Here is a 121,896-nt window from a genome sequence, read left to right on the forward strand (position 1 = left end):
CCTCAGAGGAGCTCACAATCTAATCCTGCCATAGTCATACCCTAATGTCCTTCCATATTATTATTATGTATTTATATAGCACTGACATCTCCTGCAGCACATTATAGAGTACATAGTCATGTCACTGACTGTCCTCAGAGCAGCTCACAATCGAATCCTACCATAGTCATAGTCTAATGCCCTACCATATTATTATTATGTATTTAACAGCACTGACATCTTCTGCAGCACATTACAGAGTACATAGTCATGTCGCTGACAGTCCTCAGAGGGGCTCACAGTCTGATCCATACCATAGTCATAGTCTAATGTCCTACCATATTATTATTATGTATTTATATAGCACTGACATCTTCTGCAGCACATTACAGAGTACATAGTCATGTCACTGACAGTCCTCAGAGGAGCTCACAATCTAATCCTACCATAGTCATAGTCTAATGTCCTCCCATGGTATTATTATGTATTTATATAGCAATGACATCTCCTGCAGCACATTATAGAGTACATAGTCATGTCACTGACTGTCCTCGGAGGAGCTCACAATCTAATCCCTACCATACTCATAGTATAATGTCCTACCCTGCCTGGAGTTTGTATGCTATTCTCATGTGAATTTCTTTCCACATTACTAAACCACCCTTGTAGGTGAACAGACTTCTCTCTTATCTAGTAGACATTAGACTGTGCGTATGATGCGGACATTACGCTGTGATTAAAAAGCAGAGAGGGGCAACGAGATGCTAAAAATTCTGCCCTGCATGCAAACTGTATGCAGCTTGCAACGGGTTCAGTCAAAACCAGCAGGATAATAATGATATGTAAATTGTGGCAACCAATCAGGTATCACCCCATCACTCCGAGAGCAGTCAGAACAAGTAACATCTTACTCACAGTCACACCCATGTCGTGATACAGTAGCTAGACCCTAATTTTACCATTCCAACCATAATAAAGCACCCATGATCACTCCATACAGCAGATTGTCATATCCTATAACATTAACCAATCAGAAGTCATCTCTTAAGCCTGGCACGCACTTTCAATTATGATTGGCCAATCACTGACCTGTAGTATGATGGTCAACAGACATTGAATACTATGAGCAGATTGTGTAGGTAAGCTATTGTACTACATGGAGGTGGTAATACTGGTCAGTGATTGGCCAATAAAAATTGAAGGTGTGTACCAGGCTTTACTGTCTGAATTCTGCTTGTACTTTGCCATATTGCCCTCTGCTGCCATATGGAATAACCCCGACTTTGCTGTTGCAATAAAGCCTCAGTCTGGACACAGATTTTCACACATCCAATCTTGGCCCAATTTTACCACCCCCACGTAGCATGAGGGCCTAGATATTTTGAATAGACAAGACACATAACATTTATATTGCGCTTTTCTCCTGGCGGACTCAAAGCACCAGAGCTATAGGCAGTAGCAGTCTTAGGGAGTCTTGCCCAAGGTCTCCTTACTGAATAGGTGCTGGCTTACTGAACAGGACGTGCCAAGAAGGTCTCCTGTGTCAGAGGCAGAGCCCTTACCCAGTACACTATCCGGCCACTATCCAGAACACTATGAGCAGATTGGGTAGGTCTACATACTACATGAAGGTGCTAAAATTGGCCCCGAACTGTCACCTGAGGGATCAAATCCCGACCCCTGCAAACGACAGTAATTGTGTGCGAGCAAAGGCCTCTAGTGATCCACCTCTTTTGATTATTTTAGACTTGTTTTACACAACATTATTCTACCATGCCTACCATTCTACCCTCTATATTAATGAGTGTATAGGATTAGTACGAACACTTCAAATCCAGCGCTGGAGACTTGAGCGCAGCAGCGCAGGAGACTTGGGCGCAGCCGGCGCCACCATAGGCCGTAATAGGAAGTACGGCTATAGCAGGTACAGGGAGTAACTTCAGCGCCGTCAGAAGACAGAGCTGAAGTTGCTTTTAAAACAATAATTCGGCTTCCAGCAATAGCTATAGCTAAGACACTAATTGAAAGCAATAGCTGGAAGCCGCATTATTTCATTCCCCACCATCCATGACGGCCTGGAGGGGGAATAGTAATTAACATGGCCCGGACTTGTGCAGCAGCAGGATCAGCCATATACCGGCTGTGTCCTGCACCGACCCAAGTCTACCGGCGCCGATACCTCTCGTACGCGATTAGTACGCCTCCATTTTGGCCAACATCATCTCAAGTACCCATTCACACATGTATTTTGTAAGGCATAATTCATCATTATGTAGCATTGCAGGCTGGATTCACTGTGGTCAGCTGCATAAAGCACACGTTATAATAAGTGTGAACTGCAATGGAGACCGGACTAATCCCTGGCACACACCATGCAACTTCCTGTCAGATAGATGGGTCGAATTGATTATTTCTGACAGGTCGATTGGAAATCAGATCAGGAAGTTGCATGGTGTGTACCAGGCAATAGACACTAATTGAAAGCCTGCATGCAATGAGTTAGAATAATGCAATTTCCGGCTCACTTCCAGGAGTCGCAGGGTAACGATCTGCAGCTCGTGCGCTCGTTCTGCGGTGCCCGGAGCACTTCCGTTCTGTCGCACCGCAGGCAGTGTGTCAAGGCTCATTGACTGAGGTGCTGCGACAGGGTGTAGTACTGCGATGCGGAAAGTGTAATAGGAGTCACAAGCGTAGAGATGTGAACAGGCCCATAGAATTGTATGGGCAGTGATGAATTGACATGCAGAATTATTCTGCAACACAACTGATCATTGTAAACTGTCGCAATAAAAGTAGGCAGTTAAAACCGACAGGTTTTGGGCCAGTCCATCTCCTCATAGGGTATTCTCAGGGTTGTCTTTGGTTTCAACAGCATTTCCTGAGCAGCAGTTGCAAAGTCTAACTGACAAAATAGTGTGCAAGCGAGTAGGGAGGCTGGCTGGTATCTCACTATATTGACAGTTATACCGCTGTTCAGGAAATGGTGTTGAAAACAAAGAAAACCCTGAGAATCCCCCATGAGGAGATGGACTGTCGGTTCTGTCAGATTTTTCACTTTTGTCATCTCAAAACTAGTGATATAATTGATTGACTATGACAAGTTCCACCAAAGCCCAATTAAAGTGAACCTTTGGGTATATTCGTACCCTGTGTTAAGAGAGCTGGGGTACTACATGATTGTACAGATTAAATATCAGTCAACATTCCAGGGGGTTTTTCAATTGGTGTGACAGAATTTCTGATACGGGATATCCACTCCAATATCTATAAAGACGTTGCATTCTTCTCCATCAACACAGGTACACATTGGCCCAATTTCTATCCAACCAGGCACAATCTCCCCAATTTCTATCAACCCAGGCACAATTGGCACAATTTCTATCAGCCCAGGAACAATTGGCACAATTTCTATCCACCCAGGCACAAATTGGCCCAATTTCTATCACCCAGGCACAAATTGGCCCAATCTCCATCCAGATCTCACAGCCTCATACAATGATTGTGTTAAGCTGAAATCACCATGCACTCAACATACGATTTGAACAACAAGCATTCAAACCGTCAATCATAGAAGCCGTTTTCCTTACCTGGGTACCTGTAGGCGTCGTGATGGGCGCTGGCGGTGGGGTAGGTGGGCGGCAGGGCGTGCGGCGGTCTTACGCCATACGACGGTCCATATTGTTGGAATAAATCGGAATGGTACATGGTGGTATCGGACAGATATCAGATCATGAGAGGTCGGAGGTGTCCACCAGAACTCAACAAACTAAGCTCCTTCCAGCTGGTGCCAAGAAAACTCACAGACTGACCCTCAAAGGCCCAGCCTCCACCTTTTGATGTAAGACCCTCCTGCTAGGTGAGAGAGGAGGCTGGGGGAGAGCTCTCTTCACACATTAGGACTGAATTAAACTTTATTAAGGACCCTTTATGGCCGCTGTGGGTCTCAGTTTGCCCAGTTGTCAGGAAATGCAGAATTGGGAGCTGGAGAAGACAGGAGGGGGGCGGTGGGAAGCAGCCAATAACAAGCTCTGATGTACATAATGGATTGACCCTTTATAGGTGTTATGTCTACTTGTGAAGTCATTTCTGACTATTTGTTTTTGTACCAGTAAAAGTCATTTTTGGATTAGACAAATAAATATATTTTTGTCAAAAAGCTTCTGTTATTACCTTTTAATGTTAATGATCGTTATTGTTTTCTTCTTATTACTTTTTTTTAAATATTTTCCATGGCGATGTACAGAGGCTTGGTTCACAGTGGCCATTGTGTTAGAGGAGCTCGCAATCTAATCCCTACCTTAGTCCTATGTCTGTGTAGTGTAGTGTATGTATCATCTAAGGCCAATTTTAGGAGGAAACCAATTAACTTATATGTATGTTTTTGGGATGTGGGAGGAAACCGGAGTGCCTGGAGGAAACCCAACCAGACACAGGGAGAACATACAAACTCTGTGCAGACACTGCCCTGGCTGGGATTCAAAACGGGGACTTGGAGCTGCAAGGCGAGAGTGCCAACCACTACTTCACAGGGCTGCCCACATAATAGCATTAAAGGATACCTGAAGTGAAATGTGACATAATGATATAGACATGTGTATGTACAGTGCCTAGCACACAAAAAACTATGCTGTGTTCCTTTTTTTCTTTCTCTGCATGAAAGAGTTAAATATCAGGTATGTAAGTGGCTGACTCTGTCCTGAAAGAGTTAAACATCAAGTATGTAAGTGGCTGACTCTGTCATGACTCAGACAGGAAGTGACTACAGTGTGACCCTCACTGATAAGAAATTCTAACTATAAAAACAGTTTCCTAGCAGAAAATGGCTTCTGAGAGCAAGAAAGAGGTAAAAAGGGGAATTTCTTATCAGTGAGGGTCACACTGTATGCACTTCCTGTCTGAGTCATGACAGAGTCAGCCACTTACATACTTGATGTTTAACTCTTTCAGGCAGAGGAAGAAAAAAGGAACACAGCATAGTTATTTGTGTGCTAGGCACTGTACAAACACGTCTATCTCATCATGTCACACGTCAGTTCGGGTATCCTTTAAACAATGGTACACAGCTAAGGCTTAGCTGAGGAACTTGGGGCCCCAAGTGCAGGATTTCCATGTGGCCCCAAGAACTCTATTGATCAGCCCCATAAACACGTGTGAGCCCCTCGCCGTCCTCCCGTGGTCTGCTATTCAGCCGCAATCAGCTCCGGTAACTGGCTCAGTCGGGTACAGTCGGGGTCTTCTGCACATGCGCAGACCTCCTGCACATGCGCAGTAGACCTGGACTGGCATGACTGAGCCAGTTACCGGGGCTGATTGCGGCTTAACGGCAGGCCGTGGGATGACGGCGAGGGGCTCGCACGTATTTATGGGGCTGGAGAAAGCCCCGGGTAAGTTTCAACTCTTTACCATTGAACGTCTCTGATTTTCTTTAAGGATGACTAAAATTCAACGCACATATAGAGGTGTTCATTACCAGCATAGCACCATTTAAAAGCTAATAAGATAAAAGAAAGAGGGCCCCTAATGGGCCCCTCTGGTCTAGGGGTCCCGGTGCAGTCGCAACCTCTGCTTACTCTATTGCTATGCTACTGGTACACAGCATAGTGATATAATAATAATAAAAAACAAAGGTGTGCAGATTGCAAGGCAGGGGTAAATATAAAAGACAAGTTACTGAGTCCATGGGGTGGTGGAGAAGAGCACACAGGGAGAAGAGCAAAATAGTATATTTTTGGTGTTGGAGGCAGCGTGGAAGTTTAGGCGCCCCATAGGTGCCCATAGTTTGTAGCCACAGTTTGTATCTAGTGCCCAAATCTTCGATAATAGTCGATATTAACATGGGCGCCCAAACTCAGCAGCACCTGATATGTATAGCGGCGAAAGTGGAGCAGTTATTGGCGGAGGAGACAATTAGGATTAGGCATGGGTAGGGGGGTCGGTGGGACTGGGAGGGTAAGTTAGGGTTAGCTCAGGCACAGATATCACGCACCTGCGCAGTAGCACAGAGCCAATCCAGCATGGCTTTTCCCGCTGAGCACAAGCAGCTCCAAGCTACTACATAGGCACGGGGAATCATGTGTAGGCACAGTGCAGCCGCACTCGTTCACGTATGGGAGCGCGGTCACTAGCTTCCAGGGCGTCCAGCAGTGTCCATAACATTAACACCTTCCTGACGTGTATATACAAAGAGGGTGACAGGGAAAATATGGGCGGCGGCAATAGTTCCTAGTATAATATTGTTAAAATTACTGATATTCTACTATTGTGCACAATATTTTAATGATATTTTACTATAAAGCCCTCCTTCTACTTATGCCTAACCCTAACTGATCAACCCCCTTCCCCGCCGAGCCTAACTCTAACCACAACCTCCCCTACCACCACCCCTGCCGGGACCCAACCCTGACTGACCTCCCATTTGATGTCTAGCCCTAACCAACCCCCCTAACCTTAAAAGACTACCCACTGATGCCTAACCTTCCCCCCCCCCCCTCGACCCCCGCCGGAAACCCACCGACATGCGTGCCGCATTCACCGCACAAACATAAAACATATAAAGCTCGAGCAAAGCCTACGCGCAGTGTCATTTGTATGGGCGCCTTTTGCGGTTAAAGGCACCCATAAAAATGACGGCTATTGGGGGGAATTTGGGCTCCGGAGCCGCCCGATAAAATAGCCGGCGCCAATTCTGACCACTGTAGCTGTAATTTGTATGGAAGACTATGGCGGCACCCCAAACTTCCTGCTTCCCTTCCCGACACTGAACCTTAAACATAACATTAACCCTTTCCTGATACCTAACCTCCTCAACTATGGCCTCAATTCACTGAGATCATGCTGGCGATAATAAGGCAAAAGAAAACTTACCTCCACACACTGGCCTCAATTCACTAAGCTTATCCCCTGTCTTTAACCACTTCATCCACAAGTCAGTAGACATACGTCCTCTGTGAGTTCATCTAAGCCACGAGTCAGTAGATATACGTCTTGTAGCAGAAGCAGTGCTGTGCAGGATTGGGCTTGCTCCTGTGCACATTTCACATCACTATCTGATGCAGCACTAATTGGTGAACGGGAATATATGTTTCCTGAGCTAATGAGATTGATTTTTACTATTAAAATACGTTTATTTTTTAATTTCATAGTGAAAAATACACTCTGTAGCATTATTTCAGAATCAAATATCTTCACCATAAATTGTGACAGGAACATAATCTAAATTTTGTGATAAGCAGTAAGAATAGCCAAACAAAATTTGTGTTTTTTATTTACAGTAGCACTTTTTACTTTTAAACTGGAATTAGTAAAACTGAGAAATAATGTGTTTTTTTTTCTATTATTTTCTTTGTTTTCCCATTAAAATTCATAGAAAACAAAAATTGTTCGAATGAAAAAAACAATATATATTTCATTTCTGTGTCGTAAGTAGGGATATTTTATTTCTGATTAAATAAGGACATGGCTAAACTGTCAAAACTGCTCTGGTCCATAAGTGGCAAACAAGGTCTGGATGCGAAGTGGTTAATAATGTTTCTAGAGTGATCACCATGGTGATGAGGCATGTAGTATTCAGGAAACATTTTACCTCAGACAAACCTAAAGTTAACTCTTTTGTCTTTAAGTTAAGGTGAGATTTAGAAATTTCATCTTAAAGAGAACCCGAGGTGAGTTTGAAGAATATTATCTGCATACAGAGGCTGGATCTGCCTATACAGCCCAGCCTCTGTTGCTATCCCAAACCCCCCTAAGGTCCCCCTGCACTCTGCAATCCCTCATAAATCACAGCCATGCTGCTGACAAACAGCTTGTCAGAGCTGGCTGTGTTTATCTCTATAGTGTCAGTCTGCTGCTCTCCCCGCCTCCTGCAGAACTCCAGTCCCCGCCTGCATCCCTTCCCTCCCTGCTGATTGGAGGGAAGGGACGGGGGCAGGGGCCGGAGCTATGCAGGAGGTGGGGGAGCAGCTGAGACTGACACTACAGATGTAAACACAGCCTCACAGCACGGCTGTGATTTATTAGGGATTGCAGAGTGCAGGGGGACCTTAGTGGGGTTTGGGATAGCAACAGAGGCTTGGCTGTATAGCCAGATCCAGCCTCTGTATGCAGATAACATTCTTTAAACACACCTCGGGTTCTCTTTAAAGGTAGCCATACATTAGAACGAATATGGGCAGATTCGACCAAGCGACAAATTTATCTCTAATCGAATCTGATTAGAGATAAATTTGTCTCTAATCGAATCTGCCTATACGCTGCAAGCCGATTCCCATCCGTTTTTAGCATGAAATCGTCAGGGAATCGGCTGAGCCGACGTGTCCGCACCGCCGCTGCCCCCAAAATGTATAAATGTATGTAGTGTGTGTGCATCTATACATTACCTGTCCTGTAGCAGCTTCCGCATGGTGTCCGTCCATCTCGCCCGGTAACAGCCGCATACACGCTAGCGGCGCATAGCATCTGACGTCAGCCGCTATGCACCTTCGTGACGTCAGAGCGCTGCTGGCGTGTTTGCGGAACCCGGCGAGATGGACGAAAACCGCGTGGAGGCTGACACCAGACAGGTAATGTATAAATGCTCTACACACTGCATACATTTATACATTGCAGCAGTGGGGGTTTCATGGTCTCGTCGCTCGTTCGCAAATTGGCCGCCGTACCGCCGCGCACCTGACCAACCAACCTCGGCCCAAAATTTTCCAACATGCGCGATCGACTGAGCGGCCAATTTCTGTCCCGAAATTGGTCGCATTGTCGGTCGGGCATGCACTTGGCAGCACCAATTTTCATTCAATTCGATTATAATAATCGAATTGGATGGTCGATTGGTTGGTTGGTTGTCTAGTGTATGGCCTCCTTAACTTAAAGACAGAAGAGTTAAGTTTAGGTTTGCCTGAGGTAAAATGTTTCCTGAATACTACATGCCTTATCACCATGGTGATAACTCTAGAAACGTTATTAAAGACAAGAGATACGTTTAGTGAATTGAGGCCTATGCATTCTGTAAAGGGCTGCAGAAGATGTCTCTTGTGGTCTTGAGGACATATTTGGACCTATGACACTGTACTGATCTTGTTTTGTTGTGAGTTTCCTGTATGTCCTACCTTGTATGTTAGCCCATTTATCTATTGTGCAGCGCTGTGTAATATGTTAGCGCTTTATAAATACAATAAATAATAATAATATTGTCTTTGCTATATAAATACATAATAATAATATGGTAGGGCGTTAGACTATGACTATGGTAGGATTAGAGTGTGAGCTCCTCTGAGAACAGTCAGTGACATGACAATGTACTCTGTAAAGTGCTGCAGAAGATGTCAGTGCTATATAAATACATAATAATAATATGGTAGGGCGTTAGACTATGACTGTGGTAGGATTAGATTGTGAGATCCTCTGAGGACGGTCAGTGACATGACCAAGTACTCTGTAATGTGCTGCAGAAGATGTCAGCGCTACTGTATATAATGACATAATAATGATTTTTTTCCCATCCTAATCATCTTTAACATTTATGCCCATTCTATAGGCATTTTCATCCCCCAGGGGCAAATGTTGGCCACCCCCGGCCATGGGAAGGACATGAACTGTTTTAGACTGTAAGCTCCCCTGTCCAAAAGGGCTGATTATGTAAAACAGATTGTGTTTAGGTAAGGCTGGCTCCAGTGTCAAAGTTATAAATTCTCTGTTAGGAATGTACTATTCTGCATTTCTATGCACACAGTGCGCCCCAACTCTGCACCAGCGACCCCCCCTAACAAAAACATGTCCTCACAGATGGCAGAAGTGACTAGGTGACATGTGGGTGCCGACAGCAAACTCCTCTTTGTACTCCAGTCACAGGTAGGTGTGAAGATTGTCCTGGCTTAACCCCTTGCGGCCTGCATTCCCACACTCACATATACAGACATACAGTATATACACAGTCCTGGCAGTGACCCTCAGCCCCTCTGCCTCTGTAAACCAGCCAGTACTAATGTCCAAAATTAGTCAGAATTTAGGAGGGTGTCAGGCTATGAACAGCCACCTGCCTGTTTTCCAGGAACAGACTGCGCTTTTACTAACACGCTAAAGGAAGTATTTTACCTCCCTGTAAACTTGTTTTTGTTTTATTTTTGACTGACAAATATCAGGGCCGCATCTGTTCCGCCCCGGGTGCCGGATGTGCCTCTCTGATTGTCACTCCGCTAAACTGGCCATATCAATTCGCTGGCCTCTGTACCGATAATCAGAAGCGCCTTCTGATGTGATGTACTGCAGTGGTACAACGGGTAATGTAATCTATTCATATGGCAATGGTATGTTCATATCTGGGCGTTAGGCACAATTTGGTGGATTCTATTATAAAGGCTCATACACACGTCCAACTTAATGCTCAACCAACTGCACAACATGACCAACTGCTCAGCAAGTTGTTTACTAGGGATGCTCACCGCATTCCCCGGTATTCCATGGCGCCAAAACCACCGCCATGGGACCACCACCAGGTCTTAAAGCTTACGCGACACCTCCTGAGGCACCAAAACGACCGCCATGGGACCACCACTAGGTCCCATGGCTTAAGCGACACCTCCTGCGGCGCCAAAACCACCGCCATGGGATCACCGCCAGGTCTCAAAGCTTACGCGACATCTCCTGCGGCGCAAAAAAACACCGCCATGGAACCACCGCCAGGTCCCAAAGCTTACGCGACACCTGCGGCGCCAAAACCACCGCCATAGGACCACCGCCAGGTCCCAAAGCTTACGCGACACCTCCTGCGGCGCCAAAACCACCGCCATGGGACCACCGACAGGTCCCAAAGCTTACGCGACACCTCCTGCGGCGCCAAAACCACTGCCATGGGACCACCGCCAGGTCCCAAAGCTTATGTGACACCTCCTGCGGAGCAAAAACCACCGCCATGGAACCACCACCAGGTCCCAAAGCTTACACGTCACCTCCTGCGGCGCCAAAACCACCGCCATGGGACCACCGACAGGTCCCAAAGCTTACACGACACCTCCTGTGGCGCCAAAACCACCGCCATTTACTCACACACAAACCAACTCAACAACCAATTCAATTAAATACTATGCGTGAAAGCTTAACTATAAACTGCACAACATATCCGCATTCAAAAACAGCATTATTCAAGAGACTTGTACACACGTCCCAATCTGCAAGATAGTTGTGCAGATTTATCCACCGGTTACATCTGGCAAACAACCTGTTATCAGTTGGTCACCTGGTTGTTTGCATGGGTGTAACAATAGACCCTGCAAGGGATGCAGCTGCAGGGGGGCCCAGAAGCCGCAGGGGACCCTGTCCTGAGCAAATGACAACTAAGGGCAAGGAGAGAAAAAGCTTTCTGCTCTCTGCACAATTCTTCTAATGAGTGCATCTGTTCAGCCACCGATGAGGAATCATACAAAGTTTTGCAGACAAAGATTTGTAGACAATCCCTATTCAGTGTTCAGCAAGGTCTTGTGTACAGCTCTTTTCAACCCCCAGCCTTTCTACCCCTCCCCAAGTGCTGTGTCCTGAAGTGATGCTTGAGTAGTCTGGACACGGAGAGAAAAAGCTTTCTAATCTCTGCAGGTTTGAGGTTTGGTGGGAGGGGGCCCCATCCAAAGTTTTGCAGGGGGGCCCAGTGATTTCTAGTTACGCCCCTGGTTGTTTGCCAGCCGTACACACACTCAACTTATCTTCCAACACACCAAGTTTAGAAGGTAGTTGGAAAGAGTGTTGGTTTGTGTGTATGAGCCTTAATGATGCCCAGGGCCATAACTATAGCCTACCAGGCCCTCCAGCAAAGATCTACCAGCCGGGCCCCCAGCCCCTATCTTCCATCCCCCCACATCTCCTCAGGGGCCCCTTTTACACGGTAGCTTGAGCACTGTTTAATGAATCAACCTGCTTGTGTCGTATCTCATTAAAGCAAACCTGAAGTGTATTTAAAATAAGAAAAACAGATACTTGCCTAAGGAGAGGGAAAGTTCTGGGTCCAGGGTAGAGCCATCCTGTTCTTCTCACGTTCCCCTCATTCCAGCGCTGTCATCCCCGTTCAAATCTTCTGCCGAGGGAGGCTGAGTGCTCCCAAAACAGGAGGCTCCGCCCTGCGAATGTGCAAGTGCATGAGAGAGTGCTCTATGAAGCCGCCCGTCTCCTGGGTCTTCTTCCAGCCCCTAGAAGTCTATCAGTGGCGACTCCGCAGTTCTGCTCTTCTCCAGGCAGCCGCTACACCCTCTGTAAGATCATGCCCCACGGCTGAGCCGGCACCTTTCAGCACATGCGTGGGCGTGCCGCGCACCTCTCGTGCTTCAGGAGCGCTCTGCACTTGTGCAGTGCAAGTCTTTGTAAAAGGGCAGAGCACTCCCAGCCACGGGGGTGCGATCACATGGGTGCCCGCACATGTGCAGAAGATCCCGACCGAGCTACAGGTCGCAATCTTACAGAGGGGGTAGCGGCGGCCTGGAGAAGAGTGGAACTGCAGCGTGGGCACTGATAGACTTCAAGGGGCTGGAAGTAGCCCCAGGAGAGTAAAACATTTCTTTATATTTTCGCCTCATGTATCCTTTAAAGCGGACCCAAACCAAACATTTTTTTAATTCAAAATATTTAGTTGCCCCACTCTGACACATACAAAGATAAATAAACACTCCTTCAAGCCTATGAGCATTTCAGTGCATGCTTTTCACCCTTCTCTTTTCATAACTAGGGTTATACAGGTGGCAGCCATTAGCAATTCATCCTTTGCTGGACACCACCTACTCCACCAGTCTGCCGGATTCTGTCCCAGCAATATGAAAGGAAGGGAGGGGTTCCATCAATAAATGTAAAATATTTTATATTTGTCATCATGCAGCTGAGAAAAGGCTGCTATTTATTATTATAATTTAGAAAATAGATTTTATTTCTGAAATCTTGTATTTTTAATTTGGGTCCACTTTAACACATACATATCCAGAAGCAAAGTACTTCTACATCATTTACCATCTAAAGAGGAACTGTAACCAAGGATTGAACTCAGGGGCGTAGCGTGAGAAAACGCGGAAGAGCTAATCCGAACATTTGTATAGCTGCCGCAAATACTCAGAGTGAGGCGGCTGATTCCGCGTCTAGCATGGCATCTGGAGTGTTTAGGCACGCATCCACTAGCGGGACGGAACACGGAGAAACCGCCGCATGCCCAGCGGTCAGGGCGGCGGAGTCCGCGTCCAACGCGGCAGTCGGTACGCATAGGCCTACTACTGACACAGTGGCTGAGCGCGGGGAAACCGCCGCATGCTCGGTCGGCGGTGCGGCTGCCCCTGCGCTCGAACAGGCTGACACATTACAACACGTATCTGGTGTGGCTGGGACTGATAGTCCACACTGGCTCAGGAGGACGCGCACGCGCGCAGAGAGGCAGGGCTTTTATGACAGTCAGAAGGGAGTCAGCTGACCAAGCCGGTCAGCTGACACTTTCAGCAACTTCCATTGGTCCAGCACTTAGGGGAGGCGCTAGTGAGCGCTGGTGTATATATACTGGGTGCTGGTCATTTCTCTGGTGTCTGGCGTTGCGATCACTATGTGGTAGCACTCAGACCTTGTCAGTATCTGTGTTATTAGACAGTTTCCAAGGTGTTGATGGCCAAGGAACTCACACCTTAGCTTAGGCATTGTTGATTATTTGTTATGACCTTCTGCTTTCCTGACCATTCTTCTGATCTCTGATTTTGTACCTTTATCATTCTGATACTCTGTTGCCAAACCTCGGCTAGTCTCTGGATTCTGCACCTGCCTCCTGTCTCTGTACCTTATCTGTCCGTGTGTTTACGACCTGGCTTGTCCGACCTCGAGAACTATCTCTCCTGTTAGGAGATAGCTCACAGATCTGTCAGTGACACTTCTCCATTGGTGTCACTCACGTTCTGTCCTTCCCACTGTCAGTCTGACTCCTCCCCGTGGAGAGTCCAGACTACGGAAGGAACCAGTTGCCGAGCAGAATTCCTACCTGCTCTTGCACCTGTCCTCCAGGTGCGATCCTCAAAGTATTACTGTTGTACCAAAACACTCTTATCACTCAGGTGTCCAGAGGTTAAAGATATATCTGATTATGGGTGATACTGCAGATCATCACTAATCTGGTATATATCTGCATTCTCGGTGATACTGCAGATCACCGGTAATTAGATCCTCTCTGTGTTACACCGATCGTTACACGTAGCAATAGGGGGTGCCAAGGCAGCCACCGCATCGGGGCCCTTGGGCTAGAGGGGCTCCGAGGGGCCCATCTTCAACCACAGTATTAGCTCTTTATTGGTCCTATGCTGATAATATTCACTTCTATAGATGATTAGAATAGCAGTGATCATTAACACACTGTTTCCCATCCCCTTCTTGCACCTCTGACACTGTGGTTGTCCTTGGTGTGGCGTATCAATTGTTATGTAGAGAGCTTGGGGGGCGCCAATGCAAAACTTTACTAGCTGATGTATTTTACAATTTTGGCAATACTGGTCCTTTAACAGTGCAAGAAAGGCAGCAATTTAATATTCCCCTTCAAAATCAATAGGTTAATTTTGATTGGCTTTTGAAGGCTCCACCCATTTTCCTGATTATTAATCCCAGTCACCCAGTGACCACCTGTGCAAAGTTTGAGAACCCTGCCCACTGATGGCAGGGCGTTGCCCGGGTATGTATTTGGCTGGTGTTGGCTCTGCATACTTTTTCCAACCCTAACACACAAATATTCAATGACCAAGTTTGTGAGCTTTGCTGTCTTTGGTATTAATAATTTGCATTGAAATGAAAAAATCTGATTGGCTGTTTGAAAATCAATAGGTGAATTTTGATTGTGTTTTGTAGGCTCCACCCACTTTTCTGGATATTAATCCCAGTCCCCCAGTGACCAACTGTGCAACGTTTGAGAACCCTGCCATTAACAGTGTAAGAATGGCTGCAGTTTACATTTTCCCAGTGAAATTTGTATTTATCTCCGCCCACTTTTTGGTTATGGGGATAAAAAGTATCCTATATGTTATTCCAGGTAATGTACTATGTGTGTGCCAAATTTCATTCAACCAATACACAGAGAGGTAGAGCAAAAAAGCACAATCCATAGTCATGGATATATATAGAACTACATATAAACAAAAGGGTCCATGACTAAAAATATATACAACAAATGCCAATGGTATATAAAGAATAAGAATTAGAAATACTGTATTTATTGAAAAACGTACCACATTTCATTCAAATCCGTTCAGCCATTGTTGCGTGATCGAGTAACAAACATCCAAACTTTCACATTTATAATGTTAGTGAGATGCTGATGATGATGATGATTATTATTATTAATAATAAACTTAATTTATGAAGGGCTAGCATATTATGCAGCACTGTAACAATATACATTGGTGCACGGATTGCAAGATAGGGATAAATACAGAAGAAGTCAGTTAATCCATATGGGGGTGGAGAAGAGCACACAGGGAAGAGGGTCTGCAGAATAGACTTATGGCCCATACTCACGAGAGACTTTTGTCGCCTCAACACGCGCCGCGCGCGTGTTGTGGTGACAGGTCGCCCGTGAGTATGGGCCGCGCGCACCCCGAACTGTCGCCCGGAACGGGCGTGCAACCCGAACTGTCGCCCGTCGCTGATGTCGCCAGGCGATTGAAATGTTCAATCGCCTGGCGACAGTCGCCGCCGCAACTCCGCCGCAGCTGTCGCTAGTCCGCGTGAGTACGCGGAATAGCGACAGCAACCTCCATTGTGATACGCATAGCTTCCGGCGGGGGGAGGAGGAACGTCGGCGACAGCTTCCGTCGCGGCCGCTGGTCCCTCTTCCGCGTGTGTACGCGGAGGGACGTGGCAACGAGCTGTCGCCGGCCTGTCGCCCACACGCTCACGTGTGCTGGCGACAGGCTACTTTTGCTGCCCGTGAGTATGGGCCATTACAGATGTGTGGTTAATCCTTGGATGAGTTGAAGGTAAGGGTGAGCCTGATGGCGGAAGGAGGGAGTTCCATAGACTAGGGGCTGCTGTGGAGAAGTCCTGGAGCCTTGCAAGTTAGCCAGTAATGTGAGAGATGACATCCGTAGAGTGGAGCAGAGAGAGCAGGTGGGGAGTATTCCCGGGATGAAGTGAAGGTACTGTATAGTGGATAGATTTGTTTGCCAGGAAGAGCAGTGTAATTTTACTTCTGAGGGGAGCAGCGAGCCAGTGCAGGGACTTGTGAGGAGGGGCAGCTGAAGAGCAGTGGTGGGAGGAGTGAATGAGCCTGGCAGCTGCGTTCATAACACATTGTAGGGGGGCGGAGTCTGGTCTTGGTAAGTTCAGTATGTACAGTATAAGCTGTTACTCTGTGCCTGTACTGATAGTAAACCAGCCGCAGTGTGCGCTGATACCTCCTGCCTCCAGTATTTACAATATAAGCTGTTATTCTGTGAATGTACGGATAGTAAACTAGCTGCAGTGTGTGCTGATCTTTGCTACCTCCAGTATGTACAGTATAAGCTGTTACTCTGCGCCTGTACTGATAGTAAACCAGCTGCAGTGTGTGCTGATCTCTGCTGCCTCCATTATGTACAATATAAGCTGTTACTATGTGCATGTACTGATAGTAAACTGCATGTACTGATAGTAAACTAGCTGCAGTGTATGCTGATCTCTGCTACCCCCTGTATGTACAGTATAAGCTGTTACTCTGTGCATGTACTGATAGTAAACTAGCTGCAGTGTGTGCTGATCTCTGCTACCTCCAGTATGTACAGTATAAGCTGTTACTCTGCGCCTGTACTGATTATAAACTAGCTACAGTGTGTGCTGATCCCTGCTACCTCCAGTATGTACAGTATAAGCTGTTACTTTGTGTCTGTACTGATTGTAGTCTAGCTGCAGTGTGTACTGATCTCTGCTGCCCCCGATTTGTACAGGGTACATTGTTATTCTGTACCTGTATTCAGGGCCGGGCCGAGGCATAGGCTGGAGAGGCTCCAGCCTCAGGGCGCAGTGTAGGAGGGGGCGCACAATTCATTCAGTTGTCTTTCCTAATTGTGTATGAAGCAGAAAGAAATAAGAAAAGTTGATACATAGCATTGACTGCAAGCCAGATAACTAGATATTAAGGTGTTGGGGAGGTTGTGGGCCCTGTGGCCCTCTTAGTCTAATAGCAATCAGTGTGTGACGGCTGCGGTGGGAGGGATGGAGGGGCGCACTTTGGTGTCTCAGCCTTGGGTGCTGGAGGACCTTGTCCCTGCTCTGCCTGTATTGATAGTAAACTAGCTGCAGTGTGTGCTGATCTCTGCTGCTTCCAGTATGTACAGTATAAGCTGTTACTCTATGCCTGTACTGATAGTAAACTAGCTGCAGTGTGTACTGATCTCTGCTGCCCCCGGTATGTACAGTATAAGCTGTTACTCTGTGCCTATACTGATAGTAAACTAGCTGCAGTGTGTGCTAATCTCTGCTGTCTCCAGTATGTACAGTATACGCTGTTACTCTGTGCCTGTACTGATAGTAAACTAGCTGCAGTGTGTACTGATCTCTGCTGCCCCCGGTATGTATAGTATAAGTTGTTATTATGTACCTGTATTGATAGTAAACTAGCTGCAGTGCGTTCAGGGCCGGTTTAAGCAACAATGGGGCCCCAGGGCAAAATAAACCTGGGGGGCCCCCCCAACATATACCCCGGAACAAAAATCGGCATTAGGGGACCTTTTTTGCAGCTGGTATAGTCAGGGTGTGAAGTCCCAATCGGTCAGAGCTCCACATTCTGGCTATCCCAGCCTGCATGGGGGACAAGGGGTTAAAAAGTTTCAGGAGGGGGGACCCCACATAATGTTTTTTTTTTTTTAAATTCCCACACTCTAAACATAAAAAAAAATTAGGAAAATAGGAAAAAATGCCAGGGATCTTCATACAGCCATATTGCGGCTGTATAGCGATCCCTGGCCAAAGCGCTGCGGCTGCGTATAGACCCCCCTGGAAACCCCGTCAGGAAATTTATTGCGCTTTCGTTTGATGCATGTAAAATTACACTACCGTTAGGTTTGCTACTAAAAGTTACATTTACCGCATTTAAAACTATACTTTTTTCCTTCTAAACTTTAAAATCGATTTTCTCAAAAGCTATAAGGTCTTTTTGAAAAATTGTTTTTTCCTCTTATTCCTAATGATCTCCTTAACATATCCTGCAAATTTAGGGTTTCTAGCATTTAAGGTGGATTTGCTATTAACCATTAAAGTCGGCAGGTTTTTAAATGTGTTTTTTTTCCTTTGAAACTTTAAAATCGATTTTCTCAAAAACTATAAGGCCGATTTGCAAAAAAATTTTCCCTCTTGTAGCCACTGGGGGCCCCTACAAGCTCTGGGGCCCTGGGGCAGCTGCCTCCTTTGCCTTAATGGTAGCGCCGGCCCTGAGTGCGTTCTGATCTCTGCTACCTTCAGTATGTACAGTATAAGCTGTTACTCTGTGCATGTACTGATAGTAAACCAGCTGCAGTGTGTGCTGTTTCCTGCTGCCTCCTGTATTTACAATATAAGCTGTTACTCTGTGCATGTACTGATAGTAAACTAGCTGCAGTGTATGCTGATCTCTGCTACCCCCTGTATGCACAGTATAAGCTGTTACTCTGTGCATGTACTGATAATAAACTAGCTGCAATGTGTGCTGATCTCTGCTGCCTCCAGTATGTACAGTTTAAGCTCTTACTCCATGCTTGTACTGGTAGTAAACTAGCTGCAGTGTGTGCTGATACGTGCTGCCTCCAGTACTTACAATATAAGCTGTTACTCTGTGCATGTACTGATAGTAAACTAGCTGCAGTGTGTGCTGATCTCTGCTACCTCCAGTATATACAGTATAAGCTGTTACTCCACGCCTGTACTGATAGTAAACTAGCTGCAGTGTGTGCTGATCTCTGCTTCCTCCAGTATGTACAGTATAAGCTGTTACTTTGTGCCTGTACTGATTGTAGTCTAGCTGCAGTGTGTGCTGATCTCTGCTGCTTCCAGTATGTACAGTATAAGCTGTTACTCTGTGCCTGTACTGATAGTAAACTAGCTGCAGTGTGTACTGATCGCCGCTGCCCCCGGTATGTACAGTATACGTTGTTATTCTGTACCTGTATAGATAGTAAACTAGCTGCAGTGTGTGCTGATCTCTGCTGCTTCCAGTATGTACAGTATAATCTGTTACTCTGTGCCTGTACTGATAGTAAACTAGCTGCAGTGTGTAATAACAAAACCATATAATAGCGCTCACTAATCATATAAAACACTAGCACAACCTATATATCATACGTAGCATGAGTGTGCTAGTAGTAACAATAGCAAAAAGTTCTAGGACTGGACAAACACCAATGTCTTCAGGTGGAGCGCTCCCTGCTTTTTGTGAAAAGCCAGGCTTAGATTGTGATGTATGTGGGTACAGCGCTGAGATAGGACAGTCTCTCATACAGTCAGTAAGATGCAACTTGCACTTAATACGCAGTAAGGGGAATGTGCCATCCCCCCAATATAGATAGACTCACCAGATCCACTGGCCAGAATGGGCCCGTCAGCACGTTAGGGGCCCGTCAGCACGTTAGGGGCCCGTCAGCACGTTAGGGGTAAGTGCAAAAAAAAGCTCCTACTTTTATTAAAAAATGAATGTAAAAAGGATCCACTAGGAATCCATGTACATAGTACAATAAGCGTAAAAAATATGTTACAAAAAGTTCCACTAAGAGAACTACGAGCGGATATGCAGTATGGGGAGGCGCGCAGCTCTGAAAGGCATGTCAGCCTGTCTGTAATAGCCACCCTGGCCCTTCCCCTGCAATGGAGCCGCTCGTGTTAGCTTGTAGCGACAAGCTTTCAGAGCTGCGCGCCTCCCCATACTGCATATCCGCTCGTAGTTCTCTTAGTGGACCTTTTTGTAACATATTTTATACGCTTATTGTACTATAATACAATACAATAACATTTCTATAGCGCTTTTCTCCCATAGGACTCAAAGCGCTTAGGCTCTCTCAGATTCAGTAATTAGTAGGATGAAGTATTCACACAACAAAAGTTATATTTCTGCAAATGCCAGACTGAACAGGTGGGTTTTCAGTCTGGATTTAAACACGTCCAGGGATGGGGCTGTCCTGATCTGTTGAGGTAAGGAGTTCCAAAACAGAGGGGCAGCATGACAGAAGGCTCTGGGACCAAAAGTTTCTAAGTGGACTCTGGGTATGACTAGATTATTAGAACCTGTGTACATGGATTCCTAGTGGATCCTTTTTACATTCATTTTTAAATAAAAGTAGGAGCTTTTTTTTGCACTTTTACGCTATGTGAAGCGTCTTCTTTTTGAGGTGAACATCCACTGGACTACAAGTGCCCACCTGAGGTTGCCAAGGCGGCTGACGGGCCCCTAACGTGCTGACGGGCCCCTAACGTGCTGATGGGCCCATTCTGACCAGTGAGTCTATCTATATTGGGGGGATGGCACATTCCCCTTACTGCGTATTAAGTGCAAGTTGCATCTTACTGACTGTATGAGAGACTGTCCTATCTCAGCGCTGTACCCATATACATCACAATCTAGCTTCAGTGTGTACTGATCTCTGCTGTCCCCGGTATGTACAGTTTAAGCTGTTATTGTGTACCTGTATTGATAGTAAACTAGCTGCAGTGTGTGCTGATCTCTGCTGCTTCCAGTATGCACAGGATAAGCTGTTACTCTACGCCTATACTGATAGTAAGCTAGCTGCAGTGTGTGCTGATCTCTGCTACCTCCAGTATGTACAGTATAAGCTTTTGCTCTGTGCCTGTACTTATAGTAATCTAGCTGCAGTGTGTGCTGATCTCTGCTACCCCCTGTATGTACAGTATAAGCTGTTACTCTGTGCCTATACTGATAGTAATCTAGCTGCAGTGTGTGCTGATCTCTGCTACCTACAGTATGTACAGTATAAGCTGTTACTCTGTGCCTGTACTGACAATAAACTAGCTACAGTGTATGCTGATCCATGCTATCTTTAGTATGTACAGTATAAGGTGTTACTCTGTGCCTATTCTGGTTGTAAACTAGCTGCAGTGTGTGCTGATCCCTGATACCACCAGTTTGTACAGTGTAAGATGTTACTTTGTGCCTGTACTGATATTAAACAAGTTGCAGTTAATGCTGATATGTGCTGCCTCCCGTATGTACAGTATAAGCTGCTACTCTGTGCCTGTACTGACAGTAAACTAGCTGCAGTGTGTGCTGATCCCTGCTACCCCCAGTTTGTACAGTGTAAGCTGTTACTTTGTGCCTATATTAATAGTAAACTTGCTGCAGTTAATGCTGATCTCTTCTACCTCCAGTATGTACAGTATAAGATGTTACTCTGTGCCTATACTGACAGTAAACTAGCTGCAGTGTGTGCTGATCCCTGCTACCTACTTTCAGTATTTACAGAATAAGCTGTCACTGTACTGAAGTGCTGATAACATGTAAAAACAATATATATGGAGTACAGTCTAATCATGACTCTTCTTTATAAAGTACATAGTTGCAGTGACAAGCCTGTATTTCAGAACAGGTGCAAAATCACAAATATGCTGCATTATTGATTAGATTCATTTTAACCATTTGACCACTACAGGTGGTGTTCCCCTTATGGACCAGAGCAATTTTCACATTTCAGCGCTCCTCCCATTAATTCGCCAAAAAATGTATCACTACTTATCTCACTGAAATGATCTATATCTTGTTTTGTTTTGTTTTCAACACCAATTAGGCTTTCTTTTGGTGGCACTTTTTGCTACAAATTATTTTATTCTAAATGCATTTTAAGGGGATTAATAAGAAAAAAATTAATTATTTCTCAATTTTTCAGCCATTATAGTTTTAAAATAAAACATGCTACTGTGGAGAAAACCCACACATTTTATTTGCCAATTTGTCCCGGTTATTACAACATTTAAATCATGTCCCTAGTACAATGTATGACCACAATATTATATTTGGAAATAAGGGTGTATTTTTTCAGTTTTGCATCTGTTTAAACTATATCACTAATTACAAGTCCTTATTTGCAAATAATTACAGTAATATACCCTCAAAACATACATATTAAAAAGAAGTTCACTACCTAAGGTAATTTTTTATGTATTTATTTTTAAATGTCACTTTTTTTTTTATACAAGCGTTTTATTTTGGTAACTATGGGAGGGGGAGGTAAGGTGTTAAAGGACATCCAAAATTTTTTAAAAATCCTGCAGTTTTATTTTATATTTAAATCAAGTTTTAAAGTTTTTACTGTTTTATTGTCTCTGCTCAATGACACATTCATTGAAGTATGCCAGAGCTAAAATTTATGAACTGTTGCTTTATTTTTAACTTTTTCCTGCTCACAGAAGCCATTTACTGCCAAGAAAGTGTTTTATGGCTTTAATTCCTTATCAGTAAGGGTAACGCTATAGCCTAACGCAGTCCCGACACAGACAGAAACTGTCACTTGCATGCCTGATGCTTAAATCTTTCTGGCAGAGAAAGAAAAAAAGCAACACAGCATAGTCATTTTCGTGCTTAGCACTGTACATACACATGTCTAGATCATCATGTCCCATGTCACCTCGGGTATCCTTTAATTAATGGGGGATTTTATTTATTTTTATTTAATTTGATGTATGTAGGTGGAATTGTACTAAATGTCCACTAGATGTCCCCCTACTTTATTCCTGTGTGCTGTTCACAGTAGTGAAGTGTTGTGTTGTGTGTGTGTAACGATTGTGTAATTATTTCCGTGGTCAGCGCACAGGACGCGCGCTGACACTACGGAAATCCTCCCCAAGCGTGTAAATTGAGAAAACCCAGCTTTGGTGCAATGCACCTGTAGAGGGAGGTTCCCACCGGCAGATGGAGCTGTGGAGTGCAGACGAACACACAGACGCCAGATGGGAATAGTACGAGTTGAAGCAATGCAGGGCAAGATCGCCCTTAACCACTTGAGGACCTAGGGCTTTCTACCCCTTAAAGGAGTACTATCGATTGAAACGACTTTTTTTTTTAATACTCTATATTAGTGTACACATTACCACTAGTGCTAGGGGCACTTTATTTATTCACCCAGGTCTCTCTCTCACTATCCCTGCTTAAAAATTAATTTCTCACACAGCTCATAGTAGTTTGGGTCACCCTGAGCTGCTTGGTTACTCTGTCACACAGCTCACAAATATATTTCACTGTGTCACTCACAGCATGCAGCAGACATGAGGAGAAATAGGCTGATCTGAGGTGGTAACAGGTAACTAAATGAGCTGTAATATTGCTGGAATATAACTAGCTATTGTGTTTACACTCAGACTGGCTGCCTGCTTGAGGTGATACACTCCAGGCTGCATCCACTTTACAAGCTGCTGAGAGGGGCAGATCACTGTTTACAATTAGCATTATTAGTATCGTTATCAGTCAAGAGAAGCAAAGATAATAAACACACATTGCTAGAATCTTTAACCCCTTACCACCATATCAACAAGATTCTTTCAGCAAGGTGATAATTAAACTATAAACTGAGGAGTTGATAGCAACTCCCCTGTGCAGACATGGTCTAGCCCTCTGGGAGCCCTCAGTATTAGATACATTTTGTATCCAACACTGACGCCAAAACTGACGGAGGAGTTTACAGCTGAGAGGAACAGCTGTGTGAGGAATCAACTTGCTCCTAGTACTTGCCCTAATGTGTGCTACAACATACAGCATTTAAAAATAAATGCATACATCGATAGTATTCCTTTAAGGACCGGCCACTTTTTTTCCATTCAGACCACTGCAGCTTTCACGGTTTATTGCTCGCTCATACAACCTACCACCTAAATGAATTTTGGCTCCTTTTCTTGTCACTAATAAAGCTTTCTTTTGGTGTTATTTGATTGCTCCTGAGATTTTTACTTTTTATTATATTCATCAAAAAAGACATGAATTTTGGCAAAAAAATGATTTTTTTAACTTTCTGTGCTGACAGTTTTCAAATAAAGTAAAATTTCTGTATACATGCAGCGCGAAAAATGTGGACAAACATGTTTTTGATTAAAAAAAACCCCATTCAGTGTATATTTATTGGTTTGGGTAGAAGTTATAGCGTTTACAAACTATGGTGCAAAAAGTGAATTTTCCCATTTTCAAGCATCTCTGACTTTTCTGACCCCCTGTCATGTTTCATGAGGGGCTAGAATTCCAGGATAGTATAAATACCCCCCAAATGACCCCATTTTGGAAAGAAGACATCCCAAAGTATTCACTGAGAGGCATAGTGAGTTCATAGAAGATATTATTTTTTGTCACAAGTAAGCGGAAAATGACACTTTGTGAGGAAAAAAAAAAAAAAAAAAAAGTTTCCATTTCTTCTAACTTGCGACAAAAAAAAATGAAATCTGCCACGGACTCACCATGCCCCTCTCTGAATACCTTGAAGGGTCTACTTTCCAAAATGGGGTCATTTGTGGGGTGTGTTTACTGTCCTGACATTTTGGGGGGTGCTAAATTGTAAGCACCCCTGTAAAGCCTAAAGGTGCTCATTGGACTTTGGACCCCTTAGCGCAGTTAGGCTGCAAAAAAGTGCCACACATGTGGTATTGCCGTACTCAGGAGAAGTAGTATAATGTGTTTTGGGGTGTATTTTTACACATACCCATGCTGGGTGGGAGAAATATCTCTGTAAATGACAATTTGTTAATTTTTTTTACACACAATTGTCCATTTACAGAGATCTTTCTCCCACTCAGCATGGGTATGTGTAAAAATACACCACAAAACACATTATACTACTTCTCCTGAGTACGGCGATACCATATGTGTGGCACTTTTTTGCACCCTAACTGCGCTAAAGGGCCCAAAGTCCAATGAGTACCTTTAGGATTTCACAGGTCATTTTGAGAAATTTCGTTTCAAGACTACTCCTCACGGTTTAGGGCCCCTAAAATGCCAGGGCAGTATAGGAACCCCACAAATGACCCCATTTTAGAAAGAAGACACCCCAAGGTATTCCGTTAGGAGTATGGTGAGTTCATAGAAGATTTTATTTTTTGTCAAAAGTTAGCGGAAAATGACACTTTGTGAAAAAACACAATTAAAATCAATTTCCGCTAACTTGTGACAAAAAATAAAATCTTCTATGAACTCGCCATACTACTAACGGAATACCTTGGGGTGTCTTCTTTCTAAAATGGGGTCATTTGTGGGGTTCCTATACTGCCCTGGCATTTAAGGGGCCCTAAACCGTGAGGAGTAGTCTTGAAACGAAATTTCTCAAAATGACCTGGGAAATCCTAAAGGTACTCATTGGACTTTGGGCCCTTTAGCGCAGTTAGGGTGCAAAAAAGTGCCACACATGTGGTATCGCCGTACTCGGGAGAAGTAGTACAATGTGTTTTGGGGTGTATTTTTACACATACCCATGCTGGGTGGGAGAAATAACTCTGTAAATGGACAATTGTGTGTAAAAAAATCAAAAGATTGTCATTTACAGAGGTATTTCTCCCACCCAGCATGGGTATGTGTAAAAATACACCCCAAAACACATTATACTACTTCTCCCGAGTACGGCAATACCACATGTGTGGCACTTTTTTGCACCTTAACTGCGCTAAAGGGCCCAAAGTCCAATGAGTACCTTTAGGATTTCACAGGTCATTTTTGTTTCAAGACTACTCCTCACGGTTTAGGGCCCCTAAAATGCCAGGGCAGTATAGGAACCCCACTAATGACCCCATTTTACAAAGAAGACACCCCAAGGTATTCCGTTAGGAGTATGGTGAGTTCATAGAAGATTTTATTTTTTGCCACAAGTTAGCGGAAATTGATTTGAATTGTTTTTCTTCACAAAGTGTCATATTCCGCTAACTTGTGACAAAAAATAAAATCTTCTATGAACTCACCATACTCCTAACGGAATACCTTTGGGTGTCTCCTTTCTAGAATGGTGTCATTTGTGGGGTTCCTATACTGCCCTGGCATTTTAGGGGCCCTAAACCGCGAGGAGTAGTCTTGAAACTAAATGTCGCAAAATGACCTGTGAAATCCTAAAGGTACTCATTGGACTTTGGGCCCCTTAGCGCACTTAGGGTGTAAAAAAGTGCCACACATGTGGTACCGCCGTACTCAGGAGAAGTAGTATAATGTGTTTTGTGGTGTATTTTTACACATACCCATGCTGGGTGGTAGAAATATCTCTGTACATGACAATTGTTTGATTTTTTTTACACACAATTGTCCATTTACAGAGAGATTTCTCCCACCCAGCATGGGTATGTGTAAAAATACACCCCAAAACACATTATACTACTTCTCCTGAGTACGGCGATACCACATGTGTGACACTTTTTTTGCAGCCTAGGTGCGCTAAGGGGCCCAACGTCCTATTCACAGGTCATTTTGAGGCATTTGTTTTCTAGACTACTCCTCACGGTTTAGGGCCCCTAAAATGCCAGGGCAGTATAGGAACCCCACAAGTGACCCCATTTTAGAAAGAAGACACCCCAAGGTATTCCATTAGGTGTATGGCGAGGTCATCGAAGATTTTATTTTTAGTCACAAGTTAGTGAAAAATGACACTTTGTGAAAAAAAACCCAATAAAAATCAATTTCCGCTAACTTTTGACAAAAAATAAAATCTTCTATGAACTCGTCATACACCTAACAGAATACCTTGGGGTGTCTTTTTTCTAAAATGGGGTCACTTGTGGGGTTCCTATACCGCCCTGGCATTTTACGGGCCCAAAACCGTGAGTAGTCTGGAAACCAAATGTCTCAAAATGACTGTTCAGGGGTATAAGCATCTGCAAATTTTGATGACAGGTGGTCTATGAGGGGCCGAATTTTGTGGAACCGGTCATAAGCAGGGTGGCCTTTTAGATGACAAGTTGTATTGGGCCTGATCTGATGGATAGGAGTGCTAGGGGGGTGACAGGAGGTGATTGATGGGTGTCTCAGGGGGTGATTAGAGGGGAAAATAGATGCACTCAATGCACTGGGGAGGTGATCAGAAGGGGGTCTGAGGGGGATCTGAGGGTTTGGCCGAGTGATCAGGAGCCCACACGGGGCAAATTAGGGCCTGATCTGATGGGTAGGTGTGCTAGGGGGTGACAGGTAGTGACAGGAGGTGATTGATGGGTGTCTCAAGGTGTGATTAGTGGGGGGAATAGATGCAAGTAATGCAATGGCGAGGTGATCAGGGCTGGGGTCTGAGGGTGTGGGCGGGTGATTGGGTGCCCTAGGGGCAGATGGGGGTCTAATCTGATGGGTAGCAGTGACAGGGGGTGATTGATGGGTAATTAGTGGGTGTTTAGAGGAGAGAACAGATGCAATGCACTTGGGAGGTGATCTGACTGCGGGTCTGCAGGCGATCGGATGGTGTGGGTGGGTGATCAGATTGCCCGCAAGGGGCAGGTTAGGGGCTGATTGATGGGTGGCAGTGACAGGGGGTGACAGGGGGTGATTGATGGGTGATAGGTGATTGGCAGGTGATTGACAGGTGATCAGTGGGTTATTACAGGGAAGAACAGATGTAATTAATGCACTGGCGAATTGATAAGGGGGGGGGTCAGAGGGCAATCTGAGCGTGTTGGCGGGTGATTGGGTGCCCGCAAGGGGCAGATTAGGGTCTGATCTGATAGGTAAAAGTGACAGGTGGTGATAGGGGGTGATTGATGGGTAATTAGTGGGTGTTTAGAGGAGAGAATAGATGTAAACAATGGATTTGGGAGGTGATCTGATGTCGGATCTGCGGGCGATCTATTGGTGTGGGTGGGTGATCAAATTGCCCGCAAGGGGCAGGTTAGGGGCTGATTGATGGGTGGCAGTGACAGGGGGTGATTGATGGGTGATAGGTGATTGGCAGGTGATTGACAGGTGATCAGTGGGTTATTACAGGGAAGAACAGATGTAATTAATGCACTGGCAAATTGATAAGGGGGGGTCAGAGGGCAATCTGAGCGTGTTGGCGGGTGATTGGGTGCCCGCAAGGGGCAGATTAGGGTCTGATCTGATAGGTAACAGTGACAGGTGGTGATAGGGGGTGATTGATGGGTAATTAGTGGGTGTTTAGAGGAGAGAATAGATGTAAACAATGGATTTGGGAGGTGATCTGATGTCGGATCTGCGGGCGATCTATTGGTGTGGGTGGGTGATCAGATTGCCCGCAAGGGGCAGGTTAGGGGCTGATTGATGGGTGGCAGTGACAGGGGGTGACGGGGTGATTGATGGGTGATAAGTGATTGGCAGGTGATTGACAGGTGATCAGTGGGTTATTACAGGGAAGAACAGATGTAATTAATGCACTGGCGAATTGATAAGGGGGGGGTCAGAGGGCAATCTGAGCGTGTTGGCGGGTGATTGGGTGCCCGCAAGGGGCAGATTAGGGTCTGATCTGATAGGTAAAAGTGACAGGTGGTGATAGGGGGTGATTGATGGGTAATTAGTGGGTGTTTAGAGGAGAGAATAGATGTAAACAATGGATTTGGGAGGTGATCTGATGTCGGATCTGCGGGCGATCTATTGGTGTGGGTGGGTGATCAGATTGCCCGCAAGGGGCAGGTTAGGGGCTGATTGTTGGGTGGCAGTGACAGGGGGTGATTGATGGGTGATTGATGGGTGATTGATGGGTGATTGACAGGTGATTGACAGGTTATCAGGGGGGATAGATGCATACAGTACACAGGGGGGGGGGTCTGGGGGGGGGGTCCTGGGGAGAATCTGAGGGGTGGGGGTTGATCAGGAGGGGGCAGGGGGCAGAGGGGGAGATAAAAAAAAAATAGCATTGATAGATAGTGACAGGGAGTGATTGATGGGTTATTAGGGGGGTGATTGGGTGCAAACAGGGGTCTGGGGGTGGGCAGGGGGGGGTCTGAGGGGTGCTGTGGGCGATCAGTGGGCGGGGGGGGGCAGATCAGTGTGTTTGGGTGCAGACTAGGGTGGCTGCAGCCTGCCCTGGTGGTCCCTCCGACACTGGGACCACCAGGGCAGGAGGCAGCCTGTATAATACACTTTGTATACATTACAAAGTGTATTATACACTTTGTAGCGGCGATCGCGGGGTTAACATCCCGCCGGCGCTTCCGTATGGCCGGCGGGATGTTACGGCGGGTGGGCGGAGCCAGTTGCCGGGGGAAGCGCGCGTCATCAATGACGCGATCGCTCCCCCGGCATAGGAAAAGGACGCAACGCCCTAAGGCGTATTGCGGTCCTTAAGGCATCCACTTTGCCGCCGCCCATGGGCGGTGGGCGGTCGGCAAGTGGTTAAAGAGAGTCTGAAGAGAGAATAAATCTCGCTTCAGACCTCATAGTTAGCAGGGGCATGTGTGCCCCTGCTAAACCGCCGCTATCCCGCGGCTTAACGGGGGTCCCTTCACCCCCAAATCCCTCTCGGTGCAGCGGGGGAGGGCTTCCGCATTGGGGCAGGGCTAACCACCGCAGCCCTTCCCCACGCGCGTCTGTCAGCACGTATCTCCGCCTCTCCCCCGCCCCTCTCAGTCTTCCTTCACTGATAGACGCGCTGTAAGGCAGGGCTGCAGCCATTAGCCCTGCCTTCAGCAGCAGCAAAATCTACGACGGGGTTTGGGGGTGAAGAGACCCCCGTTTAGCCGCGTGATAGCGGCGTTTTAGCAGGGGCACACGTGCCCCTGCTAACTATGAGCTCTGAAGCGAGAATTATTCTCGCTTCAGTGTCTCTTTAAAGAGAGAGAGAACACAGAGACAGAATGTATGTGTGTCCACCAATCTAGTCGCCACCCAGCGACTTTGAACACACAGCAATGGAAATGAAGTGGGAACGCAATCGCCAGAGTGGCGATTGCCAATAGTGACACAAGACCGAGCAGGACAGAGCACGAGAGTAGCAAGAAGGCACAACCAGTAACAGCAATAAGAACAACAAGGAAAATAACAAACGCTAACTAAACGCGAACACCGCACTCATTTGCAACAGCTAACGCGTTTAAGCACGATCAGCGCGCGTTAGGCGCCCAGTGATAAGCGTGCCACCCTAACTAACCAAAGAAACACAAACACGAAATAGAGAACATGAACGCTTGCTAACCGGTTACCTCACCGAGCCTACAGCAAGCGTTCGTACAAGACAAGACAGACCAATGGGGCTACCAGTAGCAACCACTGCTCTGGCTAGCACCCCTAAGACAGAACACAGAAGGAACCACCGCTGCTACCGCTAGAGCGGATTCGATCCAGACAGATGGAGCAGCCAGTAGCAACCGCAGCTCTGGCCTACACTCCCAGACAGACAGAACGATTTCCAGTCGACCGCCGCTGGCGACAAGACAATCGAGACAGAGAGACAGAACAAGGCAATACAGAATACAACCTGACTGCACTAGAAGGGATGCCTAGTGCAGTCCCCAGGAATTACTCTAAGATAATCTTTAGCAAACAAGCAAGGATGATTCTCCAGGAGAGTTTAGCAGGAACAAACCTTCATGACCAGCAAAGGATTCTGGGAGAACAAGGTATTTATACTGCAAGCCTTCAAAGGAGGCAGGTAGGCAATTTGCATGACAAGTGTATGCAAATTCCTCAGCAGAGCAACTCTGAAACTTGCAAAGAAAAGACAGGTCTCTTTTCCAGAGACCTGCAGCCCTCAGACTCAAAGAATGGACAAACAGCTGTCTGCCCGTGCAGACAGCTGAGCAGATCATTACAGTGTGTTTTCACTTTCACTTTGTCAATGACCACCGGCATTTCATAGATCACTGATCACAGGCACTTTGGTCAGTGAATGGGAGCATGTGTTACCATTCACCGATCAGTGTACTAATGGGCAGCGTTGAGAACATACCCAAGAGCGGGTGCTGGGGGCGATCGCGGCGACTTAGTATATTTACACCCCTGGAGCTAAGATGAAGTCTCAAGGGGGTAGATATACTGGTGCGAACAGGTTCAATTATTTAAAAGGCACTTGAAGTCGTTAAAAAACAAAAAAATAGATACTTACCTCAGTAGAGAAAAGTGTGTGTGTGTGTGTGTGCGTGCGTGCGTGCGTGCGTGCGGCGATCACTCGAAAACGGCTTGACCGATTTGAACGAAACTTGGTATGCAGATCCCTTACTACCTGGGATGATAGGTTCTGGGGGTCTCGTGCCCCCCCCCCCTTGCACACGTGGGCGGAGCTACAAACAGCAAATCAGATTTCACCCATTCAAGTTAATGGAAAAAATTTAAAAGGCTGCCATTCTCACAGTAATCAAGCCAGAGTCCCCACATTTGGCACAATTGGTCACTTGGTGACTGAGGTTACAAATCCAGGAAAAGTGGGCGGAGCATAAAACAGCCAATGAAATTTCAGCCATTCATTTTAAATGGGAAAATGTAAACTGCAGCCATTCTTACACTGTTAATCGCAGGGCTCTCAAACTTTGCACAGTTGGTCACTGGGTGAATGAAATTCAGATTCAAGAGAGAGGGTGGAGCCTACAACAGCCAATCAAAATCCACCTATTGATTTTCAAGGGGAATATTTAAACTGCTGCCATTCTTACACTATTAATGGCAGAGGCTTCAAACTTGCTACAGTCGGTCGTTAAGTGTCTGGGGTTCAAATTCAGTAAAGGGGTGGAGCCACAAACAGCCAGATTTCTTTGCTGGATATATTGCTTCCAGTCACACAATTTTGATGTCAGGAACCCAAAAGCTCACAAACTTGGTCATTGAGTGACTGTGTGTCAAGGTTACAAAAACTGGGTGGAGTCAAAAACAGATTTTTCTGGGAAATTGTAAACTGCAGCCTTTCTTCACTGTTAATGGCAGGGTTCTCAAACTTTGCACAGCTGGTTACTGGGTGACAGGGATTACTATTCAGAAAAGTGGGTGGAGCCTAAAAATGCCAATAAAAAATCACATGTCGCTTTTCAAGGAGAATATTAAAATTGCTGCCATTCTTGCACTGTTAATGGCACAAGCCTCAAACCTGGTACAGTTGGTAATTGGGTCACTGGGGTACAAATTCAGAAAAGGAGACAGCCACAAACAGTGAATCAGATTTGTTTCATTTCATGGGAAAATAGAAATTATTGATGCCAAGGACCCGAAAGCTCACAAACTTGGTCATTGAGTGACTGTGTGTCCAAGTTACAAACAGTGGGCGGAGCCAAAAACAAATTTCACTGGGAAAATGTAAACTGCAGCCATTCTTACACTGTTTATGGCTGTTTATTCCCAAACTTTGCCCAGATTAATATTCAGGGAAGTGGGTGGAGCCTATAATAGCCAATCAAAATTCACCTGTTGATTTTCAAGTGGAATATTTAAATTGCTGCCATTTTTACACTGTTAATAGCAGAGGCCTCAAACCTGCTACAGTTGGTCATTGGGTGACTGGGGTTCAAATGCTGGAGAGAGGGTGAAGCCACAAACAGCCAATCTAATTTGTTTAATTTCTAATGGAATATACAAATTATTGATGCCAAAGCTCACAAACTTGGCGATTGAGTGTTTGTGCGTTAGGGTTAGAAAGTGGGCGGAGCCAACACCAGTGAAATAAATACCCGGGCAACGCCGGGTCATCAGTGGGTGGAGACAAATACAAATTTCACTGTGTAACGATTGTGGAATTCTCTCCGTGATCAGCGCACAAGACGTGCGCTGACACTGCGGAAATCCTCCACAAGCGTATAATTTGAGGAAACCCAGCAAAAGGTGCAATGCACCTGTAGAGGGAAATTCCTGTCGACAGGTGGAGCTGTGGAGTGCAGAGGAATGGCTCCTCTGCTCTGCCACAGACGCCAGACAGGAATTGTACGAAGGGAAGAAACGCAGGGCAAGATAGCCCTGAAAGAGAGAGATCAAAGCGACACAGGGTATGTGTGTCCACCAAACTAGTCGCCACCCTGCGACGATGAACACACAACCATAAAGATAAAGTGAGAAGGAAATCGCCAGAGATGGCGATTGCTAACAGCGACACAAGACCGAATAAGCACAGATGAGGAATGTATGTATGTCCACCAATCTAGCCGCCAACCTGCGATGGTGGACACACAACAGAAGAAACCAAGTGAGAACGCAATCGCAAGAGAAGCGATTGCGGAAGAGAATGAGCACAGGGACAGAATGTATGTATGTGCCCCAATCTAGTCGCCAACCCGCGACGGTGCACATACAACAGCAGATATGAAGTAGGAACGCAATCGCGAGAGAGGCAATTGCCAGAGGTGACACAAGGCTACAGCAAGGCAGAGCACGAGAGTAGCAAAGGCACAGCAAATATACAATGAGGAGATAAGGAAAATAACAAACGCTAACTAAATGCGAACACCGCACTCATTCGCAACAGTGCACGCGTTTATGCGCGGTCTCCCCGTGTTAAGCACAACAGAGACAAGCACGCCTAACTAACCACCGACAGACAAACATGAAACAGAGGACGCGAGCGCTTGCTTAACGGTTACCTCACCGAGCCTCCAGCAAGCGTTCGTAGCAGACAAGACAGATACACGAAAACAGGAATAAGTGAGAGATAGGATCCACAGCACTAGCGCAAGAGGCTAGTGCGATCCAGGAACACCGAACAGAAGGTTCCACAGCACTAGCGCAAGGCGAGTGTGATCCAAGTATAGAAAGAGAGATGGAAATCAGACGGATCCACAGCACTAGCGCAAGGCGAGTGCGATCCAGGCAAGACAGATCAGATGAGATAGCTAGTAGCAACCGCTGCTCCAGCTATACTCCAAGAACAAAGATCAGAACGACTTCCTGTCGACCACCGCTGGGACAGGACAATCGCAACAGACAAACAAAACAGATAAGCAATCCTAACTGCACTAGGGAACCTGCCTAGTGCAGTCCCAGGAATTACTCTAAGCTGATCTTTAAACAAAGAGCAAGGCTGACACTTCAGGAGTGTTACACAGGACTAACCCTTATGACCAGCCCAGGTCTGTGATATCACATGGTATATATAGAGCAAGCCTACAAAGGATGTGGCTAGGCAATCTGCATGACAAACGTATGCAAATTCCTCAGCAGCAGCAAGCTGCAAAACTGACAAAAGGTCTCTCTTCCAGAGACCTGCAGAATGCAGACCTGAACAGTGGTCAAAAAACTGCCTGCCTGCGCAGGCAGCCGAGCGGATCCTCACACACTGGGAAAATGTAAACTGCAACCGTTCTTACACTGTTAATGGCAGGGTTCTTAAACTTGGGTGACTGGGATTAATATTCAGAAAAGTGGGTGGAGCCTACAAAAGTGAATCAAGCTTCACCTATTGCTTTTCAAGGGGAATAATTAATTGCTGCCATTCTTGCACTGTTAATGGCACAGGCCTCAAACCTAGTACAGTTGGTTATTGGGTGACTAGGGTTCAAATTCAGAAAAGGGGGTGGAGCTACAAACAGCCAATCAGATTTTTTTCATTTCAATGCAAATTATTGATACCAAAGACCACAAAGCTCACAAACTTGGTCATTGAGTAATTGTGTGTTAGGTCGGTTACACATTAAAAGCGTGCAGGAGAACGACTCCTGCACGCGTTGCGGCGTGTCGTCGGGAATCTGCGGTGCGACGCTGAGTAGCGGCGGTAGTAGTTAATTAACCCGAAGGGGAAACGCCGATTCCCGACGATAAAATGCGCCCGGGTGCGTCGTACCGCAATGCATCGAAACGCAGCGTTGGATGTGAAAGGTAAAATGAAAGTCTATGGACTTTCCTTTTACCTTGGTTAACGAAAAATATAGACTTTGTGTTAAAAAGCCGAAAAGGGCTCTGGTGTGAAAGAGCCCTTAGGGTTAGAAAAAGTATGCGGAGCCAACACCAGCCAAATACATACCCGGGCAACGCCGGGCAATCAGCTAGTCTCTCTAATATTATAAATGTGAAAGTTCGGATGTTTGTTACTCGATCACACAACAATGGCTGAACGGATGTGAATGAAATTTGGAACACACATAGTACATTACCTGGAATAACATACAGGATACTTTATGTGCCCATAACCAAAAAGGGGGCGGAGACAAATACAAATTTCACTGGGAAAATATAAACTGCAGCCATTCTTACACTGTTAATGGTAGGGTTTTCAAACTTTGCACAGTTGGTCGCTGGGTGACTGGGATTAATATTTAGAAAAGTGGGTGGCGCCTACAAATGCCAATCAAAATTCACCTATTGGTTTTCATGGGGAATTTTTCATTACTGTCATTCTTTAACTGTTAATGGCACAAGCCTCAAACCTGGTACAGTTGATCACTGCAGAAGCCCCAGGTAACTGAAAGAGTTTGTTTTAGGCCTCTTTCACAGTGCGACGTTAAAACAACATTTAACGCAGAATAACGCACTGCAATGAAAAATCAATGCCCTGCTCACAGTGCACACGTTGCATTGGTGACTAACGCTGCACGATAAGTGAAAGTGCTGCTTGCTGTGCGTTATACACGTTATCAGCTGCGTTAGACTGTTTGCACATGCTCAGTAATGACTTGGAAGCATACTTTTCATTGCCTTTATGCCTACTGTACGTGACCGTAACGGGGCATTAACCTCCTTGGCGGTAACCCCGTGTGTGACACGGGGTAAGCCGCCGGAGGGTGCCGCTCAGGCCCTGCTGGGCCGATTTACTTCATTTTTTTTTTGCTGGACGCAGCTAGCACTTTGCTAGCTGCGCCAGCACCCCGATCGCCGCCGCCGCGCGCCCGATCGCCGCTATCCGGTGCGGCGCGTGCCCCCCCCCCCCAGACCCCGAGCGCTGCCTGGCCAATCAGTGCGGGATTTCCTGATCGCCTATCACCGGAGGCTATCGAAGAGGGCGGGGGGATGCCGCTGAGCAGCGGCTATCATGTAGCGAGCCCTCGGCTCGCTACATGATTTAAAAAAAAAATAATTAAAAAAAAACTGCTGCGCTGCCCCCTGGCGGTATTTTTCATACCGCCAAGGGGGTTAAGTTGCGTTGCGACTTTTTGGGCATTGCGTTGTAATTTTCGTTGCGACTTTAACGTTGCATCAAATCGCACCATCCTACTGTAAAAGAGGCCTCAAAATCCTCTTCAGTTCCACTTTAAAGTGGACCTGAACTCTTGCACAGGACAGAAGGAAAACATAGAGAAATGCAGCTTGTATGTATTTATAGAGTTTATCCAATCTAATTCAACTTCATCCGTGACTAATCACAAGTTGTAACTTGATCCCTCAGCTGGCTGCCTCGGCAGAGCAGCTAATTTGTAAATACAAGATGTTAACATTATGTCTCTCTCTCTCTCAGTCAACCACCTTTTCCACAACCCTACCTTATATGTCCCTCCCCCACCCTTTATATTGTAAGCCTTTGGCAGGGCCTCCCCCCTCCCTGGCCTAGTGCACACCAGAGCGGTTCTGCTGCGGTTTGCGATCCGCTTGCGGCTGTGGATCCGCTAGGGTAATGTATCTCAATGGGCTGGTGCACACCAGAGCGGGAGGCGTTTTGCAGAAACGCATACTCCCGGGCTGCTGCAGATTTTGGATTGCGGAGGCGTTTCTGCCTCAATGTTAAGTATAGAAAAAAACGCAAACCGCTCTGAAAAAACGGCACTTCAGAGCGGTTTGCCAGGCGGTTTTTGTTACAGTAGCTGTTCAGTAACAGCTTTACTGTAACAATACATGAAATCTACTACACCAAAAACGCTTCACAAAACCGCAAAATGCTAGCTGAAACGCTACAGGAAAATAAGAAAAAGCGTTTCAAAATCTGCTAGCATTTTGCGGATCTGCTAGCGGTTTTTGGTGTGCACCAGGCCTAAGTGTGTCCTTCTTAATTTTGCTACCCCGGCAATGACACCCTTCTCATGGACTAACTCGTACTTGGTTTGCCGGGTCTCTGTAAACCGCATTTTATACCCTGATTGTATGTATAACCTTGTGCTATGTTGTATAACCTTGTGCTACCTCTCTGTCTGTCACCCCTTGTTTATAATGTATGTATCCCTATTTATTGTCCAGCGCTGCGTAATATGTTGGCGCTTTATAAATACAATAAATAATAATAATAATAATTAGGGATGCTCACCGCATTTTGCGGAATTCTGTTTTCCGCGGTTCCGGTCGGAAATTGGTGATTCCGTTCCGTCGCATCGCAATTGCTATGCGTAGTTCCGTCGGAAAGCGGATTTTTTTAAGCCAATCACAAGGAAGGCCCTAGAAGAAACTTAAAGTGAAAACAACAAGATTTCTGCATGAAAATCGGAATTTCAGCACCAATTAGAGGCTTAACAAAAACCAACCAACAGGATTTGTGCATGAAAATCGGAATTATTTCAGCACCAATTGAAATTGTAATGACCGCAGCAGAACCACCTCTAGGTCCCATAGCCTACGCGACATCTCCTGCTGCAAAAAAAGAAAAAAAATGACCGGTGGAACAGCCACTAGGTCCCATGGCTTACGATTTATCAAAAACGAGGTTTAAATTGAGATTACTGAAATTTTACTGTCGGAACGCGGAATTCCATGGAATTACGCAAAATTCCGACGGAATGTAACGGTTACGGAATTTAACGCTGACAGAATTCCGCGGAATTGGAAACTGCACTTTCCGATCATCCCTAATAATAATGTCTGCTTCCATGAAAGCAGGAAGTAGACACTTTGCAGATGTATTGCAGGATTTGTATCAGCTGTCACAAAGAAATGGTTTTCTTTAAAAGCTATTATGATGTTGCTTATCTTTTAGGCCTGGTGCACACTAAAACCCGCTAGCAGATCCGCAAAATGCTAGCAGATTTTGAAACGCTTTTTCTTCTTTTTCTGTAGCGTTTCACCTAGCATTTTGCGGTTTTGTGTAGTAGATTTCATGTATTGTTACAGTAAAGCTGTTACTGAACAGCTCTGTTAAAAAAACGCAGGCAAAACCGTTCTGAACAGGCGTTTTTCAGAGCGGTTTGCGTTTTTCCTATACTTAACATTGAGGCAGAAACGCATCCGCAATCCAAAAAATGCCTCACCCCGGGAGTATGCGTTTCTGCAAAACGCCTCCCGCTCTGGTGTGCACCACCCCATTGAGATACATTGACCAAGCGGATCCGCAGCCGCAAGCGGCTGCAGAAACGCTGAAAAAGCCGCTCGGTGTGCACCAGCCCTTAGGCCTGGTGCTCACCAAAAACCGCTAGCAGATCCGCAAAATGCTAGCAGATTTTGAAACGCTTTTTCTTATTTTTCTGTAGCATTTCACCTAGCGTTTTGCGGTTTTGTGTAGCGGTTTTGGTATAGTAGATTTCATGTATTGTTACAGTAAAGCTGTTACTGAACAGCTACTGTAACAAAAACCGCCTGGCAAACCGCTCTGAAGTTCCGTTTTTCAGAGCGGTTTGCGTTTTTCCTATACTTAACATTGAGGCAGAAATGCCTCCGCAATCCAAAATCTGCAGCAGCCCGGGAGTATGCGTTTCTGCAAAACGCCTCCCGCTCTGGTGTGCACCAGCCCATTGAAATACATTACCCAAGCGTTTCCGCAGCCGTAAGCGGATCGCAAAACGCAGCCGAACCGCTCTGTTGTGCACTAGGCCTTAGAGCAGAGAGGAAGTTCTGAGTTCTGGTCCGCTTTAAGTATTGTATATCTGCTGAAACAAAATAAAGTGATTTGCATTTTTGTACTTTATTTCCCCCAGTAAAATCTTTCAAATGGCTAGATAAGCAGTTTTCACTTGAGATAACTTCTGATCCTGTCCTTGTCTCTAGGCTATGCAGCCGCCATTGCCCAGGGTAGCCTACCATACAAAGGTCTACACCACCTGATAGCTTGGTTAGAAAAGTTCCCCTGTCCACTGTTCCCCTGTTAGAAAATGTTCCTCTGTCTTTTTGGTCCAATGAGAATTGCTCAGCCAAAAGTCCTGGTTTAATTACTTGGCCACGTAATCTGAAGCAGCTCAGCAGAAGGAGTTAAAGGATAACTGAAGCAAGAGACATATGGAGGTTGCCATATTTATTTATTTTTAAGGCATACCAGTTGCCTGGCTGTCCTGCTGATCCTCTGCCTCAAATACTTTTAGCCATAAGCCCTGAACAAGCATGCAGCAGATCAGGTGTTTCTGACATTATTGTCAGATCTGACAAGATTAGCTGTATGCTTGTTTCTGGTGTTATTCAGACACTACTGCAGCCAAATAGATAAAAAGGGCTGCCAGGGGCGTAACTAGAAATCACTGGGCCCCCCTGCGAAACTTTGGATGGGGCCCCCTCCCCCACACTTTCTGCACAGATAAACTGAACAGAAAACCGACAGACAAATGTACTCCCAGCCTCAGCTTATTACATTCACTCTGTCCGTCTCTGATGGAGCAGAGCTAGCTCTGCAGACTCCTCCAGCATCACTACAGTACACAGCACTGCGGTAGGGGTAGAGATCCTGGGGGTAGAGCAGCGCTGTACACAAGAGCCTGCTGCACACTGAATAGGGATTGTCTACAAAACTTTGTATGATTCATTATCAGTGGCTGAGCAGATGCAGTCATTGAAACAATTGTGCAGAGAAATAGAAAGCTTTTTCTCTCTTTGCCCTTATTTGTCAGTCTTTCAGGACAGGCAAAAGAAACTTCTCCCTCCTACGGGGCCCCCTGCTGCTTCTGGCCCCCCCTGCAGCTGCATGCCTTGCAGGGTCTATTGTTACGCCCATGCTGCCAGGCAACTGGCAATGACAAGCAGACTTATAAAAATGTCCTGCTAGAGCCTCTTAACGGCTCCAGGACGTTTTTATAAGTTAAACAGTGCTGCTGCCGTTGTATGCGTGCGTGCTCCTGTGCGCACACCTCGTTCCCACGAGCGTGCACGTGAAATTAGTGGAAAAAAAATCCATAGAAAAAAATCACCTTTATTTCCAATTACTATATTGTCACCATACTTTGTACTAGGGGCATAATTAAAATCTTGTGATGACCAGGAAATATAGGCAGATAAAATGTGTGGGTTTTATGCACAGTAGCAGTGTTTATATTAAAACTATAGGGGATAAAATTGGAGAAATAGTGTATTTTTTCATCTTTTTCCTTGTTTTTCCCTTTAAAATGCATAGAAAATAAAGTAATTACTAAAAACAAATATCAACCCCAAAAAGCCCAATTGGTGGTGAAAAAAAACAAGCTATAGATCATTTCATTGTGATTAGTAGTGATTAAGCTATTGGCAAATGAAAGGGATGAGCACTGAAAGGTGAAAATCACTCTTGTCCGTTAGGGTAATAACCGCTTTGGGGTGAAGTGGTTAAAAGAAAATAACTATGGCAGCCTCCGTATACTTGTCACTACGGTTGTCCTTTAACAGTCAGCCTCATGGGCTGTTGTCAGCTCCTCAGCATTGTCCATGCTGCTTAGAATGTAAGGGGGTGGAGCCTGGACAGAGCTCTCTGAGGATATTGCAGTGTGCAGTTGTGAAGGTCTGTGCTGCAGGAACTGACTGGTGTTTGGGCTCCTGGCCAGAAAACAGGTGATGCATTTGACATGACCTAATTAACCACTTGAGGACCCACCCTTTACCCCCCCTTAACGACCAGCGCTGTTGTAGCTGATCTGTGCTGGGTGGGCTCTGCAGCCCCCAGCACAGATCAGCGTGCAGGCAGAGCGACCAGATCGCCCCCCTTTTTTCCCCACTAGGGGGATGATGTGCTGGGGGGGTCTGATCGCTCCTGCCTGCGGGTGTTGCGGGGGGGGGGGGCACCTCAAAGCCCCCCTCCGCGGTGAAATCCTCCCCCTCCCTCTCCTACCTGGCCCCCCCTGGAGATCCGGGCTGCACAGGACGCTATCCGTCCTGTGCAGCCAGTGACGGGACGTCCCCTGTCACATGGCGGCGATCCCCGGCCGCTGATTGGCCGGGGTTCGCCGATCTGCCTTACGGCGCTGCTGCGCAGCAGCGCCGTACAAATGTAAACAAAGCGGATTATTTCCGCTTGTGTTTACATTTAGCCTGCGAGCCGCCATTGGCGGCCCGCAGGCTATTCACGGAGCCCCCCGCCGTGAATTGACAGGAAGCAGCCGCTCGCATGAGCGGCTGCTTCCTGATTAATCAGCCTGCAGCTGGCGACGCAATACTGCGTCGCTGGTCCTGCAGCTGCCACTTTGCCGACGCGCGTTACGAGTGCGCGGTCGGCAAGTGGTTAAATAACTTCTACAGCTCAAAGACGTGTGTGTCTAGCGTGGCCATTAAAGTATACCTGTCTCAAAAACTATGACATAGCTCCCAACTGTCCCTCTTTCAGAGGGACAGTCCCTCTTCGGGAGCCCTGTCCCTCTGTCCCTCTTTTCTCCTCAATTGTCCCTCTTTCAGGACTCTGTCCCTCTTTCTATGGAAATATATATATTTCTCTCTACTAAATATATATAGTTTTTTTTACAAAAAAGTATGTTTGATTGACTCTGAACTTTATTCCCATCCTTTAAATTTATATATTACTAATTTTAAAATGTTAATATTAAGGAAATGAAACCAGGATAGAAAGGACCAGTGTGGTTTGAATTATAAAACAACAAATTTTTCTTATGAAATCTTTATGGTTTGCGTGACTAGGGGTGTGACGGGGGCGTGATCAGGGGTGTGGCTTAAGTGTCCATCTTTCTCATCTCAAAAAGTTGGGAGGTATGCTATGAGTTGGGGGGGAGGGGGGCAATTGAGTGCCAGGCGAGGTGTGTAAGGCAGCTGAGTAGAGGGAACAATGGCCTTGGCCAGCGCTCGGAGGCTGCTGTACACGCTCTCGATTATCAGCAGAAGCAGCCACGTTTAATCTAGCATGTGTACATTGCTTTAGTTATAATTGTGCCCGCCCGTTTTGGCTTCACTGAGCTTCTCTCAATTGCAAGTTATCACTATCGATAATAATCATATTTTTATCAGGATTAGTGGGCACTCTTCTTCAATAAGCTTAGTATTACAATAATCCTTAAGGTGGCCACGAATCAACCAAATTGAACGATGTTCCCTTTTTTTTTTTATAAAAATCATCGGTTATAGAGAAAAATCACATTTAATTTTTTTTTTCATATATCCAAATATTAAGTATGCTCCTCCCCCTATCAATATCCAAAACACCAAAAGTCCACAACTTGGTGTTTTTCCTAGTTAGATATAAAATCATTCTTCCAGCCCATAAAGGTCAAGGAATAACCTGCAAATTTCACATGTAGAGTTCCAAATAATGGCCTGACACGTGTTTTGCAGGGAGTTACCGCTTCCTCGGAATCACAGGAGATACAGGATCTTCTCAAAAAATTAGCATATTATGATAAAGTTCATTATTTTCTGTAATGTACTGATAAACATTAGACTTTCATATATTTTAGATTCAAATACACACAACTGAAGTAGTTCAAGCCTTTTATTGTTTTAAAAATTGATGATTTTGGCATACAGCTCATGAAAACCCAAAATTCCTATCTCAAAAAATTAGCATATTTCATCCGACCAATAAAAGAAAAGTGTTTTTAAAACAAAAAAAAGCCAACCTTCAAATAATTATGTTCAGTTATGCACTCAATACTTGGTCGGGAATCCTTTTGCAGAAATGACTGCTTCAATGCGGCGTGGCATGGAGGCAATCAGCCTGTGGCACTGCTCAGGTGTTATGGAGGCCCAGGATGCTTCGATAGCGGCCTTAAGCTCATCCAGAGTGTTGGGTCTTGCGTCTCTCAACTTTCTCTTCACAATATCCCACAGATTCTCTATGGGGTTCAGGTCAGGAGAGTTGGCAGGCCAATTGAGCACATTGAGTATTTTGGGGCAATTGAGCACAGTAATACCATGGTCAGTAAACCATTTACCAGTGGTTTTGGCACTGTGAGCAGGTGCCAGGTCGTGCTAAAAAATGAAATCTTCATCTCCATAAAGCTTTTCAGCAGATGGAAGCACGACCTGGCACCTGCTCAAAGTGTCAAAACCACTGTTAAATGGTTTACTGACCATGGTATTACTGTGCTCAATTGGCCTGCCAACTCTCCTGACCTGAACCCCATAGAGAATCTGTGGGATATTGTGAAGAGAAAGTTGAGAGACGCAAGACCCAACACACTGGATGAGCTTAAGGCCGCTATCGAAGCATCCTGGGCCTCCATAACACCTGAGCAGTGCCACAGGCTGATTGCCTCCATGCCACGCCACATTGAAGCCGTCATTTCTGCAAAAGGATTCCCGACCAAGTATTGAGTGCATAACTGAACATAATTATTTGAAGGTTGACTTTTTTTGTTTAAAAAACACTTTTCTTTTATTGGTCGGATGAGATATGCTAATTTTTTGAGATAGGAAATTTGGGTTTTCATGAGCTGTATGCCAAAATCATCAATATTAAAACAATAAAAGGCTTGAACTACTTCAGTTGTGTGTAATGAATCTAAAATATATGAAAGTCTAATGTTTATCAGTACATTACAGAAAATAATGAACTTTATCACAATATGCTAATTTTTTTAGAAGATCCTGTACATACATATACTCAATTCAATACCTTAAAGTGCACCTGTTATACTCACCTGGGGCTTCCTCCAGCCTCCGTCCCTCGCCATCTCCCCGGCTGTGCCTCGGCCTGGAGCGCGCTGTGTAGTACGGAAGATGGCTGAAGGAAGCCCCTGGTGAGTATAAAACCTGAGACGTAGTTTAAACGGCTTAAGATATCATGAGCGCACTTCCACTATCGAGGAGGAACGCACCTGGCGTGGAGCATATCTTGAGCCGCTTTAAAGGACACCCGAGGCGAAAATAAACTAATGAAATAAACGATTGTATCTGTCTTCATTCTCCTAAAAAATACTTTTTAAGGTACTCCACAATTTTATTTTATGTTTAAATCTACTTTTTAAGTTTTAACTGTTTTATTGTTTTTGCTCAATGACACATTTATTGAAATGTGCCAGAGCTAAAATCTATGAACTATTCATCCTTTTTATCTGTTTCCTGCTCTTTCCTGCTCTCAGAAGCCATCTTCTGCTACGAAAGTGTTTTATAGTTGCAATTTCTTATCAGTGAGGGTCACACTGTAGTCAGGACTGAGTCAGCCACTTACATACCTGATATTTAACTCTTTCAGGCAAAGAAAGAAAAAAAGGAACACAGCATAGTTATTTGTGTGCTAGGCACTGTACATACACATGTCTATCTCATCATGTCACATGTCACTTCGGGTATCCTTTAACCACTTTACCCCCACGCGTACGGATTTCTCCGCCCCTTTTTTCACTCCTAAAAAACCAGGGACGGAGAAATCCGTACCTTCCGCGCTACCGCCGCTGTCCGCGCTCCCGCCGCTCGTGCACGCGCACCCGCCGCTCGTGCACGCCGCCGCCCGCTCGCCCGGAGATCAATGAACGGGAAAATCCATTCCCGTTCGTTGATCTAAGCCCCCGCAATGATCTGCTGCTTCTTTCAGAAACAGCGAGATCATTGTGATTTGGCCAGCCTCCTACTGCTTCCTGTAAGCGTCCTTCCGGACGCTTACAAGTCGCATGTAAACAAACACTCTGTGGCCATCTTGTGGCCAAATAGTAAACTACACCCTAAAAGCATTTTACATATACAAACATTACATTTACACAATAAATTAACTCATTACCTCCCACACTCCCCAATTTTTTTTTTTTTTTTGTAATTAAAAAAAAAAAAAAATACAATAAAAAAAAAAAAACATAAATAGTTACCTTAGGGACTGAACTTTTTAAATATTTATGTCAAGAGGGTATAACACCGTTACTTTATAAACTGCGGGCTTGTAATTAGGGATGGATGCAAAACTGAAAAAAATGCACCTTTATTTCCAAATAAAATATTGTCGCCAAACATTGTGATAGGGACATAATTTAAATGGTTTTATAACCGGGACAAATGGGTTAATACATTTCATGGGTTTTAATTATAGTAGCATGCTTTATTTAAAAACTATAATGGCCGAAAACTGAAAAATAATAATTTTTTCCCACATTTTTTCCTATTTCCCCATTAAAACACATTTAGAATAAAATAATTCTTGGCATAATGTCCCACCTAAAGAAAGCCTAATTGGTGGCGAAAAAAACAAGATATAGTTCATTTCATTGGGATAAGTAATAATAAAGTTATAGACAAATGAATGGAAGGCGCGCTGAAAGGTGAAAATTGCTCTGGTGGTCAAGGGGTAAAACCCCTCAGTGGTGAAGTGGTTAAGATCTGGAATTGACTTCTGTTTATATTTTTCATGTGTCTCCGAGGAAGTAGTGGTTCACTACGAAAAACGTGTGAGGCTGGGTTCACACATGACATAACGTGAAGAAGTTTTATGAAGGTGCGTGTGCCATTTTGTAATGTGTTTTTGATGCGGTTACGTTTTTTAATGCAGATAAGTTTTGCATGCGTTTTAATGCGTTTGCGGTTCGCATATGCGTTTTGTATGCGTTTTTATATTTACATTTATGCAAATCACTAGAAAGACAACAGGAAGGGGAAACACATCAGAGATCTTTATTTAAAAAAAAATCAAAAAAACGCATTAAAACGCTATCCATATGCATCACCATAGACTTTCATTATGTGCGTTTTGAGACCCATCCTGCATAATAGGCAACAAAACCAGCGTTCGCAAAACGCATACTGTAAAACGCATAGAAAACGCATCTTTTTCTGCGTCCCATTGACTAACATTGCTGCCATGTGTGCACTCGTCCTCAGGCTACTCTGCATGTAAAATTTGCATGTTATTCTTCCATCAATATGGACTTTAATCATTTGGAAGAAGAATGCATATCCGTGTTGGATCCAGGTTAAACCCCAAGGTTTCGACTTCGGGGGGGGGGGGGGGGGGGAGTTGGTTTCAGTCGAGAGACAATGGTCAATTTTTTAAAATTCTTTCAATTGAAATCTGATCGAATGTGTTGGAAAAATCAGATAGAAAAATCCAAAAAACAAACGTATTATTCGTGTTTTTGAAATTTTTGGGGAAAATCTATCATAGGTGGTATAGTATATTGGTTTGATGTTTTCAAATTTTTTATTCAAGCAGTATAGAACCTTCCCATTCCTCCGTCCAGCCCATGGTTGCAGTGCTGACCTCTCCAGTCCCCGGGTAGTTTTGAGGATGGTGCAACGCTACTGAGCATGCACCTGTATCTGTCAAAGACGAGGGTAATTTGGAAGAGCTATTTGGTCATACAGCTTTAGTGGCGGACAGCAGGAGAGGTTTTCGGGGTTTTTTTTACTTTGACTTTTGTTAATTATCAATGCTGTAATGCCCCATTCACACCTGAAAGCACAAAACACCAGCGATTACCGCCGGCATATTGCGGGAGTGATCTTCCCGCGATTACACGTGGAAAAATCACTGTACACTGCGGCGATTTTCCTGCGATCACGTTTAACGCTTCTATAGCACTGAAACGCGATTGCCGGGAAATTGCCTGAAAATGGTGCAGGCTACACGTTTGCATTTGGCGATTTGCGTTAATCGACGGCGATTAGCGCAAATCGCCCAAATGAGAACGGGCCCATAGGGTTCTCATTGCACTAGCGCTTTCCAAAGGGCTAGCGCTTGAACATTTTGCCGAAATCGCCGGCAAAATGCTCTAGTATGAATGGGGCCTAAGGACTGATTTTAATAGTTTTGTTACTGCTGATCTCTTGGGATTCTCATGCACAACAGTCTCTACAGTTTACCAAGAAGTATGTGCACAATTGTAAACATCCAGCTAGTGGCAATTCTGAAAACAGAAACACTTGCTGATGGAAGAGAAGAATAGCCAGACTGGCTACAGTGACTCAGATGTCAAATCTTCAGAAATTGTGCGCGATGTGTCGCAATGAAGCAGAATCTCAAAGGAACAAGTCCAGCATCTTGTGGAATCCATGTCCTGGTGAGCTGAAAATGCTGTGAAGGCAAGGGGAGGCCCAGTATTAAGCAAAGTACACACATGCGAGAATTGTCACCCATCGGGGATCGGGACACAATTCCTTAGGTGACAAATCGGGGACTGATACTGTGCAGACACATCTGTAGGCTTCAGGCTAGCGATGCGTTCTGTTATTATGGAGAAGGGGCGGAGGAACGACGATCAGTGCACAGCGGAGCCGGGTAAGGGGAGTGAAAATACAACTGGGCATGCTTGGGCACTGGGGTTGTTGAGGGACGTCAGGCTTGTGCTGTACACACACTAGATAGGTGAACGATTAGCTGTTATTGGCCATTTCTGCCAAATCTTATCTAATGTGTATATGTACCGTAAGCGTGCTGTTCCTAAAAAAAGTGCTCAGTCAGCGTATGTCCCCCCTGTGCACCTGTGTATAGGGCTGTGTGACATTAGACTTAGAAACTTCTGGGAAACTGGGACAAATGTGAATAATTTACCAGCTATGGAAACTGCTGCATGTTGTATAAATGTGGGTTATTATAATACAATATACTCAAGCTACATACGCACTGGCAATAATAGTTGACCAAGATGTCCAATAATGACCATTTCAGCTGACGATCGAGAATGTGTACAGTGGCTGCCCAATTGATCCTGCTTGGGTGTCGTTAAAGATCAGTTTTGCCAGATCCAGCCTCCAAGCAACAGCACCAATCGTAGTGTTATTTCCACTCTCCCCGCAGGAATCCGCTCCGTTGTGCACTGATTGCCGTCCCTACGCCCGTCGAGCTGACCGATGATATCCGCCTAGTTTTTTTCTTTGCTTTGGCAATACCTGTATATATTTTGGTCATGCCAATAAAGCTAATTTGAATTGTGTGTGTATGTGTGTGTCTGTAGTGTTTGTGTGTCTTGTACATGTAGTGCGTGTGTGGGTAGGTATATGTGCATGCAGTGTGTGTGTTGTGTGTGTGTCCATAGTGTGCCTGTAGTGTGTGTGTCTGTGGTGTGTGTGTAGCGTGTGTGTGTCTGTAGCGTGTGTGTGTGTGTGTGTGTGTGTGTCTGTAGCGTGTGTGTGTGTGTCTGTGGTGTGTGTGTGTGTTGTGTGTCCATAGTGTGTCTGTAGTGTGCGTGTGTGTGTCTGTAGTGTGTGTGTAGTGTGTGTGTCTGCAGCGTGTGTCTGTGGTGTGTGTGTGTGTTGTGTGTGTGTCCATAGTGTGTCTGTGTGTCTGTAGTGTGTGTCTGTGTCTGTAGTGTGTGTGTCTGTGGTGTGTGGTGTGTGTGTGTGTGTGTGTGTCTGTAGCGTGTGTGTGTGTGTGTGTTGTGTGTGTGTCCATAGTGTGTGTGTGTGTGTGTCTGTGGTGTGTGTGTAGTGTGTGTGTAGTGTGTGTGTGTCTGCAGCATGTGTCTGTGGTGTGTGTGTTGTGTGTGTCCATAGTGTGTCTGTGTGTCTGTAGTGTGTGTGTGTCTGCAGCGTGTGTGTGTCTGTGGTGTGTGTAGTGTGTTGTGTGTGTCCATAGTGTGTCTGTGTGTCTAGTGTGTGTGTCTGTGGTGTGTGTGTGTGTCTGTAGCGTGTGTGTGTGTGTGTGTGTGTGTGTGTGTGTGTGTGTGTGTGTGTGTGTGTGTGTGTCTGTAGCGTGTGTGTGAGTGTGTGTGTGTGTGTGTGGTGTGTGTCTGTGGTGTGTAGTGTGTGATTTGTGTGTGTGTGTAGTGTGTGTGTGTGTGGTGTGTGTGTGTATGTGTCCATAGTGTGTGTAGTGTGTGTGTGTCAGTGGTGTGTGTGTGTGTGTCTGTGGTGTGTGTGTAGTGTGTGGTGTGTGTGTAGTGTGTGGTGTGTGTCCATAGTGTGTGTGTGTGTGTGTGTGTGTCCATAGTGTGTGTGTGTGTGTGTCCGTGGTGTGTGTGTGTCTGTGGTGTGTGTGTCTGTGTGTGGTGTATGTGTGTGTGTCTGTAGTGTGTGTCTGTGATGTGTGTAGTATGTGTGTCTGTAGTGTGCATGTACTGTGTGTATATGTGTGTGGGCAGGTAACACCATGATGATACCTCGGGGTCTGACAGGTGGAGGGAGACCCTCAGCACTCTATCAGGGACTTCACACACACACATAATGAGAGTTCTTCCACCCATTGGTGCTAATTGGTGCACATTATCATGTGTGTGAGGATGTGTGCTGTGGGCGGGGCTAGACCACACTATCTGGGTCATGTTAGGTTTCTGCACGGGCAAACGGTCCAGTCAGTTTTACAAGAATAATCCATCCAGTGCATAAAAGGGGATGACTGTCTTGGGCAAACATTCCTGATTATTCCACAGAGAAGGGAAGGAGGCGTCACACTGTGACATCACTCCATAGGGGAACATAGCAGCCAATTACTGGATTCCCAAACTGGCTGGACCTGTTTCCCCCGACCTGTGCTATCTGACACACATCCATATTTGTAGCTCTCTTTCCATCTCCTCCCTCTGAAACTCATCGGCCTGCCATACATTCAACGATCGACCATCCCATTCAATCACTTTATCGATTTGGGCTCAAATCAGTGCCGCAACAAGCAAGCCCGATCAGCAATTCTACCGATTTGCAAAATTAGTGATAGGCTTCCGAGTAGCTACGAGTTTGTTGCTACTGGGATTTGAAATGCTAATTAAGCTTAATAAATGCGGGTGTGACCGTGGGGAGGGGGGGGGGGGTTAACTTACCCAGAAGTCCATGGGATCCTATGCATATTATTCCCCTCACATGCGACATATGTGACGCATTCCATGACTCACTACCGCACTTTCTCCTTCAAACCTGTATTCATTAAGATTTGGAATCCGAGTAGCTACAAACTTGTAGCTACTCGGAAGCAGATCTCTGGTCGAGATATAGGCAATGGATCCCCAACCACTGTCCCCCTCCAAATGTAAATTGTATTTGTAAATCTCACCTGCTCCAGCTGCAAAGTCTCGTCCACCTAGCACTGCCAGGCGCTTATGTGTGACATTTCCTCGGACGATTCTAGGATGGCCACTGTGGTCCTACAGCCTGCAGTGGTTGCCCCAGAGGATTGTGGGATGGCCACTGTGGCCCTACACCTTGCAGTGGTTGCCCCAGAGGATTGTGGGATGGCCACTGTGGTCTTACACCCTGAAGTGGTTGCCCCAGAGGATTGTGGGATGGCCACTGTGGTCTTACACCCTGCAGTGGTTTCCCCAGAGGATTGTGGGATGGCCACTGTGGCCCTACACCTTGCAGTGGTTGCCCCCGAGGATTGTGGGATGGCCACTGTGGTCCTACAGCCTGCAGTGGTTGCCCCAGAGGATTGTGGGATGGCCATTGTGGTCCTACAGCCTGCAGTGGTTGCCCCAAAGGATTGTGGGATGGCCACTGTGGTCTTACACCCTGCAGTGGTTTCCCCAGAGGATTGTGGGAGAGCCATTGTGCTCCTACAGCCTGCAGTGGTTGCCACAGAGGATTCTGGGAGGGCCATGGGGCTCCTATAGCCTGCAGGGGTTGCCTCAGAGGATTCTGGGATGGCCACTGTGGTCCTACAGCCTGCAGTGGTTGCCTCAGAGGATTGTGGGAGAGCCATTGTGCTCCTACAGCCTGCAGTGGTTGCCTCAGAGGATTCTGGGATGGCCACTGTGGTCCTACAGCCTGCAGTGGTTGCCTCAGAGGATTGTGGGAGAGCCATTGTGCTCCTACAGCCTGCAGTGGTTGCCTCAGAGGATTCTGGGAGGGCCACTGTGCTCCTACAGCCTGCAGTGGTTGCCTCAGAGGATTCTGGGATGGCCACTGTGGTCCTACACCCTGCAGTGGTTGTCCCAGAGGATTGTGGGAGAGCCATTGTGCTCCTACAGCCTGCAGTGGTTGCCCTAGAGGATTCTGGGAAGGCCACTGTGGTCCTACACCCTGCAGTGGTTGCCCCAGAGGATTGTGGGAGGGCCAATGTGCTCCTACAGCCTGCAATGGTTGCCCCAGAGGACTGTGGGAAGCCTGTGTCTGGTGTGTTGCTCCAGTCACCATGCACCAGCATACAGAGCTGGCAGGTTTGCTGTGTGTCTCCCTTTCATCCCAGCCAGAAGGGGGGTCACTGGTGTGGGAGCTGCTGCCCCTGTGATGGGGACACTTGACATTTGCACTGTCTTGCTGTGCAGGTGCAGAAATTGACACGTAGGGTGTTGGTCAGATTAAAGGGCCCTGGGCATCCAGCAACATCCCAGGAGAGCCTGGCCTCTGATCACAGGCCTGGGTGACAGGAGGGATAGAGAAAGCTAAACACTGAGAGGAAGCTGAGGGGAGAGGACATGGCGAGAGCTGGACAAATGGGAAATGATTGCTGTTTACACAGGCTGCATGTGCTGCACACAGCTATTTACTGTCCTCGCTGGGCGTGGCCCCGCATACAACACCTATGTGTGACTTCATGTTCTATGTATCTTTACAGTATTAATGTATGGAGGACTAATGGCCCATGTATGGCAGCGATGTCCAGCGCCCCTCTTTCGAAGCCTACTGACTGTTCATTAACCTCACCGATAGCGTTCTATGCTTATCACAATCATTCATACTTAATGTTGGACGATTATCAGGGGTACGTTTAAAAGCACTGCATGTTAAATTAAAATGTCCACGATGGTAGAATAACAGTAAATTTACCCCTTACTCCTTTTACTGTTAGTCGAATACCGCAACTTTATCACTCACCCTAACCTAAGGGCCAGTTCGCACGGGCAGAAACGCGTATTTTTTTGCCCGTTGAATGCCGAGTTTGAAAACAGATCAATGGCTTCAACGTTTGAATGATTGAATGTGGTTTGTTCAGACGACGGTTACAGCATTTGTGAGAGTGCCGCAGTCGATCACTCGTCTCGGATGCTGCGTGTAGCAACTTGGAGTCTGCTGCGTTTGCGGTTCTGTGTCCACCTAGGGGCTCAAAACGCAACTTGACGACAAAACGCCGGGAACCGATGCCAAACGATTTTGGTAGCATTTTGAACTGGCCCTAACTGTCCCATTACCCCTCCCCTACCTATGCCTAAAATTAGCCCCCTCCCCTACCTGCACTTAAAGGACTCCTGAAGTGAGAGGTATATGGAGGCTGCCATATTTATTTCCTGTTAAACAATACCAGTTGCCCAGCAGCCCTGCTAATCTATTTGGCTGCAGTCATGTCTGAATCACATCAGAAACAAGCATGCAGCTAATCTTGTCAGATCTGACAATAATGTCAGAAACACCTGATCTGCTGCATGCTTGTTCAGGGGCTGTGGCTAAAAGTATTAGAGGCATAGGATCAGCAAGATAGACAGGCAACTAGTATTGTTTATAAGGAAATAAATATGGCAGCCTTCATATTCCTGTCACTTCAGTTGTCCTTTAGCACTAAACCCTTCCCCTGCCTCACACTAATCACCGGCCGACACCTAACTATAAGCTCCCCCACAGTTATCACTGCTATTCTCTCTCTCTCTCTCTCTCTCTCTCTCTCTCCGCAGCTACATATCTCCAGCGACAGACCCTAAATGGAGTTCAGGCTCCATAGAAGCTGTACTCCATAACACATCAACGCTGCTCCTGACGCAAAATAATGCTACTACCACCCCTAATTTTGAAAGTTTAACTATTCTATAGCGGAACTCCCGTTTCCAAATTACCTTCGCTATAAGTAAGAAGGGTATACATGCCACAATCCTCAATAACAGGTTATGATACAGTGCCTTGACGAAGGGGACCTTGCGAGGCCACGAAAATGGATGCAGGGTTGCTGCCCTTCTTGCTGATATCTATTTCAATAGGCTTCCCAGATCTTCTTCGAGCTTACCATTCCTGAACAGGGCCCTCATCTTCATGCGGCCGCCCTCTCGACCATGTACAAGCGCATCCAGACTGAGCATGCACGAGTAATGTCTGTGCATGTCCAGTAAATCGAAACCACTCAGCACGAGCAGTTTCGTTCTACTGGGCATTCACAGACATTACTTGCACATGCTCAGTATGGATGCGCTCGTACATGGTCGAGAATTTTTCATCTGTGCATGAGCGCTTTGTTCTGTTAACAATGAGAAGACCTTAAGGTACCCATTAATGGTACAATCACCCAAATGATTGAGTGTATGATCAATCAGATTGGGTAAAATTAATATTGTCTATCAACGACGAACAATCGGTCTATCGATCATTCCGTTTTGGAAGCATTCTTTTAGTCTGATTGGATTGCTTATAATTTCCCCTCCATTGGTGGACGCGTTCCCAATCGATCACAACGATTGGATCGGACAGTCAGTTGCTTGTCTCCACGAAAAACCATATGTGACAGTATTGCTGCCATTTGCACAGAACTGTTCTCTTCCACATCGTTCCTGGATGTTGATTGGTCAGGAATCATTTATATGCAATAACTTTTATCTAAATTGTGTTGTCAGGTTTAGTAGACATATCAATTATTAGGCTGTTGTTTTACTGCAGTTTTATACGCGGGTCTAGTAGAGACAGTCTATAGACTTGAGCGCTCACAACCTGGAAACCGAGTCTGGGAGACACAGACAGACATACAAACCCATGGAGGAGAGACTATATGAACACTGTGAGCAGAAGACCCTCAAGAACGAGAATCACTTCCTGCTGCACTGCCCCAAATATACTGCAACCCGGGAAACCTTCTTTAGGATACCCAATGTGACATGATAAGATAGACGTGTATGTACAGTGCCTAGCAATATCCAGGGGCGTAACAATAGGCCCTGCAGCCCCTGCGCCCGCGGGGGAGGGCCCGGCCCCCCCTTGGGGCCCGCTCGTGGCCGTTTTGTCGGGGCTGGAGGGGTTGCAGCATGAGGGGAAAGCCTTGCCCACAGTCGGCGGGGAGAGGGGAAGTTCCCCCCCTCTCCCTCACCTCGGGGCTCTCCCCTCTGCGCTCCCCTCCAGCTAGTTACCGTGTGTGGGCAGCGGGCAGCAGCGGCGGCAGATACATACCTTCTTCCTTGCGTTCCATCGCAGCCTTCTCGCTCTAGCAGCTGACGTCACTTCCGGAAGTGACGTCAGCCGCTAGAGCGAGAAGGCTGCGATGGAACGCAAGGAAGAAGAAGATATGTATCTTGCCGCCTCCGCTGCTGCCCGCTGCCCACACACTGGAGCTAGTACACTAGCTGGAGGGGAGCGCAGAGGGGAGAGCCCTGAGGTGAGGGAGAGGGGGGGAACTTCCCCTCTCCCCGCCGACTGTGGGCAAGGCTTTCCCCTCATGCTGCAACCCCTCCAGCCCCCACAAAACGGCCCCGAGCGGGGCCCGCTCTGAAATTCTGCAGGGGGGCCCGGTGGGGCTTAGTTACGCCCCTGGCAATATCTATGCTGGGTTCCTTTTTTTTCTTTTTTTTTTCCTCTGTCTGAAAGCGTTAAATATCAGGTATGTAAGTGGCTAACTCAGACAGGAAGTGACTACAGTGTGAGCCTCACTGATAAGAAATTCCAACTAAAAAACACTTTCCTAGCAGAAAATGGCTTCTGAGAGCAAGATAAAAAGGGGAATTTCTTGTCAGTGAGGGTCACACTGTAGTCACTTCCTGTCGATATTTAACTCTTTCAGGCAGAGAAAGAAAAAAGGAACACAGCATAGTTATTAGTATGCTAGGCACTGTACATACCCATGTCTATCTCATCATGTCACATGTCACTTCGGGTATCCTCTAAGAAATTGATGGAACTCTATACCTGCATTTAAAGGGGGCTTAGATGCTTTCCTTGCATTGAAAGACATCGATGGCTACAATTACTAGGTAATGCCTAATGATGTTGATCCACGGATTTTATCTGATTGCCATCTGGAGTCGGGAAGGAATTTTTCCCTTTAGGGGCTAATTGGACCATGCCTTGTAAGGGTTTTTTTCGCCTTCCTCTGGATCAACAGGGATATGTGAGGGAGCAGGCTGGAGTTGTACTTTGTTCTCTGGTTGAACTCGATGGACGTATGTCTTTTTTCAACCAAAATAACTATGTAACTATTTCCAGACTTTCAGGCTGGTTTCACACTGCACATTGGCGGTAGCAGTGCGTTGCAGGGACTGCACCGCCAAAAACAGGCCTTCTGGGATTATTGCTTTAGTTGCTCACTTCCTGTGGCCGAATGGATGACGTGTGCGGAAGCGTATTACGTAAAATATGCCTCTGGCAATGTGCGACACTTAAACTTGTGGCGGTCATTTTAAAAAACATGCCGCACCATAGACTTACATGAAAACAAAAGTGTCTCAGGTACCATACTTACCCAAGGCTTCCTTAAAGAGAATCTGTACTCTGAAATTCTTACAATAAAAAGCATACCATTCTATTCATTATGTGCTCCTGGTCCCCTCTGTGCTGTTTCTGCCATTCTCTGCTGCAAACCTGGCTTGTAATTGCCAGTTTTAGGCAGTGTTTACAAACAAACTAACCAGCTTCTAATAGGCTCAGCTAAGCAGAGTGTGTTAGTCACACAGAGCCTGCAGGGGGTGTGTACAGCTTCTAGCTAATCACAAGCAGCCCTGCACATTCCAGTCTGACTGCCTCAGCCTGACTGTGCCGACTATAGAGAGAAGATTAGATCATATAACAGAGATAACACAGCTACTGTGCAATTAGGAAAAGCTGCAGTAAGCCAGACCACATTAGAAAAGGCATAGGAACTTATAGCATAGAAGAAATAAAGATAAACAATTTGTTACAGAGTCTCTTTAAGCCCCCTTGAGGCCACTTGCCCCTCGCCGTCTTCCCGGGTGGCTCCTGTCCCCAGCAATTCGCCCTGAAAGCTTGGCTGAGTCACACTTCGTCACGCATGCACGGCTAGCAGAACACTTGCAAGCGCAGAACATTTCCAGCCACCTGAGCATGATGGGGGAGCGCGCCTGGCCGTGCTGCGCATGTGCGATGAAGCGCAACTCAGCTTCAAGCAAGTATGGAACCTGAGAGGCTTCTTGTCTCAGGTTCTCTTTAAAGATCTAATCCACCATGACGGGCGTAATCGTCGCGCGTCGTTTGCATGATCGCTTTTTTTTATTTGATGTGAGTCGGGCATAGGAAGGGCTCTGTCTGTTGCTGAGGACCCTGCAAGTTTAGTGCTGTTTACATTGTGGCAGGTGATGAACCTTCCCAACAAATGTCATCTAACAACTTGGACATTACAGAGAGTCACTGCTGAGAGGTGACAAGGGAGCAAGGTGTTAATTGTGTAATGAAGGAGATTAAGTGAGTCTAAACACAGAATTACACTGTGTACAGAGCCCCTCCTGCCCAGCCCAGCTCACACTATTATATATTCATTATACACCATTATATGCTGATCATCCTCATACTACACACAAGACCACAGACTGGACGGCGGCTGCCTGTCTGCTCCTCAGAAACAGTGACCCACTGCCGTACATCTCTGTCTTATTTTAAAACTTGTCTCCCATGAGAGAAATGTATTAGCCAAGGGATGTCAGAGTTGGTTCACACTGGAGCGATTCTTCTGCGCTTTGCTGATTGCCGGCGATCAGCAAAGTGCTGCTACTAATGTATCCCTATGGAGATACACTCACACTGCAGCAGTTGTGATTTCGATTAATCACAAACGCTCCGCATGCAGCATTTTGGGGGCGATTGTGATGTGATTCTCGTTCTATTGAATCGCAAGACTTTTTGTAAAATCGTTCGGCTCGCAATCGCGGGCTAGCGGCGCTCCGATCGCCGAGTGTGAACTGGCACTCACTGGTTTTGAGTCAAGGATGTCTTTTTCACCAAACTTCGGGCTGGTTCACACGGGCGTTTTTGTGGCGTTTAAGACGCTGCGTTTTTTGGGATCTACCGCCGTCCCATTCAAGTGAATGGGAGCGTTTAGAGCTGGCTTTTGCAGGCTTTCATGAAAGCCTGGCGGTAGATCCCGGCGTTGCTCCTAGTCTCGAAAGCAACATGTTGCTTTCAGAGGCGGTAAACGACAGGAAACAATAGCAGAGACCAGAATTGCTAGCCTTGAACGCTTCCCAAAAGCCTTCAAAAGCTAGCGTCTAAACGCTGGCGTTAAAACGCCTCGTTTGAACGTGGCGCCGAGTGAAAGCTCGGCAGAAGCACGTGTGAACCAGCCCTTCCTCTTTCAAAAGTGTGGTCATGTGACCTGAAGTAGTTAACAGCAGGCTGTGTGGGTGATGTTGCTGATTGGCCCAGAATAATCTTGTATATGCTGTACACAGGCACAAATAAAGCACCCCGAGGCCGGCACTGCAAACCGCCCCTGGGTCCACACCGCACCCTCAAAAACAGGCCTTTGGGGATTACTGATATAGTACGCGGTAATCCGCTTCTGGCTAACAGCCAAACAGGAAGTAATGCTTGCTTGTGGTCACTTCCTATTTCGGAAATACGGAAGTGCGCGGAAGCGTATGGTAAACATATGCTTGCGCGCTGCACTGCCACCATTTTTAAAAATCCCTGCTTCGCTATAGACTTACATGACTTCGGTTCCACTGCACGCCGTCGCAGAGGTCGCGCGGCAACTTCGGTATGTGCTAGCGGTACATTGGCGGCTTCCGGTGCACTGCACGCTGTATGGAAGCACCCATAGGCTTTCATTGGCATAGCGGAGAGGTGCAGTAAAATGACTCACTGCACCAGTGTGAAGGGTTAGTCAAGTGATGGAAATATAGAGGTTGACATATTCATTTACTGTTGAACAATGCACATTGCCTGGCTGTCCTGCTGATCCTCTGCCTCCGATACGTTTAGCCATTGACCCTGAACCAGGCCTCAGTCACACTCGTGTGCTCTCCGGTGGCATTTTGCGCTTTGCCGATCAGCATGTATTCCTATGGGATTACTCACACTGCGGCGATTGCGGCGTGATTGCGATTTCCGCCGATCGCAGATGCACAGCATGAAGCATTTTCCGGGCCATTGCGGTGCGATTCACATTCACTGAAATGAGAATCGTAAAAAGCAATTACAGAAAAATCGCGGAAAGTCGCAATTCAAAGTCACAATTGCTAGGCGTCTGCGGTTGCGTTTTGTGATTTCTTTAGTGTGCACAGGGCCTGACCATGCAGATCAGCAGCTTGTTTCAGGTGCATGATTTAGACACTACTGCAGCCAACCAGATCAGCAGGACTGCCAGGCAACTGGTATTGCACAAAACGATACAAACGTGCTCACTTCGCCTTTGTTCACGTCTAAACTCGAAATCTCAAACGCCAGCGTTTTGCGATTTTGTGAGTGATTTTTTCCCACCTCTCGGCGCTTACCTGCGCGCTACGATTTTGTGTACAGCGCATTTCAAAGGGCCTTTGCAGAGCGATTCTATTTCTCCTGGCGTCAGGAAGTGAAGTCTTTGACCCGGAAAAGAATAAATACAATGTATTTACTCTTAAAACCGTGAACGCTATCGCTGCATAAAGAGATCGCTGCTTCCACCTAACGCACCTCATTGCGATGGCCACTAAAGACAATGGAACAGGACCCTTGCGAGCCACCGGAAGCAATGCCAATCACTGGTAATGTGAACACTTAGAATTTTTGGAGCGTTTGCGTTGCGCATGCACAGATGCAGGTTTGCAGATGACATACTTCCTGTCTAGCAGTATACGCGTGACTGAAGTGTGCGACTTTATGACGGCAAGCTGCCTCCCATTGCCTGTCAGCGCAGTCTGCCGCATATACTAAAGTGTGTGTCATGGTGCGATGTGGCAGCCATATTGCATATAATTATCGCACTGCACCAAGTGTAAAAGGACCGTAACTGTCAGGCTAGGATAACAGTGGGAGTTGTGGTGCTGCGTTATAAAGTCTTATAATGCAGCTTACCGCACTGCAATAAGAAGTCTATGCGACGGTCACAGTGCGACGTTAGCGTTGCATTGTAACGTGTAGCGTTATGGTAACACTGCTGCAGTGCGTTACCTCTAAACACACACATTACCAGGTACAGGGAAGCATACTTTTCATGGCCTGTATGCTTCACTGTACCTGCTCAATGAGACGGTAACACAGCTTAATGTGCGTTGCGACTTTTTTGTTGCGTTGTAATCTTGTGTTGCGATTTTAACGTCGCATCACAACTCAACGTCCCACTGTGAACCTGGCCTCAGGGATAATGAACTTCACTACAGAAAAAAAATTGTTGTGCTGTAATGCTAGGTACACATGATACAATTTTCTGACAGATTAACTGCCATATTGATTACTTATGAAAGGTCCGGTCTGATTTCTAATCCATTTTCCCATAGAAGCGGACGGAAAATGGATCGGAACATCGATCGCAAGTCAGATTGAACCTGTCGGAAATAGTCGATCTGACAGTAAATCTGTCCGAAAATTGTAGCGGGTGTACCTAGCATTATTCTTCACCAGTGAATAAATGACCAATCACATCCTGCTAGGGTAACTAGCTGTGATGGAGGGATTAGAGTGTTAGCTCTTTTGGCTAGTGTGTGCTTTCTGTTACACTGTTCCTGTTATATGACCTCCCTCCTTGTCTAGTCTCAAGCATAGATATTAGCGATGTATATGTCAGCTGGCAGCATCCTGCATAGTGTGGGAACAGAGTGGGACAGTGATGGGATTTTTTGTTTTCTTTTCTCTAAAGTGTTGAGTCCCCTCCCAAGCTGTGTCTCTCCACCCCCTGTATATAGTCAGACCCCCCCTACACCAAGCCAGACCTCACCATGCTGAACACTGTGACACTGGGCTGCTGCCCGACCCTCAGTCCGGATATGGGTGAGTCCAGCTGGATTTTATTTATATTATCTAATCTTTAATCCCTCCTATTTATTTATTATATTATATTACAAAAATTATATAATGGGTTTCAAAAATTAATAGTAGTTCATATAGAATTGTGGAGTCTGGGCCAGCAGGAAATTTCACAGTCTATTGACAAAAAAATCTGAAAAAACATCAAAAGTGAGGCGCTTCTTGAAATATTTAAGCAGCCTGGTCTACCTGTAGGGGAGACCTCAAATTTTCTAGGAAATTATTTTCCCATTAAAATTGAACATTTTTTGCCTGACACTAAATTTTCACACAAAAAATTAGAGATTTTCGCAATATAAACATTTCTGCAAGAATTTACTTTTTTTTCAAAAGGTGTTTTCTCTTTGCATTGCCTTTAGTGTATTTTGTACAAAAAAAAAGAGGTTATCACGTGCCCATATTTCCTGTGCAAAAATGATTTTTATTATGCTGACAGATTTCAGTGCAATTGGCGAAAATGTTTTTTCTCGTGCCCATGTATTTTTGCGCGTATCTTCATATGTGTAAAAATATGTTTTCTCACACTTAGTTGTTTTAAAAATTATTCTCTGTGCAAAAATGTGAGTTTCATGAAAATTATGGCAAAAAGAAAATGGCCATATTGGCTGATCACTAGCTACCTGGGATTTGTCCAGCGCTGCATATTAACAAGACAAAAAAACATTTATATCGGGCTTTTCTCCTGGCGGACTAAAAGAACCAGAGCTGCAGCTACTAGGGCACACTCTATAGGCAGTAGCAGTGTTAGGGAGTCTAGCCCAAGGTCTCCTTACTTATTATATGATGTGCTATTATATTACTACAATAAATCCAGGTGCCATAGACATAACAAGATGGTGATAAATAATAGACAGTATATATGCTCCGGAAGCTTACCAGTGGTTGGAGAATATAATGTAAGCATCTTCACACTTCCATCAGCTGAGCACTTCTGGGTATGCACTTGTGAGTTGTAATAACGCTTGGGACACCGTTAAAGAGAAATGTGTGGTGATTTAATTTCTTTATTGTTATTTTGTTTGTTGCGCTTTAGTAATTTTTTTTAGAATTTTCTAAAATATGAAAAATGAACGTTATTTTTATTTATTTATTTTGTGCACACCAACAAGTGCTAGTGTAATCGCAAATGCTCAGCGCTTTTTGAAGTGATTTTTCTAGGCGATTTTAGGCAATGGCATGTGTCCAGCGATTTTTCTAATCATGCCTAGTGAATTGTGGAGCGTTTTGCGAGTGATTAGCGTTTTTTAAAATCGCTCCCATTCACTTTCATTAAAATTGCGGAAAAATCGCAGCGATTTTTCGCAATCGCGAAATCGCTGCTATTTTCAACAATTATTACCATGATTTTAGTGAAAGTGAATCGGAGCGATTTAGAAAAACGATAATCAATTGGAAAACGCTCAGAAAAGCGCTTCTAGTGTGAATGGGCCCAAAGGCTGCAGGACCCACGTTTGCCTTTGGGGAAAAAAGCTCATCGCTGTGGTGTGCTCCATCCCATTCAAATACATTAGCCAAGTGCTTCTCAAAGCGATGGCGTTTTTAAAAGCGCTCTGAAGCGCTCTAGGTGTGCACCAGCGCTCGGGGCAGAGGAGCAGCAGGACAGCCAGGCAATGTGCATTGTTTCAAAAGTAAATAAATATGGCAGCCTCCATATCACTCTCGCCGCAGTTGTCTTATAAGTTCAGAGACTTGGCTTCTGTAATGTAAGAAACCTCCGCAGTAAAGTGAGTTGTGTTTCTGTCTAAACTTTGCCATTGCCGGTCATACCAGCAAGTAAAGCACTTACACCGAAAAGAAAAAATATAATTGCATTATTGCACCGAAATGAAAAAAAAATGTAAATAGTTTTTTTTTTACTACAACCTTAAAAAATCCCAATGATGACACCTGATCCCCCCCCCCCCCCAAAAAAAAATGATGCTTAACCTTAACCTCCTTGCCGGTTCAATTCCCCGGCAAGGAGGCAGCGCAGGAGGGTTTTTTTTTTTTAAATCATGTAGCGAGCCTAGGGCTCGCTACATGATAGCCGATAAGCGGCGGCATCCCCCCACCCACTCCGATCGCCTTCGGCGATCAGAGTAAGCAGGAAATCCCGTTCAGAACGGGATTTCCTGCATGGCGTGGCGACCGGGCGGGATGACGTCACCGACGTCATGGACATCGGGACGTCATAGGGAATCCCGATCTGTCCCTCAACGCTGCCTGGCACTGATTGGCCAGGCAGCGCAGGGGTCTGGGGCGGGGGGGAGCGACTCGGCGCGGCGGATCGACGGCGAGCGGCGGCGATCGGGAGTTACAAGCAGCTAGCAAAGTGCTAGCTGCTTGTAACAAAAAAAAAAATTATGCAAATCGGCCCAGCGGGGCCTGAGCAATCCTCCTGCGCAGGTTACCCCGAACTGAGTTCGGGATAACCGGCAAGGAGGTTAAAAAAAAAAATGCCCGAGTCCCAAATTTCCCCTATGGCTGAAAACATTATGGGACTTATGGCGCTTCCCATGGCAGTGCCCAAATTTCCTGCTTCCCATGCAAACAGAACCTAGATTTTCTTTTTTTCTTCTTAATGTGATATATGCTGTATTTGTCTTATGTAGCGGGGGAGAGATCCAGAGGTAAAACAAACAAAGAAAAGGGATTTTTTTCCCTTGCTTTTAACAAGAATATTTTTATACTCAAACGGCCAGATTTATCAAAGCATTACCGACAGTTTTTTCTTCTAAAACTGTTCTAATCAGCAGAGGAACTGTTCTGCATAATAGTAAGAAACTTCTCAAATCCTACTTAATAGCGGCAGTTTCTAGAGCTGCACTACAGCTAAGAAAAGTGCAAATCCATCCCCAAACTGCCACAAATGAAGGGCCCTTTTCCACTAGCAAGCACGATCACAAGCGCAAATCACCTGCGATCACGCAAGCTCCTTTTCCCACTGTCCGTGTTCCACTGTACCGCCATCAGTGATCGCGTTTCGGCAACATGTTATCGCGGTGCTCTAGCAATTAGAAAAACGGCTGCGATCCGCTTATTGAATCGGATCGCAGCCAGTGGAAAAGGGCCCTAAGAAGTGCTTCATAGCAGTTCTCCAGATAGTGCAGCAGTGCAGGCTAAATGTGATTTGTGAAGGGCTCCTCCCCCCTCAGTCAGACCCTGCTGACAGCAGATGTACTGGTTACCTCAGCAACAGCAATTCCCCTCACACACTGCACTGCCTGAGAGACCTTCCTAACTCCTCCTATTCCTAACAGTTTAAGAAGGAATTTGCACTATTTAGTGATTTCTTAGGATGTCTGAGACAGTTCTGCACGGATTTCTAAAAACCTACTAATATTTTGTCTCAGACAATTTTACTAATTCAACATGCAAAAATATTCATATATAATATTTCATATTGGCCCAATTAAAAGAATAAAAATCTATTTTAAGGCAAGCATATAAGACCAGGGGCGAAGCTAAGGTTGTTGTGGCCCCAAGAAGCCCTTAAGTCGAGCCCATTCCCCCTCCCCGAAGGGAGTGAAGCATGCCCCGGCAAAAAGTGGGCAAAATGGGCATGGCCATGACATGATGTGGGTGAAGCTAGATAATGAAGGTGGTCAATGATATGCCAATTATTCTAGTTGCAAGCAAATGTCATGCAAATTACATGCAGGTTCGAACCAGGTCAATCAAACCAACTCAAGGTCATTTCTGATTGGCCCAAATCCAAAATGCATATACTTTGCATGCAATTAGCATGCAAGCTAGAATTATTAGCATGTCATGGCCCTGGAGATAGCGGATGAAAAATATTTGTACTGTGTCTTATTTCTACAATTCAGGTACTCATCTGCCCCCCTCAACTGGCTATTATCTGCCACCTCAGTACTGCCCTTCCCCGAGGACACCGCCCACCTCCCCTCAGGTTACCGCCCGACTGGAGAACAAGGAATTGTGGGAGAAATTTTACTCTGTGGGCACCGAAATGATACTCACCAAAAATGGCAGGTGAGGCAATCTTGGGTCATGGGGATTGGATAGATCATTTGTTAATGTATGTTAGAGTTTTATAAATAAAGTTTAAAGAGAAACCGTAACCAAGAATTGAACTTCATCCCAATCAGTAGCTGATACCCCCTTTCCCAGAGTCCCATCAGGGGGCTCTGTGTAGCTGATATTGTGGTGAAACCCCTCCCACAGTGTGATGTCAGGACCCTGGTTCTAACATCACAATGTGGGAGCCTTGTTGCATTGTGAGAAATAACAGATGTTTCCAACTGCTAAAAAAGCCAGCAGCATCTCCTTCCAGTGACATCACCTGCCAGCATTAAAGATGTCACCATGTGATAAATGTCAGAATGTAAATCAGGGAGAGGAAAGATTTTACAATGGGCAAACACTGACTAAATCATTTATACATAATTGTAAAAATGAAGCACTTTTTATTACATTATTTTCACTGAAGTTCCTCTTTAATACTAATTATTTCTGGCAAATCTGGTAGTTGAGTTATTTCATACTTCTGTGTGTGGCAGACGGATGTTCCCGGAGTTTTCTGTATCGCTGTCGGGTGTGGACCCGCACTGCCTCTACTCCCTGTGTGTCCAGGCGGTGCCCGAGGGCGAGAACCGCTACAAGTGGAGGGATGGCACGTGGAGTATGAGCGGCCGAGCCGAACCGGGACCTCCCACTCGCCTCTACCTTCACCCCGAGTCTCCCGCACCAGGACATCGTTGGATGGAAAGACCGGTGTGCTTCAGTAAGATCCGACTGACCAATAACACCCTCAGCCAAGGGGGACAGGTACGGAGATGGGGGTACCTTCTTTTTTGAAAGGTCTGCTTCAAAATAAATCTGAAGCGAACCCAAAGAAAAAAACATTCTCACCAATCCGAGACCTCTCTCCGTGCCGTGGTAATCACCCCCCCCCCCCCCACTCAGGAGTCCTTGTGAATGCTGTGGAAGTGCTGTATATACTTGCAGATAAGCTGACCCGTGTATAAGCCGAGGTACCCACTCTTACCCCAGAAACCAGGAAAAAGTGATTGACTCGCATATAAGCCCCCTCCCCAGTATAGCTCCCTCCACAGTAACCAGATGTTCCCCCAGTACAATTCAGCACCCTTCCCCATAGCCAGATGCACCCCAGGATCATACAGCTGTGTCTCAAGGCCCCATTAGATGGCGTCATAGATATGAGACACAGCGATTGCCACACAGGAAGAATCCCCGATCATTGCACTGCTGACACGTTGCTTCCATGCTCCGCTCCACAAGCCACGGGACACAGGTAGTCGTGAGCAGCGCACTCTGCACACCATGTTGCTGGGGATGGGGGGCACAGACACAGCAGGGAACCAGTAACAAAACCTGCTCCACCATCTATTCTGCTCCACTGACTCGCATCTAAGCCAAGGAGGTAACTTTTCAGCACTTTTGTGTGCTGAAAATTAGGCTTATACGCGAGTATATGCAGTACTTGTGTCTCCAAATACTTCTGATACTTCTTATGACAAGTGAGTCCGTACTATGAACATGTAAGTCTGGGCTTGTGCATGTGCAGCACAAATGCTCCCATCTCTGTAAGTGCTCTAGGACACGAGTGCTCTTGTGCCTTCACAGGAGACCCAAAGCCACGGAATTTCAGTGGAGGACAGCGGTGGACCGAGGGCACAGAGAGGGGACCCAGAAGGGTCTATGGGATACAAAGTCATCCCTCTACATGTTTTTACAGTCACTTCAGGTTATTGATAGTAATGAATGTCATCATCATCGGATTTGTACATTTTACCGCCCAAGGCCCAGGTTATTGATAGTAATGAATGTCATCATCATCGGATTTGTACATTTTACCGCCCAAGGCCCACTATCACCAACCCCTCCCCCTACACCCACCACACCCTCCTGTGCTCCCCTGTCCTGTGTGCTCCCCTAGTCCGGTGCTGTGCACCACTGTTTATCCCTGTGGAAGTAGAGCGGCCCCAGGCCGGGTCTGTGATCACAGTGGTTAAACTGTGTGGCAGTTTAACTGCCTGAGTGTGCCAGCCCGCTTCCCGCCCCTTACTTCCAGATGCCCTAGGCCATGGCCTTTGCGGCCTCGCCTCAAATCTGGCCATGAATGGTGTAGCACTTGTATACTGATTATATGTGTTTACGCCGCCTCTGGGGGTCACTATTATGTCTCTTGTGTCTCCACAGATCGTTCTGCAGTCCATGCACCGTTACTTCCTCCGCTTGTATGTGATTCCCACTTCCAGCGCCGGCCCTATGACACGTCATGTGACCACCGTTTCCTTCCCGGAGACGTCCTTCATTGCGGTGACCAGCTACCAGAATCCCAGGGTAAGACTCACCCAACGCTCCTCACCAGTTACGCCAACAAGTGGAAAAACCAATCCATATTTCATTAATTACATTTTTTATTTTCCCAAATAGAAAAATTGTAATTAACATTAAACTCAAAAAGTTAGTAAATAATAAAAAAAGGGCAGCATGGTGAAGTAGTGGTAGCAACAGTGCCAACCATCATGCTGCCCTCTACGCCACCTCACTGCTCAGTAAAACCCCTCCCCTTTCCATGGAACTCCTCCCACTCCCAGTTAGCCCCTCCTTCTTTAACTGAGATCTTTTTGCTTTCTCCAATAGCTCTCTCTCCTGAAGATAGAGGAAAACCCATTTGCCAAAGGAATAAAATACTTCAAAAACCAACAAGAAAAGTAAGTGTGTATTACAGTAATATGTATATATCTGTTATATCTCCTCTGTAACTGTAGAATAATGGAGAGAAGTAGAAGGCATGTGCAGTGCACTCACTATCCTCCTTCAGACAGTCCTATATTACTAGGACGTTTCCTGAAAACCACAGCAGTATATGCAGCAGAAGGGGCGTGGCCATAGCCATGACAGGTATAGAAACTGCTGTGGGGCCCTTGAACAGATGCCTAGGTTCAGTCCCCAGGCAGGGCAATATGCATGGAGTTTGTATATTCTTCCCATGTTTGCATGGGTTTTCTCCAGGCCCCCCCCCGCCCCCCCCGGTTTCCTCTCACATCCCAAAAACATACCAGTAAGTTGATTTGTTCCCCTTAAAACTGACCCAAGACCAGGGGGTGGACAAACTGTTTGACTCGTGGGCCACAATGGATCCTGATATTTGAGGGGCTAGACCAAGAGCTGATATACTGTATGACCTGCCCCCAGTATAAGGTAGCCCTCCCCAGTACAGATGGCCAGATATGCCTCCAGTATTAGGCAGCCCCCCTCCCCAGCAGGGGCATAGCTAAGGAGCTGTGGGCCCCGATGCAAGTTTTACATTGGAGACCCACAAGCACTCTATACATAACAATTGATACGGCGCACCAAAACCTGCCAATGGCAACTACAGTGTCAGAGGTGCAAGAAGGGGATGGGGAACAGCTTGTTAATGATTACCACTATTCAAAGTATCTATAGAAGTGATTATTACCAGCACAGGACCAATAGAAAGCTAATACTGTAGTTGAGGGAGGGCCCTTCGGGTCCCCTCTGGCCCAAGGGCCCCGATGCGGTGGCTACCTCTGCACCCACTATTGCTACGCCCCTGCTCCCCAGTATAGGTGCATCCTCAGGGCTCTGCCTCCAGGCGCTTATGCTCCCTGAGTCTCAAGCCTCTGCCTCTTGCACTGGCGCTTCTGTAGCCGGGAGTGTTCTGTGCAGGTGTAGTAGCACTGCGCCTGCGCAGAATGCACCCGTCCGTGGGAGCATGACCGTGAGCGGCACGCATTCACAGGAGCCGACATTCTGTGTACATGCGCAGAGGGTGCAGACTCTTACCGCACCTCCTGTGTGCCAGCATCACCCTTCGTTTCCCTCTAAAGACCTTCATTTGGGTCCCGTAGGTCAGCATGACCCTTTGATCTGAGATGGCTGCATATGCGCAATATTTCAGGTCGGTGTCTTGTGACCGCGCTTCCTGCTTCTATGTGCACGAGCGGGGAACGTGGTCACAAGGCACCAACCTGACATACGCGCAGCCACGTATGACCTGGTCAAAGGGCACGACCACTTCGGCCTACGGGACCCAAACAGAGGCTTTTAGAGAGAAACAGAGGGTGACGCCGGCACACGGGAGGTGTCGTAAACCTCCCCATACACTAATATAGCGTCTGTTTTTTTTCCCATTTGATTCAGGTATCCTTTAAGCCAGACTTTCTCAGCCAGGGTTCCTTGGAACCTCAGGGCATACCTCCCAACTTTTTGAGATGAGAAAGAGGGACACTTAAAATCTGACAGAATAGATAGGTTTTGGACTGGTCTATCTCCTCATGGGGGATTTACAGGGTTTTCTTTCTTTTCAAAATTATTTCCTGAATGGCAGTTTAACTGCCAAAAAAAGAACTTACCACCCAGCCTCCCTTCTCACTTGCATACTATTTTGGCAGTTAGAGTTAGCAATTGGCATTCAAGAAATGTTGTTGAAAGGAAAGAAAACCCTGAGAATCCCTCATGAGGAGATGGACTAGTCAAAAACCAGTCGGTTCTATCAGATTTTAACTGCTTACTTTTTTCACTGGAGTGGTGCTTTAATAAATAACTTCATTCTTCTGTTTTTTTGTTTTTCAGTCACACACCAAAGAAAAGGAATTTCAGGCCAGAACAGAATGAAGATTGCTATTCGGGTAAGGTATTACATGCTGCAGTTACATTAAAGGAAACCTAAACTGAGAAGGATATGGATTTTTCCATTTAAAATAATACCAGTTGCCTGACTCTCCTGCTGATCCCGTGTCTCTAATACTTTTAGCCACAGCCCCTCAACAAGCATACAGATCAGGTGCTCTGACTGAAGTCAGACTGGATTAGCTGCATGCTAGTTTCAGGTGTGTGATTCAGCCACTACTGCAGCCAAAGAGATGAGCAGGACTGCCAGGCAACTGGAATTGTTTAAAAGGAAACATCCATATCCCTCTCAGTTTCGGTTCCCTTTAAATGACGCTGGAGTCAAGAAAATGAAATGTGAAATTCACCAATTCATGATCCTGTGTTACTTACTATTTACCACAAGATGGTGATGCAGAGACTGTAAGGCAGCAGGATTCATGTGTTGGGAATTACTTTGCAAACGCACAGATTTCACGTTTGATGTAAAATCCCCTTTGGAGAAGTCTGTCACAGGACCCAGAGATCGGCATACAGAGCTATCAGCTACATTGGGCAGCATGGTGGCATAGGGATTAGCACTCTCCCCTCGTAGCGCTGGTCCCTGGTTTGAATCCCAGCCAGGTCACTATCTACAAGGAGTTTGTATGTTCTCCCCGTGTCTGCGTGGGTTTCCTCCCACATGCCAAAAAACATACAGATAAGTTAATTGGCCCTAGACTACGAAACATACACTACAGGATACATACATAGACAGTTAGTGACATCATGACTATATACTCTGTACAACGCTGTGGAAGATGTCGGTGCTATATAAATACATGTCTGACATGGGCATTTCCAGTTCAGGACCAACGCCACACATTGTAACACATAACACAGTGCCACACATAATAACGCAGAAAAACATGGCTGCCATTAGGAGAGCCGCTGCCAGATCTAGGCCAGCAGGACATCATCCCCTGTAGATCAAAGCCTTAGACTAAAAGGCCCGTACACACATGCGACTATAGTCGTTTGAAACGATCGTTCCCCGATCATTTCAAACGACGATTGTTTAAAAAAAAGGAGCCAACTATCATTAAGTCTAACGACGGACGACCTAGATCGTTAAAAATGATCGATCTAGCTTGGTGGATTTTTTCCAACGACGATCGTTTGCAAAAGTAGTACATCGTTGGAAACGGTCGTTGGTACTAGGCTTGACATGCGCATTTCGCTATTTCTCCATGGAACTTTTCATTTTTATGCGCAAGCGCAATAGTTGCTTTACGTGATGTAATGTTCGTTCCAACGATCAGATCGTTACACACCTTTATAAACTAACTTTACTTAGGTTGTTCTTTCGTCAATTAAAAGTTAGTTTGTCGTTGACAACGAACGATCGTTGTCGCATGTGTGTACGTAGCTTTAGTCCAACATTGGATCCCCACCGTCCCCATGCTGTGCCATGTTATTTAAATATTACATGGACACATTTGGGCTCGCCGCTAGAGGGCGCTATTGCTGGATCTAGTCCAGCATGGCATCAGGCTCTGTGAATTAAGTGTTGGACAAAGTCTGACACTTTGAAGCTCTTCGGTAGGGGTGGCCAGTGAGATGCAAATAATTTTGAGGTAAAATTTGATTGGTCCATTTTCAAGCTGCATAAATTTACATATAAAATTTGCATAATCCTGCATTAGCTCGAAATTATTTGCATCTCATTAACCATCCCTACCCTAAAATTTTACTTTAAATGCACAGTAAAGTCATCTATGTGTTGTTTCAGAGAGTAAGAGGCCTCGAGGGAGTGCTGACGGTCCAGGAAGCCCAGCTAGTGGTAACACAGAGGAGGCGTGGCCTGTTTCAGAACAGAGCACAGGGAACACCCCCGAGCAGCAGGAATCTTCAGAACAGAGCCCAAGGAACACCCCTGAGCAGCAGGAATCCTCAGTACAGAGCGCAGGGAACACCCCCGAGAAGCAGCAATCCTCAGAACAGAGCATGAGGAACACCCCTGAGAAGCAGGATTCTTCAGAAGAGAGTGCAGAGGAGAGATCACAGACTGTGTCACCATGGACCCCAGGTGCCAGTGCAGACGAACACGCTGCAGCGGATAGGAGTCTGCCACATGGAAGAGAAGAAGACCCACAGAGGACAGACAGGACGGTCCAATGGCAGAGCCCAACACAGAGGACAAGATGGCTGCCACCCACCGCACTCTCCCCGCTGCCCGTGACGCCGTACACGCCCCCTGCATGTCTGATGGGAACCAGGTAATGTTGAGAGTTATGAGATGATCCCCACACCATTCAGTACATACTTATTGTGGTGTGATAGTAAGCACATTTACATTACATATTCATTCATTAAAAAGGGGTTTAGATGTTTTCCTCGCACTGAAGGACATCAATGGCCATGACTACTAGGAAGCAGAGGCGGAGCTAGGGTTTTCAGCGCCTGGGGACAAAGACAATTTTTGCGTTCCCCCTGGACATAATGGGCACGGCCACACATCAGAATGTGGTAGTTGTCATGGGTGGAGTCAAATGTACAAATGCGGTTTAGCCAGATGTGCCCCCTTCCCCCCCATAGAAAAGGATATGTGCCCCCCTTCTCCTCATTTAGATAGCTAGATGTGCCCCTCTTTAGATAGCCAGATGTGTCCCCTTCCCCATTTAGATAGCCATGAGTGCCCCCCCCCCCCCCCCCCCCATAGATAGCCATGTAAGTCTCCCTTTAGATCGCCTGCTTTTTCTGCTTCTGTTAATGCTTCTGCACTCTTCTGCAGAGGCAGGGGGCACTTTGGGCAGCCAGTAAGCCGCCTCTCATGCATGTGGGGGTGCAGGGGCCGTGCTGCGCCCGGGGCATGTCCCCCCCCCCAATAGCTACGCCTCTTCTAGTAAGAGGATGGCGATGTCTTGTTCCAACCTAGTAAAAAATCTTACTGTTCTGACTTTCCTGCCGATTGAGATGCGATGAGGCTGAACTTGATGGATGCACATCTTTTCTCAGCTTAGATTGCTTTGCTGAACTATAAGCCTGAAGTCCTCCTTAGTAGTTGGACCCCTCGGAGTGATACTCGTACAGCCCCACCGTCACTGAGCAGGGCCCCCTCTTCATCTTTTGGCCTTGCTCCTGGCCATTGACAAGCGCATCCAAACTGGGCATGTGCAAGTAAGTTCCGCACATGCCCAGTAGAATGAAACAGCTTGTGCACAGCTTTATTCCTCCACAGTGATCTACTGGCCATGCTCATATCGTAAGCAGTTAAAATCTGACAGAGCCAACTGGTTTTGGAGCAGTTCACTTCCTCATGGGGGATATTTAGGGTTTTCTTTGTTTTGGGTATTTAGGGTTTTCTTTGAACGGCAGTTGCTAAGTCTAACTGCCAAAATAGTGTGCACGAGAGGAGGGAGGCTGGCTGATATCGTATTATTTTACTAGTTAATCTAACGTTCAGGAAATGCTTTTGAAAACAAAGAAAACCCTGAGAACCCCCCATGAGGAGATGAATTAGTACAAATCTTGACAGTTGTGTCAGATTTTAACTGCTTACTTTTTTGGCTGTAGCGGTCCTTTAAATGGGTTTAGAGGGACCCAGCACTGGAACGGTGGTCTCTACAAGGATCCAGGGAGCCTCTGGCCTCCCACTAATCAGATACAGTATAAAGCCAGCCATACATGTAGAGATTCGGATTTAAAGTGATGAACTTTATTAACCTCCCTGGCGGCTAATTTTTTTTTGTTTCATGTAAAGCTACCAGAGTGGTAGCTACATGAAACACCACTAGAGGGCGCATGTGTCCCTCTAGTGCGATCGTCGACGGGATAAATAGCAAACAGGGGAACGCGTATAGAACGCGCTCCCATGTTTGGCTTCTCCTGTCGCCATGGCGACGATCGGAATGAAGTCATGGACGTCAGACGACGTCCTGACGTCAGACGCCTCCGATCCAACCCATAGCGCTGCCCGGAACTCATTGGTCCGGGCAGCGCAGGGCTCTGGCGGGGGCCCTCTTGCGCCGCTGTGTGCGGGCGATCGCGGCAGAGCGCCGGCGATCAAGCTGTACGCGCGGCTAGCAAAGTGCTAGCTGTGCGTACAGCATTTTAAATGGAGCAAATCACCCCACCAGGGGCTGAGATATCTTCCTGCGCGGCATAGCCCGACCTCAGCTCAAGCTTACCGCCAGGAAGGTTAAGGAATCGACTTCAGTATGGTTGATGGAAAGTCGATTGACTTGTGGTCCACGCACTACAAGCGATATCCTATACAATTCACCGTCACTAATCGATCTGACCAATGTCGTGTTTCCATGCTCTGAATGCAAAAATCGATTCGAGCCAATCGAATGACATGTAAACAGTAGTCGATTCCTGTGTAATCAACCGATTTCTTGCATCCTGCTTAATCAACTAAGCTGGTCGAGTTGACATGAAATCAGACACATTTAATTGATTGGGAATTATAAAACACACTCAATTTTGTCTTGATTCTATAAAATGATCGAATCGAATAGTTGATCGTACTGCAAAATCGCCAGATGTATGGCTACCTTAAAGAGGAACTTCAGCAGAAACAAACATCCTGTCATTAAGTTACATTAGTTATGTTAATTAAAATAGAAAGTTAATATAATCTCTTACCCACCCTGTTTTAAAAGAACAGGCAAAGGTTTGATTTCATGAGGGCAGCCATCTTTTTGGTTGAAAGGTGACAGGGAGCATGAGACACAGTTCCAACTGTCCTGTGTCCTGCTCACCCTCCCAGTTGCTATGCAACGTGAATAACAACATAGGAAATCCCATGATGCTTTGCACAGCATCAGGTAAAAAAAGCCCGGGCAGTTTTCTTTGATGGGTGGAGCTTAGCTAAAAATGCAGCTAAAAATGATGCTTAGGTAAGAAAAACAAAGTTCTGATGCTGTGAAACTGTTAAAGAAACACCAAACCTTTTCAGTTCTGATGAGTAGATTTTTAGTCCAGAGGTTCACTTGAAGTATTTAACTTGTTTTTTTCTTATAATTCTTTTCAGTTGCCCATTAACTCATTTTGAACATTAGCCAAACAAATTGCTGTTGCACAATATATACCCTAATGCTTGTTCTTATGTTTACTTAGTTAATACGGCAGTCATGACACAAATACACAAAGTACACAATACTTTATATACACACACACCAGTGTCAATACAAACCACAGGGGACAAGCTGACGCCTTCAGTATCTCCCATCTGTCATGTTTATAAGATTTATAGAGGCTACCAGTAACCTAAAAATTCATACACAAATGCGCAATTTAATGCACAACCAACCACACAACTTGTTTACAGGACATGTATGTACCGTATACAAGCGCTGATCAACTAACCATCCAACTCATTAGAAGTAAACCTGAAGTGGAAATAAACTGCTGAAAAGTTATTTTAAATTGAAGGTGAAAAAGTATCTCCTAGGAGAGAACTCAGCGGAAGTTATGCCCTTATGCAATTCACTTTTTCTCCTAAGTTATCTCCTAGGGGATATTTTTGAACTTGTCAGTAAAATGTCTTTTAAGCAATCAGAAAGCAAGAAAATACTCAAAGTAAATTTGGTAGTACTTTTTCACTTACCTTTTTGTTACTTTTTCAGTTAAAATGTTAATACAGAGGCTTTCCCCCTCCACCTCGCCTTTCCAGTGCTGGTATCCCCCGACCCACTGAAAGATCGAAGCTGCGCTCCTGTATGTAATGGAGAGAGGCCGCACGATGCAGTATCACGTATGGGAGCGCAGCTGCGAGCTTACTGAGGGTCCCGGCAAGAAGCGATGCTCTGGGAAGCCTCTGGAGGAGGTAAGTATCTAACTTCTGACTCAATTAACCACTTCTTGCGCCAGCTACAGTATATCTCCGCCCCTTGAGACTTCAGCTTCGGGGGTGTAGATATATGTACCTCACCGCAATTGCCCCTCCACGCGTGCACCTGTGCACGTTCTTATCGCTGCCGTTAGTACACAAATCAGTGAATGGGAACATGCGTTCCTATTCAACGATCAAAGTGCCTGTGATCAATGATCAGTTTGATGCCGGTGGTCATTGACGAATAAAACCACACACACAGCACTTCCTGTGTACTGTTCACAGTACATAGGAATTGAGTGGGGGGACATCTAGTGGCCAAAAAGTAAAAAGAGTAAACAAAAATAAATCCACCATGAATTAACCCTTTCCCCACCCACCCCTTCCTAAAAAAAAGTGTGACATTTAAAAAAAAAAATACATCAATCGTTACCTTAGGGACTGTTTTAAATAGTATGTCATGAGGGTATCTTACTGTTATTTTTGAAAATAAGGGCTTGTAATTAGCAATATAGTGTAATGGAATAAAACTGAAAAAATATACCTTTGTTTCCAATTAAAATATTGGCGCCACACGTACTAGGGACAGAATTTAAATGTTGTAATAACCGGGACAAATGGACAAATAAAATGTGTGGGTTTTATTCACAGTAGCACATTTTATTTTAAAACTATAATGGCTAAAAACTGAAAAATAATAATTGTTTTCAATTTTTTTCTCATTATTCCCATTAAAATTCATATAGAATAAAATAAATCTTAGAAAAAGTACCACCAAATAAAAAAAAAGGCCTAATTGGTGGCGAAAAAAACAAGATATTTATATGCTCGAGTATAAGTCTAGAAATGTAGTTTATGAAATGTTTCATTTAGAAAAATTATAGCGGTCGGCTTATACACGAGTCACGGGCAGCACTGAAGACACTGAGTAATGTGTGTACTAATAGTGACACTCCCATTTGCAGCAATTTACCCAGTGGTAAGTGATACTTTGAGGAAAGGAAATACCAGGAAAACACAGGTCTGAATGCCCTGGTCATAACAATTAACAAGGAAAGTAGCAGGGGGGGAAATACTGGGCTGCATAAAAGGGAATGAATAATTGCAGCACTTGGGGGCCTGAAGGAGGTATTAGCTGCACTTAAGTGACAGGAGGGGTTAATGGCTGCAATACTGTATGCAGTGCAGTCATTAACCCCTCCTGAGCTCCAAGTGCAGCCATTAACTTTGCTGGGTAGACTTATACTTGAGTCAATAACAAATTCCAGCTTAAGATGGTTTAATATTGGACTCGACTTATACACAAGGTCGACTTGTATTCGAGTATATACAGTAAGAAGTAATAACGTTTTTGGTGAATGAAATGTAAATATTGCTCTGGTCCATAAGGGGAACACCACCTGCAGTGGTCACGTGGTTAAACTCACAGGCTTGCTTCAAGAAGGCAAAAGTTTATTTGCTATAAGAATGTAAGGCACGCTTCAGATATTAAGTGGTGGTCTTGTAACGGTTTTCTCCTCTTTCTGACAGATTTGCACAGTCCCTCCATTCTGGCCTGGCTCCATACCCCCCACCGATGCCGCCTCTGCCACCCATCCCCCCGACTACGCCTTACTACCTTAGCTCCTGGACTTCTCCGCCACTCAGAATGAGCTATACCCACCCCGGGCTGCACCCGCAACTCTTCCAGCAGATGTGCGGCCCACCCTGGTACCTGTCCCCACAGCTCACCTCCAGGGGGCTCTGATCCTGGGGGCATGTCCAAGGAGGAGACCGTACCACTCCCTGACAGGGGAGCCCTGCAGCAACGTGATGTGGGATAGACACTAGCACTGATTTACCTGTGATGTAACAATGGCAGAATGCCAACAGAGCAGAGAAGACTGGTGAGATCTGGGCACCCCCCGTGCACTGTGGTATGACCCAGACTGAGAGAACCATCTGCCGAGCTAACGGGTAAAGGTCAGAGTGGCAGGACAGAGTCGGGAAAAGGTCAGAGTGGCAGGACAGAGTTGGGAAAGACAAAACAGCATTCACCATGCCCACCTCGAATGAAAAGTGGAGTGGGACAAAGATTGCACGTGGTGAGAAGACTGATTGGTCCATGGATGCTACCACCTTTTAGGCTATCCCAGCATCCTCTCTGCTTATAAACAGGCCAACAGGTCCGCTATAAGAATTGTCTATATTACTCCAAAGTCACCAGGGCTCTAGCCTACTTTAGGGGACCCAGCAGGAAACCTCATAGGGAACAGTTCTCCAATCACAGTACCCTCTACAGTGCTAAGTGTTGGCTGAATAGTGTGGGCGTGGCTTATTACAACCTATCTAAAACCCAGCAGTTAGAGGGGGTGCCGGCCACCCAATCAAGTTAGTGAAATTTCCCTAGATTTCCTGCTGACTCCCCTAAACTAGATTAGTCCTGTCACCAGTTTCAGTTTAGCTGAGTTATGCTGATTTTTGATGTGGTCATGAAAAGGTGATTTTACGAGATTTGTTATTTTATATCTGTTTTTTGTTCATAGTCTCCTATATGCTGTATTTACCTTGTGCAGAGGGGGAGGGGAACAGGTACAAAAAGCTGGGAAACTCTCTTGACACTTTAACTGAAAAACTAGCAGCCATTTATTGAACTGATATATACAGAACACACACAGCAGCGATATGTAACGTCACATCTTCAGTATTGCTGCGGTTGTTCGCCTGCAGCGCCGCCCTGCTGTTGGGGGCCCCGCGCCCTCTGCCCGCCCTCGTACTGCTGTAGGAAGGTGTGTAGCTTGGAGGGGAAGTCCGTCATAACTCCAGTTGCTCCGCAGTCAAAGGCTCTTTGGAAATCGGATTCCTTGTTTAACACCCAGAGGTAGACCTGTAGGGGGCACAAGAGAACCTGTGAGACTCACATCACTTATAAGGGAACCTGCAGAGAGGGGGTTACAGGGACAGCCATCTTTATTTCCTGCCTTATCTCTGGTTACAGGAGGAGGACAGTACTGCTTTCAGCTTGACCAGGAATCCTAAAGTGATGCCCTCTAAACTGTGCCCTCCTCACTACCCATGCCACAAATCCTCCACTGTGTCCCACCATCACTTATCCCCCCACCCATCCATTGGTCCCCCCGTATTGTGCCCTCCTCATGTGCCCTATCCATGACACCCATCCCCCTCTGTACCTGCTCATTGTTTTCCATCCTTGTGCGCCCCCCCCCCGTGCCCCCTATAATGTGTCCTGCTCATTGTCCATGCCACCTATTCCTGTGCCGCCCATTGTCCCCCAATACTGTGCTCCTCACTATCCACGCCACCCATCCCCCTTCTTTAACACCTCCCACTGTCTGGGCCACCCTCGGTGTGTGATGGGGGCGTGGCATGTATAAGGTGATGCACTCAGTGTGTGACGGGGTGTGGCATGTATAAGGCGATGCCCTCAGTGTGTGATGGGGCGTGGCATGTATAAAGTGACGCCCTCAGTGTGTGACGGGGCGTGGCATGCATAAGGTGACGCCCTCAGTGTGTGACGGGGCGTGGCATGTATAAGGCGACGCCCTCAGTGTGTGATGGGGCCGTGGCATGTATAAAGTGACGCCCTCAGTGTGTGAGGGGGCGTGGCATGTATAAGGTGGCGTTACCTGGATCCCGCGGGCCTCCAGGTGCTGGAAGAGGCTCTTCCTCATCATTAACCTGTAAGAAGAGAACATGGTCCGGCTTAGCTACAGCGCAACTCATGTCATCCATAGCAACCCCTTCCCACTTCAGCTGGCCAGCGACAGGCTCATTATCCCAGCTTCCATGCACATTGTATGCAGTTTTAAAACGGACCAATCAAGTACACTTCCTGTAGATTTTCATTGACTCATTTCCAAGCAGCGTAGGATTTACATGAAATAACACTGGAATTATTTGCATACTACTGACTACATCTAATCTTATCTCTGGGAATTAAAAGCAACTCCTAATTTAGGCCCCAGGTAATGGAGTAACACAGCTGGGGGGGGGGGGGGCGGTCCTGGGGAGCAAAGTAGTAAAGCAACAGAGCATCATACTGTACCTCTTTTCGGCATCGGGACAGGTCCTCTTCACTTCCGCTACTCTGGAAGAGTCGGGGGGGGGGGGGGTGATTTTGTGAGCTACAAAAACATTGGGGGGGGGGGGGGGAAGGTTGTGGACAGCCCACACATAGCTCCATGGGGGGGGGGGCTACTGAATTTGGGGGCGGGATAGTTAAGCTACGCCCCCTGGGACCATGTTGGCCCGGATGGAGTACGGAGGACCAAGATACAACGTGTAATAAAATGGGTCACTGTGACAATCCCTGTATTCAGGAGTAATTCTGGAATCTCTACATGTAAATATGTGTAATATTATAACAATGCTGTACTATGTATATAAATGTCATATTTCCTACATGGGTCTCCTTTTTTTCTGCTGCTTTACATAATAGGAATGTCTCCAAGCTAAAGAGAGACATTTAGTGAAACGAATGCAGTCTTCAAGCTCAACTAATCGTCAAGAAAAAACAATAGATTTCTGACTACAATTCTCATCAGCCCTGCATTATAGTAGAAGCCATGTGTTTACATGAGGAGGTGGGACTTGGTCGTCACAAGAAGTAATGGTGTATACACACATCCAATTTTTATTGGCCAGTACCTGACCAATTTTACCCCCATGTAGTACGAGGGCCAACAGATCCTGAATACTATGAACAGAGTGCGTAGGTAAGCTCTCAACCTACATGGAGGTGGTAAAATTGGTCAATCAAAATTGCATGTGTGTATCAGGCTTCAGACCTTAAAGGCTCATACACACATCAGACTATAGTCTTTGGAAAATGAAAGATCACAGACCAATCTTACCACCCTTCATGTAGTATGAGAGCCATACCTTCACAGTCTTTTCTATGGAGCTGAACTCCACATCAGAAAAAAATCTTTGCAAGATGCTGCACACAAAGATGCTGTACAGACACAAAAGATCAGTATCTGCAAAAGATCTGTTCCTGCCAAAGATCCGTTCCTGCCAAAGATCCGTTCCTGCAAATTGCAATGATAGTCTATGAGATCTGCAGATCATCATACACACCTTGTTTAACTGACATTCATCTGCAGATCAGATCCACCAGGATGGATTTTCAGATCTGCAGATAATTGCTTGATCTGCAGATGAATGTCAGTTAAACAAGGTGTGTATGATGATCTGCAGATCTCATAGACTATGAATGCAATTTGCAGGAATGGATCTTTGGCAGGAACAGATCTTTTGCAGATACTGATCTTTTGTGTCTGTACAGCATCTGTGTGTGCAGCATCTTGCCAAGATTTGTATCTGATGTGGAGTTCAGCTCCATAGAATAGACTGTGTAGAGTATGGCTCTCATACTACATGAAGGGTGGTAAGATTGGTCTGTGATCTTTCATTTTCCAAAGACCATAGTCTGATGTGTGTATGCACCCTTAGAGTAAACTAGCCAGGCGATGGAGGCCTCCTGTTGGTTTGGATGGGTGCACAGCTGCAGACAAGCACAGCCACACAATGCAGGACTTTCATTTGAAAAGTTCAGTTCTAATAGTCATACTTATCATTTACAACAATCAACATGATTGCTTTTCAGAACTTGCTGGTTTTGATTTTAACCACTTCCGGGTTTCGGGTGGTTTTGCTGATCTGTGTTGCGGGGGCTCTTCAGCCTGCAGCACAGATCAGATAGCAGGCAGGGCGATCAGACTTCCCCCCTTTTTTCCCCACTAGGGGGATGTCCTGCTGGGGGGTCTGATCATCGCCGGCTGTTTGCACTTGCGGGGGCTCTTCAAAGCCCCCCTCCGCAGCGCTTTCTGGCCCCCTTCCCTCCCTACCCCTGTGAGCGGCGCAGGACGGAAATCCGTCCTGCGCCACCTCAGATAGGCTTCAGCCTATCAGATGCCGGCGATCCCCGGCCAATCAGAGGCCGGGGATCGCCGATCTCCTCTACGGCGCTGCTGCGCAGCAGTGGTTAAAAGGACATTAACCACTTCCAAACCACAGGTGTATTTTACTTTTTGGCCACAAGATGGCTCCATGCTTATTTCCCAAGTACACAGGAAACAGTAGACTGGAACTTGTGTGGGTAACTGTTTACTTTCAGTTTTGTGAATGAGAGCCTGAATCTCGCTCACGCCAGCTGACATTCATCACAGGCGCTGTGATCGGGTTTGGGAACAGCTGTTTTCCATTTACCGATCATGGAACGGCTGGACTGTGACAAAGGCAACCAAAAAAATGGTGCGGCGACCACGAACGGAGGTGGTAAGTTAACAATGCGTATTTATACGCCCCTGATCAGCAAGTGAAGCACACAGGGGCATATTATATATATATATATATATATATATATTTATATTTATATATAGCAAAATTCAGGACTGGTTAACATTACAAAACACAGTTTTGTTAATAAGTAACCCCTGTAGCTCATCTCTATATATTGTAAAGGTTAATGGCCAACTTCATGAAACATGCATCCATTCCAGTGTTCCTAGCAGAAGCTCTCAGATGTGTCACATGCTAAATCAATGTGTGCAAAAACAGTAACAAGGACTTCTTCAACGTGCAACACACGGCTATTCCACAGCTTTCCTATCAGATACAGCAATGTCAGAGCCTCTTACCAGTTACCGGACTAGCCACGTGTTGAAAATGCATAACAAAGGCTCCTGCTCTATGCATACAATTACTCACTAGGGAATTCTATTGGGCAAAAGACGGTAATGGTATTTCCACTGGGTTGAGGTCTGGACTTTGAGCCACTGAAACATTTTCAGTCTTTTCTTTTAGCTTTTCTTGTAGCTTTTAAAGGACATCCGAGGTGAACATTTACTGATGAGAAAAACAATTATATCTATCCTCCTCCTCCTAAACATGACCCTTTTGTTTAGCTATCCCACAGTTTTATTTTATAATTAAATCTAGTTTTTAAGTTTTTACTGTTTCATTGTCTCTGCTCAATGACACCTTCATTGAAGTATGTCAGAGCTAAAATCTATCAATTATTGACCCTTTTTATCTCTTTCCTGCTCTCATAAGCCATTTACTGACAGGAAATTGTTCTGTTGCTGTAATTCCTTATCAGTGAGGGTTATGCTATAGTCTGACCCAGTCCAACAGAACCTGTCATTTGCATATCTGATGTTTAACTCTTTCAAGCAAAGAAAGAAAAAAAGGAACACAGCCTAGTTATTTGTGTGCTAGGCACTGTACATACACATGTCTATCTCATCATGTCACACGTCACCTCGGGTGTCCTTTAACTACTTGCCGACCGCCTAACGCCAATTGGCATCAAGTCCTGGGGCTCTAATTTGCATGAGATTGCGCGCACGCTGCGCGCGCATCTACTGCTCGGAGGGCGAAGCTCCGCCCCCTCTTCAGTCTCCGAGCAGAAATAGCCGCTCGAGAGACTGTTAGACGGCGTGATCGCCATCTATTTACATGTACAGCGCTGCGATCGGCAGCAGCGATGTACTGGGGACAGCCTATGACAGCTGATCACGGGGATTGGCCAGCGGGGAAAGGGAGGACATTTATCTAACAATAAATAAACAAATAAACATCCGGGGGGGGGGGGGGGGGGCCATCAGACTCTACCAACATAGAACTCTGTTGGCGGGGAGAAAAGGGGAGGGGGCGGGGAATCACTTGTGTGCTGTGCGGCCCTGCAGCTTGGCCTAATGGCCCGTACTCACGGGCTGCAGAAGTTGCCTGTCGCCAGCACACGTGAGCGTGTGGGCGACAGGCCGGCGACAGCTTCTCTCCAGGTCCCTCCGCGTACACACGCGGAAGAGGGACCAGCGGCGAGGCGGAAGGTGTCGCCGACGTTCCTCCTCCCCCCGCCGGAAGCTCCATATGATACAATGGAGGTTGCTGTCGCTAGTCCGCGTACTCACGCGGACTAGCGACAGTTGCGGGGGAGGTGCGGCGGCGACTGTCGCCATGCGATTGAAACTTTCAATCGCATGGCGACATGAGCGGCGGGCGACAGTTCGGGGTGCGCGCGCGTGCGGCGGCCCATACTCACGAGCGACCTGTCGCCGCAACACGCGCGCGCCGTGTGTTGAGGCGACAAAAGTCCCTCGTGAGTATGGGCCATTAAAGCTGCAGTGGCCATTTTCACAATAATGTGCCTGGTCTTTAGGGGGGTTAATCAATGCAGTCCTCAAGTGGTTAATAACAATTCCTATAACAGACAGATATAATGAACACAATAAAAGTCCTCGAGTCACATGATGTTAGTAACACGGCCTACAGAGATCAAACCTTCCCGATATTGATGAGAAACATTGCTAAGTGTATGGCCACCTTTATTCTTAATTCACTGGGACTCGTAAGGGTGTACTTAATTTTCACACACTACTTTTGCATTTTCACTTTGTTAAAGGACAACTGTAATATGAGGGGTATGGAGGCTGCCATATTTATTTCCTTTAATGCGATACCAGTTGTCTGGCTGTCCTGCTGATCTCTGCCTCTAATACTTTTATCCACAGCCCCTGAACAAGCTTGAGGCAGATCAGATGTTTTTGTCATTATTGTCAGATCTGACAAGATTAGCTGCATGCTTGTTCCTGGTGTGATTCAGTTACTACTGCAGCCAAATAGATCAGCAGGGCTGCCAGGCAACTGGTATTGCTTAAAAGGAAATATGTATGGTAGCCTCCATATCCCTCTCGTTACAGTTGTCCTTTAAAGAAAACCTGAACTGAAAATTAAAAGTCAAAATAAACATACACAAGTCATACTTATCTTCCATGTAGTCTACTCTTTAGTGTCTCTTTCCTGTCCCACGTCCTCTTTGTTCACTGTGATCAAGTGAATTTTCCGTCCTCCATTTTGAAAATGGCCATTACCCATAACAGCGTTCTGGTCAGCACACAGTTAAACTGTAACATCGCCCACTTGAGCCATAGGGAAACATGGACATTACCTGGTACATCAGTTTTCCTCTCAGCTATAACTGACAGCAACTGATATTTTACTGACAGCAACTGATATATTTCAGATCTGACAAAATATTGTCAGAACTGGAAGGGATTATTGTCAGAAGAAAATGGGGAGCTTCTGAGAGGAACTGATGGCAAGGTAACTATGTAATGTTCATTTGAAGTTACCTCATGTGTTTATTTTAAATATTTTTACTCAGTACAGGTTCTCTTTAAGTAAATAATGTCATGTTATAATGCGCTGTGTATTGTTGTAGATCTGTGTCCTAAATTTACACAGAACATTTATATCAAGCTTTCCTCGGGGTGGACTCAAAGCGCCAGAGCTGCAGCCACTAGGGCGCCCTCTATAGGCAGTAGCAGTGTTATGGAGTCTTGCCCAAGGTCACCTGCTGAATAGGTGCTGGCTTACTGAACAGGCAGAGCCGAGATTTGAACCCAGGTCTCCTGTGTCAGAGGCAGAGCCCTTATCCAGTACACTATCCAGCCACAGTACCTTAGAGTAAAAAACACTGGCATACTTTCCTCTGCTCGTGGCTCTATCTGCAGAAGCCTCGATTCTCTCAATAATAGACGGTAATTCTCTCTCTCCCTGCCCAGCAATAGGCTTCAGCCAATGTCCTGCTAATGTACGGAATGTTCCACTGATACTTTCCAAACATCTTTTCTTTTTCTTTTTTTTTTGAGGGGAAGAGAAGAACGAAGCCTTTTATAACATGGCTGAATAATTTCCATGAAACCTTCTGAATAATTAACATTTACCATCCTTTTAATGTGATCATAAACTCAAAAACTGTTATTGCGGAAATTAATGAAATCATCCTTGTGTTCTTATCTACTAAAGTAATATGGAAATCCTAGATTCGACTTTCTCTTATAGGAAACCTGAAGTGAGAGGTATATGGAGGCTGCCATATTTATTTCTTTGTAAACAATGCCAGTTGCCTGGCAGCCCTGCTGATCTATTTGGCTGCAGTTGTGTCTGAATCACACCAGAAACAAGCATGCAGCTAATCCAGTCAGCCAGAAACACCTGATCTGATGCATGCTTGTTCAAGGGCTACGGCTAAACGTATTAGAGGCAGAGGATCAACATAATTCCAGGCAACTGATATTGCTTAAAAGGAAATAAATATGGCAGCCTCCATATCCCTCTCCCTTTGATGTTAAGGTAGAATCTACATTGCATCCGTGGGCGTAACAATAGGCCCTGCAAGGGATGGAGCCTCAGGGGGCCCTGTGGGGGGAGAATTTATTTTCTGAGAGACTGACTAAGGGCATGGAGAGAAAACCTTTCTGCTCTCTGCACAATTGTTTTAATGACTGCATCTGCTCAGCCACTGATATGGAGTCATACAAAGGTTTGCAGACGAAGATTTGTAGACAGTCCCTATTCAGTTTTCTGCCCGCCATGTGTGTCTGTATGTGTGAGATGCACGTTTTATCACAGAAGCTAATGTAATTTATAGAGAAAATGCCTGCAGTGCTTCCCTGCTGCTTTTATCTGCATGGGGAAAATACATTCAAGTGTGCCCTAGCCAATTAAATAACATTGGTTCTTAGTTTACCTGTGCGGAAGTGGGGGGAGGGGGCCCCATCCAAAGTTTTGCAGGGGGGCCCAGTGGTTTCTAGTTACTCCTCTGGCCGCATCTGCGGTTCTCTAGTTCTGAAGCAATTTAGATTGTACATCGCGGATTCCTGCGGTCCGGAGCCGATACCCGCTCACTGGAGGAAGTAAGCTCAGCTGTTGTGTGAAAGCCAAGCTTCCTCTTATCGGTAAGGTGTCAGTTTCATTGACTCCTTACCCGGTGATCACTGTGAACCAATCACGGCAGGGCCGGATTTACCATAAGGCACTGTAGGCACATGCCTACAGGCGCCTGATGATGGAAGGGCGGCTCACTCCCCTTCCTGAGTGCCGCCCTCCCTCCTCTATGCAGTCCTGATGAGAGTTTAAATGAGGGATTACTCACCCTGCTCTTGGCATTCCACTAACAAACGCTCCCTTCAGTCACCTTTAGCTACTTAAAGAGCACCTGAGGCGGGGTTCTTACAACTCAATCCCCATACAGAGGCTGGGTCTGCCTATAGAGCCCAGCCTCTGTTGCTATATAGCTTCCTCCAAAGCCCCCCCTGCGCGCTGTGAGACCCCATAAATCACAGCCGCGCTGGTGACACGCAGCGTGTCGCAGCGGGCTGTGTTTATCTCTCTAATGTCAGTCTCCGCTCTCCCCGCCTCCTGAATCGCTCCGGGCCCCGCCCACATCCCTTCCCTCCCTGCTGATTGGAGGGAAGGGATGTGGGCGGGGACTGGAGCGATTCAGGAGGCAGGGGAGAGCGGAGACTGACATTAGTGAGGTAAACACAGCCGCATAGCGCGGCTGTGTTTTATGGGGCCTCACAGCGCACAGGGGGGGCTTTGGGGGAAGCAAAATAGCAACAGAGGCTGGGCTCTATAGGCAGACCCAGCCTCTGTATGGGGATTGCGTTGTAAGAACCCCGCCTCGGGTTCTCTTTAATACTGAGGTTCCACTAGCTACCTAATACTTGAGAGCACTGCTAGCTACTTAATATTGAGGATACTTATAGCTACCTAATACTAAGGGGCACCTGTTGCTACCTGTGATGGGAAGGGAAGTAAGGATGAAGTGACAGCCAGCACATTTTGGCGGGGATTTGTAGGTTCATGGTGGGTGAAGTCTAAGGTGCCAGGAAGTCTGTGTCTATAAGCTCCAGTGAGGTAAATCCGGGCCTGAATCACAGTAAACACAAAATGGCCGCATTTAAACAGGATTTGACAAAATATTAATTAAAAATAAAAGGCTCTCACTGCAGGTCCAGAGCATTACTGCAGCCCAATGCTTTACTAAACATTACCCTCCCCTACTCCCAATGTTCTGATACTTCCCATACAAGGTTTGCAGATGATTGCCATCCATTAGAAGAGAACACAGTCCATGTTTGCTGGATCACGTATGTTCCTGAATGTTCAGACGTCACTGGAATCATAGAGACGGTGACTGTGGAGCCTAGAGAGGTGAATTACCTCTGGGGGCCACCTCTGGCTTCCAGATAAGGGGGGTTGGGGGGCACTTCTGTCTACCTAAAACAAGGGTGGAGGGGGAAGGATGTCCTTCACAGCATTGGTGCCAAGAGCCGGGACAAGGTCCTCCAGCACCCAAGGCTGAGACACCAAAGTGCGCCCCTCCATCCCTCCCACCCCAGCCGTCACACACTGATTGCTATTAGACTAAGAGGCGCCACAGGGCCCACAACCTCCCCAACACCTTAATCTCTAGTTATCTGGCTTGCAGTCACTGCCATCATGAGTTTCACACTCATAACAAGTGTAGCCACAAAAACACCTGATGTGGAGGATGGAATGGAACCCTGTATCTGTGGAAGGGAAGGTTAGTAGTAGGGCCTCAAAACAGCTCTGCACCCCCCCCCCCCCCCCCACACACACACACACACACAGGTTCTGCTCCCTCTAGTTATGGCCCTGCTTACATGTCAACCATACCCTCTGTTCAGATAAGATCTCCAGAAGGTTTGTCTTGCACGGTCACACTTGAAACTCATTACAAATCAGAGCTTGCCAAAAGCAACTGCAAAGATTAGTTTATACTTCCTTGAATTTAGGTTGAATTTCCTATTCTATTGGCAAAACCACTTTAACCAGTTGGGAGGTCTGGTGATACGATGCCACACCCTTCCCAGCTTTATAGGAAGCTGCCCCTCCACAACCTACATCTAAGGAAAATATAAACTCGATTACTCTTTCCAGCAGAAAGTAGGGACAACACTTACTTGTCCTGCAGCTTGACCAGGAAGCGGTTCCTCATGAGTGAGTTTCCTGGGAAATACGTCCTGCAAAGAGACTTCTGTTAACGCTATAAAGCCAGAAGCTGAGCAGAGGGTAAGGACTGCTAGGAAAAGCAGAGGAAGAAGAGTGCTGAGAGAAGGACCAGAGGATGAAGAGTGCTGAGAGAATGACCAGATGATTAAGAGTGCTGAGTGCTGAGGGAAGGACCAGAGGATGAAGATTGCTGAGAGAAGGACCAGATGATTAAGAGTGCTGAGGGAAGGACCAGAGGATGAAGATTGCTAAGAGAAGGACCAGAGGATGAAGACTGCTGAGAGGAGGACCAGAGGATGAAGACTGCTGAGAGGAGGACCAGAGGATGAAGAGTGCTGAGAGGAGGACCAGAGGATGAAGAGTGCTGAGAGAAGGACCAGAGGATGAAGCCTGCTGTGAGAAGGACCAGAGGATGAAGAGTGCCGAAAGATGGACCAGATGATGAAGATAGCTGAGAGAAGGGCCAGAGGATGAAAATTGCTGAGGGAGGGACCAGAGGATGAAGAGTGCTTAGAGAAGGACCAGATGATAAAGACTGCTGTGGGAAGGACCAGAGGATGAATAGTGCTGAGAAAAGGACCAGAGGATGAAGAGTGCCAAAAGAAGGACGAAGAGTGCTGAGGGAGGGACCAGATAAAGAAGAGTGCTAAGGGAGGGACCAGAGGATGAAGAGTGCTGAGGGAGGGACCAGATGATGAAGAGTACTGAGGGAGGGACCAGAGGATGAGGACTGCTGAGAGAACCAGAGGATGAAGAAAGACCAGACAGAGTTAACCAGAGGATGGAGAGAAGTGAAGCAGATAGTCAAGCTACAGACTGACCAGTGAACAAGAAACAGTCCATCTTGCAGGGGTCTCAAACTCGCGGCCCGCGGGCCATTTGCGGCCCTCGATACAATATTTTGTGGCCCTTGCCGGCAAAAGCTTCCTTATAGTTTGCTTAAGTGCTCCCAAGTAATCCGCCACATCCCCGCCGCTAAACGAGGGCTGCAGAGCTCCCAAATCGCCCGGGGGGGGCAATCCACCAGCATTTCCTGGAAGGGACAGAGCTTTCGGCTTCAGCTCTGCCCCTCCTGACGTCAATCGGCGCACGGATCGCCGCCTCTCCCCGCCCCTCTCTGTGAAGGAAGAGTAAGAGGGGTGGGCAGAGGCGGCGATGCGCTGCGATTGTGAAATTTCTTATGCGGCCCAGCCTCATCCTGACTTTGCCTCCTGCGGCCCCCAGGTAAATTAAGTTTGAGACCCCTGATCTAGAGTATCCACAGCAGACAGAATGCAATTCCACCAACACTCAGAGGCAGATCTATGGGAAGACTGACCTGTTGATAATGGATGGCATGTAGGTTTCCACCACGGACTCTGACAGTGGAACGAAGGGAAGGAGGCCGGTGTAGTAGAGGATGAGGAGGAGGATGCCCCGACGGGGTGTGAACATCACAGGCATGTCCGGGTTCTGGAGGAGAGAACACAGAGGAGTACAGGGCATTAAAGGAAGAGGCAGGAGAGTGAGTGGTGGATGTAGCTGTAGAGAAATGTTACTGTGAGGATGGAGTGGAGAGAAGTGAAAGAAAGCATGAATAGCAGAGGCAGGGAACTCAGTGGGAGTAGCAGAGGAGAAGGAGGACAGAATCTGAGGTTCTAGGATTGATAGAGGAAAAATAGAGTACCCGTGTTGTCTCTCTCAGCTGATTGGCTCTTAGATACTGTCCTGAGCACTGCAGAACTTTATGCAGGGCAAGGCTAAGAGGATGACCATCACTTAGACACTTGCACATAAATATATACATGAGAATAAAGAAAGGTGGTGGAAGTATCTGAGAGCGGGATAAGTGAGTAGAAGAGGAATACGAGAAATATAAGTCACAGAGAGAATTGGGGGAGTAGTACTAGCAGGCAAAATGATGGGGGTTCTAGAAGCTGAAGAAGAGAGGGAGATGATGGTAATCATGCAAAAATACACAGAACAGGAGTTCCCTGAAAAGACCGCACCACTCCAAGAATAACCATATATAATCATCTTTATTCACAAAAAAATATAAAAACACTTAAAAACAAACCCCAAGGATGGCCATGCAGGGAAACATACAAATGAATAAACACACCAAAATGATACAATACATAGCAGCCAAATGGCTGAGTTTCCACACCACATGCTAAAGCGTAAAAAACCATAATTGATGGCTATGTAAACTAATAAATATCATAGCTAGCCACATCAAAACCTATTGGTAAGAAACAACCAGTAGCATCAGCGATGAGTAAAGTGCATAACTTTACTAATGTGCAAACAGGTAAACAAACCATAAAAATATTACATGTGTAAAGATCCCAAAGGGAAAGAAGAAATGTGCAAAAAGCAGAGAGAAAGTGCAAAGAAGTGCAAAGGACAGTGTGAAAACACTGAAGTTAAAGGGATACTGTAGGGGGGTCGGGGGAAAATGAGTTGAACTTACCCGGGGCTTCTAATGGTCCCCCGCAGACATCCTGTGCCCGCGCAGCCACTCCCCAATGCTCCGGCCCCGCCTCCGGTTCACTTCTGGAATTTCAGACTTTAAAGTCTGAAAACCACTGACCCTGCGTTGCTGTGTCCTCGCTTCCCCTGATGTCACCAAGAGCGTACAGCGCAATTACAGACCATACTGGGCCTACAATGTACGCTCTTGGTGACATCAGGGGAGCGAGGACACGGCAATGCAGGCGCAGTGGTTTTCAGACCTTAAAGTCTGAAATTCCAGAAGTGAACCGGAGGCGGGGCCGGAGCATTGGTGAGTGGCTGCGCAGGCACGGGATGTCTGCGGGGGACCGTTAGAAGCCCCGGGTAAGTTCAACTCATTTTCCCCCGACCCCCCCTACAGTATTCCTTGCTATGTGTTGTATCATTTTGATGTGTTTATTCATTTGTATGTTTCCCTGCATGGCCATCCTTGGGGTTTGTTTTTAAGTGTTTTTATATTTTTTTGTGAATAAAGATGATTATATATGGTTATTCTTGGAGTGGTGCGGTCTTTTCAGGGAACTCCTGTTCTGTGTATTTTTGTATGATTTCTATTTAGTTCCTTTCTGCACACTCATTTATTATCATCCTGACTTTGGTGGTGTAGTTGATGGTCCTTGCCCAACTTGTGTTTCTTAAGGTGGCCACACACCATACAATTTTTACATTATCTGTTCAATTTAAGAATTGCAATCAATTTTTCTGACTGATTGTAACATTTCAAAAATCTGACCAATGTATCACCCACATATGTTCAATTTTTTCCTCAATTATGATAAAAATGATTGGAAACTCTGAGAAAATTGCTTGGGTGTGTATATTAATAAATTAACAATCCAACACACACCATACAATCTTTAGTAGAAATTGAAGAGAAATATCTGGCATTCCGGATCGATTTAAAATCGGAAAAAACGGGAAATCCGATCGGATTTGTCAGTCGAATGAAAAAAAAAGCTTTCGATTTTTTCGAGAGATACGATCATTTTGATCAAATTACTGTAAAATCGGATCATTTTATTGTATCGTGTGTGGCCAGCTTTAGGGAGATGATGGAAGTCAGTGGGTGATTGGTGGAATGGTGCAGAGGAGGAGGAGTTATGCAGTTGGGAGGTGATAATGGAACATAAGTTAAAGGAAAGGTTCAGGGAGGGTGGAGGAAAAATAAAAATCAATTTCCACTTACCTGGGGCTTCCTCCAGCCCGTGGCAGGCAGGAGGTGCCCTCGCCGCCGCTCCGCAGGCTCCCGGTGGTCTCCAGTGGCCGACCCGACCTGGCCAGGCCGGCTGCCAGGTCGGGCTCTTCTGCGCTCCAAGTCCTGGTACTTCTGCGTCCCACGCCGGCGCTCTGACGTCATCGGACGTCCGCCGGGCTGTACTGCGCATGCGCAGTAGTTCTGCGCCTGCGCAGTAGAGCCCGGAGGACGTCCGATGACGTCAGAGCGCCGGCGTGGGACGCAGAAGTACCAGGACTTGGAGCGCAGAAGAGCCCGACCTGGCAGCCGGCCTGGCCAGGTCGGGTCGGCCACCGGAGACCACCGGGAGCCTGCGGAGCGGCGGCGAGGGCACCTCCTGCCTGCCACGGGCTGGAGGAAGCCCCAGGTAAGTGGAAATTGATTTTTATTTTTCCTCCACCCTCCCTGAACCTTCCCTTTAACCACTTTGTCCTTCAATACAGTATATCTACGTCAGCTGTGGCTCTCTCCAAGCCACAGCGACGTAGATATACTGACCTGCTTTCAGCCCTGTTGTGCAGGAACAGGTGCGCTTCAGATCGCACCTCCCGGCACTAACAGCTGCAATACTAATTGGTGAAAGGGAAAATGTTCCCTTGTAGCCAATTAGTAACCCCTCCACGGATGAACGATCACCGCTGTAGCAAACAGCGTGATCATTCATCTCTCCCCTCCGTGGTCGGATCTGCTAAAAGAAAAGGATCAGAAAGCAGCCTGACTCACCTTTTCCTGTTCCAGCGACCAGCCTGCAGCCCGAGCCTCCGATCCCCGCTCTGCACGCAGCCCTGTGATGCTGAATAGCCGAGTCCCGGCTTGATGACGTCATCAAGCCGGGACCCGGTAACCGGCATCACAGGGCTGTGTGCAGAGCGGCGATCGGAGGCTCGGGCTGCAGGCTGGTCGCTGGAACGAGATAAGGTGAGTCAGGCTGCTTTCTAATCCTTTTTTTAACAGATCTGGCCACCGAGGGGGCTGCCTGGGTGGGGGGTGGGGGATCTGGCTGGCTCCTATGGGGGTGCGGCGTGGACCCCTGGTGGGGGGTGGTAAAATGTGCAGCTGGGGGGGGGAAATAAAGTAAGAGGGGGTACAATTTTATTTTATGTGTATAATTGTATACTGGGGGCAGATCTGGCTATAATGGTGGGGGGCCCTAATCCAGGGTGCACCCGCTAATCCTGAGGGCGCATCTGGCTATAATGGGGGACCACTATTCCTGGGGACACATATGGACACATGAGGGGCAGCAATCCTGGGGATACATCTATCTATCTATGCTGGGAGGTGCCAAACACAGAGGACACATCGGGCTATACTGAGGGTGACTGATATTGGGGACACATCTGGCTATAAGGGGGGGGGGTCTGATACTCGGGACACATTTTGCTATCTATACTGGGGGACAGAATACTGGTGACATGTTATCTTCTGTGGCACTTTTTATTTTTAAACTGGAATTGATAAAAACTGAGCAAAAATGCATTTTTTTTCATTTTTCCCCCCTTTTTCCCATTAAAATGCATAGAAAACTTTTTTGGTCTAGGGACGAAATACCCGCCAATGAAAGTCTAGTTTGTCCTTAAAAAAACGATACCTAGATCATTTAGGTGTCGTGAGTAGGGATAAAGTTATGGCTGATTAAAAAGGGACACCGCTAAAGCGTCAAAACTGCTCTGGTCAATAAGGGGAAAACAAGGTCTGGATGCGAAGTGGTTAAGGTGGCCACACACCGTACAATTAAAAGCTCCAGTTTCACACCAATTCAATAAATACGATCGATTGTACTGAAAAAACAAGTTTTTTTTCATTCATTCGAGAAATCTTATAGAATTTCCTTTTTTTATTCGATAAGACGACCAGGAGTGTTGGATTTTTCTGATCAATTTTTGTGAAAATGGAATGAATGGTGTGCGGTAGATTGTTAATTTATTAATATATAAACCCAAGCATTTTTTTCTGAGTTTCCAAACATTGTTATTATAATTGGGGGAAAATTGCATGCATGTGGGTGATACATTGGTCAGATTTTACAATCAGTCATGAAAATTGATTGCAATTCTTGAATTGAAAAGATATTTTAAAAAAATTGTATGGTGTGTGGCCACCGTAAATGAGATGGAGAATCAGTACATACACACATTAAATTCATATGGGCCTTTTCTGGCCATATTGCCCCCCAAAGCAAGGCAACTGTTGTCTGCCTTAAACACCCCCTCCCAGCTTATGACTAGGAAGTCTGTAGCCTGCATTAGTTGGATTTGCAGACAGCAAGAACAAATTGAAAGGTTGCATACAAAAATATTGTTTGTCAAAACAGTCTGTAAAGGATATATAGGTATTATTACCAGGCCAGATGTAAATGTTTCTTTGTTACACAGCTGATACAAATCCTGCAATAAATCTGCAGTGTGTCTACTTCCTGCTTTCATGGAAGCAGACAAAGGGTTAACCTCCTGTCTTTACAAATTAACTGGTCTGCAATGGCAGTCAGCTGATACAGCTGAGAGATCAAAATACAACTTATAATTAGTCACAGATGAGGGGGGAATTGGGCTAAACTCTCTAAATACATACAGGGTGCATTTTTCTCAGTTTTCCTTCTGTACTGTGCAAGAGTTCAGGTGCACTTTCATGTAGCTAGCAGTTGTGTATAAGAATTCCATAAAGCACAATTTGCGAAGAATTGCTTCTTACAATACAATAATACAATAACATTTCTATAGCGCTTTTCTCCCATAGGACTCAAAGCGCTTGGTCGCCCCCCTCTAGCAGCTGTCACCCCAGACATCTGCCTGCTTTGCCTAGGAAAGTGGGTGAGAAAAGCTGTGTTTGAGGACATCTCTTACCTCCCGGCGACATTTCTTCATGACCCGATCATTGGTGCTGGCCCAGATCGTCCTGTCTGTGCGATGGTATTTCTTCACCAGATCAGACACCTGGAAAAATCCATAGCAGTCGCATTACAAGACCTGACCACCAGGGGGCGACAACCCCACAAGGGATGACCAGTGAGATGCTGCTATTCCACCTTGCGTACAGATGTCATACAAGTTGTATGCAGCTAGGACTGAGTCAGCCAGGAAGTGCATTTGACCTAATGCATACAATTTGCATAAAACATACATGCAAGCCAGAATGGCTAGCATCTCATTGACGTCATCTCTTCGCAGTGTTCAGCTATTGCCCGGCTACCTTCTTGATGAGATCGTCACAGTCCTGCTTGATTTCCACGTTGACAGGTTTGTCAGGGAACTTCTGGAACACCTCCTCCAGGAGCGGGAACCGCCTGTCGCTGCCCGATGACATGTGACCTGAAAAACACACACCTGTCAATGTACCGCCAAGAGTCACGGGAGGGGTCACATGACTTGCCATCTGCCTCCACCCGGTGCTAACTGGGCGTACATGCAAAAAGGTCGCTGGAAAGAGCCATTAGCAGAATATCAGCAAATTTATAGATATTCTACTATTTTGCAGCGCTATAGTAAAATATTGGTGAATGATACTGATAATTGCTACAGTTAAACCAGGCCCCACTATCACACAGAACCCTACCACTAGTGATACCTGACCCTAACCCCCCCCCCCACGTTCCCCGACATCTAACCTTAAATTAGCCCCCCCTCAGCAATGCCTAATCTTCAGATCCCTTTTACACTTGGTCACTTTTTTGCATTATAGTAGCTTTTCTGTATGCGTTATTCTGCAGGCATGGTAACGCAACAGCAAAGAATGTATATGGGACCTAGTATACTAACCGCGTTAGGCCGGAAGTGTCCGATATGCCGTCGAGCTGCCGCAAAGTCAACAGTGCATTAACTTTGGACTTCTGCGGCGTCCGAATGCACGTAAGTCAATGGGCAGTGCAGAAACTTTAAATACGTTGGCTGCGGTGCGCACGGGCGGAACGTTGCAAGTACGAAAGGGAAGTCGGGACTCCCAGTGATGTGCTTCCTGTCAAGCAGAGAGTACAACACTGGGCGCGGGGCGGGGTTCGGGTCATATGAATCTATTTTTTGGTGTTGCGAGGACCATAGGTTTACACCCCTCTAGTGACCAGGCCATTTTTTACAATTCAGCACACTGCAGTTTTAACAGTTTACTGCTCACTCATACAACTTAGCACACAAATGAATCTTGCCCCCTTTTCTTACCACCGAGTAACCAAGCAGCTCAGGGTGACCCAAACTACTAGGAATGTATAGGGGGATAAAAGGAACCAAAAAGCCCCCCTACTAATAAGCAATGCTTGGTGTAATTTGCCTTCTTAAAACAGAAGGAAATTTGCAATAATTCAGTTATAAGTGAACATATGTGGTTACCCACAATGCTCTACTGAATATGCAAATTATCCCTTTTCGCCCTTGTAAGCCAAGCAAGCAACCAGAACCGCTGGTGTATAGCAAGCTTATAGCTTTAAGTTTTACACAGCCACACCAACCCCACATGTAGACAGCCTGTTTCGGACTTTTGGTCCTCATCAGTACATGGTACATGTGGGTTTGATAAGGCTGTGTAAAACTTAAAGCTATAAGCTTGCTATACACCAGCGATTCTGGATGCTTGCTTGGCTTACAAGGGCGAAAAGGGATAATTTGCATATTCAGTAGAGCATTGTGGGTAACCACATATGTTCACTTATAACTGAATTATTGCAAATTTCCTTCTGTTTTAAGAAGGCAAATTACACCAAGCTTTTCTTACCACCAACAGAGCTTTCTGTTGGTGGCATCTGATTGCTGCTGAGACTTTTTTTTTTATTATTATTAATAATAATTTAAATGTTAGGTTTTTTTGTTTAATAAAAAGGTCTTTTTTTTTTTTCAAAAAACAAAACAAAAACAACGTGCGTTTTATAAAGTTTCCCATCTAACAGGCTGCTTACTATTTCCTGTATAGTCACAGTAATGTCATGTTGCTATAAAGATTAAATGTCAGATGCAAACATTTGCACATATAAAAACGCATTTGTTTTCACAAATTTGCAAAAACCGCATGTCCACAACCTCACTCAGGGTCAGGGTGTAACAACAGATCCCTGCCAGCATGGGATGCAGTCGCAGGGGGGCCCAGAAGCCGTGGGGGGAAGAAATGTATTTTCCCTGTACTGAGAGACTGACAACTAAGGGCATGGAGAGAAAAAGCTTTCTGCTCTCTACATAATTGTTCTAATGACTGCATCTGCTCAGTCACTGATAAGGAATCATACAAAGTTTTGCAGACAAAGATTTGTAGGCAGTCTTTATTCAGTGTGCAGCAGGCTCTTGTGTACAGCGCCCAGCCCCAAACCTCTCTACCCCTCCCCAAGTGCTGTGTGCTGTAATGATACTGGAGAAGTCTGCAGAGCCGGTTCTGCTCCATGGACAGAGTGAGTGTAATAAGCTGAGGCTGGAAGCACACTCGTCTGTCAGTTTTCTGTATGTGTTTTCTGCACACCATGTGTGTCTGTATGTGTGATAATTGATAAAGAAAATGTGTGTAGTGCTTCACTGCTGTCTGTTTTATCTCATTGAGGAATACACATTCAAGTGTGCACAGGCCAATTGTATAACATTGGTTCTCAGTTTACCTGTGCAGAAAGTGAGGTGGGAGGGGGGCATCCAAAGTTTTGCAGGGGGGCCCAGTGATTTCTAGTTACGTAACACTTAGCCATTGTGTTGCGATGTTCCGCCCCCATCGCACCGCAAAAAAACATCATTCATATGACCCTGTGACAGTGTGCCGACAGGTGCATTTGCATAGCACCACCCTTTGCAGCATGACTTCCTGCTGGGCAGGAAGTAGGTCACTGGGGTTCCCAGTCATATTTGCATCGTTCCGCGCATGCGCGCCGCTGCCCCAACAAATTTCAAACCCCTGCATTGCCCATTGGCTTGCATGCATTCCGCCACATCACCATGGCAATGCGCTGTTGACTTTGCGGTGAGTCGGTGGCCGATCGGGAACTTCCAAAGCAGCGTGATGCAGTAAGTGTGCTGGGTCGTTGCATCACCCTGTGGCAAAAAAGGGTAATGCAACGCACACTTGCAACGCAAGTGTAAAAGGGGCCTCAAGCAATGCAGTCAATGTTTATGCAATGTGAAAACACACCAGGACTGACAGCCCATGTTAATCTGCAGTCATTCTGTACTGGTGACACTGCGCATACTAAGGCAGCAAAAAGCACACACACCGCAGCTATATTAAGATCATGTAATCGGCCACTGCGTGTGCGTTATAAGAACTGACATGGTGCTGCCTTCTGCTGGACAACGCTCATTCTCCATACATGTACTGTGATATATGCAAACCTCCAGGATTTAGCTCATATAATTGCGCATGTTAAGTGTTGAGATACTGCTTACACGTTACAATTGTAGAGTAGACCTCAGCTGTGCTCCCCTTTAAAGGATACCACAACTGAAATGTGACATAATGAGATAGACATGTGTATGTACAGTACCTAGCACACAAATAACTATGCTGTGTTTCTTTTTTTCTTTCTCTGCCTGAAAGAGTTAAATATCAGGTATGTAAGTGGCTGACTCAGTCCTGACTCAGACAGGAAGTGACTACAGTGTGACCCTCACTGATAAGAAATTCCAACTATAAAAACACTTTCCTAGCAGAAAATGGCTTCTGAGAGCAAGAAAGAGGTAAAAAAGGGGACTGAGTCAGCCACTTACATACCTGATATTTAACTCTTTCAAGCAGAGAAAGAAAAAAAGGAACACAGCATAGTTATTTGTGTGCTAGGCACTGTACATACCCATGTCTATCTCATTATGTCACATTTCAGTTGTGGTATCCTTTAAGTGAGGCAAATGGATTTTGGATACAATACCTGGCAGAAACGTCACTTCCAGGGAGTCCTTGTACTGCGGCAGCTCCTAACGCCAAGAGAAAAAAAATAGTTTATTGGAAATTTGAGGTGAAAAGAAAAAAATAAAAATCTCCAGTTTTATAACCGAAACTGTGAATTTTCACCTTTGTTAAAAGGAAACCTTAAAGTGAATCTGTAACAAAAACAAAACAAACAGCCCCTGAGGGGTACTTACCTTGGGAGGGGGAGGCCTCTGGACCCTAATGAGGCATTCTTTGCCTTCTTCATCCTCCGGGATCCAATGATGGCAGCTCCCTGAAAAATCAGCCGACCAGGATGCCGGCGGTGGCGCAGGCACAATAGCAGCTGCAATATTTACCTTCCGCGCTCCAGCGCAGGCGCAGTAACGGCTTTCCGATGGGCTCTGGCAGAAATAGCCGAGCCCGATTAGGTCCGCTCTACTGGGCAGGCGCAAGTCACCTGTGCCATAGAGCGAACCCGATCAGTCTCAGCTATTTCCGCCAGAGCCCATCGGAAAGCTGCTACTGCGCCTGCACAGGAGCACAGAAGGTCAATATTTACATGGCTGCTGTTCAGGGGGCTACAAGTGCTGGATCCCGAAGGGTTAAGAGGATGGAGGGAGCTTCATTAGGATCCAGAGGCTTCCCCCTCCCCAAGGTATTTACCCCCCAGGGCTGTTTTTGTTCTATCAGATTCACTTTAAGGCCTCCTTTCCACAGACTGTTGATAGGCAGTGAAATGCCTCTCAAACTCTCACAACTGCCCGGTATCTGCTCACTGCTGCCCGGTATCTGCTCACTGCTGCCCGGTATCTGCTCACTGTTGCCTGGTATCTGCTCACTGCTGCCTGGTAACTGCTCACTGCTGCCTGGTATCTGCTCACTGCTGCCTGGTATCTGCTCACTGCTTAACTGCTCACTGCTGCCTGGTATCTGCTCACTGCTGCCCGGTAACTGCTCACTGCTGCCCGGTAACTGCTCACTGCTGCCCAGTATCTGCTCACTGCTGCCCGGTATCTGCTCACTGCTGCCTGGTATCTGCTCACTGCTGCCTGGTATCTGCTCACTGCTGCCTGGTATCTGCTCACTGCTGCCTGGTATCTGCTCACTGCTTAACTGCTCACTGCTGCCTGGTATCTGCTCACTGCTGCCCGATAACTGCTCACTGCTGCCCGGTAACTGCTCACTGCTGCCTGGTAACTGCTCACAACTGCCCGGTATCTGCTCACTGCTGCCCGGTATCTGCTCACTGCTGCCCGGTATCTGCTCACTGCTGCCCGGTATCTGCTCACTGCTGCCCGGTATCTGCTCACTGCTGCCTGGTATCTGCTCACTGCTGCCTGGTAACTGCTCACTGCTGCCTGGTATCTGCTCACTGCTGCCTGGTATCTGCTCACTGCTTAACTGCTCACTGCTGCCTGGTATCTGCTCACTGCTGCCCGGTAACTGCTCACTGCTGCCCGGTAACTGCTCACTGCTGCCTGGTAACTGCTCACTGCTGCCCGGTAACTGCTCACTGCTGCCCGGTAACTGCTCACTGCTGCCCGGTATCTGCTCACTGCTGCCCGGTATCTGCTCACTGCTGCCCGGTATCTGCTCACTGCTGCCCGGTATCTGCTCACTGCTGCCTGGTATCTGCTCACTGCTTAACTGCTCACTGCTGCCCGGTATCTGCTCACTGCTGCCCGGTAACTGCTCACTGCTGCCCGGTAACTGCTCACTGCTGCCCGGTAACTGCTCACTGCTGCCCGGTAACTGCTCACTGCTGCCCGGTATCTGCTCACTGCTGCCCGGTATCTGCTCACTGCTGCCCGGTATCTGCTCACTGCTGCCTGGTATCTGCTCACTGCTGCCCGGTATCTGCTCACTGCTGCCTGGTATCTGCTCACTGCTGCCTGGTAACTGCTCACTGCTGCCTGGTATCTGCTCAATGCTGCCTGGTATCTGCTCAATGCTGCCTGGTATCTGCTCAATGCTGCCTGGTATCTGCTCACTGCTGCCTGGTATCTGCTCACTGCTTAACTGCTCACTGCTGCCTGGTATCTGCTCACTGCTGCCTGGTAACTGCTCACTGCTGCCTGGTAACTGCTCACTGCTGCCTGGTAACTGCTCACTGCTTCCTGGTAACTGCTGCCTGCTGCCTGGTAACTGCTCACTTCTGCCTAGTAACTGCTCACTGCTGCCTGGTAATTGCTTGCTGAGCACACAGCTCAACAGTCCGTGGAAAAGAGGCCTTAGCGAGAGGGATATGGAGGCTGCCATATTTATTTCCCGTTAAAGGATTCCAGTTGCCTGGCTGTCCTGCTGATGATCTCTTTGGCATCAGTAGTGTCAGAATCACACACCTGAAACAGGCATGCAGTTAATCTAGTCAGGCTACAGTCAGAAACATCTGATCTGCTGCATGCTTGTTCAGGGTCTGTGGCTAGAAGTATTAGAGGGGGAGGATTAACAGGACAACCAGGCAATGTGCATTGTTTAAAAGCAAATAAATATGTCAGCCTCCATATTCCTTTCACTTCAAGTTCCCATTTAAAAAAAAGGCTGTGTCACAGATCAGTACAGTACACAAGTCATTTCAAGAAAAAACAAAACAGTTTCCTGCTTCTAAACGTGTTAAGAAGGTCATTAAGCTGAGATAGCCTTTTCTTCTAAGAATGGAATCGGAACTTACTGGTGGACTCTGAAGTACTTTCTGCCCATTCAGGCTACATTCACTGGGCCAGATTTATCATAGCATTACCGACAGTTTTTTCTTCTAAAACTGTTCTAACCAGCAGAAAAACTTTTCTGCATGATAGTAAGAAACTTCTCAGATACTGCGTAATAGTGGCAGTTACCAGGCAGCAGTTACCAGGCAGCAGTGAGTTTGAGAGGCATTTCACTGCCTAGAAACAGTTCGTGGAAAAGAGGCCTTATGCAAGCATTGGGAAACTTCTTAACAAGGTGCAGAACAGTTCCCCCTGCTGGTAAGGACAGTTACTGAAAAATGCAACGGTAATGCAGCATTATTCTGCGTTACCACTTTTTGCTGCGTTACGTTGCAATGTTGCATTGCAACTTTACAACCCAACTTTCTACTGTGAACCTAGCCTGACACTCAGTAAGGGCGCGTTCACACTAGGGGCGTTTTTGACAATTTTTAAGTGCCGACGATTTTCAAAATCACCCTAAAAGCGATGCCAGGAAGTGAAAAAGTGCAATCGCTTTGAAAAAGCACTTACAAAAGCGATTGAAACCGTCCAACACAAAGAAATAACAAGAAAAAAAAACACGCTTCAAAAACCGGCCAACACGGACGGACACGCGGACGGAACGCAATATGAACAAAGCCTGACTTATTTCCACACGAGTAGTCAGCTGCAAACAGCAAGACAAATTGCAAAGGAGTAATCACTGGCAGTAGTCAGCTAACTGACACACCCAGAGAGGAGTAAACTGTTACTCATCCCATGCTGAGACTGAAGCAGCCTCCACAGATAAAACCAAAGTAAAATATCTGAAATACCTTTTCCAAATATCACTGGTTATAGTGGGCGGTAGCAGAGATCAGCACACACTGCAGCTAGTTTACTATCACTACAGGCACAGTAACAGCTTATACTGTACATACTGGAGGCAGCAGAGATCAGCACACACTGCAGCTAGTTTACTATCACTACAGGCACAGTAACAGCTTATACTGTACATACTGTAAGTAGCGGAGATCAGCACACACTGCAGCTAGTTTACTATCAGTACAGGCTCAGAGTAACAGCTTATACTGTAAATACTGGGGGTAGCGGAGATCAGCACACGCTACAGCTAGTTTTCTATCAGTACTCCAGTACTCATCTGAAAACAGGAAGTAGGGGAAGTTCTCTAGATAACAGTAAACACCTCCCCACAGTTCAAACATGGTTCCTCTCCCATCTAAAGTTCGACTCTATAAAGCCTGGTACACACCTTCAATTTTGATTTGCCAGTGGTTGGCCTATTTGACCACCTCCATGTAGTATGAGGGACAACAGATTGTGTAGGTAAATCCTCTCATACTACATGGAAGTGGTAAAATTGGCTAGTCATTGACCTATCAAAATTGGATGTGTGTACTGTATGCACCCTAACAGCATCCCTTGAAGACTCGGTGTAATTTTCCGTACCTCATACGGGGTGTCACATATGTTGACATCGTGGCCCGTCTGCCGCAGTAAGTTGCCGTCATGTGACACCACAACCTGCCCGTCCTTGGTCAGGTGACAGTCCAGCTCCAGGAGGTCCGTGTGATTGGCCACAGCACTAGGAGGAAGAGAACAATTAGCATTACATGGGGACATATCCACAGCGTGGGATAAGCCGCCTCCCCAGAACATTCCGGAGGTATGTAAAACACAGGAGTAACCCGCTAATTATACCACAACAGCCGCCTGTAACAACATCGCTGCGGTTATGTACATCGTCTTCTGCCTCTGACGTCTGGCGCGGCGCCATTCACCAGAGCGTAACACCCTCTGTACCTGCTCAGCCGTCTCTTGTCTTCTGTCTCTGGCGCGGCGCCATTCACCAGAGCGTAACACCCCCTGTACCTGCTCAGCCTTGTCACACCTTCTCATGACTAAGAGCTGCACACACATCTTATACACATTTATCATCTACCTCTCTCTGTACAATCAGGATAGAAAGGTGTGTATGCAGAGCCGGGACAAGGTCCTCCAGCACCCCCCCCCCCTGCCCCCAACACCTTAATCTCTAGTTATCTGGCCTGCAGCCACTGCCATGTATCCCCTTTTCTTATTTCTCTCTGCTTCAAACACAATAGGGGAATGATAGCTGAGTGAGTTGTGCGCCCCTCCTACACTGCGCCATAAGGCTGGAGCCTCTCTCGCCTCTGCCCCACCCTTCGCCCCCTCCTACACTGTTCCCTGACGCTGGAGCCTCTCTTGCCTCTGCCCCGCGCTTCGCCCCCTCCTACATGGCGCCCTGACGCTGGAGCCTCTCTCGCCTCTGCCTCGGCCCTGTGTGTATAACTTTAACCTCTTGGGGACCCGCAGCTTAACCCCCCTTAGGGACCAGAGCATTTTTACATGGGGGGGGTGCATTTAGATAGCAACAATACGATGTCTTCAGCACAGCAAGATACGTACTTGTCAAACGCTCCCAGAGTGTTCTCAATCCGCTCCCCGGCTCCTGCAAAACACATATACAAAGCTTATCAATCTATGTCTATCTGAGTCTCTTCTCATTACCACTCTGTTTGCGCTCTGCAGAGGGAGGGAGGGTGAGCAAAGGGGGCAACTATACCTGGCTAACCTATACTGTGGCAGCTATGCCTGGCTACCTATACTGAGGAAGCTATGCCTGGCTACCTATACTGGGGGCACCTATAGCTGGATAACCTATACTGTGGCCCTAATGCCTGGCTACCTATACTGGGGGGGGGGGCACCTATACCTGGCTAACCTATACTGGGGAACCTATAGTAGGCTACGTATACTGCACCTACGCCTGGTAACTTATACTGGGGGCACCTATAGCTGGCTAATCTATACTGTGGCACCTATGCTTGGTTGCCTATACTAGGGGCAACTATACCTGGCTAACCTATACTGGGGAACCTATAGCTGGCTACCTATACTGGGATACCTATTGCTGGCTACTTATACTGGGGGCACCTATACCTGGCTAACCTATACTGGAGGCACCTATAGCTGGCTAACCTATACTGTGGCACCTATGCCTGGCTACCTATACTGGGGGCAACTATACCTGGCTACCTATACTGGGGGCACCTATACCTGGCTAACCTATACTGGAGGCACCTATACCTGGCTAACCTATACTTGGGCACCTATGTCTGGCTAACTATACTGGGGCACCTATAGCTGGCTAACCTATACTGGGGGCACCTATAGCTGGCTAACCTATACTGTGGCTGCTATACCTGGCTAACCTATACTGGGGCACCTATAGCTGGCTAACCTATACTGTGGCTGCTATACCTGGCTAACCTATACTGGGGCACCTATAGCTGGCTAACCTATACTGTGGCTGCTATACCTGGCTAACCTATACTGGGGCACCTATAGCTGGCTAACCTATACTGTGGCTGCTATACCTGGCTAACCTATACTTGGGCACCTATAGCTGGCAAACCAACACTGGGGGCACATATAGCTGGCTAACCTATACTTGGGCACCTATGTCTGGCTAACTATACTGGAGCACCTATAGCTGGCTAACCAACACTGGGGGCACCTATAGCTGGCAAATGTATACTGGGGCACTTATAGCTAGCTACCTATACTGGGGCTCCTATAGCTGGCTAACATATACTGGGGTACCTATATCTGGCAAACTTATACCGGGGCACCTATAGCTGTCTAACCTATACTTTGGTATCTATAGCTGGCATGGGGGGGAAGGGGAGCACACCTGAATGTCTATGGGGGGGTGGCCTGTGTTAAGAGGTGGGGGTTTAGGGCGTCAGAGCTTATATGCCTATAGGTTCCTGAGATGTAAATCTGGCCCTGATCTTACAATTACAAGCAATATATATATATTTAGTATGCTAAACCCTCAATACACAGTAATACAATTATGTACCTTGACCTACTGATATTCATGTACGCTTACAGTAAATGTATATGAGCTATAAGAGGTTAGGGGCTGCAGACGGGATTGGCTGCTGCTAGTTCCGGGTTACTGGCCGCTGGGTTACATTATGCAGTTGCAGAGCGGGTACATTGCTACGGCCAGAAAACAACACAATAGCTTATAATTTCTCTGTACAAAGGTGAGTGTCCTGCCCAGCCTCATAATATCAACAGCAGCAGAGCGATGTGTCCTGCTGGAGGAGGAGAGATAAAGAGCACCTGTCACTGCATGACTATGGGGGCTGCTGGAGGAGGAGAGATGAAGAGCACCTGTCACTGCATGAATATTGGGGGCTGCTGGATGCCCTGAGATAAAGAGCACTGTGGTGATATATTGGGGTGCTGATGCTGTTAAGGATAATAACAGAACATATTTCTGTCCTGTTTCTGTCTAGTACTGGGTAAAACCTCAGATGTGTATTGGGCTTGGGTGTAATTGGTCACCTGGCCAGAGTAAACTGAAGTCTAATGTAATTCTGTATGTAGATGTCCATTACCTCTGCCCCATTGTCCAGCAGGGGAAACTGTGTCTACTGCTAATTAGCGGCCAATTAAGGAAGAATAGGCTGGTCGGCATGGCTTTTGAGTCTGGTGTCAGCCATTGTCCCATTATACAAGGAAAGCCTGCTAGAGTCTTGAGGAAAGGGGGAAGCTGACACCTGAATGTTTGAAATGTGTTTGACAGCCTACTGGAAATTATGGAAGGGGTGAAGTCCTTTTGATACCATTTTCTACCTGTGGAAATTGAATTATTGGTGGAGGTGCAAACTCCTTATCTTTGATCAGCTAGGAAGTACTGTCAACAATGGGGTTGTCACCTGTAACTTGGACTAGGGAAATCTTTTCATGTATGTGGATCTCTGGAAATCCCATTTATGTCTGAGATTTAATTAAAAACTAGTCCCTCCCCTCCCCAAGGAAGTTGCAGCCTCCAGGCGAATTTCATAGTATAAAACCGCAGCTAGGATAGCCACAACTTGTAGTTCTTGGAGGTAGCTCACACGGCTAACCTATACTGTGGCTGCTATACCTGGCTAACCTATACTTGGGCACCTATAGCTGGCAAACCAACACTGGGGGCACATATAGCTGGCTAACCTATACTTGGGCACCTATGTCTGGCTAACTATACTGGAGCACCTATAGCTGGCTAACCAACACTGGGGGCACCTATAGCTGGCAAATGTATACTGGGGCACTTATAGCTAGCTACCTATACTGGGGCTCCTATAGCTGGCTAACATATACTGGGGTACCTATATCTGGCAAACTTATACCGGGGCACCTATAGCTGTCTAACCTATACTTTGGTATCTATAGCTGGCATGGGGGGGAAGGGGAGCACACCTGAATGTCTATGGGGGGGGTGGCCTGTGTTAAGAGGTGGGGGTTTAGGGCGTCAGAGCTTATATGCCTATAGGTTCCTGAGATGTAAATCTGGCCCTGATCTTACAATTACAAGCAATATATATATATTTAGTATGCTAAACCCTCAATACACAGTAATACAATTATGTACCTTGACCTACTGATATTCATGTACGCTTACAGTAAATGTATATGAGCTATAAGAGGTTAGGGGCTGCAGACGGGATTGGCTGCTGCTAGTTCCGGGTTACTGGCCGCTGGGTTACATTATGCAGTTGCAGAGCGGGTACATTTCTACGGCCAGAAAACAACACAATAGCTTATAATTTCTCTGTACAAAGGTGAGTGTCCTGCCCAGCCTCATAATATCAACAGCAGCAGAGCGATGTGTCCTGCTGGAGGAGGAGAGATAAAGAGCACCTGTCACTGCATGACTATGGGGGCTGCTGGAGGAGGAGAGATGAAGAGCACCTGTCACTGCATGAATATTGGGGGCTGCTGGATGCCCTGAGATAAAGAGCACTGTGGTGATATATTGGGGTGCTGATGCTGTTAAGGATAATAACAGAACATATTTCTGTCCTGTTTCTGTCTAGTACTGGGTAAAACCTCAGATGTGTATTGGGCTTGGGTGTAATTGGTCACCTGGCCAGAGTAAACTGAAGTCTAATGTAATTCTGTATGTAGATGTCCATTACCTCTGCCCCATTGTCCAGCAGGGGAAACTGTGTCTACTGCTAATTAGCGGCCAATTAAGGAAGAATAGGCTGGTCGGCATGGCTTTTGAGTCTGGTGTCAGCCATTGTCCCATTATACAAGGAAAGCCTGCTAGAGTCTTGAGGAAAGGGGGAAGCTGACACCTGAATGTTTGAAATGTATTTGACAGCCTACTGGAAATTATGGAAGGGGTGAAGTCCTTTTGATACCATTTTCTACCTGTGGAAATTGAATTATTGGTGGAGGTGCAAACTCCTTATCTTTGATCAGCTAGGAAGTACTGTCAACAATGGGGTTGTCACCTGTAACTTGGACTAGGGAAATCTTTTCATGTATGTGGATCTCTGGAAATCCCATTTATGTCTGAGATTTAATTAAAAACTAGTTCCTCCCCTCCCCAAGGAAGTTGCAGCCTCCAGGCGAATTTCATAGTATAAAACCGCAGCTAGGATAGCCACAACTTGTAGTTCTTGGAGGTAGCTCACACGGCTAGAACTAACCTGGTTCCTGACCAGAAGTGCGAACTCCCGCAACAACGCCAGATCGATACGCTGGTACGTTTATTTCCCCATTTTGGTACGCAAAATTGCTTTGTGTGTTATCTTTGTAACCTCTTATTTTATTTTGTAACTTTGTAACTTTTATCTTGTAACATTTTTACTTTGTCTTTTCGTAATCTTTTGTATATATTCTGTTCTGCATTGTTCCATGTTTTTATGGAATATTAAATCATTATTTAATAAGCTTGACTTCTGCTGTACTAAACTAACACTCATAGCCTAGAAGAGACTGCAGTATAGCTGTGTACAAGTCCGTGCCTAATTGTATGCTTGAGCAACACTACCATATGAAATTGTAATTGCATTGTGTGTGGGGGCGTTTGTCATACGTTGGCCTAAAGCGCGCAGCTGACCCAACGTACGAAACGCCAGTGCGAGTAGCTAACAGTATCGTTCGGAACGACTGTTAGTGGTTTTGCGTCACTATAGTGTAAGATTGCAACGGTGTGTGTGTGCGTGGCGCTCTCGTATTTGGCCTAAGCGCAGAGCTGACCCAAATACGAAAACGCAGATTGCGTATTGAGCACTCGATAGCTGAGTGAATGTGTCTAGCAACGCTAGTGGTGGCAGTGGGAAGTGTTTGAGGGGTTCCAGCCTTGTTTGTAGCTTAAATAAGGCTGTTCCCCGCTTAATCTGGTCAAACCCGCAGTCGGGAACCGTATACGCAGGCGCGCCGCGGGCCGGTTCCTGACAAGCACCTGTCACTGCATGAATGTGGTAGTTTGTAGATGCCCTTATGAGGTTTATTTTCTTGGCTATCATGCTAAACCTCTGTCTTTCTAAGTAGCCAGATCAGGTGTGATATATTTTCTGAGGTTCAAACATACTCCAGGAGTAAACTACTTCAGCAAACCTCTCGGGGGAGGGGGGGGGGGCTACTTATACTGAGGGGAACCTCTCATTACCTATACTGAGGGACTACTTATACTGGGGGGACACCTTTTACCCCTTATGCTAAAGAAGGCTACTTATACTGGAGAGACATCGCTAACTACATATACTGGGAGGGCAATGTAAACATGGGTCTACTTATACTGGGGGGCACCTGCCAAATCTATACTGGGGGGCTACTTATACTGGGTGAACTACCTCTGGCTACCTATACTAGGGTGCCACCTCTGGTTACTTTTACTTGGGGGTTAACTCTAGCAACCTATACTGGGGAGACTTGTATCATTGCAAGAAAAGAAGCTGTTATTATGGGACAAGGTGGTCTGATTGGGGGGAGGGCGCAATTTCAGTGTTTGCCATAGGCAGGCGCTATGTCACCCAGATACGCCCCAGGGCCCACAGCTGACAGAGGGCCCCGACTACTAACCTTCCCTTCCTCTGATACAGGGGACTATACATCAGATCAGGTGCTTTGTGGCAACACTAGTTATGGGTGTAAAGACCGTGATGACCACACTTGTGTTATGACCCTTGTGAGATGGGCCCCCAGGCTGTGGAGGGCACCATGGGGAGGCAAGGGAAGGGGTGTGATCATTGGGGGGTCACAACATGTTACTGTTTTGTTGCATCAGTTTGTTGACGAATGCTGCTGTTCTTAAAATGCAAAACTCAATAAAATCTGTCTTTAAAAAAAAAAAAAAAGTTTTGCCAGAGATCCTAAGATTTGTAGTTATGCCCAGAGGCGTATCTAGAGGGGTGCAGGCATGGCTCGTGCCATGGGCGCCACAGCTCCCATGGGCACCATGCCTGCTCCTGCCCTGCACCACCATGCCTGCCCTTGTGCTGCGCCCCATGCCTCCCCATCACTTAGACCTCAGATTGGATTAATTCTGTTATCCGAGAAACATGGCTACTTAACTTATATATGGCAAACTTGGCTTAGTGTTAGCAAAGAGAACAGAGAGGGAATAAGATGACATATTTCCAGAAAAGTACCTTCAGCAACATTCCAAGCCCAAAAAACATGGGCAACCATTACACATGTACGTGAGAAAGGATGCTGTTTTTAGAGAGGAAGAGGGCTCCGACCAGAGGGGGGCGCAATTTCAGTGCTTGCCATAGGCTCTATATTACCAAGATACGCCCCTGGTTATGCCTTTGGGTATTCTTCATTCACCCGAAATCTTTTTCCATACCGCGGAATGAAGACACATGGACCTTGTGAATTTGCTGCGACCTATGAAAGCAGACTCCCATATGACCATGCCTAATGTAATAAGGTCCAGGGGTGTGACCTCCCCATAGGGTGATGTCTCCTCCTGCAGCCAGGGGCATCCCCGCTGGCATAGTGCAGTACTTGGTCCCCGGTTCAAACCCACCCAGGGCACTATCATGGCAACTGCATCACACTCCCCACAATCTTAGCTCAAAAGGATCTAATCACTTGGTCATCCCCAGAGTCCACCTCAAAACCTTTGGAGGCAGTGTCTTCTGTCATGCTGCCCCTACACTTTGGAACTCCCTGCCCCACCCAATCAGGACAGCTCCATCCCTGGAAGCATTTAAGTCCAAAGTGAAAATCCACCTGTTTAGTCTGGCATTTATGAACACCTGACTGTTTCCTCTGTAACACAGTCCAGCCTGCAATCCTGTTTGATCTGAGACATATCTATGCGCTTTGAGTCCTATGGGAGAAAAGTGCTTTACAAATGTTATTGCATTATAATTATTATCTACATGGAGTTTCTATGTTCTCCGCGCTTCTGTGTGGGGTTCCTCCAGGCACTCATTATTCCTCCAACATCCCAAAAATATACAGATAAGTTAATTGGCTTCTCCCTAGACATGATACATACACAGACATATGACTATGGTAGGATTAGATTGTGAGCCCCTATGAGAAACAGTTACGTGACAAGACAATATACTCTGTACAGCGCTGCGGAAGATGTTGGCGCTATATAAATACTAAATAAGAATAAGGGTGTACTCACCTCCTCGGTGGGAGATGTGCCGGCAGTGGAAGGGCAGCCTCTTGCGCCTGTGCAGGATGTGGGGATGCTTCAGCAGGTAGTAGGAGGTGGCAGCGTAACCCCCCAGTACCGGCACCAGGTAGTACAGTGAGGGCAGCATGATGTCAGGATGGGGGGGGGGGGGGGGGGGACTGGAGACGGGAGGGGGAGGCTGGAGACGGGCAGCAGAGCAAATCCAATCCAATCCTGGCAGTCAAACGGCTTCTGCAGTAATGTGAGGGAAATGAGCAGTAATGATACCAGCTGCAGGGTGGATCTATAGCAGAGCGAGCAGGAAGGACAGGCAGGACACAGGGCTGCAGAGAGGATAGAAGATGGAGGCAGCTTAGATGTGTCACTCACTAATTACCCTTTCCAGCCTGCACTGTCCCCTGTCATACATGTGTCACATGTGCTATTACCCCTGCAGGTCACCTACACCATTATTGCTGCATGTCCCCTGTGTCACATGTGCCATTACCCCTGCATGTCCCCTGTGTCACTCACTAATTACCCTCTCCAGCCTGCACTGTCCCCTGTCATACATGTGTCACACGTGCCATTACCCCTGCATGTCACCTAGACCATTATTGCTGTCTGTCCTCTGTGTGCTCTGTCACTTGTGCCATTACCCCTGCATGTCCCCTGTGCCATTACCCCTGCATGTCCCCTGTCACCTGTGTTACTTGTGCTATTACCCCTGCATGTCACCTGTCACCTGTGCTATTACCCCTGCAGGTTACCTGTGTCACTTGTGCTATTACCCCTGCATGTCCCCTGTCACCTGTGCTATTTCCCCTGCATGTCCCCTGTCACCTGTGCCATTACCCCTGCATGTCCCCTGTCACCTGTGTCACATGTGCTATTACCCCTGCATGTCACCTAGACCATTATTGCTGTCTGTCCTCTGTGTGCTCTGTCACTTGTGCTATTACCCCTGCATGTCACCTGTCACCTGTGCTATTACCCCTGCAGGTTACCTGTGTCACTTGTGCTATTACCCCTGCATGTCACCTGTCACCTGTGCTATTACCCCTGCAGGTTACCTGTGTCACTTGTGCTATTACCCCTGCATGTCCCCTGTCACTTGTGCTTTTACCCCTGCCTGTCACCTAGACCATTATTGCTGCCTGTCCTCATCACCTGAGCTAATAACTCTTCCTGTCTCTTGTCACTAGTGTGCTATGTCACTTGGGCTGGTACCACTGCCTGTCCCCTGTCACCAGGGAAAATGCCACTCTCATGTCCCCAGTCACCAATGTGCTCGGTCACCTGGGCTAATATTTCCAGCAACTTAACACTAGTCTTGAGGTGTATAGGTACAATTATTTTTTATTGGCCACTCACTGACCAATTTTACCACCTCTTGTAGTGTGAGGGTCAACAGATATTGAACACTATGCCCAGATCGTGTAGGTAATCCCTCATACTACCTGGAGGTGGTAAAATTTGAAATGATGTACCAGGCTTTACAATTAAGGTGTGTACACACATTCAATCTTGATTGGCCAATCACAGGCCAATTTTACCACGTCCATGTAGTATGAGAGCTTACCTACCTAATCCATTCATAGTATTCAAAATCTATTGGCCCTCCTGTTACATGGAATCATTGACCAATCAAAATTGGATGTATGTACACATATGTAAGCCTGGTACACATTTTCAATTACAATTGTCCAATCACTAAACAATTTTACCCCCTCCATGTAGTATGAGAATCAACACATATTGAATACCATCAGTAGATTGTGAAGGTAAACCCTCATGCTACAGGGTGCTAAAATTGTTCAGTGATTGGTCAATCATAATTGAAAGTGTGTACCTGTCTTTGCCAGTTGGCCACTACTGGTCTTTTCAGTACACGGCAGCAGAAATGGGGTAGGTAGATACTCAAAAGACCAGTAGTGGCCAACTGGCAATTCCTGGCTCAAAGATTCTTCTCCAGACCCATTGGGCAAATTTACCAGAGTTTTCCTGAACCACAGAACATTTAATTCACAAAGGTCCTCCTGGAGAACATAAGCGACTAAGCAAACCCAGTCTGGATTAATTAAACCCAAAAATGTGCAGCCCTTGCCTATGTTGTATAGGACCATTAGCAGTATTTACTACAGCTGGAGGCCACTGGTCCACAAAGAAGAACATAAGACATCCAGCAAACCAAAAATGGACTTGCCTTCTACTAGGGGGACAAACGTTGAAAGCTTCATCTTTGTTAGATCAGAATACAGTGAAGAAAGCTGAAAAACCAGTGAATGTTCCCGCCCTTGCAATAGGTGCAAAAGCCACAGCAATAAAAACAGGACTGCTAGTATCTCGTACAAACGTTCTCACCTTGGAGGCTGAGCAGGGCCGCTGTTCCTCAACCACTTACTCAGCAACCCCCCCCCCCGCCCCCTTTCACTATGGGCTGTTATTACCCAGGTGAATACTTTAAAGGACAACCGAAGTGAGAGGTATATGGAGGCTGCCATTTTTTTTCCTTTTAAGCAATACCAGTTGCCTGGCTGTCCTGCTGATCTTCTCTGCCTCTAATAATTTTAGCCGTACACCCTGAACAAGCATGCAGCACATCAGGTGTTCCTGACATTGTCAGATCTGACAAGATTAGCTGTATGCTAGTTTTTGGTGTTATTCAGACACTACTGCAGCCAAATAGACCAGCAGGGCTGCCAAATAACTGGTATTGTTTAGCAGGAAATAAATATGGCAGCCTCCATATTCTTCTCACTTCAGTTGTCCTTTAAACTCTTACAACATAATAGCAGATAATTATTACTCCATCTAAGTGAGGTCTGATGGATTGTTTATGGTCTTCAGCCCAAAACAACATTAGTAAATATGGACCTTTGTAGCAGTTCCTCACCTGGGTATAGACAACCTGTTGCCTTACTTTCGGAAGACCTGCTTACTCCCTGCTAAAGAATACCTTATTCATTCTTTGTGCAAGCAGCACATCTCTGCACCCTAAACTCAGAGCATCTACTGACAAAGTATTGTGTCCTACCCTGGCACACGGTGCTGTTCTCACCTGGTACAGAGAAATCACAGACTCTTCTGATTTGGAATACTGTCCCCTGGCAGAGCACCTGCTCCTTGTGGTTGAGTTCCTGTCCTGGCACAGAGTATCTCCTCCTTGTGGTTGAGTTCCTCTCCAGGCACAGAGTATCTGCTCCTTTTGGTTGAGTTCCCTTCCTGGCACAGAGTATCTGCTCCTTGTGGTTGAGTTCCTGTCCTGGCACAGAGTATCTGCTCCTTGTGGTTGAGTTCCTCTCCTGGCACAGAGTATCTGCTCCTTGTGGTTGAGTTCCTCTCCTGGCACGGAGTATCTGCTCCTTGGGGTTGAGTTCCTGTCCTGGCACAGAGTATCTGCTCCTTGTGGTTGAGTTACTGTTCTGGCACGCAGTATCTGCTTCTTCTGGTTGAGTTCCTATTCTGGCACTGGCACGGAGTATCTGCTCCTTGGGGTTGAGTTCCTCTCCTGGCACAGAGTATCTGCTCCTTGTGGTTAAGTTCCTGTCCTGGCACAGAGTATCTGCTCCTTGTGGTTGAGTTCACCTCCTGGCACGGAGTATCTGCTCCTTGGGGTTGAGTTCCTCTCCTGGCACGGAGTATCTGCTCCTTGTGGTTGAGTTACTGTCCTGGCATGGAGTATCTGCTCCTTGTGGTTGAGTTCCTCTCCTGGCACGCAGTATCTGCTTCTTCTGGTTGAGTTCCTATTCTGGCACCGGCACGGAGTATCTGCTCCTTGTGGTTGAGTTCCTCTCCTGGCACAGAGTATCTGCTCCTTGTGGTTGAGTTCCTCTCCTGGCACAGAGTATCTGCTCCTTGTGGTTGAGTTCACCTCCTGGCACGGAGTATCTGCTCCTTGGGGTTGAGTTCCTCTCCTGGCACGGAGTATCTGCTCCTTGTGGTTGAGTTACTGTCCTGGCATGGAGTATCTGCTCCTTGTGGTTGAGTTCCTCTCCTGGCACGCAGTATCTGCTTCTTCTGGTTGAGTTCCTATTCTGGCACCGGCACGGAGTATCTGCTCCTTGTGGTTGAGTTCCTCTCCTGGCACAGAGTATCTGCTCCTTGTGGTTGAGTTCCTCTCCTGGCACAGAGTATATGCTCCTTGTGGTTGAGTTCCTCCTTGTCTCCTCTTGGATCGGAGTATCCCCTCCTTGTAGTTAAGCTCCTCTCTTGGCGCAGAATATCTGCTCCTCCTGCTTAAGAGTAGCTGCTTCTGTTCTGGCACAGGGAACTTGCTCTTCTCTTTGCACAGGGTACCAGCTCTTCTATTCTCATCTCAGAGGTTCTGCCCAGGTCTCCTCTCTTGGTACCCTGTAGTCACTCCCCTTTTTGTTGTTCCATCTCTGATCTGCTCCATCATTCAGCTTGTTCTCTGGACTGGAAGTGAATGTTGCAGGTCAGCAGGACCCGAACAGCAGCGATCAGCAGTTTCAGGTCAGATGATGTGTTGGTGTCGCATCACTCACCGAGCTGCTGTCTTGGTTTCTGTTGTCACTGGGCTGTGGTGTGATGTCACACAAGGTCTTCTGCACAGAAGCTGAGGAGTGCTCTTATGACTGTCTTCTGCAGAAGCTGGGGAGTGCTCTTATGACTGTCTTCTGCAGAAGCTGGGGAGTGCTCTTATGACTGTGGAGTGCTCTTATGACTGTCTTCTGCAGAAGCTGGGGAGTTATGACTGTATATACAGTATTTATCAGAGTAAAGCCAGTTGACAAGCAGCTGAGTGGTTAACTCCCTATCTGAAACACAAACACACCCACCTGCATTCCTGGGCAGGTATGTGCCCGCTCAACCTGATCACACGCATGGACAGAACCTGTTTGGCCAGAAGCCGCCTGGGGACAGGGAGTTGTGACTGTCCCTTGCCCATCCCCGGTGCAGCCTGCAGAGATACAGAGCAGGGCGACCCAGCGAATGACTGATGGAGAAGCTGGCAGGTAGCCATACTACAGGAGAACAGAGGGCGGCACCGGTTTGCATTAGTTAATGATGCAATGCAGGCAGCTGCAGGTGGAGTCCTGGTCTATGAAATCACAGAGCACATTGGCAAACTCTCATATGGCCAGCAGCAATTTTACTTGTTTTTTTTTTCAAGGTTAGATTACTAGTTCTGGTGACTACGGTCCTTTAACCGTTTAGCAGCCATTTAGAGGCTTGCAAATGCTCAAGGTCAATTTATTTGACCACATTCATTTATTTCTTATCTGTTACATTTTAGTACTGCTGTAATGTGTACTTATGGCCACGTGTCACTAGGGGGCAGTGTGAGACAATAACGGAGGACTTCTGCTTTCAGTTTCTATATTTACTGCTCTCAGAGAGACATCAAAGCATTCCAAGAATTTGCAGCACAACAAGTTCTTCTGGCTGAGGTCAAAAGCAAAAGCAGTGCACTTATCTCAAAGCTGCTCATTGGTTAAGGGAATGTATAGTACCGTAGAAAAATACCATGTACTGATCTAAACACATTACAGCTAAACAGGTGGAATCACCAAAAGTTACCTTTAAAAGGTGGCCATACACTTATAGATTTTCAGCAGATTCGACAATCAGATAGATTTCTGTCAGATGCCTGTCAAGTTGATTCTGACAGGAATCTGTCATGAGCCTGAACGGAGAAACTGAGATTGATTGCAGTTTGCAGCAACACAGACACTGAGACAGGAATAAACTATGCAGGAAGGTTTATTTACAATCGTGCATACAGTATTATGCAATATCAATGCAGCAGCACACATAACACTATGAACAGCAGTCAGAGAATATGGTGGCAATTATATACAAGAACGCAACCACCACATACATACACACCATACAATCAAGGCAAGATGCAAAAACCCCAATCCCTATCTATCTATCTACCTAAATATATACAGGATATATATATATACACACACAGATACACCAGACAAAGATATACAATATATACACCAAACGCAGTACAAGAAGGCAGGCACAAAATCACAGTCAGGACAAAGCATAGGTCGGCAACAATCGAGCAATCACGGTACACAAGGAGCAGGCAGTAAACGAGGTCAGACAGAATCTAGGTTCAGAAACAGGATAACAGATACAGGATACCAGAGAACCAGGGTTGTCCAGATACTCCAGCTAGCGAGCACAAAGTTCTGGCAAAGGTTGCTCCTTGCAGGGCTCTTAAATAAGGAGGACACACCTGCAGCATGATTCACAAGCAAAGGCCATAGAGAGCAACCCTTGCAGTGGTAGAGCTGTCTCCAGCCGGCATAGAGCCACCCAGTGGTAGAACAAGGAAAGTTCAGGTCCTGCAAAGTCTCTAGAGCCATCTGCTGGTGGAATAAAGGAAGTTCAGAGTTCAACACGATGCTGCCACCAGCAGGCAGGAAGTGGCATGACCATATTCCTAACATAACCCCCCCCCTTAAGGAGCGGCCTCAGGACGCTCCAACAAGACCATATACCACTACCGCCAGGATCCCAAGAGGCGGCAGAAAGGAAATCATACAGGACGGTTGACAATTTCTGCCAACACTGGGTGGGCAGGGAGGGAAACAGAAAATTTAATTTTTCACTTTGTATCTCAGGATGCTGAATTAGGAACTGGAGACAAAAGACATCAAGAAGAACACCAGGCTGGTAGGCATCAGACAGCATGGTAAACTGGCATATATCAGACAAAGCACCAGGCAGAGCAGTGGCCTGGTAAACATCAGGTAGGAAAGTGCCCTGCCAGGCAATAAGCAGGTCCTCACTCAAGCACATATCAGGCTGGTAGACCTTAGGCATGGCAGTGAAGTGGCAAGCATTAGCCGTAGACTGGGTGCCATCAAGAGGAAGAGCAGGTTCAGGAGGTAGCTTGGCAGTGGACTGGCAGACATCAGGCTGGAAAGAAGACAGGAAACCATCAATCGGGGCAATGGACAGGAAACCATCTGGAGGAAGATCAGCAACAGATTGAGGTAACTGGACAGCAGCAGCAGTAGGAGTTGGTAGTGGCTGGACCAACACAGCAGCAGGAGTCTGTAATGGCTGGACCACAACAGCAGCAGCAGGAAGAGTCTGTGGAGGCTGAGCAGCAGTAATCTGTGGTGGCTGAGCAGCAGTAATCGCAGTAATCTGTGGTGGCTGAGCAGCAATCTGTGGGGGCTGAGCAGCAGCAGCAGCAGCAGGAGTCTGTGGTGGCTAAGCAGCAGCAGGAGTCTGTGGTGGCTGAGCAGCAGCAGCAGGAGTCTGTGGTGGCTGAGCAGCAGCAGCAGGAGTCTGTGGTGGCTGATCAACAGCAGCAGGAGTCTGTGGTGGCTGATCAACAGCAGCAGGAGTCTGTGGTGGCTGAGCAACAGCAGCAGGAGTCTGTGGTGGCTGAGCAACAGCAGCAGGAGTCTGTGGTGGCTGAGCAGCAGTAGCAGCAGGAGTCTGTGGTGGCTGAGCAGCAGTAGCAGCAGGAGTCTGTGGTGGCTGAGCAGCAGTAGCAGCAGGAGTCTGTGGTGGCTGAGCAGCAGCAGGAGCAGGAGTCTGTGGTGGCTGAGCAGCAGCAGCAGCAGCAGGAGTCTGTGGTGGCTGAGCAGCAGCAGGAGCAGGAGTCTGTGGTGGCTGAGCAGCAGCAGGAGCAGGAACTGCAGACTTGGAGGCAACAGCAGAGTCGCCAGACTTGGAAGCAACAGCAGAGTCGCCAGACTTGGAAGCAACAGCAGAGTCGCCAGACTTGGAAGCAACAGCAGAGTCGCCAGACTTGGAAGCAACAGCAGAGTCGCCAGACTTGGAAGCAACAGCAGAGTCGCCAGACTTGGAAGCAACAGCAGAGTCGCCAGACTTGGAAGCAACAGCAGAGTCGCCAGACTTGGAAGCAACAGCAGAGGTCTGTGACATCTGAGCAGTAAACTGGAAAACTTCAGGTAGTGCTGCAGGCATACTAGCAACAGACTGAATAGTCTCAGACAAGGTAGCAACAGGCTGGATGGTAAACTGGGTGCCCTCAAGTAGTCCAGCAGGCCAGGCACTACCAGGAGAAGCAAGAACAGTAGCAGGCCGGGCACCATCAGGAACATCAGCAACAAAAGTCTGTGAAGGCTGGGCAGCAGCTTGCATAACCTCATGGATCTGGGCCGTTGGCTGAGCGCTTGGCTGGGCCGTTGGCTGAGCGCTTGGCTGGACCGTTGGCTGAGCGCTTGGCTGGACCGTTGGCTGAGCGCTTGGCTGGACCGTTGGCTGAGCGCTTGGCTGGACCGTTGGCTGAGCGCTTGGCTGGACCGTTGGCTGAGCGCTTGGCTGGACCGTTGGCTGAGATCCCACTACAGTCTGTGCGGGCAAGGAGCAAAGTTCTGCGGGCTGGATGCAACACTCTGCGGGCTGGATGCAACACTCTGCGGGCTGGATGCAACACTCTGCGGGCTGGATGCAACACTCTGCGGGCTGGATGCAACACTCTGCGGGCTGGATGCAACACTCTGCGGGCTGGATGCAACACTCTGCGGGCTGGATGCAACACTCTGCGGGCTGGATGCAACACTCTGCGGGCTGGATGCAACACTCTGCGGGCTGGATGCAACACTCTGCGGGCTGGATTGCAGGACTGGATACTGCAGGATGAACATGCTGGGGCTCTGCAGGCCTGTCGGGCTGACCCATAGTCAGCAAATCTAGTCCATGAAAAAGTCCACAAAGAAAGGCGAAGAACTCCTCAGGACTGACTGGAGATTGCTGAGGACAAAAATCAACTGGAGTCTGTATGGAGCTGCATGGAGTCTGCACCGACTTGGATGGAGTCTGCATACGACTGGAATCGGCTGGAGTCTGCACACGACTGGAATCGGCTGGAGGCTGTACAGGAGATGAAGCGACTGGAGGCTGCACAGGAGATGAGGCGGATGGAGGCTGCACAGGAGCAATAGAGGCTGTAGGGAAGTATTTGCGTTTTGGTTTCCTCAACACTGGGGCAGACTTTAATGCAGATACTGGCAACTGTGAGGACCAAGGTGTAGATCTGATGGCCGTTTGCTTAGTAGCGCATTTCTTCTGGTCAGTAGAGACAGGCAAGTCATAATACACAGATTTAGTTATTACTGGTAATGTAGGTACAAATTGTTTAACTGTTGCAGGCTGTGAGTATTGGACATGGTTCGAGGTATATGAAGGGTTAACAGGAGGAAGAGAGTGAAAATGAGAGGACAGAATCTCAGACCAGGCATCAAGTAGCTTTGCAGCTGATTCACACTTGCAGAGTTTTTGCACATTCAGAGACTGAGTCGCACACATACAGGCCCTTATAAATTCCTCTTCTTGATTGGCATAATATTCAACAAACCTCTGCCTATCCTTCCTCAAATAATCAAATAAATGTTCAATTTGATCAGAATTAAATTTAAATTCAAATTTATTTCTTACAGGCAGGGCATGAGATATGGAGCTGGGAGATAACACTCTCTGCCAAGCAGACAATAGAAGTGAAGCCTTTCCAGATTTGCATAGGCCTTGATTGATCAAGGATTGCAGAGAGTTAATGCATGTTTGCACAGTTTGTTTATCCTTGTTATTAAAATAATCAAAAAAACCCACTTGATCATCTTCTAACAAATTAATCAAGGCTTCAATTTTATGCAAATTGTAGGGTGGTAAATACCCATCAGAAACTGTAGGGAACGCAAGATCATACCAGATTTTGATTATGCATTCAAAATCCTGTGAGTCAAACGATCCATCCTTAACAAGTCCATAAACCTGACTAATTAACTTCAGCAGATCTTCCCTAGGATAATCAGCAAAGAAAGTGCGGCATTCTTGCTCAGATTCCTCAGCCAAAAATGCATAGTAATCAAGATCTTGTAGATTCATTCTGACAGATAACTCAGTACACAGTGTTGCTGCAGCAATCAGTAATTGGCCAGAACTTCTGTCATGAGCCTGAACGGAGAAACTGAGATTGATTGCAGTTTGCAGCAACACAGACACTGAGACAGGAATAAACTATGCAGGAAGGTTTATTTACAATCGTGCATACAGTATTATGCAATATCAATGCAGCAGCACACATAACACTATGTACAGCAGTCAGAGAATATGGTGGCAATTATATACAAGAACGCAACCACCACATACATACACACCATACAATCAAGGCAAGATGCAAAAACCCCAATCCCTATCTATCTATCTATCTATCTACCTAAATATATACAGGATATATATATATACACACACAGATACACCAGACAAAGATATACAATATATATGTTACGGCCAGAACCCGAAGTTTGGCCAGAACTAGAAGTGGCCGGCCACTTCGGGTTCTGGCCGGCCAATGCGCGAACTGGCCGCTGCGCTGCGGCCAATGTGAGGAATGAAACAATTCCTGTAAGGTTTAATGTGATGTTGTGGCCGCAGCGCAGCGGGCAAATGTATCCCACATCTTTACTTTATTCAATGGCATTAAGCCGCCCGGCTTTTTCCCTCTGCCTCTCTCTCCTCCCCCCGCCTCTCTCTCCTCCCCCCGCCTCTCTCTTCCTTCTCTTATGGGCACAGCCGGGCGGGGGACACGCGTGTCCAGGAGAGTCGTTCGTCGCGGCAGGAGAGCAGAGCGGGGAGGCTGCAGACATTGCTTCTGCCAGCACCCGCTCTGCAAGAACGGCAGGATTCCCTCCTGCCGCGACGAACGACTCCGGAGGGACACGCGTGTCCCCGCCCGGCTGTGCCCATAAAGAGAAGGAGAGAGAGAGGCTTAATGCCATTGAATAAAGTAAAGATGTGTGATACATTTACCCGCTGCGCTGCGGCCACAACATCACATTAAACCTTACAGGAATTGTTTCATTCCTCACATTGGCCGCAGCGCAGCGGCCAGTTCGCGCATTGGCCGGCCAGAACCCGAAGTGGCCGGCCACTTCTAGTTCTGGCCAAACTTCGGGTTCTGGCCGTAACATATACACCAAACGCAGTACAAGAAGGCAGGCACAAAATCACAGTCAGGACAAAGCATAGGTCGGCAACAATCGAGCAATCACGGTACACAAGGAGCAGGCAGTAAACGAGGTCAGACAGAATCTAGGTTCAGAAACAGGATAACAGATACAGGATACCAGAGAACCAGGGTTGTCCAGATACTCCAGCTAGCGAGCACAAAGTTCTGGCAAAGGTTGCTCCTTGCAGGGCTCTTAAATAAGGAGGACACACCTGCAGCATGATTCACAAGCAAAGTCCATAGAGAGCAACCCTTGCAGTGGTAGAGCTGTCTCCAGCCGGCATAGAGCCACCCAGTGGTAGAACAAGGAAAGTTCAGGTCCTGCAAAGTCTCTAGAGCCATCTGCTGGTGGAATAAAGGAAGTTCAGAGTTCAACACGATGCTGCCACCAGCAGGCAGGAAGTGGCACGACCATATTCCTAACAGAATCTTTCTGATGTGTGCCACACACTATCTTTATGCATTATTGGACCATTTGATCCAATGCAACTCTATGGGCCATCGATTTGCACCAGGAGCAGATTGACCTAGATTTTCCATCCAGTTAGAAAAATCAAAGCGATCAAAATCGGCCGCAAATCGATCAATAGATTTGAAAGAATAGATTTCCGATCGATCGATTCTATATTTATTCTAGAATCCATCGATGGCTGAAATCTGCCAACATATGAGCCCCTTAAAGTGAACCTTGATGTTTCTTTAGCAGTTTCATAGCATCGGAACTTTGTTTTTCTTATAGAAGTCTGATTTTTAGCTGCATTTTTAGCTAAGCTGCACCCCATCAAAGAAAACTGCTCGGGCATTTTTCCCCTGATGCAATGCAAAGCATGATGGGATTTCCTATGTTGTTATTCACGTTGCCTAGCAACTGGGAGGGGTGATCAGGACACAGGACAGTTGGAACTGTGTCTCATGCTTCCTGTCACCTTCTTTCAACCAAAAAGATGGCTGCCATCATGAAGTCACAAACCTTTGCCTGTTCTTTTAAAACAGGGTGGGTAAGAGATTATATTACCTATCTATTTTAATTAACATAACTAATGTAACTTAATGACAGTATGTTTGTTTAGGCTGGAGTTCCTCTTTAAGGCCACATTCACCGTGGTGCACTGCGGCATAATGGCCGCTCTGCAACGCGGCTTGCTGCACGGCAATGCCCCACCTATGCAGCGTTCACACTGCGGCGAGGGTGTTGCGCTGTAACAACATGCGGCAAAGTAACAACGCATGCAGTATGGTACCCCAAGCGCACGCTTTAACAGTAACAGTGAAGCATACTTTGCCTTCACTGTATCCGTCGCAACGTGTGGATAACATGAGAAGCTGCTTTCCTGATCTGTTGCATTTATAGGGAACGCAATGGCCACTGTGAACATAGCCTTATTTAAAATAATTATTCTGCAACAATTAAGTACCTAGTTATGTTAAGCCTGGTATACACCTTCAACTTTGATTGGCCAATCACCGACCAGTTTTACCACCTCCATGTAGAACGAGGGTTTGTCTACACAATCTGCTCATAGTATTCAAAA

General features: G+C 46.6%; 2 protein-coding genes across 4 annotated transcripts; one reads left to right on the forward strand and one right to left on the reverse strand.

Annotated features, from left to right (window-relative positions):
* The first annotated feature begins 45,085 nt into the window (after nucleotides 1-45,085).
* On the forward strand, nucleotides 45,086-77,849 carry LOC137524213 (T-box-containing protein TBX6L-like). Of its 2 annotated transcripts, XM_068243820.1 has the most exons (9): nucleotides 45,086-45,158; nucleotides 59,277-59,407; nucleotides 63,253-63,418; nucleotides 63,946-64,213; nucleotides 65,609-65,752; nucleotides 66,056-66,126; nucleotides 68,012-68,067; nucleotides 69,819-70,305; nucleotides 75,396-77,849. In XM_068243820.1, the coding sequence occupies exons 2-9, from the start codon at nucleotides 59,356-59,358 to the stop codon at nucleotides 75,610-75,612; spliced, it is 1,461 nt and encodes a 486-aa protein (XP_068099921.1). In that variant the 5' UTR covers nucleotides 45,086-45,158; nucleotides 59,277-59,355; the 3' UTR covers nucleotides 75,613-77,849. The 2 variants fall into 2 exon arrangements, with proteins under 2 accessions (XP_068099921.1, XP_068099922.1); XM_068243821.1 differs by lacking the exon at nucleotides 59,277-59,407.
* GDPD3 (glycerophosphodiester phosphodiesterase domain containing 3) lies at nucleotides 76,460-112,541 on the reverse strand. 2 transcript variants are annotated; one of them, XM_068243822.1, is made up of 11 exons: nucleotides 112,454-112,541; nucleotides 109,402-109,736; nucleotides 102,363-102,405; nucleotides 101,382-101,517; nucleotides 97,241-97,286; nucleotides 93,610-93,728; nucleotides 93,264-93,353; nucleotides 88,012-88,145; nucleotides 86,645-86,704; nucleotides 77,492-77,543; nucleotides 76,460-76,731 (listed from the first exon to the last, which is right to left on the reverse strand). In XM_068243822.1, the coding sequence occupies exons 2-11, from the start codon at nucleotides 109,538-109,540 to the stop codon at nucleotides 76,546-76,548; spliced, it is 1,005 nt and encodes a 334-aa protein (XP_068099923.1). In that variant the 5' UTR covers nucleotides 109,541-109,736; nucleotides 112,454-112,541; the 3' UTR covers nucleotides 76,460-76,545. The 2 variants fall into 2 exon arrangements, with proteins under 2 accessions (XP_068099923.1, XP_068099924.1); XM_068243823.1 differs by having other exon boundaries at nucleotides 109,402-109,644; nucleotides 112,454-112,540.
* Nucleotides 112,542-121,896: the final 9,355 nt, after the last annotated feature.

Source organism: Hyperolius riggenbachi, chromosome 7 (genome assembly GCF_040937935.1).
Source record: "Hyperolius riggenbachi isolate aHypRig1 chromosome 7, aHypRig1.pri, whole genome shotgun sequence".
Taxonomy (NCBI): domain Eukaryota; kingdom Metazoa; phylum Chordata; class Amphibia; order Anura; family Hyperoliidae; genus Hyperolius; species Hyperolius riggenbachi.

Coding starts and splice junctions, on each gene's coding strand:
- LOC137524213 (XM_068243820.1), top strand. CDS start 59,356: ATGCTGAACACTGTGACACTGGGCTGCTGCCCGACCCTCAGTCCGGAT. Junction 65,753..66,055: donor CCAGCTACCAGAATCCCAGG/GTAAGACTCACC, acceptor TTTCTCCAATAG/CTCTCTCTCCTGAAGATAGA. Junction 66,127..68,011: donor TTCAAAAACCAACAAGAAAA/GTAAGTGTGTAT, acceptor TTTGTTTTTCAG/TCACACACCAAAGAAAAGGA.
- GDPD3 (XM_068243822.1), bottom strand. CDS start 109,540: ATGCTGCCCTCACTGTACTACCTGGTGCCGGTACTGGGGGGTTACGCT. Junction 102,406..109,401: donor GCACATCTCCCACCGAGGAG/GTGAGTACACCC, acceptor TGTGTTTTGCAG/GAGCCGGGGAGCGGATTGAG. Junction 97,287..101,381: donor TATGTGACACCCCGTATGAG/GTACGGAAAATT, acceptor TCTTGGCGTTAG/GAGCTGCCGCAGTACAAGGA.